The 143,116-nt window shown below is 39.9% G+C and overlaps 8 protein-coding genes and 1 long non-coding RNA gene across 16 annotated transcripts in view; 2 read left to right on the top strand and 7 right to left on the bottom strand.

Annotated features, from left to right (window-relative positions):
• Positions 1–3,010, top strand: part of CHRNA3 (cholinergic receptor nicotinic alpha 3 subunit) — a 7,801-nt gene extending 4,791 nt beyond the window's left edge. The window contains exons 5-6 of the mRNA XM_062583306.1: positions 1–452; positions 1,842–3,010. The exon at positions 1–452 is cut by the window's left edge and continues 560 nt beyond it. Coding sequence (XP_062439290.1) covers positions 1–452; positions 1,842–1,970 — 581 coding nt within the window. The 3' untranslated portion in view covers positions 1,971–3,010. The remainder of the gene's footprint in view (positions 453–1,841) is intronic.
• A 2,031-nt stretch (positions 3,011–5,041) lies between these two features.
• CHRNA5 (cholinergic receptor nicotinic alpha 5 subunit) lies at positions 5,042–23,153 on the bottom strand. The gene is made up of 6 exons (XM_062583307.1): positions 23,039–23,153; positions 11,207–11,358; positions 10,371–10,415; positions 9,511–9,620; positions 7,665–8,496; positions 5,042–5,547 (listed from the first exon to the last, which is right to left on the bottom strand). The coding sequence occupies exons 1-6, from the start codon at positions 23,151–23,153 to the stop codon at positions 5,386–5,388; spliced, it is 1,416 nt and encodes a 471-aa protein (XP_062439291.1). The 3' UTR covers positions 5,042–5,385.
• Positions 23,154–25,896: 2,743 nt separating this feature from the next.
• On the bottom strand, positions 25,897–36,267 carry PSMA4 (proteasome 20S subunit alpha 4). Of its 2 annotated transcripts, none has more exons than XM_062583444.1 (9): positions 36,171–36,267; positions 35,876–35,917; positions 35,527–35,569; positions 34,257–34,419; positions 32,838–32,915; positions 31,201–31,289; positions 30,381–30,511; positions 30,043–30,166; positions 25,897–29,462 (listed from the first exon to the last, which is right to left on the bottom strand). In XM_062583444.1, exons 2-9 carry the CDS (start codon positions 35,876–35,878, stop codon positions 29,308–29,310), a joined length of 786 nt encoding a protein of 261 aa, XP_062439428.1. In that variant the 5' UTR covers positions 35,879–35,917; positions 36,171–36,267; the 3' UTR covers positions 25,897–29,307. The 2 variants fall into 2 exon arrangements, with proteins under 2 accessions (XP_062439428.1, XP_062439427.1); XM_062583443.1 differs by lacking the exon at positions 25,897–29,462 and adding an exon at positions 29,472–29,625 and having other exon boundaries at positions 36,171–36,246.
• A 273-nt stretch (positions 36,268–36,540) lies between these two features.
• HYKK (hydroxylysine kinase) lies at positions 36,541–43,543 on the bottom strand. Its single transcript, XM_062583916.1, has 6 exons — positions 43,355–43,543; positions 42,576–42,689; positions 42,031–42,377; positions 40,429–40,571; positions 37,789–37,972; positions 36,541–37,097 (listed from the first exon to the last, which is right to left on the bottom strand). The coding sequence occupies exons 3-6, from the start codon at positions 42,368–42,370 to the stop codon at positions 36,634–36,636; spliced, it is 1,131 nt and encodes a 376-aa protein (XP_062439900.1). The 5' UTR covers positions 42,371–42,377; positions 42,576–42,689; positions 43,355–43,543; the 3' UTR covers positions 36,541–36,633.
• A 2,832-nt stretch (positions 43,544–46,375) lies between these two features.
• On the bottom strand, positions 46,376–70,559 carry IREB2 (iron responsive element binding protein 2). Its single transcript, XM_062583576.1, has 22 exons — positions 70,443–70,559; positions 69,845–69,934; positions 66,331–66,496; positions 64,992–65,129; positions 62,703–62,924; positions 61,015–61,084; positions 59,639–59,822; positions 59,106–59,245; positions 58,183–58,354; positions 56,679–56,779; positions 56,117–56,233; positions 54,810–54,969; positions 53,856–53,991; positions 53,089–53,173; positions 52,302–52,458; positions 51,874–51,998; positions 51,495–51,599; positions 51,114–51,256; positions 49,826–49,973; positions 49,616–49,738; positions 48,748–48,933; positions 46,376–48,130 (listed from the first exon to the last, which is right to left on the bottom strand). Exons 1-22 carry the CDS (start codon positions 70,459–70,461, stop codon positions 48,020–48,022), a joined length of 2,898 nt encoding a protein of 965 aa, XP_062439560.1. The 5' UTR covers positions 70,462–70,559; the 3' UTR covers positions 46,376–48,019.
• Positions 70,560–81,196: 10,637 nt separating this feature from the next.
• LOC134144874 (uncharacterized) lies at positions 81,197–127,651 on the bottom strand. The gene is made up of 3 exons (XR_009959501.1): positions 127,617–127,651; positions 82,898–82,945; positions 81,197–81,351 (listed from the first exon to the last, which is right to left on the bottom strand). It is a non-coding gene; the product is annotated as an uncharacterized LOC134144874 (long non-coding RNA).
• CRABP1 (cellular retinoic acid binding protein 1) lies at positions 90,624–104,391 on the bottom strand. Its single transcript, XM_062583820.1, has 4 exons — positions 104,199–104,391; positions 103,857–104,035; positions 101,025–101,138; positions 90,624–90,952 (listed from the first exon to the last, which is right to left on the bottom strand). Exons 1-4 carry the CDS (start codon positions 104,266–104,268, stop codon positions 90,902–90,904), a joined length of 414 nt encoding a protein of 137 aa, XP_062439804.1. The 5' UTR covers positions 104,269–104,391; the 3' UTR covers positions 90,624–90,901.
• Positions 127,652–128,509: 858 nt separating the features above from the next.
• Positions 128,510–136,268, top strand: SKIC8 (SKI8 subunit of superkiller complex). Of its 2 annotated transcripts, none has more exons than XM_062583840.1 (11): positions 128,510–128,553; positions 128,719–128,762; positions 128,857–128,884; positions 130,276–130,381; positions 131,279–131,451; positions 132,308–132,456; positions 132,815–132,908; positions 133,644–133,737; positions 134,433–134,525; positions 135,170–135,248; positions 135,978–136,268. In XM_062583840.1, exons 2-11 carry the CDS (start codon positions 128,751–128,753, stop codon positions 136,065–136,067), a joined length of 918 nt encoding a protein of 305 aa, XP_062439824.1. In that variant the 5' UTR covers positions 128,510–128,553; positions 128,719–128,750; the 3' UTR covers positions 136,068–136,268. The 2 variants fall into 2 exon arrangements, with proteins under 2 accessions (XP_062439824.1, XP_062439826.1); XM_062583842.1 differs by having other exon boundaries at positions 128,522–128,575.
• Positions 136,269–137,127: 859 nt separating this feature from the next.
• On the bottom strand, positions 137,128–142,845 carry DNAJA4 (DnaJ heat shock protein family (Hsp40) member A4). 6 transcript variants are annotated; one of them, XM_062583475.1, is made up of 8 exons: positions 142,742–142,845; positions 142,499–142,635; positions 140,694–140,874; positions 139,665–139,769; positions 138,693–138,920; positions 138,382–138,612; positions 137,821–137,921; positions 137,128–137,735 (listed from the first exon to the last, which is right to left on the bottom strand). In XM_062583475.1, the coding sequence occupies exons 2-8, from the start codon at positions 142,628–142,630 to the stop codon at positions 137,517–137,519; spliced, it is 1,197 nt and encodes a 398-aa protein (XP_062439459.1). In that variant the 5' UTR covers positions 142,631–142,635; positions 142,742–142,845; the 3' UTR covers positions 137,128–137,516. The 6 variants fall into 6 exon arrangements, with proteins under 6 accessions (XP_062439459.1, XP_062439462.1, XP_062439460.1 ...); XM_062583478.1 differs by lacking the exons at positions 140,694–140,874; positions 142,742–142,845 and having other exon boundaries at positions 142,499–142,581; XM_062583476.1 differs by lacking the exons at positions 142,499–142,635; positions 142,742–142,845 and having other exon boundaries at positions 140,567–140,746.
• Positions 142,846–143,116: the final 271 nt, after the last annotated feature.

The raw sequence follows: 143,116 nt of genomic DNA, 5'->3' as shown, positions 1-143,116 counted from the left end.
TATTTGTAACTCTATCTATTGTCATTACGGTATTTGTACTTAATGTGCACTACAGAACACCCAAGACACACACAATGCCAGTTTGGGTTAGAACCATCTTCCTGAACTTACTTCCCAGGATCATGTTTATGACAAGGCCTGCCAGTGACGAAGAGAATAATCAGAAGCCAAAACCATTTTACACTGCTGAGTTTTCACATTTAAACTGCTTCAACAGTTCTGAAACCAAATGCTGCAAAGATGGCTTTGTATGTCAAGATACAATATGCAGCTGTTGTCAGTATCAACGAATGAAGTTCTCAGATTTCAGTGGCAATCTCACAAGAAGTTCAAGCTCTGAATCTGTAGATCCGCTGCTTTCATTTTCAGTTCTGTCACCAGAAATGAGAGATGCTATTGAAAGTGTTAAATACATTGCAGAAAATATGAAAATGCAGAACGAAGCAAAAGAGGTAAGAACATATTTTACCACCATTACTCAGACTGTCGACACCATTTACCATTCCACATAGTAGAACTGTTTGGTAAGAGAAGACTCCCTTAAAAAAAAAAAAAAAAAAAAAAAAAAAGTGGATAACATATACCATTGTTTTATACAATTAAATTACATAAACTGCATTACAAATTAAGTAAACAGCTGATCTGGGGAGCAGCTATGTTGTACTACGTTCTGCTTGCTGATGATGCATACCCAGTGAAACATGTCTCAGTAACCACTGCCAGGGAAGCATAGCTGAGTAGCCTCCTACAGGATTTGCAGTTAGGATTTCCAAATTACAGTCTTAATAGTGGAATCTGCCAACTCTATGGCATTTAGAAAGTTGCATTCTCCCTCCCACAGTTAACCATCAATTAAGAGGCAAAGAATTTGTCTTTCACAGCACCAGTGTCATCTCCCATAACACTACATCTTGATGCAATTAAAGAGAGAAAAGTTTTGTTATCACTGCTTCTCAAACATTCTAAGAAGAATAGTCACATCACAACAATCTTCATTGAATTTAAATCCTATGCAGCATGACACTTAAGGGTTTTTTTTCTTTTCTTTTTTCTTTTTTTTTTTTTAAGTCTGCCTTAACTCAAAAGAACAAGTTCTAAACTAAAATGTTTAAAATTTCAAAAACAAACAAAAAAGCATTATTCATTTCATATTAGCCTACCTGGGGAAAAAATAAGTCAAAATTGAAATTGTAATTACAGAGTAACTAAAATTATCATCTACCATTTTTCTACTAACATGCAATATATATACTACTTCAGTGTCACTCTTGTTATAACATCCTCTGAAAAAATACAATAAAAACAAACATGTTCTTGGAAATTTGGTTCCACATGGAAGGTAAGAAGATGAATTTTACATCATGCATGAGACTCATTAAATTCCAGTACCAGTTAAGAAGTTAAAACATTAACATACCAAATTATCGTATCAGTTAACTTCTGTCTTCTCATATACTGCTTAAGGACCAGTAGGAGCAGTCTGTTTCAATTTTAGTAGGATTTACATTCTCAGTCAGGTTTGTCCAGATTATCTTCTTCTTAACTTCTAGGACTGGCATACAGAAGAGAGACTATCTCATGAGGTCCAGTGTCTTGGTGAACAACTTAATTGTATTTCAAGAGCTATTTCTGGCTTTACAAATAGCCTATTCAAATAAAGCTTCTTCAAGGTGAATTAATTTGTCTACAAAAACACTGGTATTAAAGTTGTGCATATATTAAAGGCAATCTGTATTTGGGGGAAAAAAACTACATTCATTATATGAAATGATCTTAGTGTTAATGCAAGTTTTTGATCTAATAAACATGCCTAGTTTCTATTTAATCTGTTTATTTTTCAGATTCAGGATGACTGGAAATATGTTGCCATGGTCATTGATCGCATTTTTCTATGGGTTTTTGTCCTGGTATGTATTCTAGGAACAGCAGGATTGTTTTTACAACCTTTGATGGCTGGAGATGAAATGTAAAAATTCAAAATGATACCTTACAAAAATGAAACTTTTGCCAACCAACCCTTTTTCCTCTGCATCTGATGTCTTTTGTATGCATTTCATTAGTAGAATAAGGATCTTTCTTAGCTTCAACTTTGCTTGACCAAGAAGGCTCTACTAAAAATGTGAAGAGTTTATTCTGAGCTGTTATGCCAGCTGATCTCAAGGTGATATGCTCTAGGATATGCTTTAGGCTTGCCAGCTACTCTTTGTAATAACTGGTAAAAATGTAGGTAGTACATTAAAATTTATAGGAATAGTTTAAAAATAGTTTGATAAAGAAACTGATAACTATGTAGGTAGTCTGAAGTTTGAGACAATCTCAATACTTGAGCTACCAGATTTGTTTCCAGGAGTCTGGTGCTAAGTCTTTTCATGCTGCAACAAGTTCTTCTGGGATTAAGTTCATAATTAGTTCAGTGACTGTTCCCACAAAAATGAAGGAATTTAGGAAGCTTATCTACTGAATTGTTAGAATGGAGAACATTGCCACCTGGTGTATAAACAATGATTCAAATTGTGGGAGGAAAGGACCTTGGGCAGGATTATTTAGGAAAGGAAAATGAATGTGATTAATAGATTATAATGATGATAAAGCAGCCAGAATATAAACTCTGTGCATCAGCATATTTTCACTATATAAAAAGACTGTCAGAAAAACATCAAGCTATTCAGACCTAATAATGTTTTAAACTGTATACAAATAAAACACAGTAATATGCAGTCAGGGGGTTATGCAAAGGATCAAAATACTGTAGGATAGTTTGGATATGGAAGCATCTTGCCACAGCAAAGTGCTTTATTATGTGGGAAGGCAGGCAGATACAAAGCATTCCTGTAAAGTATGCTAAAAAATTGCTTCTTAGGCATACTTTTTTTTTTGTCTGTGACTACAGATGTTTTGAATGCATGAATAAACAGTACAACAAAATACTGTAATGAGAAAACATTTTGTAAAGTTATTAACTGTTTCCAGTTATGCCAAACTGGAAACTTTTTGGAAATACAGTGGTATCAAAGTGGTGTAACATTTATGAAAATAAAGAGAATCAAGCTGTTGAAAGTTGTGATTTTTTTAATTTATTTTGACCAAGTGACAAAAGCTATATAAGGCAGCACTAGCAACCATTCAGCACATTCACCAACCAGTTACGTAAGTCCACACTTCTGAGTCTATTGAAAATTATTTTGGTTTGGATACACCTGAGGATGAGCTGAAGACCCTAAGGATTCTACTGTAAGCTGTTTTATCCATATATTCCATGATCAGCTTATAGAAATGAAAGAATTTAATTACAAAAAATTGTAGTTATTAGTATAAAGGTTCAGACTGCATTGGTCACTAAGCTGCTAATCTACAGCCATCATTTTGTGAGGGGAAAATAGATGCCAGGGAGGAGTTAGAAACATATCACTAATCTATACCTTTACTTATCTTAAAAAAGTTTACTCTTACCCAAACAGGAAGTAAGTAATTCAAACCCCAGCGAGAACTAAAAAATAAACTTTGTATTTGAAGGGGAAATAATGTATCTGAAGTAATTTTTGCAGTTTCCACACACACACAGTGACTGATGCACTGGTATATTTTAATAATATTGAGAAAGGCAATGTTATGATATTAGTGTATTAAATCAGACCAGTTTTCACTGCAAGTTCACCTTTAAAATGAATTATAATGAGGAAACACTGATACCTTATGGTAGATGTAACTGTGTAATTGAAGAAGAATAACTCACTTTTCAGTCTTAAGTATTTGTAAATTGAACAAAAAAAATGTCAGACTGCATCATTTCCCTGCCTGTGAGCCTTAAAAAGCCACATAAAAACAAAAACATCTTACAGGTGGAACAATTTGAAATAAATATTCAATTATTTGTAAGTTATGACATAAGCAAACAGCATTATAGTCACTACAATGCCAAACAATTCTTATTTTAAAGGAGATGGAAAAACATTATGTATATTTGTCTATTTTTTTAAAGTCCATAACTACTCTAACTTACTATTACCAAAGATTTATATGAAATTTTCATATAGACATGAATGTTGTTTTTAATATAATTATTTAAATAAACAAAAACTTTCCAAGCTTTGTTCTTGTTTGCCTTACTATATTAGCCCTGAAGGATACAACTGTTAAGAAATACATTGTCAGAAACTTAAGCATATGGAAACTCCCATTTATTTTAGAGTTTGTTATGAAAAATGTAACTTTTCTTTAAGAAAGGTGGCATTGTAATAAATTTATATTCTGTAAATACTGAATTTAAATTTGTATTTTCATAAAATGATTAAAAAGTCACAATACAAGCATAGCTACTTGTCAATACTCTCAGAAAAGAGAAAGTAGGGAAAGTCATCTATGGGAAGTCCTTGCTATTCAAAGTTATGTATGATCCAATAAGTGAGAGGACTATCACACTAGTTTTACAAATTCACTGTAAACAAATATGTAAAAAAATATCAACAATATTTGGTTACACAGTCTGAATTTTCAAATTATTTCCTTCAGAAAGGCATTCCCCAAATTCCTGGTAACCATGCTACAAACTTAATTTTGAGAAGCAAAGTTAGAGATGGGTTATGTTTGCGAATAAGTATCAAGTTACTTATCAAGAATAAAGAAATCTGAATGTTCTGGCCTATTAGAACACTTGTGCAACCTGGGCAAGTCATTTAAGTGTATTTGCTTCCCTTTCCATAACTGATAATGAGTGATTAATATGCACATATTCTCTAAGTATTTTAAGGTTTACTATGTTAGGGGTTCATATTAGTATTCTAGAATTAACAAAGTTTTAAGTTTAACAGAAAATTTTGCAAAAAATTTCACTGAAAATTTATGAAGGCAACATGCAGTCATATCACTATTTATATATTGATGCTTATATTATTATTTTTAAATTTCTGTAGAAATCTTACACTGACAACACATTCAAAAGGACTTATGCCAATAAAAATCCTCCTTTGCATACTCTAATAATAGAAAGAAGCAACTCCATTGCATAAGTATTTGCAAATATTTAATACTCAGTATAATACTTTACATAGCAATTTAATATTTGGTCTACAATGATCCTCTTTAAAAAACTTTAAATTCTTGTATTTCTTAGTAGGTGTCAGAGTATATTTTTTGACATACCATACATGCAAGTGTTTGAGAAGGTCCTCTTGATTCTGAACAGATTTAGAAGTGAATTAGTAGATTAGCACTAAGCAAATCAACTTCCTCATGTCCTGGGTGCCATGTTTTAACATAGTATCATTTTCTGTTCTTGGGTTTTTTTTTCATTCTATCGGAAACACAACTACAAAGAACTTGCATGGAAACAGAGCTACTATGGACCTTTTCAGAACCATGTCAGCTGGAGGCAGATCCAAAAATATTTTATGTATTCGTACTTCCTATGTGCATAGGTACTATTATATTTGCCCATTTATGAATAACAGGAATAAATAACACAAGTGATCCAATTACTGAAACCAGAAGAAAAGTCCATAAGAACATTCGATCAAGCACCTGAGCAATAAATTTCCAGTCTTCAACAACCTAAAAAACAAAGAATACAAGAGTTGTTCAGTGTCTGTGAGAACAGTAAGAACAGTATCCAACTCCTCATTTCTTATTCAGATACCCTACAGTACACATTCTTCAACTAGGCCAATTTAATAACCCCCTTTTTATATAAATCTTCTGTAATTACACTGTGAGCTAGTGCAGGAATGCACTTCCGTTTGTGAGGACTAGTTAACTACAACACAAATACTAGATTTTAATACAGTAACTGACCATGAAGAGTACTGATCATCCTCAACTACACAGAGAAGAAATCAGTATGCATTTTGTAATATACTGGAAACTTTAGGATTCAGGCCATAACCTCATTATAACGTAAAATTTCCAGACATTAAAAACAAAAAACAAAAAACAAACAAAAAAAAAAATAAGAAGAAGAAAGAAAAAAAAAAACCACAGACAATAACTGTTGTGTCAGACTGTGAAGCTACTACTGCATGGAATTATACACTAAGGAGAGAACACTCACAGTACTTGCAAGACTGTTTTCCTTTTTGATAGAATTATTCATGTCAATACAGTTTTGCATATACAGCCAATATAATTGCACATTAAAACACTGCTAAGCTACTGCCTTAAGTATGAACTGATGCTACCTGTATGAAGCAGTAGACTTGGGAGATAAGAGGTAATGTTAGATCAACTGTAGTTTTTATTTATAACAGTTAGACCTAAAAACCTTACTTTTTTCTGCAGTTAAAGCTTGCACTTTTAAGGCCAAACAATGAGACACACTCAGCTGTTTATTTAGCTCTGAGGTTTAGTCTTCTGGTATATTTATTTACAATACAATCATAATATTGTCCTTCTCTGTTCTTCTGCCAGAAACACTATCTTAACATAATGTGTATCAGCTAGTAATTATAACATTTTACTAAAGAATGTAACGAATACAATTTATCAGTAGCAACTTAGTAGTGTGCAGTGGTAAAAAGAAGGCCACCAGAACTGATGTAGCACATTTTCAAGTGTGAAGTTATTTAAATGTATCATTGCTAGATGCAAATTTAAATACTCTTACAAACTCAAAGCTTACAAAAGGCAAAGAACCTTCCCAAACAAAACTCTGTTAATTCAACACAAGGGAACCCTGCCAACCAAGAGCCCTAGATCACAGCACCTCTCGTGTAAAAAACAAAATACAGATCACCTCTCCTGTCACTCACAGACAAACAGAGCAAGTCCATTAAGAGAAGGAAAAACAACCCTGTCATTTACAGGAAAATACATATTTAATAGCATACTATTCTACATATGCTTTACAGAAAATGCAATGCAGGATGTAAGATGCTGTTTTAACACTGCATCAGATACAATTAATCAAAATCTCATCTGGATCCCTTGTGATAATTAGTATCACAGGAGAGGCCTGCAAAGCTGCATTAGAGGAGCTAGCATGGGAGAACATGTTATCAGCAACCTGAAACTTTTGCAAATGATCATTTCTGCATTGAGATAGATTAGAATAATCTGAGGCCTTGCCATCAGAAACAGATGGCAGCATCATGAGATCAGACAACAAACTTCTGTATTTCCAAGTAGGTCTGAAAGCAGTGGTTGGGTCTCTGAGGCTCCCTTAGAGTTTGCTAGCTTAAAAAGCAAGGAAAAAAATATTCAAAATGCTCTTACTTGAATGTTTAAGGAAAGGACAGTTTAACATAGTCCGATATAATTTAAAGGCATAATAATAGTGATAGAAGAGATAATAGTGATAGATGACTCAAGAGATCATCTAGCCCCTGTTTGATCTCAGCACAAAATGAATAATATATGGCAACAGCCTATATTTAATGTAATTCATGGTATTTAAAAACTTTTGCTCTCTTCTAGAGGTAAGTTCAAATTTGAAGTAACCCACGGATTGTACAAATATCAGGCCGATACAGTAAAATGTCTCAGTATTGCACCATACTTGCACTTATTTCCAGTGAATAATTACATGGGTTACAGAGTACAATTTTTCATAAGTACAAGAACTGGAAACCCTAGCATACATTTAATACGAGACTGCATACAGACAATCTAAACTGTTATTCGGTTCTCCATTTTCTGATTTTAGAAAACAAGTGTAATATGATTAATGTACCCACCTCACGAACTTCATTCTCCTTCATGACATGCCTTGTAATGTAGCGGATAGAATCTAGAGCTGCTTTCAAGGTGTTCCTAGATGATTCTGATCCACTGATATTGACTGTTTCCTCCTTCTGAGCAAAGTATCTGTCTACATGACTTCTCATGCAAAGCAGCTTAGGAAGTCTGTGAAGAAATATCTTGCGGACCCAAGGTGCCATAGCATTGTGTGTAGATGAAGACCGATGGTGAATATTGATAGCAAAAACTGTTATCACAATGGACAATGTCACAAATATCATGGTAAACACCAAGTACTCTCCTATAAGTGGAATAACTTTAGAAGATGAGGGAATAATCTCTTCAATAACAAGAAGAAAAACAGTCAAAGAAACCAATACTGAAGTGCAAAGGGAAATTTTTTCACCTTCATTTGAAGGAAGATAGAAGACGAGAACAGTTAAAAATGAGAGTCCTATACAGGGAATAATGAGAAACAACGTGTAAAAAAGTGGCAAACGTCTAATTATAAATGAGTATGTAATAAATGGATACCAGCAGCATCCATCAGTTCTATTTCCTTTGCTCCCTGTTGCAGTCACTATTTCCCATTCTCCGTTATCAAAGAAATCTCTCTTGTCAACATCATAATCTTCTAGAATTATATCAACCTGTGAGCCATCGTAAGTCCAGGAACCAAACTTCATAGAGCAATTTTGAAGGTCAAAGGGGAAGAAGGTTACATCAATAGTACAGGAACTTTTGTAGTTTGCTGGTGGAGTCCAAGCAATGGTACCATCATATTTTACCACAGTTTTTGTAGATGTTCCCTCAAAACGTCCATCTGCACTAAAAGAAGAGATACATGCATGCAATTACAATGTGTTAGCTATTTTATATATAAATATATGTATACAAACATACATATTCAAGAGAAAATAGCTTCAGTTAAGGCTTCATCGAGTATTTTTATTAGTCATTTTAGCTGCTTATCCTTTCTCCCCCTTCACAGCCAAAAATTTACATTTGTGTTCATATCCCACTTCTTTTCAATTTGAATGTCACACAGGTAAACAGCTTTGGAAGAGTGAAGAACATTTGTGAGTCCCAAAAAAGTCTGTGCAAGCTTCTGTGGTCCTCACGAATTAAGCAAGAAATTGAAAAAAAACAAAATAACAACAAACTTCTGACCTTCACAGCACAACCAGACTGTAGTTTGTATTGGTAATACACCGGACACACTTTGTAATTTGGACAAATTACACTAAATGAAGAATAAAAAAGAAAAAAATCAGCAGAGAAGATACCTGTGTGCCACCTCCAAACTTAAGATTATAATCTTTATAATCCCAATGTTTTCCTCAGGTGTCCTACCATCACTGTACAGACATTGAAGTTGAACAGAAAAGTTCACTCAAAATGTATTTCTGCTGAGAATTGTTACTTCCCCACAAAACTTAAAGCCAAATTAACTTAATTTTAAATCCATGAATACAATTCACAACAGTACAGATGAGATGCTCCTATCCCATCACTCTACCTTATTAGTTTGTACCCAACATTGTTGAAGACACTGCCTTCTCGTTATCAAAGTTTTCATGAAGAAGTGAAAAAAACTTTTCAAAGACTAGAAATTCCATACAGAAGCAAAACAAAGCAAAATATTTAAGCATGTAACAAAGCAACAACAACAAAAAAAAAAATCAATCTGCATTTTGGAGTCATATTGTAAAGCCTTCCCATATATTCTTAGCTCTACTTAATGTGTACACATAATTCATCCAATGAGTCCCTTCTACAAGCAAGCGGGTAGTGAAGTTAGAGAATGTACATGTATTTTACAGGAAAAGATTAAAATCTTACTTGTCATACAAAACAATATCTGGAATCCAAATAGAATCTGATGGGACACGAATAGATGTTATTCCAGCATAGTCCTCAGGATTCCACCTTAATTTTACATCTATCCATTCCTATAGACACATGGAGATGCAGAAATTGATTTGAGCACAGCAAGACTGGATGAAAATACATATAAATTTTGAGTACAACAGTACATTTGCTGAATAGATTTCTACTTATCTCATTCAGTGTTTACTTTTTGTTGTAAGAGCCATTTGACAGCATTTCTACGTACAATTTAAAATATTAAAATCCATTTTCAGTTTAGGTTCACGTAAGTAAAAGCTATTACATGTAGAAACAACCAAATTTTAAAAGGCTGATTCTGAATGAACTCCAAGGAGTTTCGAAGGTTAAAAGAAACTATCTAATCTTTCTGGTCAAAGCTAACAAACAAAAAACATATTGCAGCTCTCATGACATACTCCTTCCTTGTTTCAGCAGCAGCACCAAAATAACACCAGTAAAAACATGTTATTATTTTGGTATTATTATATTTGAATAAAAGCTCAAGAGGAAAAAATGCAAGTGTTAAAGAGTTTAAAAATATATTCTGTTTTAAGTTTAAACACACATTCAGGTCAATTCTTACTTAATTGGAACTGGTTTGACTGCCACACATTCCTGCAGAAACTACTAAAAGAGGATACAAAACGTTATCATCCACATATTCCCATTTTGTATTTTCTGGGTAGTCTAAAAAATTTCTTCTGAAAAGAAATGCCCGAACTTATGTGAAAGTTACCAGGGAAAAAGGGAATGAGGAGCAGCTTGGCAACAAAGGAAGTAGCCAGAATCTTCTGTTGATATTCTGCACCTACCTGCTTCAACCAAACATTTGTCGTCATTAATTGATTTTTCTCGTCCTATAAAACAAAGTATATTTTATGAAAAAAAATTGTCTAGCACATTCATTGTAACTAACTGCTTTAATTCAAATAGGTCTTTAATTTAAAATATAAAAAGCAATTCTAAAAGCATTCCAATCCTTGATAAGTATATTTACACGAACACTTTGTAAACTTACAACCACAAACAAGTATGTAGTCCTACTGTTTTTCTGTGGAAATATAAAAGAATAACCAACTTGTGGTGGAAAAGAAAATCTTCTTATGGCTATAAATAGTGAATTCAACTTGAAATTAATATTTTAAAGCAAGTAAGTTTTAGAAAAAATGTCAAATTAATCTCTTTAATATTACAGGTTATGTCAAGAGATAATCTTCATTTCTATGGAAGTGACATATTTGAAGGCTTTCAGCTTTTTGTAACTTATGGGGAGAAAAGGGCAGTATTTGCAAGTGTTCCTGAATTTTACAGAAATGAGACTAGTATGCATTTTTTGCATTCAATAAACAAATAAAATCTCAATTCCCTAAGCTTATTATGAATTTCACTCTTTTCACTGTAAACTTTACTAAATCTTGTGCAACTCAACTAAGAGTTGCTTGTTTTCTCAGCCACCTTTTATTTTCTTCACTTCAACTTCTTTATGCTCCCATCTACAACACATTTTTCATTATGTTGATAATCATTTTACAGGTTTAACTACTGTGTTTAAATAAAGAGATGAACAACTATTTCATACGATAGTATGTTGATTTTTACTATTCCAGAATTCTATGAATTAGAGGAAAAAAGTATATAACATACATACCACATCTACCAGCTGAGAGATTGCAAGACCAAACTTTATTTTTATTGTATCATTCAACCGTTCCACTGGACGAACCCATTTTTGATAGTCTTGAAATAAATGTTTAAACAAACGATCTTCACTTTTAGCAATAAAAGAAGGTTCAGATAAACCTATACAACAAAAGAATATTGTTAATATTGATTTAAATTAATAGAGTATAACAGTATTCCTATGTCCAAACAGCTACAGCTTTGCTTATACAGAATTAAATTTCTCATCTTATCCTCTTTTCTCTGGAAGCATGGTCGAGGTCTTGCAAGGAGAATTTTGTAAAATTACCTTTTCTTCCTTAGTATTGCCATACAACCATCTCACACTGCTGTAATCTAAGGCCTAAGAACATAAAAATAATTTTAGGAATAATAAGACAAAAAGCACTTGTCATATACCTGGTGCCACATAATTACGGAAATCTAGAAATAAAAGCTTAGCAAGATGAGGGAGTGTGGTTATATCACTCTAAACCAAGATGGCACTGAATAACAGTACCTGCATCCTCACTATAGGGATCTTTAGCACATTGTAACTGATGAGGCATTGTGTAACTTGGGCTCCTGTTTGATACGCCAGTATCTTCATGTTTTATACATTATTTCTTCTAATGTTTATGCGCTAACTTCTGGGATGCATAAGCTTTGCAGTAGTTCTACAATGCAATGTGGAAAAATCCTGTACTTAACTAGAAAGATGTTTTCCAGTCAATATAACGCTAGAATAAGTAGAGGTTACACTGGAAGTTTAGCACATGTAGTTAAACAGCAGTATGTAGTCAGTTATTTCATTTTCAGTTACACGTCCCTTGAATAAGTACAGATAACATTTTATTCTTGCTTTTTGTGCCACAATTTGACTGCACGTTCAACTGCAGCTATTCCGAGTCTGAAAAACATTTTGTCCTCAGGAAGGCATCAAAACAAGGTAGTTGCTAAACAAATGCTGTCATAAAATACAAATATTGACCTAACTTCATCTCTGATAGTGCCAATGCAAGTGAAACAGGTGGAGACTCAGGACCAGGGTCCTGATAAGCATCTTATCTTATGTGAAAGAGATCCTTGCTTAGAACTCCACCGAGACCATCCTGACTTTTCATCAACCCATCCTCAGTATTAGTGAGCTTTCATGGTCAACCTCAAAAGAAGCAGGCCTATCACTTCTGCCTTTGTCTCAGCTCGTTAATATTACAGGCTGTGATAAGCATTTGGCATTTTTATTCTTAGAGATTGTATCCACTGTTATGCAGATGTGAACTAAAAGACTTGCTGATTTTATTTCCTATTTCATGTCTGCAGTAGACAGGAACAATTCCAAAATCAGTGAGAATACAAAAATATACTTTACAGTCACCAGCCCAAGCCTTCAAGTTTCTGTTCCCACCTTTCTCACTGAGCCTTTCCCAAGAATCTTTATGTTGAAATTGTGAGTCTGTGATTTAAAGAAAATCTTAGCAAAAAATATGCTTGACAGCATTGTTTCCAATTGTTTTCTTACAAAATCCACAATACATTTTGATCGAGCAAGAAATTATTCATTCATCACAAGGTGGCAAGGATGTATGTTGTTTTAAATAGTGGAAACATCTGCTTTTTTCCTCTCAGCATAAAACACTGCATTTTTGCAGTATATTGCAGCAATGTGCACTACACACTGAAAATCATGCAAGTCTGCACCAAAACATAACCAAGGACCAAATATAGGCCAAATGATCACTGAAAAGCTGCAATTACTTCTTTAAAATTAACATACCACAAGTTATGTAGTGAAAATTTTAGATACAGGATTTTAGAAGGGGAACTTTAGATCAGAAAAGAAGGCAACTGCATCTTCTAATGTAGAAATAGTAGTTATGCTCTTTTGGAAACAAAAAAATATTAGAAAGGAGTCTTTTAAAAGGGTAGCACCAGCACTTCTCTCAGCTTTTATAAAGGATCGCTTCCTTGATGTTTTGCTAATGTCAGCCTGGGACTTGTGCTTTTCAATGGTGGAAATAACTAATTACGCAGACGCCATCTCTACATTGCATTGCCATACCTTACATGTGTTAGTTTGCCTTCGCAATGCAATGCCCTACTTGCATTAGTCTGTGATTAAGACACAAACTATTACAGCAGCTTCTTAAAGAGGTACAAATGCAAGTTAATACCCTGAGCATAAAATTGCCGAAAATTCTAGTGACATACACACAAATATGAATGCCACTGGATTAACTGGCATGTACATATAGCACAGGAGATTATGTACAAGACTTTAAATCTCCAGCTCCACAGTTATGAAACTCAGAGCCTGACAGGAGATTACCTCGCTCATATGGGAGACAATGAGAACATACATCTCACAGATACACATGCTAAAGCTTCTGATGATTTAGATCTGATGAGAACAGTTATGAAAACAGGTAATTCCTTAGCAGAGGAGGGTGGCAAGGGAGAGAGGAGGAAATGATGTGAAACTAGGTGGAAACAAGAATTCTCAAAAATATTAGTTACATAAAAAGCTACATCAAAGATCAGGCTGTTTTGTGTTCTAGAGCTCATATTTACTACTCAGATGTTGCAGCAAAGTCAGAACTGCGGTGGGTACTGGTACCAGTGGTATAAAACAAAGTTTAGACTGTATGACTCAGGGATAAAACAACTTGCTACATATATACTTCTGGCAACACTGGAATTGTGAGCAGGTGTACTATTTCAGCTTAGGAGTCCACCTGCATTAGCAACAGAAAACATCCACATAAAAAGAACCACATCCTACTATCGACCAAGGTGTGCGCTCCTTCTTCAGGACCTCTAAAACTGAAAGTATTTTCATTTAAGCCAAGACAGCACCTATGGTCCTCCAGAGCTCAAAGAAACTGGAGACAAATTGATGATCTGGAACAGCCAAAATTTTTATACTGCTTACCAAGAACTAGAAACTAGAAGCCTTATTTTATCTCTCGAGAGAAAGAAGCACATGGAAGAGCTTTGAGAAAAAGCACTGCAGATGGAGAAACACAAGGTAAAGAGCAGCTGGAGCTAGAAAAGAGATTTGTAAATTGCCCTAAAAGATACCACATCAAGCAACTTCCTTTAGCTTGCGGAATTCAATAAAACCTAATCTTTTACCAATACATTCTCACTTAAGGATATCAGTAGATACTGATACCCAAATGCCAAGTTTAAGGTTTCTTTATTGTGAGAACGTATGCAAAATATAATATAACCTGAATAACAGGAGAAGGACAAACCTAAAGGTATAAGGAGAGAAGAGGACAAAAAGATAAATTAGTTGATAAGTAAACTAAATGAAAACAACTTTCAGCAGAGGCAGTAGGTAAGAGCTAAATAAGGCCACTACCTCCAGAAGCAGCCCAAGCTGCACACATCCCCTAAAAGAGAATGGTTTTGAAAGGGTCTCCAGCTCCCAGACAGAAGTCAGAGCAACCATCGAAGACATGAATACATGCTCCAGACAAAAATTTCTACTACTCACTGATAAGATTTAAAGAGACTGAAACCAGTGAGGAAAAAGACCTAACAATTACTATAGACAGTCTACCAGATAGAGTAAACCAAACTAGAAAGATGTTAATGATCATCTTTTTAATGTAGATTTAAAATATGATAGCGTTATATAAGCAAATGGCATGACCTATCTAGAAACTGTGTTCACTAACAGCATCCACCTAAAAAAAGATACAGCAGAAATAGAAAAGCACCAGAGAAGGGCATAAAGAGATTAAAACCAGAGAGAGTCATCCATATGAGGAGAGATTGAGAAGATTATTTTGTTTGGAGAAGAGTGAATTTAGTGAACATAACAGAAGTAGATAAAGTAGTGAATGGTACGTGCAGAAGGTCACTCATAGTTTTTAATCTTTCTCATAAAAGAGGGTAAAGTGAACAAAATAAAAGTAACAATTAAAAGCAGCACAAACAATTACTATAAGAAGTCCATATCATAAATATTCAGCGAATCAGAGATTATTAGAAATCTAAGAGGACTAAAATTTTATAATTGTCTGGGATTACTAAACTATCACTTATGTCAGGTACCATCATACTTGCACAGAGTATCAGTTCTCATTATTTCAATGCAATCTGCAAAATTATCTCAGAATTTTATCAACAGATTAATATTTTCAATTTGCTGTAGTGACTTGGTTAACACCATTTATGCCATTGATTTAAATGAACCTAAACTAGTCCTAAGTGGGTGCAACAACTGCAGTGTAGACAACTAAGACAGGCACAGAAGTTTTAGTTTGCTCCCATTTGTTGGGGGACTCGGCGACAGCAGTGGCCATTCTGCTGCGCAGATGAGAAAGGCTGCATTTACAGATCCCGCGGGGGGAACGAGCCACCTGCCATTAACTGACTTTTCCATTAAATTTTACAGCAGGAGCGAAAGCAGAACATAGTTTAAAGAAATGGATGAGCAGAAGAGGTGCATCAGGAGGATCCCTTTTCCCTCCAAATCCTAACATACACCAACACACTGCGTGTTCCTGTTGCATGTCAAATCAGGGCTGGGTTTTAAGGCTGTTGACCCTTTCCTTTCAGAGGACAATTCTGTTTACACTGTATTTCTTTCATTCACAAACGCCTAGCAAACTAGGGTTCTCGGAGAGGTATTATCTGTGCACGCTCTACAATGTAGCTTTTCTGTTTCAAGTTTGTTGACACCTGGATTTTGTAATAGCAAAGACTTGATGAGCAACATACAATGTACCACTTCCAGTGCATATATAAAAACACTTAAGATGTAAGAATTGCTCCCAAAGACCATTCAAATTCGAGCCCATAGGACAAATACACAGCAACAGACTCTGTTACACACAGACACATACAGAAGTTATCTTCACAGCTATTGGGTTAAAGTATATTTATTTTTAATGAAGTCTTCAGTTCAACAAACCTGCATCAGTCACGGAATAATTCCTGTTCCTGTCTGTAACTACAGAGCGAGTGTGTAGATTTGCCGTGTCTTGCTTTTAAAATATACTTAAAATGAATCCTTCCTGAAGACACAACTTAATTTTTCTATGCCTGTATCCCTATTTCCCGAGTTGTGCATGTTTTTTTGTATATTTCAGCTTAATGTTTCATAGATACTTGATTTCTGTATTAGCATTAATGACATTTCACTTTTATAGTTAGAATTCTGATTTTCTTTTCTCTCTTTTTTTTTGGGGGGGGGGGGAGGGGGGAATTTGAGAATACCCAGCTGCATAGCTACCTTCTCTCCATTAATTAATCTTGAAATAATGCAGAGGCAGAGTTGCACTTCCAGTTCCTGTGCTCCTGTAAGATTACCTCTTGTACAGAAATGCAGCGTTTTTGGGGGTACATCATGTTTCCTGACAAAGCTTCTCTTAAACAGAGCATTTCTTCATGTAAGCTACATGGGGATCATTCCCTTACTTCTTTTTCATACTTTCAAATATTTTTCACACATGTTACACTCCAACCTACTGTACAGCTACTGATTTAATGAGTATATTTGCTAAAAACAGAGTTGCATCATATTTTGCTAACTTTCTTCTGTGACAGGAATGTCTACACCTTTTCAAATTTCTGCTTAACTAGTTTGTTTATTAATAAACTGGGACATACTAGTACTTCGTAGCCAATAAAGGACAACATATACCCAGGAGAACTTGCCATGAGGAGGCTGGAGATAGTAATAGCATGCTAAGGGTTGGCAAAAAAAAATAGATAACCTTATTCAACAGGACCACACAGCTCACTCCTTATACAGATTGCATGTGTTTAATTATCTTTCTTACATGTCTATATGCTTCTAGGATTATAATAAACCAGGCACCTGTTAAATTTATTTACTGGTGTTAGTAAAAGCAAAATTGTTTAAAAACTGGTAGTCACCAGAAAAAAAAAGGTATAGAAGAGAACCAGAGAGGAAAAAAGTACAGCTAACGCAGTAAGACAGCAGACAGGCTACAGCGGTTAGAGAAGAGCCGAGAGGGGTTAAAACCCATGACTGCCATGACTAGCAAACCAACAATCCAGAGTTCTAGTCTCTAAGTCAGACGGTAAAAGATGACGGAAGCGCTCATCCCTGCTACTAGCTGACTGTACTAAAAAAAAAAAAAATTGAGGATCTGTAGCCTTTGAAGGGCAACTCTAAGCAGTGTTAACCACTTACGTGGTTTTATACTGCTTGGGTCAGGTAACTCCTACAGCCTAAAGCAAAGGTAGCTTTCTGTACTGTTCGCCGATAAATCTCAGTAACAATTTTTACTTTATAATTTACACACAAAATTCTCTTCTGCTCACCCTCTCTGTTTGAGTCCATGTTCAGGAAAAAATCTAAATCACATGAGAAAAAATTAAATGGCCAAAATCTGAATTCTGCAAACTGGAGACAAATATTTATGCACAAAACAGACTGATAATTCATTTTTTAAACTTCAAAGTAGTCAAAGCATGCTTTTGTCAAAACAGCACGTAGAAGGCGTTAATCACTTGAACCTGTACACTACTATATTTAAAACTTCAATCTCATCATTTCCCCCTAAATATTAATAAGTTTTAATAAAATCACTTTGGAAGAGCCATAAAAAAGATAAAAAGTAAGAACAAGCAGTAAATTGGCCTCAAATACATGAAGAACATTTAAAAAAATGTGTACATGTCTATTAATTCTGTTGACATTTTCAAGTCTAACTTCCACCACTGCTACTAAGACAGGTCTATTTTAAAGGCCTCAGATAAATGCAAAAAAAAAAAAAAAAAAAAGAAAGAAAAAAAAAAAACACGCTTTTTATATTGATTCATACTGTACTGTTATGGAATAAAATTTCTTAGCATCTTAATATAATTTAACAGTGAGTGTAAGTCTAACATTCTGCACTGCCAGCTTTTCAAGGCACTTGCTGGCAGTTTCCCAAGACACTGTAAGAAATTGCCCCCAAGCTATTTTTAATTAAAGTTTTGTTAATAGTTCTCTCTAAAAGGCAAGAGATGGTACCAAACTAAAGGAAACATGAACATCGTCAAATCAAATGAATGATGTAAAAACAAACTCTCCATATAAGAACCATTAGTGAAATATTTAATGAGTGTTATAGTAAGGACACTATTCACCTGCGTATTTTAATAATTTGTTGTTTCCTTTTTTAAATAGGAGAGCATCATACTCCATCTTTCTCCAGAAAATAAATTTTCATTGAATTATATATTTAGATAAGAAGTTTAAGAACCACATTGGGATTCCAGGTGTAATAAGACTGGTCCTTAAACTGTCAATGATGTAGTTCAAAGCATTTGCTAATTGCTTTAATCCACCGCTCTTTCATGTTTTCCTTCAATCCCTACTTGGTGCATTTTGAAGTCCATGGGAGAAGAGGGTCACTTTCACAAACCTAATAATAAGATGTAGACTCAGAAGAAACTTATATTTCCAGAGAAAACAGTTAGAAAAATCAGATTATAACCACATATAACTATAATGCAATATATCATTATAATGCAACAGGACAGTATTAAGGACTACAAACATGGCCAAATAGCTGAACTTTACTATTAACACTAGACTCTTTAATGGTGCATTATCATAATATATAGACTGTTATTCAGTATATCTGCTTTCAGTACACTAATATTTTTATTGATACCATTCTCTAAGTTTTAAAATAATATATTTTTAGATAATGTACAACAAAAGTAGCACACTGAAGGCCAGAAATGGACTGGTAACATTTAAATGTTACTGTAAAAGTTATTCAGTGGTCATTCTGAAAGAAAATACTTAAAGTTTTCTTTTTTTCCTCCCATCTTTCACAAGAATTCTAACTTACAGTGCCCTAAGCCTCAGTGCTTTTCCTCCTTTAAGTTTACATATTTTTTCCACAAACATAGCTCTAATCACATCACTATATTTTGATATCTGGTGACAATTCTTACCACAAGTCACATTTGTATAGCAGTAGGCAGGAAAAAGTATAATGAGATGATGTTCAATTTTAGCTACAGAGCTCCTTCTAAACTTCCCTTCATATTATAAGGAATCTTCTCCCATTACTTAATTAAGCAGATGAGATACGTAACATATTAAATGAAGTATAAAATAGAAGTTTTATTTTGGTACTGCCTGTACCTTAAAGGGATCATGAGTCACATGTTCTGTATGATCTTAAGTTCCCCCCTGCTACTTACCCTTCTACACTTTAACAGATGCCAAGACTTCAAACAGTAACAGTTAAGAAACAGGAAAATCATTCCTATCAGAAGAAATGCCCATAAGCTAAAACAGCATTACTAATGCTATCCAGTTTACTGGAGGCAGAGGGAGGGAGGGAAAAGCCAGCTATTGCATTCTGTATTTCCTACAGTCACTCTTCCCCCCACACACACCTCAATTAAAAAAAAATAAAGCCAAAGTCCACCCCTATATGTACAAGCATGGGAATGAATTTGTTCAGAGGTTGTCTGAGGATTTCAAAGGTTGAGAGTAGTAAAGCGATAGCATTGTTTTTCTATCACTGTGTACAAATACATACTCCACAGCTGCAACTTTGAGTTTTTAAAAAAAAAAAAAAATAAAAATAAATAAAAACTTCAAGGCTTTCAGGATATCGTGAGGATTTCTACCTTCTCTCTTACCTAGTGCACTAATCCCTTGACAACTAATAACAAAATGAAATGAGATATTGTAGACATGAAACTGTCAAGGATTTTGAACTGCAACATTGCTTAGCAGTTACAAATATGAAGAGAGGTACACAATCTGTATGTAGTAGGGAAGATGTTTCTTATATTCAACTCAAATTCAAAAGATTAAAGTTTCCAGTTTGATAATTTTAGAGCATAATTAAACTATCCCCTAATAGCTTAGCATCAAGGGATAATTACTCCTCATCCAATCAACAGACTATATTGTCACGGAATTTGCAACTAATTAAGTCAATTTGTAGATATGAACAACTACAGACTTATATTTCCCTATTCAGTCTTTAGATTAAGAGCTAGTCAGAACAGAAGTCATTCCTTTCTGAACACTCGTGCCATGGATCTTATTGTAAATACAAATGATACACCAAACAGTATCCTTAACCTACAGCTTCACAAATTTCAGTGATGCTATGGTCAGCAAGACTCTCCTGATTAACAACCACCTATAGCACTGCTCTGCCATACTGCAGATCTATAACAGTATTTACTTACAAGTTCATTCACACTAACATTTTCCACTCAGTTTTCAGTGGACAGACTGATCCTTTTTCCTTGATCAATATTTGCAAGCACAAAAAAATGCCTCAGGTCAGGTTGCCCCAAAGTGTGGGCAGAGCCTCCAGGTAAAAATTGCGGTCTCTCTGGAGTCAGTGGGATTCTTTCTGCTGCTTTCAACACATCCAGGATTTTGCCATCCCTCTTCAGACCATTTTTATCCTAAATACAGCACAGGACTTGCATAATTCTCACCAACTGTGAACCTGTCAGTAAGCCCAGAAGATGGACCACAAAGACAGCACTGAAGAATGCTGAATGCAAGCAGCAAAGGCAGTGCATGTAGAAAGCGTGGGTGGTGCAAGAAGTAGAAGAAAGAATAAGCATATAGAATCTTAAAAGTAGTTCAATTTATTCATATGGACTTAATTTATGCATCATGGAAGCAAGCACAAGTTGACAATTTATGTAAACACTTATGCAAATAAGACATAGGCCTCGGGCTTTTGACAAGTTGCCAGTGCAGCCCTGGATGCTGCAGAAGTTGTGCACTGGCGTTATCCTCTGCCCACAGCAGCACCCAGCGCATGCAGCTAGATTCCAGCCTCAGCTGCACACGGGCACGCAGGCCTATGGATCATCAAAATCAGATACTCTGCTTGCAAATGCAAGCAGAGCAGAAGATTTCAGAACATACATTATCATAACAAAAACAGGTATGATCATTCTGAAAAGTGTGAAATTGTGGAAATCCTTCCTTCCCTAATTACTCCACAAATCAACGTTCATTTTTTCCCCCCTTACAGCCTCCAAGGAATGCTCAAAAATTTTTAAGAGAAAAATCTCAACAAATCCATCCTTCCTACTTATATAGAAAGGCTTGAGTACTTTTAACATGTGCAATTTCTCCATTCAATTCATATATTTCAATCTCACCTCCCATTTTAAGATACTCAGTATGGAATGAAACTTAAAAGCTGATTTAATAATAATCAAATTGTATTTTGTCTTGTAAAAACAGAATTATCCAGGACAAACAGTTAGTTCACCTCCAGATTATTAACTAAGGTAAGGGCAAATTCATTTTCAAGCGCTTCTACACAACCACAAAAACAAAGTCACATCCACATATTCAATTCTACTTCATTAAAAAGATTAGTCTGTCATATGCAAAGCAATGCCCCTAAAAAATTGTAATTGTAAAAGAAATTCTGATTCAGGATACTATTTCAGTTCACCCTACATTTCACAGTAGATGGCCTTGAATATTTTTTTTTAAGTAAGCTTAATTTTACTTCAGAATAAATAAATTGAGAAAGAAAAAATTTATCCTTGTATATATATGACCAGTTCTCACTGAGGCCAGAACTATTTGCTCATGCCAAAAGACAAAATTTGGATCACCCTGACTGCAACTAATTCCATACACTGCCATATACACTATACAGTATAGCATAATAATTTCACACAGTATTTTCTTCCATCATGGTGAAAAATACTAGTTTTCCAAACACTGAGGCCAAGAGTAATCCTTTAAATAATACCTAGAAGTAACAGAGAAATTTTGGTAAGTTTAGTTAAAAATGAAGTGTCAATCCAATTTCCTTTTCTTACACCATTTTTATGTTCATTTTTTGTAAATTTGGGGCTAAAATTCCAGAAAGACCATTTTATTTTGAATTAATTTCCTTCGCATAAATATTGCACTGTTATAACTTCAAGATTTTTTGCAAAACTCCTGGGAATAGAGCCTTAAATTATGTAAAAGCAATGCTCTGAAAGAATTATTTATGAAGAATTCTTTGAAGGAGCATTGATTTTGCTCCTTTAATCTTTGTGTAATTTAGCTGCACATACTATTTTATGTCCCTTAATTTTAAAAGTTACATCCTGATTGAATTACAAGACTGACTCTTCAAAATTTAAATAAAGCACCAAACTAAAAAGAATGCTGTTACAGATTCGTAAGAGCAACATTTTTATGCCCATCAAGATTCATAATGTAATACAGCAATTGCTAAATATGTTTTGTAGACTTATCTCCAGTCAAGCAAAGAGCACGCACCACAAAACCATGACTGTAAGCAAATCAAATAAACGAATGGAGCAAGACTTCAAAGCTACGGTATTGTAAAGCCTCGGGAGTGTTATTGATTAATTTGAAAAGCGTAACGACTGTGCAGCGCGGTGTGTAGCGGTCAAGGCTGATGTGCGCATGCAAAACCCTAGTTTAGCAAAGACTTTCTTTTTTTCCTTCTTCCGTGAGAGAGGCAGCTCAGGTGAGTCCCGTCAATCGCAGTCTCTGTAGGTTATCCTCGTTTTGTCGTAAGAAGTAACCGCAGCCCTCCAGCCCCCACCTCACCGCTCCCCGGCGGCGCGCGGCAAGGGCCACGAGCAGCTCCGAACCCGCAAGCCGCGCTTCGGCCCGCTCCCGACAGAAGTTGACGCACGCAAAACCTGAGGCGACGCGAGGCCACTCTCCCCGCGGCAGGATTCCCCCGCACGCACCGCCCTGGACACCCGAACCCGGGCCGTTCCCAGCGGTGAGAAGTATCTTACTGAAGGCGGAGAGGGGCGAGGCGACGCGGGGGCGCACGGAGCCGCCGCGGGGCGCCTTACTCACCGGCGCGAGGGGCGCGGCCGGCGGCGGGACCGGGCTCGCCGAGGAAGGGCGCGAAGAGGCAGGTGAGGAGGAGCAGGGGGCGGCCGCCGCGCAGCCGGGCGCCGAGCGCGGCCATGGCCGGGGCCGGGCGCCCGCTGCCTGGGCGCGGCGCGGCGCGGCGGAGGACGGGGCGCGCTCCTAACGGGAGGCGCTGGCCACGCCCCGCCGTGAAGCGGGAGCGGGGCGAGGGGCGGGAACGGCGCGAGCGGCGCCCTCGCCCCCACACGCCCGGCCGGCGCGCGCGGCGGGAGCCGTTAGAACCGTTAGAACGGGGCGCGGCGCTGTCCTCCCTGAGGTGCCGCGGCGCGGGCAGCACGGCCGCGCAGGTGACGAGCGGGGGGGAGGGCGCCGCCGCTGCCCCTCCAGCTACCTCTAGGCGGGTTTTCCGTCGCTTCGGCTCCCAGGCAGCCGGCCCCTCCGCCTCCAGCGCCTACCCGGCCTCCCCGGGACCTGCAGCCCCAAGAGAAACGTCGAAGAACGACAGTAAAGTGACCCGGGCGAACGTTTCCTGGTGAAAAACAAACCCTGCCTAAGTCATGTTTCTTTTAAGCGCATGTGTGGGAGGGTACAGATGACAGCGAACTGAAGTGAAGAGAGAGATTCTAAACTCATTCTTAACTTGCATTGCCTTATTTCATTTTTCAGTTTCTAAATCAGAATGGGAACTTTTAATTGAAACTAGACTAAATGCAAGCTAAACAGACCTACCCTATTTACATTATGCACATTATATACACACACACACACTATAAAATGAATGATCAATAAAAAAGACTTTTCTTTCTATATCAGATAAGTTTTAGGAATGAAACTTTGAAGTACACCAACTGTGAAATATAATTAGTGATTTTTCCTGTATTATCCTAATGTAAATGTAGATGCCACAAAAAATAAAGAGCACTTGCCATTAAGCAATGCAGGTTTATTTTACATTTAAGGTACTGTTTGATAACACATTTGCAGAGAGAAAAGGAGTGCAAGGACATGTTAAATGGCTTTACAGAAGGTTCATCAGCTGCTATGTAAAAAGTGCTAGATACCAGGTTTCCATGGGAAAGAAGTTATCATTTTTAATAACTGTACCTTCCTAAAATTAGCTTTATGCAAAGCAGTGATTTCATTAGGTATATTGTCAATTATCAAAATTATATGACATCAAGCTTAAAATACAGACTAGAAAAATAATGCATCTATTCGTATCCATCAACTTTTTAACAATCACAAGAATACTTAAGCATTTCAATCCCTCTTTACATTTTTAATTTGATTTTATTGCCTTATCTTCTTGCAGCTATATTTAGGTTGGGCACCTCTGTGCAAGACATAATGCAGGGCAGCACACGCTATCTAAAAAAGGCTGCTTACACAGTAGCTTCTTCCAGCACATATCTATCGTCAAGCTGTATTGATTAGAAGGCTCTGCAGTAAATGTGGTCATTTTATATTTTGAGAATCCATTTTTATACTGCATGCCCTCTGCAATCAAAATGCATATGAAAGGATGCAGCATTCAACTCTTATTTTGAAATTCTCAGTGCATATGCAGTGGTCAAATCAAGATTCTAGAGTAAATAAAAGTGTACTTTAGGCCAAAACATGGCATGAAAAAGCCCCATTATATTCCTTTGTAAAACATTGGAGATTTGGTATTTTGAATGCCACAGAAATTACTGGGCAATGTTTTTAAATCAAACTTTCACATTTGTAGTTTTTGCAGCTGGTCTACCATGGCACTGCACCCACTATTCCTAGCTTAAGGCTGTCTTCTAAAAACATTAAACTGTCTAGGTTACATGCCTAACATTATGATAAACAGTTTATGTAGTGTCATCTGGCACACGTTGTATTATCATCATTATAGATAAGTTATAAATAAGAAACCATTTTCCATGCTGCTTTCAACTTGGAGCACAACGTTAACACTAACAGCAGCATGCTAAGTTTAATACTTATCATTATGTGAAATCCTAAACAATTACATCAGTAATTTCTGGTATCTCTCATTGGGTCCTTCTCTGAAGTTGACATCAGAAGGCCTCACTGAAGCATCATCTGTGAATCTCCAGAAAGTTGGCTGATGGCAACTTTTATTGTGAAGAGTACTTTAACTTGAAAGCCAACTGCCAAATTAATCACAGACAAAAATAGCAAGCTGCTCCATTCTATTTGTAAAATCAGAAATGCTTTGAAAAATTTTTGTGAAACTGAGTTTTCTCCTGATTAAAGCCAAGAGCTTTATAACTAGTGAATGGTACTCTCAGTTCTTTCAGAAAAGTTATTTTAGCATCTTCCATATTGTAACAGAAATAACTGCAATTAACACTTGAAAAGGAGGGCATCTTTTACTACAAAAAATAAAGGGGAATATTAGTATTTTAAAGCATATGCAAGAATTTTTTAAAGCACATCATGGAGAGTCTAGTCTGAAGCTACAGCATTTTCTCTTGTATGAATTATGAGTTCATTAATTCTTTAGACTCAGATGTCTTGTTACATACTTATCTGTACATCATTTGCATATCATGGGTACTTCTGTGGTCTCTAAAACCATTGCATTTGATCACTTTGTAATCATTTTATTTATTCTCACAGCACAGTGAAAAAGAACTATTGTTGCTATTTCAATATTGTTAACAGAAAGAATAATTACATTGGGAAACCAGAACAGAAGCGTGAAGTTTAACATACACAACTCCTCGGTTTATCATCTTAATTTGCATGCTTTTACAACTTCATGCCAAGCAAAACTATTTGGGTGAACTAAGAAGCGCATCTAAAGGAATCTTTGTTTTTCAGTGCACAATACAGTAAGTCGTATATGAAGTAGCCTTAAAAGTTAATTTGACTTTATTTGAACAGAGTATAATCATCTAGAGAACAAGCTGACTTTAACAATGACAGATGCAAGAGACAACACACATATTACTGGAGAAGCATAGTTTCATTATATCTCTTAAACTACTTAGAATAACAAAATACATTACAGTTTTAGGACAATTTATTAGTGAATACTTGTCCTAACAAGTTCTATCATGCATTCAAATGAGATATAAACTATCCAGTCTTTAAATTTACTAACAACTTATTATGCAAGCAGTTTCAAGTAAATACTGTTACCTAATTTGAAAAATCTGTCACCTTCCACAGCACCACATGAAGTTCTGGTGTTAAAATAACATTTAATCCACAGCAACAGCTAAATAGTTGAAATACTTAAGTAACATACTATAAACTCTTCCCACTACATACACCAAAAATAAACATACAAAGAATAGGAAGATCATTTTGATTAGCAAAGACAACTCAAACATATCGCCAAAATCATTTTTCTGTTCTTACGACTTATCCCCAAGTTACTCCCAGAAAAGGCACAGGCAGTATGGTGTGTTTTTTTTTTTTTGTTTGTTTTTTTTTTTTTTTTTTTTTACACAAAGCTAGAAACTACACAATAGGCCTACGCAGTCAAACACTGCTCTATTCCTAGGAAAAACAGGTAGGAAACTTGAATTAGTGTAAGGATATCCCCAGAAGATTCTAGTCAATAAAAGATCTCCAGCATCTGTTTACTGTCCTAGGTTCAAATATAGCCAAGAATCAAAAATTAAATCTAGTTTAAAACATTACTGTACATCTTAGATGAGTGCCAGTTGCTGTACAGCATATTGGAAGTGTTACAGTTACTTGTCTATTCCAAGGCAGTAGTGAGACTCTTCTCACAATAAGCTAGTAATGGCACTCAGTGGAGTCAGCACTTTTTGAATTAAACTGATAATTATTGTTCAGAGATTACACTCTTAAAATATTTCACAATATTTTTTTGTAAATAAAAACCTTTACATAAAAATGTTTTAAAATGTAATGTAACTACACAGCTTTTCACTATGTTTCCATACATAACAGAGTACAGATTAGAAAGATAATTAAATCATTCTCAGTTTAGATTACTACAGTATTTAAAAGGTTCTTTACCAGCAAATGAAGCAGTGTTTGGCAAAGAAATATTGCTGGTAATTCTTTAAACAAAACCTCAAAAATATTTGTTTTCCCCTCTTTAACTGTTAGAAACAGAATCATTTAAGAAAAAATTTCAGTAAATACGTACCCTAAACTATCTAATAATACTTCTACTAGTACACTAAAGAGACTGCCTTGTGTGATTTATATACATTGATGAACTCAGACTTAACTGCTCTAATGGACTGCCAGAAGACAAGTACACAAAGCATTGCTGGAGTTTACCACATTTTCTTTCAAGTGATCTCTGACAAAGTTTAAAAAGTCCGTTTTGGCTCTGCTGCTTTTAGGACATATTTCAAGCACTTTACATAACAACCATCATGAATGATCTACAAATCGGCAAGAGTGCTGATATATTGCATTCATAGTATCAAAAAACAAAAGGAAAAATTCTTAAATACATATAAAAACAGAGCTTGAGGTATTTAACAGTCCTTTATAATAGAAATTAAAACTTCCTCATTGCATGTTGACTGCAACTATTCAGGACTTGTTACATGACGTATCACTCCTATGTTACTATTTGAAAATAAAGATCTACATTTGCACAAGGCGCAAATAAAACCCAGTCTAACTTATATTAACTACAAATTTAGTTATGCACAGTCTAAGTACAGTACAAAGACTAAAGCAATTGTCCTGCACTGAGACTTTCAAGATGAACGAGCAGGTGCTGCAGCCTGCACAGAACCCACGTCACCTCACAGCGCTGTCCGGACGGAGTGAGCATGCTATGTCTGTGCAAGCTGCAGCACAGACACCTTAAGTCAGATTCTTCAATAGTGAGATCATACCTCCCCCCCTTTTTTTTGAGAGACAGACAGACAAAGGATAATTCCTGGTCATTTGGGCAAAATACCTTTTATCAGATAAAAGTGTCTGGGGTAGATTGTAATATACAGTATGCATTTGTTCATTTCTTTAAGTGATCATGTTAAATCCTGTAAACATCAGATTTCTTTTGGAGTAAAAAAAAAAAAAATCCTACAGTATAGACATAATCCAGGCTCAGTCACAAAGAATATGTCAAAACCACAAGTATCACAAGTTGAAGTTCAGCTGATAAAGCCTACCTCAATTAAGAATCTTTAACTAAGGTGACACTTTCAGCCTGCTTTTGGTAACCCAAAGGGAGCAAGATAAGTTTCAGTAACCTAATTCTAGATTCATTTTCTTCAGAACTAGAAGGGATTTTAGTTCATTCAAAAACAGTATGAATAATTTTGCATTCAGCAGAGGGACAGGGACAAACTGAAAAAATATTTAAATTTCTAGTTTATACACAAATACCATGATTTCCCAAGTCATTAACTGTTTGGTTAATTCTCTGACAAATAACATTTTAGAAAAGGGAATTAAACTCCTTAGGGAAATATCAGCAACATTAAACTAAAGCATATAAAACATTCCTTCTTCCTTTCAGGATAAAATGCAAAATGGTCAACATGGCCTAAAAACATGCCAAAACACATCATTTAACTTTTTGTATGCTGAGAAGAGCACTATATAGATAGTTTAATATTTTCATGTGGCCTTTGTAAAATGTCTTTCTAACTCGTGTGAATACAGCTAGTGCGTATGACTAATTCCTTAGAAAACACATACACTGGTGAAAGGCTATGATAAACTGAACATGTTTGCTACAGAACATGTTCAAAACACTACTGCTTTTAAGAACATCAGCTTGACATAGCCTGTTAAGAGAACAAAGTCGGCCAAAATTAAAACTAGGCATGCCAGCACACTTTAATTCTGCATTTGTGAAAACACCTCACAAATGATTTTCAGAACTTAGGAGCCCTTTTCACTACTTAAGAAGAAAAAGTCACACATACACATAAAATCTAATAATTTTATCACCGTATTTCTTCTTTACCAACTAGCATATACCTTGTTTTAATATTTGAAAGCAATTAATTCTTTCAAGGTTGTACATATCCAGGTATTACTGAGGAAATAAAGACACCCATCACTCTTCTTCTTAATTTTATTCCATAATAAAAAATTGAGACAAAAGAAAGTGTTCAAGAATTAAAGCAATTATTCAGTGTAAGGAGTGGTAAACTAATTTGAATGACGATTAAGGACCTGGCTCATCAAGAGTACTTCTGGGTCCTCCATGGCATATTCATAGGATTCAGCGAAACAGAAATCCGGATTATCTTTTACTGAAGCAGGTCCTATACTATCTACAGAACACCTGATTGCATATGCTATTTATCCTTTTCTTTTTGTTCTTTTTCCTTCTTTTCACGTTCAGCTTTTGCTTCTTCCTCCTCATGTTGTTTTATCAACTGTTCCACTTCCTTTTGCTTCAGAACCCTTATTACCGTCTTCCCGTTCTCTCTTGTCAATGTTGCAATTTCAACTGAAATATACGGAACACAGCAGCATTACGTTTTTTCCTTTTGATGAAAGGATCATCATAAATGTAAGACTTGATACGACTGACAACGAAGCCAAAGGTTCTTGTTCTGACTCTGCTTAAACAAAAAAGCTTGACTGGCGAGCTCGATGGCAGCAGTTCTCTTCTGCAGCAGCATGCACAACAAGCATGTTAATACTTCTCCAGTGATTCCTTTACCAGACACTTGACCATTCTGCTACCACCCCAATGTGGCCTAACTGTGAACCCTAGCTGTGGTCTAGCCTCTGCAGCAGACCAAGGCAGGTCATCTTCAGATAAGTCATCTGTATGCCTGTTCAAGGCCAAGAGCTCCTGCACCTTCAAAAACCATTCAAGTAGTTGATTATTTTTACTTATTTACTTCTCCTAAGGACATGCCAATACTATGTCACTTGGGGGGGCTGAGGCAGATGGAGTAGGAAAGCAGGGGGAAACCACACAAAATCCAGTAAGTCACATGCAGTATGTATGCATTCAGTGCATTTTTTTCCTTTTTTTAAGCAAAAGCTGTTACATCCTCTCATACTAAAGAAATGCTTACCTTTCTCTGCAGAGAGTTTGCTAACATCCATGGTTTTGTTTAGAACCTTAATGGCTAATGCAAGTGCAGTCTTTAAGGTCATCTCTCCTTCTTTGTAGTCTTGTTTTAGCATTGACACAGCTGCCTATGAATGTCACAAAAAAATTAAAACAGTATCTCTGTGCGATCAAACAGTAAGTTGCTTTTCTATCAGATAATATCAAAGCCATTAAGATGAGTAATACCAGTACTGCTACAGTTACCTAGGAATCAACAACTGAGCTCAGTTAATACAGTGCAATCTGCGTATTTTTTACTTTTTTTTTTTTTTGAGAGAGAGAGAGAAGAACAGAACTTACAGCACTATTATTCCCAATGCATGTAGCTTTCCACCCTCCATAATTTCCACTAGGATCACTTTGATACAGCTGAAATCCATAATGCTTATCCCAGCCAATGTACAGCAATGAAACACCAAAAGGACGTTTTCCTGTTGAAAAGAATACTATTAGCAATCTAAATTTAGTAACAAGACTGGTCATGAGTGACAATTATTTTCTTTGATTTCCTTTTTCAAATTCATTCCTGTGAACTAGGATTTAATACTGTTCTGCACTTCTGTTACTTGAGATAAGCACAACTGTAAGTAGTTCTAGTGTTTTTCAAAGTCACAAGGAAAAAGAAATCTAGCAGAACTTTATTTCATTTAACCCTAATAACAGCTAATTTCTAATTCTACAAATGGAATTTACCATCTCAGGATTTTAATTCAAAACTTTTAAAGTATGAAACTTTTAAGGTATATAGCTTGACAGCTTCAAAAGGCAGTTACATTAAAAGGTGGTTCTTTCACATTACAGATATATAGAATATCAGAATGACCATTTTGTTAGAAATTTGTGTTGTAACACTTTTGCTACTATCAAGAAAAAAAAAATACAATTAAGGAACACTACATATTTTCTAATATGTTTCTAGATCCACAGAAGTGGTGGGGTTTTTTTGTTTGTTTGTTTTTTGTTAAGTATTGTGATACTGACACACTTATCCTTGTAGCAGGAAGCCTTACTTGTAATTCATTTTGCTATTATGATGGATGAGCTCAATTTTAGAATGTTCTGTATGAAACTATTTTCCCCCAGTCTTTTTGAAGTCTTTTGATTCATTGCACTTCATTACCTCCAAACTGTGTATAAGCCTGCTTGATATCACACAGTGCTGTTACCAGTTGCTCGCAAGGAATAGGCTCTTGGTATTGTAATAGATACCTGGTATGGAAAAGAAATCAGTTTCCATGACTCTTCATTAACTTCCCAATTCCAATAAACAACGAAAATTTAACAATAATAGCTCAATTAAATTAATTTTAGAATTAAAATGCAAATCCCAGAAAAAAGTTTGGTGCACACTTGAGTTGCCAGTATACTACGATTCTAGTAAGCAGTCTGTATCTTCAGAAGATGTACTTTTATTCCAAGAAAGCAAGGGATCTAATTCTAGGGTTCAGCTGACCAGCAATAAAGATTTGCTGAAATACATTTAAATATACATTCATAGCCTTCATGATAGGAGAAACAGCTACCAGTTGGTTGGGAAAGTACAAGTCCCTAGCCACTGTTGCAAGACAAATCAACTGCAAAACATATGCCAATATTATTTTGAAAGACTCAATGAAAAACAGTCACTTAGATTCTTCATTTTATCATTTCACTTATGAACTTAAGAAATCAGGTGCAAATTCCTTCTCTAGTATGGCTAGCAAATAGAATCTTCAAAAACAGCCTTAGAGCATGATAACCAAATTAAGATACAAAATAATAGGAACAGACCCTTCTGCTTAAAAGCAAGATGTTTTACTTTAACAAGAGCATTTAGTATCTCAGTATTATCACAGGGAGACATAACAGTAGTCAGCTGAGAAAGACAGAAAGAGGTATTTTGAACATTAAGAAATAGTTAAGAACAGCTGCTTATAACTTTAAATTCAGAGCAACAAGACAGCTGTAGGTTTGTAAGAGTAATGAACCATCTTACACACAGTCAAGTATGCACTGTACAGGAGGGAAACAAAAATGGACTCTACAGACTTATATTCCATAAGGCAGTTAGGAAAAAAAATGGTGATAGAAGCACATTTCCACAATGAAAACTTGCTTATTTTAGAATCAGTCTTTGGCAATCCTATTTCATCCCAATGCAGGTGTTAAAAGTGTTCCTATAAAGAGGCACATTTCTAAATCAAAGCATCTCATTTAAGTTTTAACATATTAGCAATAACTACTATAATTATGAAATTTCAGCAGCATAAAGCTTCTATGCAAGGCTTCAACTGATGTAAGCCAGATAAAGTTACTTATTGTATCTGATAAATGCACAGAGGAAAATAATACTATTAGATGAATGAAATGCATAAGAACTCAGAAATAATCTGTAGCCATCTAGTCTGAGATTTAGCAGCGTAAAATGCAATTAATCACTTTCCTGCTTTCCATTTTCTTCAGGAACCTTCTAAATATATTTGCCCCTTTACTAAAATTGTTCTGGTATTTTATAACCTTTTCCCCTAAGACTAATATATAAAGCCTTATTATATTCTCATTACACACAATGTTATAAGAATTATAAAATATGATTCTGCAGTTCAATTTGCTAACAAGTATCTCAATACTTCATTTAGCAAAATAACAAGTTCCTAAGTTTAAACTGCTTCAATCTAGCTGTTTTAATTCAAATAACCTAAGTGCATGCTCATTTAATACATAGAGAACTAAATCTGACATTTCAGTCAAGTAAAACATGATTATCAGCAAACCTACCTCTGCGCAATCAGTCTCAGTTCATTTGTTAGAACATTGGCGTCTGAAGTTATCCCAGCAACACTGCAAGCCATATCCCTGCAGTATAAGCACACAAATTAACTGGATTCCTATCAATCTCTGAAAAAGTCATGTCTTCATGCAACATTTCTGGCCTTCCACATCAAAACTACACAGTTGCTATACAAAACAGGTTAATAAGCTCCTGCCTCTAGGTTACACCAAAAATACGTAACCATTCCGTTAGAGCACAGTCAGAAAGCAAAAGTGAGCAGGTCAGCATGTTAGTTATATGTGTGGTTCTGAGAGAAGGATTATGCCAGAGACAACTGAATTCTACATATCGATGAGATCCTGAATATCTTCACAAGAGCCATTAGCTACACACAGGACCTATCTGGAGGCCACCCAACACATCATACAGTGTGTGACTGACCTTCGGTGGAAACTGCTGATTGACACAGTTACATTTCTTGTAACTGAAATAGTGATCTTGATTTGATGGGTTTTTTTAAAAAAAGCTTTAGCTGAAATGAACCTGGCTCTTAATTTTCAGCAGAATGTCCTTCATTGTTTCCACTAGCTTTTATTTTTACATCGCTTTTAATGAATCTGAAGTTACTAGAAAATATTCACTATTCAGAAAGCATAAAAAAGAAAAAAAACAGATAATGGGCTGAAGTTTTAGGAGGGAACAGTTAGCCTAGGCAATCATTCCAGTGCATTATTATTCAGCCTCCTTCATCCAGTGTGCCTTACAGTTCTGGCTGCTTTCAAGACCAACGTAGAAGAGGGAAGCTGACAGGATGAAAAGCTATTTATGTTCCACATCTATTTTATAGCAGAGCTGAAGCTCTACCTCTCCTGTATTCAAAAGGACATAACCTGCATCACTGTTTGCTCCGACATCACAGATCTAACTTCTAGAGCACCATAGAGAGAGATTAAAACCAGAGAGATGCATCACCTCTGCTACAGTTGTAGAGAGAAAGCTAAAGCATGCTTTACCTAATTTATTAATTTATTTTACCATTTTACTGGGGGGGGGGGAGCAGAGGGGAGTGGAAACCTTAGAAAAGGATGCTGAGTCAATACAATATATGATTTTCTTTTGTATCCTTCAGTTCCCCTTCCACAGTATTTTGTAAAGCGAGGAATTCCCAATTTAACAGCAATACAATAACACAGCATAGATTGTTCCACCTAGAAAATTCTCTTTAAAGGACAAAAAAATGCGATGCTTCCATTTTAGGAGGAGGCGAATTATTAAAATGAACAATGACAAGAAATCACATTTGTCAAAAATGCAGAATAAAATAAGTGCTAAACACTTAAAACCTGGTTCAAGGCTAAAACATTAGAACAACAATATTTTATTATTGATAATATCAGCAGACCCCAATCATCATTTCAACTTACTCATTAAGTTTGTATATTTTCTCCGAGAAAAAGACTTCATCAAGAAGCTTATGAATGTTGCGTCTCTCTGCTGCTAGCAAAACACCATCATTTGCTAGAATTCCTAAGCAAGTACCTGCATGTCCAATTGCTTCCATGGCATATTCAACCTGATACAAGCGACCTAGGAGAGGATTTCAATTAGTAACATCAACAAATCAATACTGAACAGGATCAATCATACAGAGCAACTTAAATTAGTAAGAGTTTGACAGATGCTCATTATGCAACCCAGGATCAGTTCCTCAGTCTGTTACTGCCTGCTAGTGAATTAACTCCTTGAAAAGGAGAAAGGAATTAGGGACAAAAACCTATAATTTTGATAAAGTAGTACAGGGTACCATCAATGCGCAAAAAAGACTTTCCTCTACAGAAAACAATATTTAATAATTTGCAAAACTCTACTCCAATAGAGTAAGATCAAATTCCAACAATTAAAGACATTAGTTTGTGCGTACTCAACCCTTATCAAGGGATAACACAAATAGCTGGTCATTCCTATTCTGCTCCAAGAGCACCATTATGCTATGTTCATAGTAAGAACCAAATTAATATTCTTGCTCCCTTTATCTCCAAATAAACAAATCCTTGGAGCAATGCTTTTATACTATATAAAATGCTACTGAATATTAACTCCACATCAATTAAGAGCCCACTCTTAAGGGAAGTCATTACTTCATCCACCTTCTAAGAAGTACTAAAAAAAATGCATCCTACAGAAGTTTTATGCTATTCTCCAGTTCATTCACACTTTTGACCACTACTGACAAAAGAAAAAAAAAACTAGAAATTTTGAATCCAGTCCCATGTATAAAATAGGAAAGAATAGCCCGGAAGCACCCATTTCAGTGTATGCGTATACATAACAAAAGTGTGACCGTACCAGCAAGACATTAATTTTCTAGGACGAGCACAAAAAGCAGTAAGAACCCTCTATACTCAAAAGATGAATAGGAAAGATTTCAAAAGGGATGGGGGAATCTGGGTATAGCTATATATTCGCTACGTCACTGCTTGACTAAGTACCAATAAACCTGAAAGTCTCTACTTTGACTCTTAGCTCCCATACAGAACATGCTGCTACTCCTAGCAGGTAAGTGTGATTTATGTAACTCACGTGTGAACTGAAATACATTTTAAATGGCCAAGCTTCATATCAATGGTTTGTTATTTAGTTTGGGGGAGTAGGCTAGGATATTCAGAACATGTGAATTGCAGGGTTTAAAGATACCTTCTGGAGAAAATATGGTAGTTCTGGAGTCATATCTTCGAGACTGCAAAAAGCAACAGGCCATTAATTATTGCCATTCTTTGGTCAGAAAACAACGCTTTGAACCACGTAACAGCAATCGCTTAAGGACGCCAGCTTAGGGCCTAAGATCGTAACGCCGGTGCCATCACGCATCCGGGCTGGGCCGAAGAGCAGAGCCACAGCTCGCATCGCTACCGCCGCCTTTCTGCCGCCCTTGCTCGAGCCTCCGCCCCGCACCGCCTGACCCGCGCCGCCGGCCCCCGCAGGCCGTCACGCGAAGCGCTCCCGCGGTCAGCGCCGCCCCGCGGCCGGCGCCGCAGCCACTCACCATGGTGCCCGAAGCGCGCGGCGGGGCCGCAGGGGAGCGGGCCTGCAAGACACGACAGCGCGCGTTACCCTCCGCCGCCGCGCGCCCAGCCCAGCCCCGCCGCCCCCGCCCGCAGCCCCGGCGGGCCCGGCAGCGCCACCCGCCGCGCAGCCAGGCGCCCGGCCCGCCTCCTCCCCCGCCGCAGTGCAGAGTCATCCCCGCCCCGGCCCGGCGGCGAAGGCCTCACCGCACCCGCCGCGCGGAACGGAGCGGCGCGGCGCGCCCCGCTGCCCCGAGTCCCCGCGCCCACACTCACGGCGGGCCGGGGCCGGCCGGCGGGGGCAGGTGCGGCCCGTCTGGCGGGGAAGAGCCGGGCGCCGCGGCCGCTCCCAGGTCCTCGCCGCCGCGCCGGAAATGGCCGCCGCGCCTGCGCAGTGCCGCGCGCCGGCCAGGGCGGGGCCGGGCGGCCGCTTCCCCGCGCGACGGGGGGAGGGAGGGGCCCGCGCGCCCGCCCCTGCCGCTGCGGCAACGGCTGCAGGGGCGGGGCCGCGGCAACGGCCGCACCGCCCGCGCGCGGCGCAGGGGCGGGGCCCGCGCGCCCTCAGCCCCTGGGAGGGCGGGGAAGAAGGACGCGGCCGTGGTGCGGCGTCGGACGTGCTGCGGTGTCGTCGCCGTCCCGCAGTTACATATGGAAACACCGCGGTGGGCACAAGCTCCAGTACAGGCAGCGCAGTGTTTAATACATAGATACAGTCAGGCGTTACCGTGCAGCCGCTGCTCTACTCTGCAGGCCCATGGTCCATATATGCTTTTGCAGTCTCAAACCACATGTTCTCCACAGCTTCCTGGCCCACCTCGAACATTGCCATCAAGTGTTTCCATCCAGTTTTTGCTGTGATCATGAGGTATTCTTTATTCTCTGGGTACAGGAGAGCAGTGTGGGCTGCTATGACGAGCGACTGCGAAAACCTCCCACTCACCAAGAGAAAGAGAGCAGCTCTCTCCTCCTCTGTCAGAGGGAGGATGCTTTCAAACCCTGCCAGAACATGCCCTCCGACACCCAGAGGATCCGTGCTCTCTATCATCATGTACATGATAGTTATTGCAACTTCAAATACATAATACCCATAACTCATGTCACTAAAATCCAGAATGCCGGATACTCTGTACTGAAGAGCCTCGAGGGAAGCAGAGGTGGAGTCTACTAAAATATTGTGGTCATTGAGATCCCCATGATTGATACCTAAACACAGAAGAAACCAAAATGGTATTAATAATTAAACAGCAGAATCTTTAACTTCTTACATTTCTCAGTGAAATAGCACCGAAGACATGCATAGAGGCTCAAATTTAACAGTGAACTACAAAACCATGCCAATCTCCCTCCCTCTCTCCTTATCTTGCTGTAACTACTCATATCTTCCAGAGCCTTATTGCTTCCTAGGAACCTCAATTCCATTAACACCGAGAGGTGACCAGATAGCAACTGATAAAACGAATGTTAAGAGATCTTATTTTGTTCTGGGGGAACCTAAGATACTCTATGTGTTTTCCAAATCCAGAACAGCAAAGCTTTCCATTGTCAAATCATTGTCGTCACTTAATGCAAGTTGTATTTTTTAAAAAAGATACGATTTAGTAGTTATTTGGTGAAAAGGAGGAGTGTGCTCCATATATTCTCAGTAAGCTGATATAACAGCATGAAAATTATTATGTAAGCAATCTCAGCAGAATGATCATGAACTGAACATGGCTCTACCGGTACTGGACGCTGCATTTTTCCTGGCACGTTCTGCACTGTGTTCATTCAACACAGCCTGTGCTATAGATAAAGGAGAAAATGTTTTGCTTATATTGCCTCTCTTACAGACACTAACTCATGTAAAAAATTCCAGTGGCTCAATGCAACGTAATTTTAATAACAAAATACTCACAGGCTCGAAAACTGGTTAGCTTAGGTATTACTTTCCTTTTAAACTGCTGAATAACTTGCTCTACAACTTCACGATATTTGTTCTGGCCCAAGGCATAAATATACTGGTCTAGAAGAGGGACATTTGCCAGGTTCCAAATGAATTGCCCTCGATGCAGACTTTTTACTGATGGATGATGGAATTTCTATGGAAAATAGAGGAGAAAATCGGTCATAAATAAAAGTACCCCAGTCCTGTGATTAAAGGGCTTGATTCAAAGCCCTCATTAACTGAAACAGGTTTCTGATGAAAAGCTGCATGACTTTGACTTATTTTCTATCAACATGTAAAAAAATAATCTGAAAGATGATTAAGGTGAGTGCCTTAATACCCACATCCAAACTGACTCCCCCCCTCCCCATTTTTCAGTTACAAAGATTATCTTTAATCACTCATCACTTAAACTATTTCAAATCAGTATTAACCCACATTTCTGCCATGTGACATGTATGTAGTGGCTTTGAGGCCTCGTCAGCACCAGAGTCGCATCCTTGGCAGTGCCGGGATTGTGCAGCTGGCACTACAGAAAGCTGCCGAAGCAGGAGACACCCAGGACCTGCTCTTGGCATTTAGAAGTGGCAGCTTCTGGGGTTGAGCCATAGGATCAGTTGGCACGTCAAAAATGCTGAGGAAAGAAGTACTTTGTCGACATACAGGACAGTTTTACAAAAAATTACTACAGGATCTCAGATGTCCATGCAGTACACGCAGGCCCCAGATCCACATGCAGTAAGCTGTATGCATTTCATTTTACTTGTTTGGAAAGTAAATAAAGTCAAATTGGCTCCATTTGCTTTACCTTTGTGCATTCCGGTAGCCTAAATAACAAGGTCCTAAAACTCTCCTTGGAAGGCTACATCCTGGGAGAAAAAGCCTCTCTCGCACTGCACACCACTCTTTACCTGGAACCCTCTAACGTGCATGAAGGTGCCTTTTGGGCCAGGTCCCACCAGTGTGCAGGGCAAATACAAACATTTCCCACTCAAGAACCTGGCTTCCTCCTGAAAGGAAACCCCATGCTTAAAATTAAGGGTCTACCTAAAGAGAGCTTGAAGATGGCCAGAACTAGAACTGTTTATGAAAAAGTAAAGAACAGAATCAAGCCTAAAACAAAAATCATGTGACAAGATCTCAAATGCTGCAAAAAGCCCGACGCTTGGGAAGAATGTCCTCTGGTGAGCAACCACTGCAGTTTTCCCTTTCAAGCCCTGGCAAAATCGGACATTCCAGCAAGATATTAACGGGATACCACATGTGCGAAAGGTGATGAAAACTCAGATCTCAACATTCTCACAAGCCTTTGTCACCGTAAAGTCATAAATGTTAACTAACTTCCATTTAAAAGATGAGACATACTCAAGCAAAAGGAGAAACCAACTGGTAAAGCAGTGGCAATTGCTGTTTCGTGCACAAAAAGCATGGTGCATTGCTTTGCTATCAAGTAGATTAAGTAAATTAATTGGGGGAAAAAAAGAGAGGCTCAGTCATTTGTAGCTCCCCTAGGTATTACTTTTGGTGTCCGTAATATTAAAAAATTTTAACGGTAACAACAGTATGTTTATTTCTTTAAAATGACAGACCTTGGTTGTTGAGGTTTCCTAAGTTAAGGGCATACAGAGCCTTTTTCATAAAAATTTGCTCTCTTATCTAATACTTCCTCCTTGATAGGACAAGTCACAGGCGTACTTTGAGGCTAGCTGGTCTGTGTAAATTGTTTCAATCACATTATAAAAGCATGACCACAGTGGTTAAAAAGTAACAGTAAATTATCTTTCCCAATTGAAAAATGCCGTTGTAATTTAAGAATGTGGTTAGTAAAGCTGGCAATTCACATTTCATAATTGTCTGAAGCTAGTAGCCAGAACATGAGAAGGGAAGGTTAATGAAAGGCAATAAATAATGCAAGAGGTCTTTTATGCATCAAACTTAATTACTGGCTGATTTATCAGCTTTATGACCCTGTATAATTACAGAGTAAAGGAAGAACTTACTTTGCATTAAAATTACTTGACTGGAAACAGTGCAACTGAGAGAAGTGTCAGAAGTCTCTGTTCATCATTACAGAAAGGGAACCAAATGCTACTGCTGTTAAATGGTCACAGTTCTGGTGAGCAGGAGAAAGGGACTATGTCAAAATGAATTCAAAATAATACATCAGCCAGTTGTGCCGGTCTGACTTGTGCACTGTACAACAATGCTTTACATGTTTCTACATAAAGAATCTTTACATACTTCTGATTTGGGTGGCCTGGAGTTTACTCTCCTTATGCACCAGGCTTGAAACACCAAACAGATGAGATTTACTTACTTAAAAAAAATCCTTATCTCCCTTTTCTTGATACATCACCCTGCAGAAGGATTTGAAAGACCATGTCGTAAGCACCAATTGGTCATGCTACTTGAGGAAATGCTTTAATAACAGTCAGCTTTCACAGTTACAGCATGGAGCTTGTCGCCTGGAAAATTAGTTGAACTGGGACATCTAGATTCACCAACTTGAATTTGTCAGAACAGGAAAACAGACTGCAAGCCCAGGAAGAAATAATACATGGGAAGTTAATTGAGAATGGACTTTGGGAGGCTAGAGCAACAGAAACTCACCTCTGAGAGAGCTTTATCCAAACTGGCAGCTAGCTTACCAATCTCATACAAAATCTGCCTATTTATAGCAATTTTTGCCACAGGTGTACCTGGCAGGTAAGTCAGCAGTCTAACCATGTACTTTTTGTTCCCAGATCCAGCACCTAAAAAACAAGAGAGAGGCAGTCGGTCACTTTAGTATGTGTTACTGAATATTAGCAAGATGCAAAAAAGGTTTCTCCTAGTGCAGAAAAAAATAAGTCACATGTAGCTGACAAAACAGATTTCATAAAGATTTGATTTATCAGTGTTGTGCAAGGGTATGCAAATCTTAACATTCGTGTAATTTCTGTCAGACTCCAAGCCCTTATGCCTGGGATGGCCTTTGCATACAAGAGGTATCATCCAGTGCCCGCAGATATCCACCTACATGGTTTTGTAGCAGAGTGGGAGGCCTCAGGGATCCCAGCTTTTGTATGGAAGTTATGGTTAAAAGGAAAGCACAATGTCAACACAGTTTTTCTTTTAAGCACTATTAAAGCAATTCATTCTGGCATCATGGATAGGCTAGAACTGTATTTTACAACATTCTACAAAGAATTCGTAACATGATTTCGACAATGAACTTTTTTCCCTGTATGTGGTCAGGTCTGGTTGAATCATTTTCTCAGATTCATTATACTGAAGTTATTTGCTAAGTATTGTCATAATTAATGCTTACTCTTTTCAAATTATTTGACTTATGGCATTTTAAGTTTACACTACTATGGCTAAACATATAGGTCATGTGCTATATATACCTTAATAAATAAAAATAAATGCAGGGTTTCTACTTCAGATGATCACATTTTGAATGCAGTTTTCGAGATCCTTTCTGTGCGATTCTGCTATAACTAAAACCAGTCTGGTCAATAAATTCCCATGCCAGAATAGCTGGTAACAAGCAAACCATGAAAACTAGTCAAGATAAATTAACTGGAAAAATAGCCAAGGTATACTTCGACCTTTTTGCAATATCCACCTTCCCTACCAGCTGCTGCCCAGTCTCTGCTAGAAACTGCTAAGAATGTGAGCAGTCTTGTGCCATATTTCAAGCCCACACCTAGATATGCTTGCAGCAGTGCTCAAATCTCACCGGCGCTGGCGCTCTGCGCTGATCAGGGCTCCCCAGTGTCTCTGGGGTTTTCTAATATTCCCTGTGTTTTTTCCCCAGCGAGGAAGCACAGCTCTGGTGTCCTCAGCAGGATAGCTCTGCCCTCCAAAGGGGCTGTTTCATCAGGGAAGCTCTGTTTCGAAAGCTGAGAGCGACGTGGGATGTGGGTCAGGATCTATACTTAGACTGGAGACTCAAGTCCCAGCCTGCCACCGGCGGGAGCAGGGAACATAGCGCGAGGAAGCTGAGCACCCGCGCGGCTGTTACGGCCCTCCTGCTCTGCTGCAGCTTGCTCTCGCTCGCTCGGATATTACGGGTTTCCACAGAGTTAATCTCCGTTTACATCCGTGCCGCACAGCAGAACACAGCTGTTTGCTGTAACTGAACCAAACATCTTGTCGTACCGTAACAAATAGCTCATGTAGTAGCTAGAGGTATTAGCAGGGCGGAAGGGTTCCTGCCGCGCTCACCTCCTGACACCAGAGACATGATGTTACCGTCTTTTGTGAGATAAGGCGTAGCTGAGGGAAAGCCCTCGGCGCTGAGAAACATCATGGCCTGGGTCTGCGCTTCGATGAGGTCAGGCTCCTGGCTGTCTTCGGAGTTGGTGATTTTGAGGACGTACTCCTCCGCCCCTCCAGGCGCACCCGCGCCCCCCGAGACGCGCACGTGGAAATTCTGGTCGTCGTAGCTGGGGAGAGGCCCGACCCAAGACACCTTTAATCCAAATACTCTGTCAACCAACTCGGCTGCTTCCTTTTCACCAAACGCTGGTTTGGTGAACGTTTGGCGGGCGTTTCCAGACGACATCGTGTCTCTAAGAGAAAAAACAGGCCGGGAGGTCTCACCTGTGTTCTGACACCAGAAACACGAATTGCTGCAACAAAACGCAGTCAGACACAGGAGAAAAGTTTGCTGCGTTCGATAAACGGGGGAAAACAATAAAGCCAAACCTAGTCTCACACATCCGGAGAGCTGCGCTCAATCCTTCGTGAACAAGACGCGAACAGCTTACCAACTAGCGTTATTTCATTAGTTAACTTCGAATGGCAGCACAACCAGGCACGCTGGTGACCAGGAACGGTTTCCTGAGGAACAAATTCCTATCCAAGAACTTCCAGACTGAAGCCTGCAAAGAAAGAGAGAACTATTTCAGCGGGCGTTTACACTAAAACAGGCGTAATCTTTCTGCCGGGTCACAACCTCCCTAATTCCTTTATTTGCGAAACGCTCGGCAGACCTAACAGCCGGCTCCCAGCGCGGCGTCTCCTCGGCTCCGCGCGCCGCCGGACCTTGGACCCTCGGCAGGCGGCTCCGACCTCCGTCCTGCGCGGGAGCCGCCGCTTCCGGCCGCCCCGGCCTCCCGCTGCCGCTGCAGGGCTGCGCCGCGGCGCCGGGCCGCGAAAGCCTTCCTGCCGCCGCTGCGGCCCGCAAGGCGCCCGCACCGCCGCCGCCGCCGCCGCCGCCACCACCGCGCCGGGGAGCCGCGACTGCAGCGCCGCCCCAGCAGCCCTCGCTCGCGCCGCGCAACGTTTGCGTTAAGTAACGGGCTAAAACACTACGGAATTTTTAGCTTATTCTTTTATTTTTATTTTATTCTTGGTTTTCAGACAGCATTTTAAGCGAGGAGACACGAATCCCCCCTCTAAGAAAGGGAAAGAATGTTTTCAGAAAAGTGCTCCCACTGATATCTGTAGAAAAGGAAATACAACTTAAATATGATTAAAAAAAAATCCTTTTATCAAACTGTGACATGGAAAACTCTAGAGAATATTTTGATTGAACACCATTTACCGACAGTAAACGTGAGGCACCTGCTCGGCATGTCTTTTGGAGGGTACCAGAGTTCAAATCCAGAGTGTTTGTCCAGTCCATGAGAATTTTAGACTTGATTAAAACATTCCTACAAGGTTCCCTCCTCCAAACTCCTTACTCCTCTGGATCAATGCAAATCTCCTTTTTAATTCCTAATGGAAAAATGAGTAAAACGTCACAATATTTAAGATATCACAGAACTACCATCTGAGAAAAAAGGAAGTAGAAAAGGCTTGAAATAGAAGTAAAACCAAGATTTATTTTTTAAGTTAGACCAGCTATTAAGAATCCTCAGTCAGTCCCACTGTGTTAGCATTAATTGCATTAAGGACATTAATTTGCAAATATTGTTTTAATCCAATAGGGAAGTTAGAAAAGGGAATCAGTTTCTCTAAGAAAAAAGACAAGTTCCCTAGATGTGTTTTTTCCTTTTTGCCCCATTTCAGAGCAGAAGTTGTTACATACTGATTGAACAGCTACTAAGAAATATTGTTACCTACTTGCCCCTTCTCCCTCTCTCCCCCTGTAAATCACACAGTTAAGTTTTTCAGGCCTAAAAGCACTCCACAAAAATTTAAGGCTCTCCTCTCCCAGTCTGAGGTTGGTCCAAGATTTAGGTCACTGCACCAAAAGTGATGCAGTAGGAAGGCGTTTTCTTGCTGCTTTTGCGCCCAAGATCCACCTCAGGACACAGGAAAGTGAGAACACATTAATTCCGTCCACAATTAAGCAAAATCATGATGCATTTTGCAGACCTGTAATTTGTCTAGACAAGTTAGTCTTGCATTTAGTATCCAGACATTAGCACCAACACTGAAGACCTCCGGACTCCGTCCCTCGCCACGCTGCGCTGCGTTCGGGGGCGAAGCACGCACGTCTGCGAGGACCTGCGCCGTCCTGCTGCCTCTAGGAAAGAGGAGGCCTGGATAATTAAGCATCTCGGGGCTGAATGCCAGTCTAATGACACATCTGCTGAAAGCGAGTCTCCAAAATGGGTCAGGGACAGATGCTCCCAAATCACTCCGGAAAATCTTGTGATTATTTCTAAAGCTCTACATGCCACAAATGTAACTTTGGTTAACAGCCTGCTTTAATACATGATTTGATTTAGATTATAATGAAAGCAGGTATTTTCCTGTGGGGGGGGGGGGGGGAGGGGAAAGCTGTCCAGAAGGCATTTGATATAATTAGTTATATTAAAACTGGTTTGCTCTCCAGACTAATAGCGGAGGGCACAATCCATCTTTGCACCGATGGAGCTAAACTTAGTCCAGCGAGCACAGGAAACCTCCTTCTAAACTGAAGAAAACATCCTTCAGAAACTGAACAGGAGATGCTAAGGGGAAAGCCAAACTGCTGCCTGCTTATACCCTTTCTTATTTACCCAACCCTTTTTATACAGACAGTTATGGTGCCCTTTTAAGTTTATTCCATACAATCTGTTCAAAATAGATGGTAGCATACAAGAACTGTGATACAATTTTCTTTATTAAAAATAATTTACAACATCAGTAACATTTTATGCACAATTGTCAGCAATTGAACTCTTAAGATATATCTATACAATACTTATTGACCTTAAAACTTACACTGTTTTGTTGGCTTTAAACAGCAGACATTGATTTGCAGTTTCTTAAATATGATTAATATACATTGTTTCATGTCCTTATAGTTAGGGGTAAAATTTATAAACATCAACACTACCCCCAAAGCTTTGTAGCTTTGGGCAGGGCAGGAGAAGAAAGGGTGAAGGGAGAGAAAACATTTAGAAAAATTGGGATAGATTCTTCTCGGAATCAAAGTGGAGAGAGCATATCAGGTTAAATACATCTAACACAACGAGCCACTTCTTCATAAAGGAGCATTTCCTCCTATGCTTTAAGATACTAGAAAGAGGTCTAATTGCACAACGGGTTGTGTGATCACAGCAGTCCTCTAACTGTTTTGTATCCTGCCACTGCCGGAAAGCACACTTCACTCTTTCTGATTGTAAGCTAGTAGGATCCTAGCAGCGTGTTCAAAGTTAAACGCCTCTCTGCCACCGCTGGTTACCGAACGGGACTTGGCGCGCTCACTGCGGCACGAGGGAGAGGGGCAGGCACACCACCCGCGGAGAACCAGGCAAGCGGTACCTCCACTGCCAGCTCACTGCCCCGTGAAAAGCGAGAGCTGGGTGTATTAGCAGTGCTCTCTCTCTCTGCATCCGCTACCCATCAGCCTTACAGACCGGAGGGGACTGAGCCAGGCTCCGCAAGCCGGGAAGTCCCAACTCCCTCCAGCAGGTTTCGGGGTGGACGCGCAGCGGCGCGGCAGGAGGAGCCGAGCTTTAACAGCGGCTGCACTTCGAGCTGTCTTTCACGGATTTTAAGGCATAGGAGTGCAGCAGAAAGTCACTACGGTAATGAAACTGTCAAGCCTCTCAACAGGGCTGACTAGCTTTAATTATTGACAGTAACTTGTGGATAAGTCATATCCCTTTAAATTGCACTTAATTTCACAATACTGGTTTACTTTGACATGGCTTGGATCACTATCTCCTCCTGAAGCAACAAATGTGTTATTGCACGAGAGAAGGTGGGAGGCTGTGTTCCACGCAAGCATTAGCAGTTACACAGAAGTTTTAAATAGCCATGTAGCAGTATTTTAATTTATCATCTGTATGAAGCATCATAATGTGTCAGCACTAAGAAATCCTATTTGCTCCCCAATAATGAACATGCATTTTCTCGAACTATGTCAAAAATGTACTTCTGAGTGGGGAAAAAACTATTAGACACTTATACTAGAAAAAATCTGCTTATCAATAACTCTTAAAAAAAATTAGCAAAAGTGTACCACAGAATAGAAACTCAATTTAATATTAAAAAAATGCATTAATTTATTACCCATATCAGTGGTATGAGTCACTGGAATGGTTTGCATCTCGACTAAAAGAAAAGCATAGCAAAACTAGTGAAATATAGCAATAGATTATATAGAATTTGAAACTGTAATGAGGTGTTTCCCCCCCCAATAAAGATCAATGATAAACCACAAAGTTATACCAATGAAATCAAATTTGTATGACATTTGAACTGTCCCCCAAGATCAGTATTTTGTAATTATGTCAGTTTTTAGAAATGTCAGAAACAAAACTGCTTAAAGATTTGAATGGCATTCCTCTATGTTAGTTTGCAAATCAACTGCTTAGTGTCTGATATAATACAGTTAAAAGCTTATGTAGCAAAGATAATACAGTCCTCTTGAAAATTGATATTTAAGATAACGCTTACCAAGAGCAAAAATCTTAAAGCAAAATCTTGTCAAATTATAGGTGAGTTACTGCAGTTCTCTCCTCCAAAGGAAATTAATCTATATAACTACAAGCCATGTTTTAAAATGAGGCTGTTCAATCTACAGCAGCACAGAAATAGTGACCTGAAGCTATCAGTAAAGTGTCACTTGAACAGATTAGAAGCTCTAAGTGTTAAGTTGTAAAACAGCTTTTGCAGAAACCTTGCATCTTCTGTTAATATTAAATAGGAAATAGTGTTCTTGCTTGTAAATGTGCTGACAACTGAATTTACAGCAATTAAATGTCATTGATTGAGATTTGTTCAGAATTCTGGGAACTTTACAGGGTAATCTGTCACTTGTTTAGACAAGCTGTAAATAACAGCATATTAGGAAGTATTGAAAGGCAGAAGAGCAACCTCAGTTAACATTTTACAAGTAAAGTAGATATAGGCCATATTTAAAGCAGAAGAATTAAAATAGTTCAAATATGCCTTTTTAAAAATTTTAGAAGGTTAAAATACTAAGGGAAGTACTCCAGCTAATAATACTATAACAGCACAGCAAAAGCTGATGTCACAGGAAGGACAAACTGCACTCCTTAAAGTAGATGCAAGCTTTTCAAACAAAGCACACTAGCTTGCCAAAAAGCTGGGGAATCACACTTAATCTGCATGAAAAAATTATTGCAGTTTTTTTGTTTAGATTCAGAGATGCTGCCCATGAAAACTTCATACTTCTAGCACACAATATTTCATAATGTAAGCAGAGTTAGATCTGCATCCAGATGGAATATATAATCCCGTAATAAAGGTAAGAAACTCATGGGCTGTGATACAGGACACCATGGGCCCTTCTTGTTCAGCCCACAATTTAAAGAACAATAAATTCAAAACTGAATCTCTCTTAAGCTGTGGATGCCAAAAAAATCTGCTAGTTTGGCCTTTAACACTCCATACCATTTGCTACCCTTAAACCAACAAACAGCAGTACACAGATTTACAGGTGCAAAAACTAAGTGGAAACAATTGCAGAAAATCATCTTACATAATAATCTTCAGCACAATCAGTTTCAGATTTCGCATAGTTTATTTACAAAATGATCTGATAAAACATCCCCTCCATACTTACAGCTCTCTGCCACAACACACATGTTGATTTTAGCAATGTTTAATAGCACCATTAGAATATTATTTAAAATCAGGAAGGATCTTGTTGCAGTTACAATGATTCACAATCTTTTACATCCATGGACGAAGTAACTTTGAGCACACTAGGACTGTTTGCAGTTCCACAGTACAGATTCCTGGGTTCACACAAGGCATTTTCAGAATTACCAGTTATGCAAGGTACCCATATAGTCAGTAGCTACTATAAGAATCTTCGAGCCACAAAGTTTAGACTTCCACCATATTTGTATAAAGTTACCTCCACATCATTTTCAAACAAGGCAATCACGCTGAATACTTTTCCAGTGCTTGTCTTCAAAATAAAAGCAAAAGAGAGACCAATTAAAGACTTTCACTTTCCCTTGCTTATGGCCAGCTAATACTATAGCCACGAACTGCATCTAAGTTAATTCAATACATTTATTTGTTACCACAGAACAAAGATGCTGCTGGGGATGGAGCAAAGGCTTATTTTACCACACACAGTTTGGGTCCAGCTGGGAGCATGCTATGCACTTACTAGTAGTTGAACAAAAAAACCTAGTTCCCTAAGAAAAGTACTAAATATGTACAAAGTATACTGCTAGAAGCATACAGTTTCTTCAAGGATGGAAAGTTGAAGTTCTCTTAAACAGTTGTATTCTTGCTTTTAAAAGCCTGAATGAGCCAAGATTCAACTCTACCCTAATATAGTGCATGTGTATGTGGGGGTGCACACAAAACAGTCAAGAATTTCAGGCTGCATGAAAGGCTGCGTAGCAAGGAGGCACATTAACTAAGATGCTTATGTGTTCTCTGCAAAGTTCCAATACCCAAGACAAACTTCAGACTAGACTTAGCTTCCTTTCAAAGACTATTAATATTTTTTCTGCTTTAAATTGTCAGCATGTTCAACAGAGAAAAAAATCAAAAAAAATATTGCAAAGATACCTTAATATCCAAAGTCATTCCTGGTGACAGCTCTTGAGGGAACAATACAGTAAACTGTTCTCTGCCAGTGAGACCCAAAGTAGTTGGATTTTCCCCAGGAAGAAACTGAAGTGGAGCTATGCCAATTCCAATCAATTGACTTTTATGAACCTTCTCATAGCTTTCAGCTAGAACAGCTTTAACACCCTGCAGAAATAAGTGATTTTTGTATTTCAGTATAGTAAGTTTAAAAAGTGAAATGCAAAAGCTTAAAATACTTTATGTCTAAACTCCCCCAATTCAAACAGAAGAAAACAGGTACTTTGTATGAGCCCTGTCAGTAAGCATGGACTATCTTACAGAAAGAAGATGAAAGCAGATAAGCCAGAATAGGACTATAGAGTATGAAATGAAAATTTAGAAGGCAGAAGGACAAGGCTGTAATTAGCTAACAGAAAATCTCAGATGGAATCTAATTGCTTCTATTACTCTCAAATTGTACAAGAACAATTGGCTGACTCAGAACGTCTTTTCAACAGTAGCGGAATCTGGATATATAATCTCCAATAGCTAGATGCTCAACACCCTACAGACACTAAACAGAAACCAGCACTAAATAAATACCTAAATTGTCTCAAAGTCTGGAATTCCTGTTTAAGTCAGTTACACATTTCTGAAACTCAGGTTTATCCTTCTGATCAGTCATCACTTTATGAAGATTCTAGCAAAGAAACTACAGGTACATCTTTAAAAAGTGTGGTATTCTATTCAAAATTGAGGACAGTTTATAAACACATTTATGCCCCAAACTAACATTTTGAAGTGTTCTCAGAAAAAAAAAAAAAAAAAAAAAAAAAAAAAAAAAAAAAGACCCAAAGCTTAACAGTACCAGTAAAAAAGGCCCTTTTGCTGCCCAGTCTCTTGAGCTACCGAGTCCGTACTTCTTTCCTGCTAAAATAATTACAGGGATGCCTTCTTTCTGGTACAATTCTGCTGCTTCAAACACATCTAGCTGTGGAATAACAAAGCAAAATAGTTTGAGCGAGTTCTAAGATTCATATCACAATTTTGGCTCAGCCATATAAATAAGTGTTTTTACCGTTTGTCCTGATGGAAAGTGAATTGTCTTAGGAGCTGGTTTTCCTATGAATTTGTTCAGCAGCTTGATATTTGCAAAGGTACCTCTTGTCATCACAGCATCATTACCTCGTCGAGCTCCATAAGAGTTGAATTCACGAGGTGTGAGTCTACGATAAAAATTTAAAAGGGAACAGGCAGTTTTAAAGATTCTGATTTTAAACACAATATTTTGACTGTTACATAATTATTGCAGTATCTCTCAAAACTACCAGATTTTCAATGCATGATGTAAAGAACTGATCTTCCAACAAATGCAATTATATTAAATTATGAACAAAACTTGTAATTCATTGCTAGATTATTCTTCAAAGCTGCATTTTAAATTCATTTTCTGTGACTTCTTTATAAAGTATTATCACTGAAACGGTATGGCCCTTGCAGGAGAAGTATAGGCTGACTGTTTCGGTCAAACGAGCTGTCCAGGAAGAGAAGCACGTTGACTAATCCTCTCACCTCTGCCAAGGTATTTATTAGTAAGCATTGCGTCAAAGTGATAGCTTTACTCATATCAAGCATCTGTCTTGAGAGTAAACGCCCATTAGTTCTTGCTTCTCCACAACACTACTCATTCAGACTAAATGCAATCCTTACAAGCAGAGCACACACTAAAGCTTATTATTCTGTCATGCTCCACCGGTACTATAATAATACACAAATCTTGACAGTATAACACAACAACATAACTTCTAAAATGCTCAGAGATACCACACTGCAGAACTCAGCAACTTGTCGTGTTGTGTGTGCTCACAATTTCAGAGGTAAAAGGCACCCGTTACCACTGGGAGATGCTAACACAGAAGTCAGAGCACCAAATTCATATTTATAAAATAAAGCTCTATCTTTTAAGTGATACATATTTCTGGAACTTTTAACCTGTCCTGTGCATCTGATTGTTCTGGGGGCCAATAACAGTGACTAATTTCATATTAACAGAAAACCACTCACCTGCTTTATAAATTAATAGGTTATTTTGCTTTGGCATGTATTTAGCAGTAGACATTACAGTAACAACAGAACGAGCTCTTTAAGAGGTCTCAGTTGTTTGTTGTAACTTCAGAGAACACAAGAAACATTATTCCTTGTATATCCCAGTAACAGTTACTATTCTGTTTTAACCATGTACAACCACCCTTTGATGCCAACAGGCATTTATAAAGAAAAGTAGTGACAATCATTTGGCACATGAAATGATCCTCTGATGCAGTTAGAAGCGTTTAATGCAAGTGTTAAATACTAAAAATCCTTACCCTTTGTTGGTCAGATACTTAGCAGCAGCACTGCTCCTTGCAATGCTTCCAGCAGGGGATATGTGATCCGTAGTTACAGAATCACCCAAATAGAGCAAGACATGGGCATTTTCAATTGGGTGTGGTGAAACGGGTTCTTTGGCCTAAAAAAGGAAAACAAAACCCACGTTATTTCCTCCAGGATTTTAGAGACATATCTGTAATATACTAAGACAGCGTCGTAAAGGCTCCACTCATTCCAGTGATATTCCAGTATTTAAAAGATTGTCTGCTTAAGTGATAAATTTGCTTAGCATTAGTATTTCTTAATCTCTACTGGAATAAGTTATCTTTGCTTAAATGTAGTGCATCTAATGTGCTGGGTAGATCCAAAGTACTTACAAGTTTATCGAAAAAGGAAGGACATCTGATGTAAGTAGATTTTAAATCCCAGGGGAATAAATTTGACTCAGGTGCTTCCAGCAAGTTCCATCGTTTGTTTCCCTTCTACAAAAATAAAAAAACAGAACACAGAAATTGGTTTACGACCTTTTTACATTCTGAAAACAGATTTACTGGTGATTTTCTTCTGAATTTCTACTATATGCTATAAGATACTATAATTTTTTTTTTAAGAATCCCTATTTAAAACAAGTGTCCGTCTCATTAAAATCCTTTACAGTATGAGAAAACATCTGATCATACTCAACTTAACTTTCATGTTAAAACGCTACAATGAAAGTCAATCTTTAAGGTATTTAAAGCAAAAGATCCTTCTTACCTCCATTTTTTCTTTCAGTTCTTTAAACATGGATGATATTACACACTCTTCCTCCACTGCATGAAGTTCTTTTCGGGTGGGCCAAATATCTCGTAAGTAGATACTTTTGCCATTAATGCCAACACCTGAATAAAGTTTTAAACATAATGGTGATTTTAAAGAAAAATATTTATATTAGACTTCATATATTCAGACTCTTCACAGATGGTACCAGATATGCCAAGCGCTTCATTAGTTAAGCGAATGTTTTTCTTTTCGTCTGCTAGGAATACTATGTACAACTTTCTCTTCAAATACACTGTTATTTATGGTCAAGTACACATGTGGAAACCTGTGCTAGGTCTGCCTGAGATGCACAAGGCAGCAGACATTGCAAGACAAAGGACCTCATTCCACTTCTGAAATGAGAGAGGTAAAGAAATAATTACCTAAAGGCTCAGTCTCAAAGTCTATTCTAACAGTGCCTGCTATCGCGTACGCAACCACTAATGGTGGAGAAGCAAGGTAGTTGGCACGGACACAGTCACAGAGACGCCCTTCAAAATTCTTGGTTCCAGACAACACTCCACAGGCAACGATATCACCCTGAAAGGCAGAATCATACATGTTTTTCAAAAAAAAAATTTGTTGGTACCTCAACAGGTCGTGCTATTTTTGTTGGCTGAAATCAGATGTGCTTTTAATGTTCCACTTCAAATATTTACCCTCCTCAATTTAAAGGCATTCTGCTCTCTCCCGTTACCCTTCCTCCTCCTCCCACCATCTCCTTTTCACTCTCGAACCATTGATGTGTTGACTGCTAGTTACTTCAGTGAATTCCTCTTATTTCTTACATTTTGCTTCTGCCTCACAGTAGAGTGCTGTAGCTGTTTATACACTTCTCATTAAAAGCAGTCAGGCACATAGCTCTTTAAAACCTATTTCTTATTTATGATATAAAAATCTATCAGTTTTCCTTCATATCATTAGTCTTATATATTTATCTCGCAATTAATATTTGTATGCTACAAAGACTGTTTATTACATTTATTCTACATAGCAATGAATTACTATGGCCTCCACCCGATACGCAGCAGATGCGTAAAAACATCACGCAAAATCCAAATCAAAATTAAAGTATCTGCTGCACAGATTACCATCTCTATCAGTCACGTAACTGGGTAAGAATCTACTTTAATATTATATTTAAGTATTAACCAAATCGTAGAGCTATACCTGTTTTATTGCATTCCTGATGGCTTCCGGCAAGGGAGCAGTGTTTCCAACGCAAGTTGAACATCCATAACCAACAACCTCAAACCTATATTGAAAAAAACAATTAAGTAGCACATTAAATAATTAACAACTTGTTAGCAAAACTTTTTCAAAATCTTTTTCATTAGTAATCACTAAGAAGTAACTTTTTATTTGGTAATTATGCATTTTAGGATGTTAATGACAGGGCATCTCCTGATGCAAGCAGAAAGTTAATCAAAGTAAGTAAAATATCTCAAGATATTATAATTCCTTAAGTAAAGCAAAGCACAGGTAGTAACATTCTTCACAGAGCACAGCCAGGCACTTGCAGAATTATGAACGTAATTTAACTATGGTTACTGAGAATCCAAAAACATGCTGGACACCTCATGAGGGCAGTAATCACAAGAGACTGATATGGATTGTCCTGAAGAATTTATATTCAGCTTCTACTTTGAAATATATAAAAACATGCATCCTGAGGAAGTATTAAAAAAAAAAAAAAACAAAAAACATAAATAAATCACTGCTGACAACCAGAGCTCAAACGTAGGCATCTATACAACATAAATTGTAAGCTAGAAACAAAACTCCAGTAAAATAAAAAGGTAACAAGTAGTCGAAATTACAGACTAGTAAGTTTAAGGAATAGACAAACCCTCATGAACAGCAACTATATTTATCAGTCTGTATAAAACTCACATGCACTGTTTTTTCCTTAAACTACAAAAGGAGTCAAAACTTACCCAAGTTTACTGAGGTACGGTAATACTCCGCTTGAACTGAGGTAATGTGTAACCATTCCACTACCCGGCGATAAACTTGTTCTTATGTAGGGCTTAACCACTAGGCCAGCTTCAACAGCTTTTTTGGCCAGAAGTCCTACAAAAAAAAAATGAGACAGATTATGTTTTGTATCTCCCTTAGAGAATATTTGTATGATGCCACCTTAATAGATTTAAGCATAAAGAGAGAAAGGACAAGTAAAACTTTATTAATTAAAGCAACTGCCTGTCTGAATAAAGTTACCTAACTCATAACATTATTATAACAGTCTTATCATGTAGATGCCTATTTTCTTTTCCATAGGAAAAGTTTATTTTCCATTCTCTAACTGACCAGTCAACGCAGTGTCATCCATTCTTACACTGACCACAGCCTTAGAGGGAAGCTTGTCTGGGCCACACGGGTCCTCCAAAGAAGAGAGCAAGGTCTGGGAGCGGATTAACCATTCCGGGAAAACGGCACGCAGTCCGTGAAGGGTACGCATAACTAGCGGTTAAAGCTCAGAGTAGTCATTGGCAGTCTGGGCTCAAATTCCAAATTCTGCTGCTGGCTGTCTGGTTCAAGCTGCCGTCCAGAGATCATTTAGGATCGAGTCAAAGCTAAAGTCCACTTCCTGCAACAACCGTGTCAATATGTGCATTCATCTGAAAGCAGCCCCAACCAGGTTACTTTTTGAAATACTACCAAATATAAATATTTTGGAACTACTGTCATTAATTCCGACTTCTGACACAAGCTCAGAGACTGTATCATGGCAAAGTAACTCCAGCATATGTAACAAAACTAGGGTTAAAAATACATTCACAGCTAACTTTCAGGTCAAACCAATACAGCGAACCTACAAGAGTGAAGGTAAACACTGTGTAAACACAGAGGCAATATCAAGGCCAAGTGAATTCTCCATCACAACATACCTGCAGCAAGCATGACAGATGGATTACAGTTATTTGTACAGCTGATCACTGCAGCAATGACAATACAGCCATGAGATAGTTTGTACTCATTTCCTTCATACTGAACAGGCACAACATCATTCTGTTTCTCAGCTGCAATCTGGAACCCTTTAACACCAGACTATATGATAAAAATACATGTTAGCAATACAACAGACCATGACATCACAGCAAGACCAAGCAAGCCCTTATTTTAGAATAATACAAATCAGCTGTCCCATTATCAAACCATAAACAGGTTTTTTCTTTAACTTTTTTAAAAAATCAGGTCTTCAGTTCAGGCCTCACTCCCCACAGACGCACAAAGATCTCATTCTTCGTCCTTCACAATTACATGAACTCTTCAACACTTGTGAGCCACTGCCAGTCAGAGCATGATCAATCCCCACTCGTTTCCTCCAAGCATGAAAGAATTCCTTACGAGTACATGTTTAAATTTTATACAATATTTGTGTCTGAACTAGAAGCATACCCAAGATTTTAATTGGAAGAGGATTATAACTAAAAGCAAGACCAGGTTCATTAAGATTTTACATCCTCCAGCTCTTCAGTGCTCAATCATCCACGATCCATTATGGTTTCTCACTCTTCCATAACTGATCATTCTGTATTACGCACACTTCATTACAAGCCAGAAGTGTTAAAGCCAATAGACAGACTTGTACAGAATACTGTCTATGCTGAAACTGTTTCTGCAAATACTGTCGCCAGTCCACACCGCTAAATGATGAAGATCCCTATATTGCAAACGAAGTGGGCTTCTAAGTGAAAGCATTTCCTCTGCTGAAGTCAAGTCAAGCTGCAAGCAACTAAGTTGCGAAGACTGATGAAACAGGAGTGAAGAAGCCAGAACACCAATCTGTTTCAATCTTTCTCCATCTCCCTTAACATAAGGTAAGTTGGGTTTGTTTTCCAATTCTAATTCTGTTTGGGAAACTAAGTAAAATTCATCTGGTTTAAAAACTCTGAATATGATAAGTGTTTTCTCAAGCTTACACTATCTATTAGTCAAAATTAAGGCCTTCCTCTCCAGAATATTTTTCATCTAAACTATGAAATTAAGGATTTTGAAGCTCACGTTCACGACAAATATCTACAGTTTACCACGTAGTACTCTAGGGACACTTGTCAAGCAAGACAAGAATATCTTTGATTATCTGTTCATAAAATAATGAGGGCTCAGCAGGTACGCAAAGAGTAAGTAACAGTACATTTATTCATGCAAATTACAAGTAGTACCTTTTGAAGTGTACTTTAGCTGTACTAACCTTTTCATTTAAGCAGGCTTGGAAATCACTTTTCATGTTATTAACCACCACTCTATCTTGGGACCTCTTGGGGCCACTGACATATGGAATTATAGAACTTAGACTAACTTGCACTATCTGCAAAAAAAAAAAGACATACATTATGAATCACAGCCTAACAATATATTTAGTAGGCTCTTTTGAGGCATCTACATTATTTTGTGTAAAAACTGAATGTTCCAAGACATTAAAACTCAAGGCTTACATTTTTAAAATTGCTCATTAAAGAGGGCTATCAATCTTACTCAAATGTTCTACCCACTATCTCTAAATTTTCCTACCATCCACTAAGACTTGGTCATCTGCAAGGACCAAGAATTCAGTATTTGTCAACACGTATGAACATTTCCTTCCACCTCCATACTATGTTTTGCAGGCGCACCCTGTTTCTCAAAACTGTGAGTTAATAAATTCAACCTTATTAAGGCTACAAAATGTACAGTGGGATACCAAATTGTTAATCAATAGTAGTTACATGTTAAAAGAATCAAATATATGCAAAAAGAAGACATTCCAAACATACCTGGGAATACTCAGGTTCTCCAGAAGAACTCTCATTATTTCTAAATAACTTCACAGCTTTAAGATACGCTTCTGTGACCTCAAGCTTGGCCTTGTCAAAACCTAAAGGCAACATTTTCAAACATGAAAACAGTCATGCTAAAAAAAAACATATACTCACATATGTTTCAAACACAGAAATTATTCTTGAATACTTGAATGTCCAGAGTCCTTGTTTTTCAAGGCAAACCACTTCCACGCTAAATGCTCCAGAAGCTATTCAGGGAGGATACATGAATTACAGTATTTATGTGACTCATGTTTGTTTGTTAATTTGTTTAAAAAAGCCAAAAAACTTGCTTCTTACACTAAGAAACAAAAGCAAGCCACTTCAATGCTAGCATAACTAAACTAGCAAATTTGTCCTTAAAGTTCACTAAGTTTTTCCTCTATTAAGATTTTTTCAGTTAATACTGATGATGTTTAGTTGACAATAGTCAATACTACTGACTACTGTTAGAAAATCAGTTTTGCTTGTTCTGCACTGAACAGACAAAACATGTTTTGATAACAAAAGTGTTTAATTCACATTTAAAATGAGACTTTAGTTACAAACAGGCTTATTAATACAAATAGACTTTTCTGGAGTCAGTTTGTTACCTTCTGGTTTTCTCTATTTGTTCTAGTTTGATAAGAATGGGCATCTTTCTGCCTGAGCTTAACATGTCAGCAAATTAATCCTCTTTCAAAGAAAAAAAAATCAGTGGGGAGAGGGGGGAGGAATCAGAAACACTGTGATTTATTTTGAGGTTTCAATGATTTCTCCTAAACACTCCAGAAGATTGGTTTATATTTTTGTAGGGAGCTTGCAGGTGGCTGAGACAGAAGTAGGGGTTCATTTTGTATCTAAAAGACTGCTATTCCATATACTTCAAAATATAAATGAGAGTTTTCTTGCACTTCTGAGCTTCATGTATTTTTCAATATCCAGATGCTTGTTAGATAACAAAGATGCTTGTGCTTGTTTTTAAAAGCATAAATTGGGCAAAAATAATATAAATGTTAACACATCAGGAATCAAGCAAGTGAACCAGACTGGACGCAGACTTAAGGACAAGTCAGCTCTTCACACGTCTGTGTCCATATATAAAAATTATGGCCTAAGTTAAATACATGGAATATACAGAAACAAAGAAAGGAAACATCCATGCTAATAAATCAGGTAAACAACACAGACTCAAACACCACTTATGAAGTGTCTCACAACACTAGCCAACATTAAATGGGTATTGTACAATTTCTGTGGTGGGTATTACTCAGGTGCATGAGATTCTACAAGGTAAGAATTGTAGCAAAGTAGATCCGGTGATGCAGTTTGTTATTGTACAGTAGATTTTATACATTAATCCCAAGCTGGCACTCTGTAGAAAAAAATCAACATTTAAGATGCATCACTGGGTTTACGCAAAAATACACTATACCTAAACCACTAACACAATGAAACACTGTTTTAATTCTACCCTTACCTGTATGCTTTAAGTGCTTTAATGTCACATTATCAACAGGGAAAAAGCTCAGAATAGCACCATATTCAGGACACATATTTGCTATTGTGGTTCGGTCTGCTACAGAGAGCTGGGAAACTCCGCTCCCAAAAAACTCAACAAATTTTCCAGCGACATCAGCTTGCCGAAGTTGCTGTTTAAAAGAACACAAGACAGTAACATCTAGAATGTAAAGAGGTACAATGTAAGCAGTGTTTGCTGCAACTTTAAGTCATGCATATTTAATATAAAAAGCTGAAATCTTGAGGCACAGGTTTGCAAAAAACAAAACCCATAAAGATTCAAGGTTCTAAAATCTGGACTGGAAGTTGACAAAGAACACTGCCATCTGCAGCTTAGTTCTTCAGATTCTCTAGTCAAGAACAGGTAGATGCTTCTTAAAACATCATATTACAAAGAACTAGAATATATTTTCAAAGCAATCAAAGCTTTTAAATACTTTGACACCAGTTCTTCACCTACTAAAATAGAGATAATTGGGGCAGCGCTGTGGCAAGACCATGGCTTCAGAAAAGATATGCTAGAGTTATGCAAGTCTATAACCATAGCCAGGCCCAGGGTCTCTCCCCCCCCCCCCTTTTTTTTTGAAAAAAAAGTATGCAGAAGTAGTTCTGCAGCTAGAGAAAAAAGCCTACACGTGGGGGAACGGAAAAACATGGAATAAATGTTTTTTTGTTACTTAAGTAGAGTAAAGGGACTATAAATATACCATTATAGTAGTAAATAGTAGTAAAAACTTTTAAAGGACTTTTAAATAATAAGAGTTTAGAGTTTATTAAAGTCTTTCTGCATAACCCGATTAAAGGTATGCCACAGATACTCGCATTTAGTTCAGCTCTCAAACATCCCTGGCAAATTTTGTAACAGAACTACTGAGCTCTCACCTTCGTAATGCTTAGGACAATGTCTATGGATGTAGCAAGCGGGCTGGCCGTGCCGGTCAGTTCACATCCGACCACCTCAGGCAAAGTGAGAGTAACCGGCATCCCCAGCATCACCGCTTCTGTTTCGATCCCTCCAACACCTGAAGGGAGAATATTTGCTTGTTTGTCATCAGTTTAAGTATCTGACATTAAGTATCTTGAAGTCCCAATTAAAACCTAACAAAATCCTTCCTAATAAGCTTAGAGGCTACAGCAAGAAAAAAAAAGAAATGTTAATATGAATTTCACACAACATATACAAAGAGTACTCATTTAAATATGAATTGCTTTTTGGTCATTTTCTCTTTAAATTATAAAAAGCAGTTTGAAAGTGAGAAGTGTTAGCTGAGCTTATGTTTAGAGGAAAAATATTCCGAAGAAACATAAGAAAGAATTTGCTTGAGATAGAAATATCCAGTGGAAAGAAAGTTATTTCTCAGTAATACATTAACATGTCTTTCAAAGTGTTTCCAAGTTACACTTAGTATACTTACCCCAGCCCAAGATACCCAAGCCATTTACCATGGTTGTATGAGAATCTGTGCCAACCACACTATCTGGATATAGGAAGTCTTCAACTTCAAAAACAATTCTTGACAAATATTCCAAGTTAACTTGGTGTGCCATTCCAGTTTCAGGTGGAATTATAGAAATATTCTTGAAAACCTTCAAACTCCACTGTAATTTTTCCAAAACAAGAAAAATAATTAAATAGGCTGGATTTTTTTTTCCTTTTTTTTTTTTTTTTTTTTTTTAAGAACATGACTAAAATGACAGAACCAATATACAATACAACAGTACTTGTTATTTAAGTAGCTTTTGCTCATTTGTGAAATAGCTACATGATACACCTGGATTCTACACACTTTTGTTCATTAACAAAACCGTTTACTCAAATCCTGTTGAAGGTTGAATCAATACTTCATCTCCTCCTCTCAAAAGCAGGCCTGCACAAATGTGTTATCTTCCAATTCAAACAACCTATATTCAAGGAACAACTAAGACTAGTATTTAGACAAAGAAACTAAGCATATACAGAAAGATTTTACACATTTTACATCTCTGGATGAGGCTGAAGATGCAATTTAGAAAAGTGTCTTGCCTAATGCAAACTTGAATGTTCGATTTGAGAAAAGTTGACATGAAGAGTGGTAACAAAATGTTTAGTTTAGCAATTTCCCTCTTGAATAACATAAAAGCTTATTTGCTAGTTATAGAAAGGTCTCCTGGTCTACCTGTATTCAGGTAATTGTTCGTTGCACTGGATTCCTGAACTAGCACAGTGAACCAGCACACTACCTACATCTGTGGATCAGGATCAGACACCGGCGTTGCAAGTCTGGCTAGGAACGAAGAAACGGACCTTCCCCAAACCAGACCTCCATTACGAACAACTCCACCAGCCCAGTCACCTAGTTTGAGAGCATGTCTTAACGCTGGCTTCTGCTCAACACTAACTTCAGTGAGATTTGTAAGAGGAATATAGATAAACAGACCTTTTATCCAGAAGCTCACATAAATACCAATGCTTCTTAAGTATCTACTTTGCCCACTGGTCTTTACACTGACAAGGACTGAATCAAATAGTATAAATTTGTTTAAATTAGTTACAAAAGATATTCTCTCCCATTTAAGCAACACCTAGGTTTAGGCCCTCTGCTTGCCTAATAATACAATAGCTGTTCTTGAAATTAATGCCAAAATCCATGTTACTAGCCAATTATCTGTTCACAAAGGAAATCAGATTTGAAAGTCTGACATTTCCAGAATGACTACACCTAATTCGAACACATGAGCAGTGGCAGACAAACAGAACATAGTATTAAACAATCAGAAACACAATACAAAGCCCACAGGTAGAAAGGCATACCTTAAAAAACTGAAGTCTCTCTCTATTTCTCCCAAATTCCATCTCTTGATTCTTCAACACTGTCTCAGGCCTAGGAAGATATCAAGTTTACAAACACCACCAAAATTTGTTTCAAATTAAAGAACAAGTTATTTTTGGTTGTTTGATGAAAGACTCATTTAAGCCTGCCATTTGCAATGTTCAGTTAGTTGCTGTTAGAACAAAGATAATACCTCCCTAGTGGGAAGCTCTCTCTAAAAAGTGGAAAAATAACTGATTCTCTCTGAGCTGTGTTGATGAATAGGTTAATTCTAGGTATATCTTAAGTAAAAGAAATCATCTCAAATATACCCACTACAAAAGAACTATTCTCAGCCTGTACTACAATACAGGGAAACTATTTTTCAGTCTGTACACTTACAGATTGCACACCTTGAAATTCAGTTCTTGGAAAAAACCAAGGTGTCCACTATTTCATGTAAAAATAATCTTCCATGTTCAAATGTAGTCCTTTAGCAGCTGAGTACAACATTAAGACAATTGTAGAGTCTCCTCCACTCCTGTATGTTTTCCTCCAAGTTACATTTTTTATTCATAAGTACTCATCACCAGCCTCTTAAAACAAATCTTTTATAAGCATTATTTATCAATACTGATTTTCATCATGAAAGAGAAATCCCCAGAGAATTTAAAACAGATAACCTCTGCTTTGACAGAGTGGACAAGGAAGGGAACACACTTGTTTTATAACAGGAAGGAAAAGGGTCCTTCTCTGTGTTCCAGAGGGGTGTTTTCACATCACGACGCTTCCTGCTCTGTTCTTTGCAGTGTCAGGAGGTCACTGCGTATGCCGCTTTGCAAAGCCCTGCAGGATTGTCACCACTCACACTGCAACTTAATGAGCCGTTCTGCTGCCAGCAACGCTGGTATTTCTGAAAACACCACTAATTCTGTGTTACTATACCTGCACCAAGAAGTACTTGCATATCTACAAAGTTACCAAGACAGTCAGTAGCGTGCTACTGTAGGCCACTGATTTGATCAGTCTTTAAATTCTACGCATGAGGAACAGTACGACAGAAATCCAGACAGCCTATCACAAAAAAAAAGAGGCGGCAGCTCAAAGAGAAGGCTCATTCCATGGAATCTTCATGGACTGAGCAGGACAACACGATCCGTTGACAGTACTGAAAACCTGGAACAGGCAAACAGATGAGGTCCCTCTGTGCCATCCCATACACAGCCAGGATGTAGAGTGAATTACTTCGAACCCAGGGGACTACGCATAGGCTATTTCCTAGTTCATCTGGAAAAGTTGGAAACTTCTGCAAAGCTCCCACATGAAGACTAATTTTTTTTTTTTTAGCCCTAAACTAATGCTTCACAGGTTTACTTTGTAATTTACAGAGTATTACTCCCATGTTTTGTATTCCTTGTAAGGAAGTGAGGGAAGTCTCCAAATTCAACCTGAAATGATAGCCATGAGTCAGACATATGACCATCTGCACTGTGTAAACTAAAGTCCTCTTCAAGAAAGATTTAGTGTAATTCAAATCTACTGCATCAGACATCCTTCTAGATACTAAAGCCTGTCTCTGGCAAATGTGAAGGAAAGTATAGAGGGATGTTCAGAGGAGTTGCATCTCTAAATCATCACAGGTAGTGCTTAACAGAAAAAGAAGCAAATGATAAGAGTGAAACTTTCATACTCAGGCACCGGCTGAAGATGAAAAGGACACAGGATGGGTGTGTTCTCAATCTGCGCAGAAAATTGTCCTGAGTTGCGACTCGAATCTCCAGCACTACATGGCCCCTTGCAACCTGTTTGACCCCTGCAAGGTAACTTCCGAGGCTGTGCTTTAAGCGGAGAAAGCTTTGCCACTGGCTTCTGTGAATCACCACCTCCAGGATTTGGAGCATTCTGTATTGCACTGTAACATTGAATAGAAGAATAATTTAGACATCAGTTCTATTTTTGCAATCTCTTTAATGGACTATTAAATATTACCTAAAAAAGAAGTCATTTTATTACAATCCTGAAAGCAAAGTAAACTATCACTGGATATGCTTAACTAATGTATTATGGAAATCTAAGATGTTTAAGTGAACCGCCCTGAATTGTCTGAGATTAACATGACAAATAATTCCTTCCATTTGTTCACAACAGACCAGAGGTCTTCATAGGCAATACTGCTAGGGCTGTACTCAGGGCTTTAACTCTGAATATGTAGGACGTGTCTCATCCCAGCGATAGATTGGCCAAACGTGTTTCTTTTTATTCTCTAAGGCAGTACCGTGCATATTTTGTTCAATCCAAGGAGGAATGACTACAGATGAAATTTGCTCAAAGAAAGAAGTACAATTCTGACGTTTAATTAGGCTTTTGATAAAATTCTTAAAGGTTCAGACGAATTTTACATGCTATTCAAACCACATAGACATACAATAGAGAAAAAAGTTTTTTTAAAAAAAATCCATATAATATGCTACCCTGTATTTGTGCTATATTTGGTCTTCCCATGAGAGCTAAAGGCTTCTGTGAAAAATGAGCGACTTTAACCTGTTAATATTCACATCACTGATTTGTCATTAAAGGCACTGTTTTTTTCTGCTTTAGTAAAACGTAAAGATAGCTGTACGATTGCAGAATACTGCACAGGTTCAGAAGATACCTCCATCCTCTGAACATCCAAATTCAGTCCCTGAGCCTCTGATCAGCAGGAGATGGAAGCTATATAAACCAGCACAAACCATCCTGTATGGAAGGTGTTTTTATCACATGCCAGCAGCTGCTGAGATGCTATAAGCTTTCCAAACGCAAAACTACAGGAACCGGATTTATCGTTTAAAAGCAGCATGTTGGGACCTCTTGCCAGCAGTTGGTCTTTCTGATAATATTAAGCTAGTCTAATAGCAATTGAATCAGCTGTCACTCCAAACACAGTAATGGACAGTTCACAGAACTGAAACAACACGTATCAACACAACAAATTTACTCCTTCTTGCTTTTCATTCTTCTAAACTACTAACAAAACTGAAATAATGTATGTATTTGGAAGGTCTACAGGAATAGAATTCATACCCATACCTGTTTTACCACAGGCTTTTTCCTCTCAACTTCTCAAATTCCTAGAGAATTCAAGCAATTTACACAATTCTGTACCATTTAAGTCTCCACGGTGTGAAGTTGGGGGAAAAAAAGCTATGCTATTTACTTAGAAAAGTCAGGCAAACACTGAATAAAATGCAAGTTTTTCCTCTCCTGTAGGGTGTTATGTGTTTCTGACACAAGACAACCCCAGGCTGGTTTCGACATATCACTGTGTGGCAGAAAATGAGAACTAGGCTGTCAGTTTTTCAACCCCTGACACTTCCAGACTCCAAGTACACTTCCCTCTCCACATACCCTCAGTCTTTTTCATCAATAGCAAAAATCCAGGCCTACACTAGGTCACAGCCATAACCTATGGGCTGAAACTACCATCTTTCTGCAGGTCCAGTAGGACTGCAAACCACTTCTCCAGAGCTCTGACAAGGCAGTTATATTTAAAATATTTTGTTTAACATTAACAGCATGAACAGGGCAAGGCAAAATTAAAAACCAACTACCTCTGCCTCATTCCCTTAAGACACACTTCTTTTCTGGAAACTGTGCTGGATCCAGTTATTTCAGTAGTCCTTGCCCACAACCTGTGCTGTCAGTCAGCTCGATCCATAGCCCCTGACAAACATTCTTCCCTGCCTTCAAGATGGGCATTTTTATCCAGAAGACCTTTCAGGCACAGATTCACTTACAGTGTGTAACTCTAACGGACTGGCATACTGACTGCATGAAGAGGTGAAGAGGAGCCTTAGATCCTCCGGTCTAGTTTCAGGTACCACATATGACGAAGGATTTATTGAGCATGGGTGGCACTGAGGCTGGACTGAATTCATACTTCAAAATCAACCCCCTTCTATCAGACAAATACATACAACTCAAAAATAAGGTACATCACCATTTACTGAAATCAATCTGCAGAGAATGGTCAACAGTGAGATCAGTTGGGCAGGCAGGATTGACTTTCACAGGATCTCCTCCAGCATTTCTCACCGCTTCCCTCATGGCAGCAAAATCCACCATTGCAGGAATTCCACTAACAGGGAAAAAAAACAAATAGTACAGTACTGTAAGACATTAACTCACTAAAATAAAGATAAATATACAAGTTTATTTTTAAATCTAAGTCTAGATCTACCTGAGTTCTATTTCAGGTAATTAAACCCTAATATTTTATTTTCTAAAGTTTAAAGAGCTCGAAATATATCTTTAAAAGTTAATGGAACGGGTATTCATTCATAACAGGTAACAGCATGTTTTAAGGTACTGTACCAAACAAAAAACAGGAATATCTCAAAGAAGAGAATAACATTTGCTCTTTTGTTTTGCTATGCTTCTGATGTGATAGTACTTTATTCATTTCTAGATACCTACTAAATTTGTATCGTACAGGTAGTAAGTGAACAAAAGTTTGTGCTATATATTTTAATATCTTGCAATACATTCTGACATTCTTACTGAACTAGTCATTTCTGAAGCATTTTACAGAAATACTCTTAGTTTATAAATGTATCGAAAGTACAAAACTGAGGTGAGAATAATGCTCATAACTCAAATAGTATATAAAGTTTTCCTGATGTTGCTTGCAGAGCAGTTACTGTTATTACTATCCTAATTCCTTTTTTTACTTCTCCAGCTTTTTGATAAACATACAGCTAATGAGTCAGCAAAATATCCTAAATTCAAAATCACAAGTTGCTGAAGTTTTTCCCTTTCAGCTGTTCCATATTCAAATCACACACACAAAAAATCTTATCAGCTTTTTTTTTTTTTTTTTTTTTTTTTAAATAAATGCATTATTCACAATTTCAATAGCATTATGCATACTTGTGGAACAAGCAATATTTAATCTTCAATTATCTCAAGTAAGAATTCCATATAGTTCAAAGAACCACCAGCCATTTGGCCACAGTCATAATGTCACCACTTCCATTTGTGTTTTGGCTCCTATCCTGTAAAACATTCCTTGCAGGCTGACACTTTCACCCTCACCAACCTGCACTAAAACCAGGGTACTCTATGGAGCAACCCCTATTCTTGCATCACATGCAAGTATCATGATACATTTACTGGACAGCAGAAGCAGTGTACAAGCTTCTATTAAGGAAGATAGATTCTTCAGTATCAAAAGGCTATGCCTTATTTATTCTCAAGCCAAAGCATCATTCATACTGCTCAGTGAGTTTACACAGATTATTTCAGGAGTTCAGGCAGACATACACACACACACCACTTACGTAAAATCTTGAAGAACAACTCTGGCAGGACAGAAGGGCACTTCAACATTATTCTGCTTTGTTTTCCAGTCTAAAATGTTCATAGCATCTGTTTCTTTCACTAAGAAGCCATCGCAGTTACGGACGCTGGATTCAAACAACACTCGTATGGAATAAGGCAGAGTATCTAGGGCAAGGCAAAGGAACTGACTTAATTAGTGCAACACCTCTGGTTTATGTACTTCAAAAAAATTTTGCAGTCCCACATTTCTAAAGAGCTCTACTCCAGTAATTTTCAAAGCTTTCAGCAAACCCAAATCTATCTGTATGGGTACAATTTAGTCATAAATAGCACAGGGGAAGTGAAGGGGCAAACAGTAAACCATGCAAAGTGGGGATGGGAAGCCGGCTTGTCCGGTTGCTTCTGGTTTTGATCTTCATTATACAATACAGAAGCATGAGCTGTGTAACATACACATTGCAGAAGATGAGCTTTCATATGGGGTTTGAATGGAAGAAGCTTGACTGTGTTCTGAAAAGACAGTGACATTTAAGAAGGCATGCTATGCTGGCAGGACAGAGAGGCACAGGATCCAGAGCTGCGATTACCAGACGGAATAGGTGAAGGTAGCAACGATTAGTATAACCCAAAAGTATTCTTTGCATTACAAATTTTACTGCGCAATTACTTGATGCATTAAGCCCAAAGCAATTAATACCAGAATATCATCATCTACTTTCATATAAACAGTGATATGAAGACCAGGAACTATTCTTGCACTCTAAACTTAAAATACATTTCCATAAAATACAAACAAGAACAACATTTCATTAAATGCAACTTTAGCTACTTTGTAACTGATCTGGGTTAAGAAACAGACTAGAAACAGCTTTCACAAATGGGAAAACTTAAGGAACTAGAAACAGCAGTGAAAAAAGGGGAAAGAGAAAAAAGAACAAGTAATTATAGACCAAAAATAAAATTAATTCACATTCTCCCAAAATATCATTCTTTCCCACATAATTCAAGTAGGCAAATGACATTACAGTAACAGTGAAAAATGTCAGCTGAATTAAGAGATTTAAACAATTAAATAACTTTGTTTTTGGGAGGGAGGAAAAGAAAAAAAGCAAGGAAAAAAGAAAAAAAAAATACTAGTCTTAACCTAGCCACCAGTTTGTCTATAAACACTGTTCTCATTAGGCATTTTTGACAGATAACCTATTATTGTCTAATTAGACAAGTCACTCAAAATAGAGAGATGCCATTAAAAACATGTCCAAATCTACTATAATGCCACAACTCACTTTATTTAACATCTAAACTACCAGGACAAAACTATATTGCTATTTCTTGGATTCATAATACGATGACAGTGCAGCCTTGCAATGATGAAGACTAACTGCACAGTGGTCTGCTCAGCAGCCATCAGGTGCAGGAAGGGATTAGTCCCCTCTGTCAGGGGCTCACAGGGTTGTACCTGCAATCCCATGTGCACTGTTCTGGCCTCCCAGGATATGGAAGATCAAAAGACAAAGTCCTTCACAGGATGCTCTCCAGAGATGGCTATGGGCTGCAGCACCTGCCACACCTGCTTGAGGGAACTGGGTGTGCTTGTCCAAAGCCAAGTTGGGGGGATGAACTCTAGTCTTCTTCAACCTAACAGGTGTGCAGAGAAGGTGAGGCTAGACTGTTCTCAAGTACTGCACCAAGAAAGGACAGAAAACAGCCACCAGTTGCAGCAAGGGACATCATGGTAGGGCACAAAGAGGACAGCTCACTACATGGGTGCTTATGCACTGCCTTGGGGCCCAGAGGTGCAGTGGATTCCCCTCCGTAGAGGTCTGCATGGAAGGAGATAAGCCTCACTAGCCTTGAAGGTAGCCTGGACCAGACCTCCAGGGGTCCCTTCCACCCTAAGTCATCCTTAGGTTCTGAGGTCCTTCTAGCTACAATTTTCCCCATCACTGAAGATAATTTTAAGCACTAGAAAACCAGATTCTCCCTAGCAAATTGGCAAATAAGTCAATTAACATTTACATTAGAAATCTGATTATCTTAAACAGGCGCTTATTGTCAGAGTAGAGTCAGAAGCCCCAAGATAGAGGGCAATCAGGCAAGACCCCAAATTAATGTTCTAGCAACAAATGCAATGAGCAATTCCAGATGCCAGATTTCTTACCAATGTTGTCCTACACTGTGCTTCAATTTTATTTCATATTAGTATCCTGCTAATACATGGACAATGAGGGTACCAGCTTCTGTACAGACGTTTGCTGGAAGAAACTCCCAGCCTATTCTACTTTCATATTCCTTGAGTATCTTTAGCAATTTCTGCTGCTGCCCAAAGCTTTATAGCACATCTATACAGAAAATACTGTACTCTGTTCCAGTTTCTAGTACTGTCAGCAAGACCTCCAAAAACTGCAGCAGAACTGACTGGTTTTGTTACTGTCACCCTGCTGCTTCTTCCTGGACAAAGCCACAGGTTATATTCTTATCCAAAATATTAAATTCATTATTGTAAGAAGCAGAAATTTGCAAGAGCACACAGCTGTTGCACAAAACCTGCAGCAGCCATGGCTGCACAAGAAGGGGCTCTCCTCTCTTCCCTTCAAACAATAGGGAAGTAATTGCTGCATCAAATACTGGTTTACAGTGACATACCCATAGGTAGTTTTTTTTTATTTAATAAATGCATTATGAATCCTGGGAACATAGGAGAGTAATACAGATCTGACAAAACAGAACAACTGAAAAAAATCCCAAATAACTTTAATATGCATTTTAGGAGTTGAACATGAAAACAAAAGGAGAGAATAATTAAAGTGTGCTTTGATTATAGATAAGTGCTATATGATTATCTATAAGAAAGCCTATTCTAGGTGATGCTGATCTACAGCTATTCTCCATTCTCATGCCTTCCTCTCTCTCATTACATACATGGGCTCATTTTTAAAAAGAAGCCCAAAGACAGAGGCCCAATAAAAATCTTTTTGGTACACACCACTTAGTGGCATATCGGATACTAACAATACACAGAGATTAAGCAGTCATCTGTAGACCATAGAAACTCATCCTTCTGCAGCAGTTGCAACAGAAGATATGCTCCAGTACACAGTTATCCACTATCTGAAGTTACCAATAAGGTGAAACCTCAGATACAAAGAAGCAGTAAAAAAAGATAGCAAAATCTATATTTAAAGTACTATTTAGCAGTTTCCTGTGACTTCATTGTTTCCAGGATATTACTCTGATTTGGAACACTGCCTGAAATTCCAATAACTCTTCCCATAGTCTCTCCCTAACTGAAAAAAGCCATGAGAAATATTCTTTTCATCCCCACCCCTAAAACTGAAGTCAGCATTATTCAACCTCATACAGCAATAATAGGTTAGAATATTATATGCTTTCAAATAGACCTATCAAGAATTCATTTACTCGCGACTGTACCCCTAATATTTCACAGCAAGAAGGGGTACGTGTCTGCGAACGGTACTATGCTAATTACCGACTGTTAAGAAGTTTTGTTACCATATTTGGTGCCTCCAAGCTTTGAGACATTGTAGAACTTCTTTTGTGGATAGTTTTCTAATGCTTCAATTATGGGCTGATAAGAGATTCCTGGGGGGGAGGAAATAAAGAAGTTATTGATACAAAAGAACAGAAGGTTCAAGCACCGATAAAGGACCCGTAAGGCCGGATCCGGATTTCCAATTTTTGACACCAGGCCTGAGGCGCACCGCGCACGGGAGTTAAAGGAGCCGCAGAGCGGGCCGGGGCCGGGGCCGGGGGCCGGGGCCGGGGCCGGGGGCAGCGCGGGCAGCGCGCAGCGCCGGCCCCGCCGCGGCCCCCCGCAATAACGGGCGGGCTCGGCAGCACGGCGGCCGCCCCGGAACAAAGCGGGGCCGGCGGCGGCGGCAACGGGCCGCGGCCGCCCCGCGCCGCTCTGCCCTTCCCCCGCCGGGGGGGGGGGGGGGGGGGGAAGCGCCGCCGCCGCCGCCGCCGCCGCCGCCGCCGCGCTCGGGCCGGCCCCGCGCCCCGCGCCGCCGAGGCCAGCCCCAGCGCGGCGGGGTCCCGCCAGGCGGGCGGCGGCGCCGCGCGCGGGCCCGGCGGCCGCGCCGCCACTGACCTGGCCTGGCAGGGTCCATCGCCGGCGACCATATTAGCTCCGCTGGGGAGGGGGAGCGGGGGGCGCGGGCGGAGCCGCCGCCAGCTCTCGCGAGACCCGCGCCCCGCCCCGCCCCCGCGGCCCCGCCCGCCCAGCGCCGCGGCTCTCGCGAGACCCGGCGGAGGGACGCAGCGGCGGGGGGGGGGGGGGGGTGGCCGTTCTCGCGATACTCCCGCGCCCGATGACGCGGCGGCGGGGGCGGAGCCGTCCTCTGGCAGGGCCCTTGGGCCGCAGCACGAGCGCGGCCGTGAGCGCCGCCTGCTGGCCGCTGCCGCGAGGTGCGTGACGTCCCACGCGACGGGGCGGCGCGAGGGGCCGGAGGTGGCGCGAGGCGGCCGTTGCGGCCGTTGCGGCCCGCGCTGCCGCGTCACGGGCAGTCGGGGCACCGGTCGCAGCCTGCCCCTGCCCTGCCGCACGGCCCGGCCCGGCCCCGCTACTCTCATGTTGGAGTTTCTTCAGAAGGTTTTTTTTTTTCATTTCACGTTTTATTCTCTTTTCTTGCTTTCAAATTGTGATCTTTTTTCCCTAGCTGGAAGCTGGGAAGGGTTCCCGAAAAGACGCCTGTGACTAGCTGGCCCCTAGCTGCTTCCGTGTTCCCCTTTACCCGCCTGTTTTGACCTACACTGGCCCTTGCATCCCTGGGTTGTGACTGAATGACTGGACTTACTGGTCGCACAAATTTTATTCAAAAGAGCTGAGCAACGATAATTCCAGCATCATCTTTTGCATGCTCAGCTGCCAGGCAGCAGCGTTGCGTGGCACACCTCTGAGGGAGCAGGGGGGAGCGCGAGCAGCGGGAAGGAGGACGGTGGAGAATGTGGCTGAGACTCGTACCTGGAGGATGCCAGCTGCATAAGGCACGCTCAGGATGCCAAAAGCTGTCTGTCTGTTCCTTTGAACGGCTTCTTTATGCGTGGCATCGTTTATGGCTTCTACCCTCGTTGGATCGCTGCAGTCATTTCTCATTACAAAGCTCTAACAAGCAGCGAGGGCTGCAGCCAAGTGTCTTGGCACAGCGGGCGGCTTGCTCCACGCACGTGGCCGGTGACATGTGCTGGCCACGCGCTGGCCCTGGGGGCCTCCCACAGGGGCTGCTGCTGTTGGGGCCTGGAGGTGCAGTGACAAGGAGATGAAGGGTTGGCAGACAAGTGATGGCAGCTTTGTCTCTCCACAGATTAGATAAGATGCATCTCCAGGGACATTCTGCACCGTCATTGACCCAGTTGTTTTCCATTTTGAAAGAAACCTCTAGTCTACAGGGCTGAGTCTACAGGATACCAGTGGTAAAATGACTCCTGGTTCTTTTCTGCCGTTGGCTGACGGCTAACTTTGGTGAATCAGGTACACCCTGAGAAAGGGATTTTAGGGAATATGGAATATTTCTTGCACACATGCTAAATCCTTTATCACCGAATGTTTCTTTTTTCTGTGCCTTTCTTACACATTGTAAAGCAAATCCCATATTCGTCTTTGTTTTTAACACAGTGTTTGGCCATTTGGAGTTTGTTTTTTTATACTAATTTACACTGAAAATTTTCTTTCAATTTACTTAGTAGCAGCTGGTTATCCCACTGTTCTGTCTACCTTTTTTTTTTGTGATTCTTCTTGAATCTGACAGAAACATTAAAATCATGGAATCCTTTAAGGTCTTGCATTACCATCCAAAAGGAAACATGCTTTTACTGTTAGCAGAATGCTTTCTCAGTTTCCCAGCTGGAGTCCAACATCCTGAAAAGTCAAATTGAAAGGGGGGCTTACCCAGAAGAAAATCAGGGATAGACATTGCTGGTTTGTAATTGGAACTGACAGAAGCAGGCTAAATGCAAGTGTCTTAGTGAAGAAAAGAATGCAAATGGAAGCAAGTAGTTTGCACTACTTCTGCAAGAGGCAGTTGCTATGCAGAGAGAATTTCTGTATTGTTCACCATACTTCAGCCTTCAAACACAGAAAGCTGGGAAAAGGCTGGGCTAAATAATGCCCTCAGCTCTCTGTTCCAGAACAGTATGATCTCGCAATATAATGCAAGATTGCTTTTCTTGTTGTCCCTTTCTTTTGTCTTCTCCCCTTTTCTATAAGGCTAGATGAAAGACAGCAGTGGGAGCAAGTGGGGAGCACCCACACCATTCCCATACATTCCTCTACAGGAGAAGCAGGTTGGTCTAACAGTTTGAAGTACAGGCCTTTGAATCAAATCCCTCTTAATCCTGGCTAACCAGACACTTCCATGTGACTCTTGTATGTAGGGCTCTACACATCTAATTAATATGACTTTTAAATTGATTTTTGTAATATGTCCTCAGTGCCACTGTGTAGTTTTTAAGCCTCACTTTTGACTGTATGTTGTTTGTAATCACTACACAAAATACCTACAGTCAAAATAAGTAGATTAATAAATGCCAGAGGGAAAAAAACAGGGAGGAAATGCATCTAGCTCTATCAGGCCTCTAACACAAACTGTATGGCAGCTAGTCTGTGCTGCATGAGTCAGTGTCACAAAAGATACTGAAAGGCAAGTTCCTCACCCATGCTAAGGCTTCACTGAGAAATAACAGTCCTTAGATTTCTCATCCTCTCAGATATTAATTACGTCAGACTGATGATTGTTACTTGATTCACTGATAGCAACTCAAGTTGCCTTGATAATTTTTTTTCCTCAAGAAGTCAAAACTTTTGTTTTAATCTTTTCCAAGAGCTGCCCTTTACACAGATGTACACAGCTCTGAAAGCTCTCTAAAAGTCCTTCCCAACCATTCAGCAGACTCTCAGTAAATCATATGATAATACTGTCTTATAAATATCTGGAGATAGCACTTGAACTGTTCTAAAGTTCAGACTGGGTATATGGAGAGGTTCAAGTATCGCAGAAACTGCTTTTTGAAACTTCATTCTGGGGCCCAGTGCATTTTAGTTTTCCTCCAGACAAAGAAAAGAGGCTCTGAGGTGTTAAAGATGATTTTTAATTGAAAGGGAAGTGCTGGCATACGGAATCCTGCCCAAATTGTTTTTAGGAGAACAGCCTTACTGTGAAGAGTTTATTAGTACTAGAGGAAGGGAAAATTCAGTACAGTAAACATGCTTACTTGCAGTACGTCATACAATAAAAGAATAGCTGGTGAACTTTTAATATGCTGAAAACAGGCATCTATTTTCAGGTTACAGGCCTGCTGGTTCTGCTCTATTGTTAAGGAGCCTGAAAATTGCCATTCCTAGTTACTCAAAGTGTATACAAAGCTTTTCCCCAGAGATGTCAGGAAAAAGAACCATTTTGTGCTGCTGGCAGAGTAACTGGATTTTGACTTGTGAGCATGAGGTCTTCACTCCAGGAAGTACAACAAGCAACTGGGGAACCTCAAGCTACGCTGTGCAGTGCTTATGGCAGTCTGTGAAATATCAGGCTTAACAGCCATAGCGATGACATCTGTTTTGGTTCAGGCTTTGGTTGTTACTGACATACTTGTTTTAAATGGATGGCATCTGTTGCCTTCTTCCCTATGCACTGCTGAAAACCGCAGAGGGAGGCGCAGGTCAGCTTTGTTACCTTGGGAGTTTTGCAAGCCCAGACATTGTCGGCTGAACTGCCAGCCCTAAGCGTCTGTGAACAACTGTTTTCTCTCTCAGGAAGGTAGAGCTCACCTGCCCTCTGCTCACACATGCTCTGGAAAGCTAGATCACTTTGTCTCCTCATGCTCTGCAGGAGAACAGGAGAATGTGCAATTTGGCAGGTACCGCTATGTGCATTTCTCACATCTGGAGGAAAAAAGCCGTGAGGGCTGAGTGCTGGGTATTGCTGTCGGGGATGTCCCAGCCGCAGAGCGCTCCGAGCTGGCAGACAGACGTGGCAGCAGAGAGCACATTCCATAAACCCTCAGCAGAGAAATTTAGGCTATTTAGTGAAATGGCAAGAATGACTGTAGCTACACCCTTCAGCACCAGACGCTGCACTTCCCTAGTACGCAAGGGGAGTATGGACAATATTAAAGCTCTTTTTAACTGCTGATTGCTGTTAAATACTTCTAAAATGAAAACAGCTTATGCCCACCTGACAGTCTTCAGTCATCCACGGAAACTTCTCTCCACAGCAGAGCAAGCCACTCAAGGTTTCATTTTCTAGTGAGCTGGGACCTGGCTCACAGCAAATTGTCTTTTCAGCTCTCTCTTAATACTTCATTATCTGCACTATGATCCAAAGGACAGAGAAAGATTTTGGGGGTGTGCTCAGAATCTCATTAAAGTATTGCACCAAATAAGGCTTTTAGCAAAATAAAACCCAATTCTTGAAGCTAATGACCACTGAAAACTGTATCCATCCTCCTTAGAGGCCAGTAACTGAGACATGAATGGCATGTCTTCTGTCTTAGAAAACAGTCTTTGTGTCAAGACTAGTAAGGGTCCCACAGAGCTGCGTGTTCAGGGGGACCTAAGTGGCATATCATGGGAGCATATCAGCAGTGGGAGCAGATGACTCCAGCCTTTCTGTCCAAGTATTGCCAGAAATGCATTTGCTGGAGTGGGGGAAGCCGCCAGCCCTACAGGGGATCTTCACTCTACAACCTGAAACAGAGGGGATGCGTGAGCCAACCTGTCACCACCATGGATCCTGGCTGAGCGAGCTAGTTCTGCTGCCATCTGCCAAAGCAGTCCGTGCCTCAAGCGTGGGTTGTGCTTCCCTCGCGGGATGCAGGCAGACAATCTCCTCTCCAAGACTTCAGCTGCTGGAATGAGGTTTTCACTTCACAGCTCTCATAGCCTCCAGGAGGTTGGAGTGAGCGGCTTCTGCAGAGGGCAGCTGCATCCAAGGGGCAGCACGAAATCCAGAGCACAGCAATGGTCTCAGTCCATGCAATGATCAGGGAGCAGCTGAAGGAGCTGAGGCAGATGCTGAACCTTGTTTGTGTGTGTGACTCTGCTGTTTGGCTTCCCACTTGGATCACCTGCATGAAGCTCTCCAGCAGAAGAGCAACTAATCCAGCCCTGTTGCCTTGGCTCCTTCAGCACAGGGTCTGTCACATCATTCCATCACATCATTCCTTTTAAACATGCATACTGTATTGCCCATCTCCAAGTGCAGTTAGAGGCCCAACTCCTCAGCCCTTCCTAATCTCTTGCACTGCTGCTGCTACTGAAGGTTTCTGCACCCCATCAACCACAGCAGAGGCAGAAACAGTTATCATTGGTGGTGAAATAGTGCTCACCATCTGAAAGGAATGATTCTCCCACCCAGAGGCCTCCTGCAAAGAAAGACACTTGTCCTGCCCCCTCTGCTGAGCAGCCCCAAGGCAGAGGAGGGGTCTGCTGGCTACAGCAGAGGTCATCTTGGCCAGTCCTCCTAGGAAGAACTAGTCAGAGCTGCACTCTCCTCTGTGTCCAAGCCCATATCAAGGGGACAGCAGAACAACAGGAACCTGACAGCCACACTCACAGCATTTCCTCTGTGCAATTTTATTTCTTTTCTTAGAACCCCCCCCACCCTGTTCTCCTAAGCTCTTTTGTGCTGACAGTTGTTGCTGGGAAGTGCAGAGAGGATACAGGAAAGGGGACTGCTAGGTCTGAACCCAAACATGATGGGGAGGAGAAGGAGGAGGAGGAGGAAGGGCAAGTGTGTGAGCTGAGTGGAGCAGGATGGCGGGGCTTCCAGAAGACGGAGAGCAACTGCAGGAAGTGGTGCTTGCTGGAAGCACTCTTTAAAACCAGTTGGGGAGCAGCTGTGCTGATTTTAATCCAACTGGACTGAAGTGCCTCCAGAAGAGCCATAAGGCCCTTTGATACCTACCACCCAAGCAATAAAATGTTAATCTCCGCTGAAAGTCTTTGTTCCCTTAGTAGTGGTATTTTTCTATTTAGAGGTAATATATTGCTGCCTCCAATCAGAGGCCCCACTGTAACATGGGCCATGCCTGGGTAACAGAGACAGCTCCTGCAGCAATAGTGCTAGCATCTGAGAGATGCCAGAGAGCTGGAGAGCACCAAGTACCAGTGGCTTCAGGAGCAGTGGTCACAGCCCTTCTGCTGTCTGACCATTGCCCTGTGGGTCAGAGGCTCCCTGGCACAGACAATTCCCCCCTCCCCCTTTTTTTTGAGGAAGAATAATATTGTGTCTCTGGGGATTTTTACAAATGGGTGGTAGAAAGTCTAAGAGAGCTTCCAGGGCAAATTTAAAAATGAGTAGGCTGAGGTATCAGCAGTTGTTAAGGGCAGGTATAAGATACCCCAATAGAATATGAGATGATAAATCAATGGAGGAGAGGCTGTGAAGGGCTTGAAGAGCTTTGGTAGACTATCCTGGTTAAACGAGTAGTCAGCTTCCCTCTGGGAGGTCACAGGCTTTTTTGATGTGTGTATGGTCTCCTTGGATAACAGATTAACCCTATCAGTATAAGCCACCAGCTGTGTTTCCAGCACCAATCTGTAAGTACAACTGTTCTGGTGGCATGCATGTCCCTTACACTTGTAGCCTTGTTCTCAACAGACCTTAGTGACAACTTTGGATTTTGTAGTACACGAAAAAGGCCTGCCCTGAAGGCACTCGTGCACCAGCACAAGCATGGGCCCAGATGCTTAGGGACCAGGAGGACCACATGGTGCCTGCATTAGCATCCAGGAATACTTCCCTCTATTTGATAAAAACAAAGCAGGCTTTCTGCTTCTCATCTGCCGTGGCCTATCCCTGAATCTTCTCAGTCCCCTCTCCAGAGCTTCTAGTTCAAAATACATTCTCTCTATCCCTTTCTGCTTGTTTTTTGTCCCAAGGTTTCTTCAAAACTGAAGGAAGTCACACAGAAAGACATTTTCTTACGTTGCTGCACTGTCAGATGGCGTAAGTGTGGAATGATAGGGCGACTAGTGTTCTATTCTAGAAATTTAGATAGTTTAGACCTCTTTCTCTTCAATCTTTTCTTCATTTCCAGAGATTAGGAGAATCTTCAGTCTGCCAAAGAGCTCTTACTATAAGCAGATGTCTTCCATATCATCATGTTAAAGCTCACAGCATCATCTAGTATAGGAAGAGTAACTTAAAGCTAGTTTTTCCATGCCCCTTGTAATATAGTTAAGTGCCAAAATTACTGGGATGTTTTCTGTAACTGGCTTCTTTTTCCGTAGAAATCCTACTGTAAATGTACAGAAATTTCCTACTAATGTTCCATCTCCTCAATGGGAGAGGTGTGGAGCTTGACAATTTGATGTTCCTTGACAAAAAGGACTGTATTTCTGAAAGCATTCTGACGAACTATTTTTTGCCTAATGCTGTTTGCCGAGATCTCTCATTCTGAAGAGGGCGCTAGGGGTGCTGCTCCAACTATCCGCGAGTGAAGGAACTGAGGCTATAATGCGCTTCTGTTATTCAGCGTGTACTATTCAGGTTTTCATGATCTCAGCAATAATTTGCTGCCTCAGACTCTTTTATATATTTTGTGATTTTGAATATTTCTTTACCCTTCTAGCTGTTGTATATCTCTGCCTCCTACTATAACGCTCTGTTATGCTATTATCTTTGTTGCCATCAGTTTGTAAAGCTGAGGTGAACTCTAGGCATAGCTTATTTCCATTATTATCTTTATTGGCATTTCCAGGGAACCATTTGTCTTCATTATCTGCAGCTGCTTCCTGAATGATTTTGAAAAGGTACATGCAATATTTCCCTCTCTTGAGAGCTTATTTTTTGTGCAGGGCTTTCACCCCTCCTCCCACCTATTAAAAAAAAAAAAAAAGTTTCCACTCCATTGCTGGTTTGACAGAGTAAAAGCATCTTGCAGATGGGCTGACTCTCAAAGAGGTAAGAATCTTAAAATCCAGCAGAGCCTTGTCTAAACCTCACTCTTTCCCTGCTGCCGTATGAATCAGTGTACCCTGATGTAGTTTCTTTCCCATTGCAGTTTGCAGCATACTCCATTCATTTCCTCTGCAGCTCTGTCTACTACTGGCAAACTAATCACTGCCTGAGTAATGCACCTCAAAATATTTGTTTATGCTGAGTGATTCTACCTGGATATTGTTTCTCATCATCTGCTGATCACATGAATCGGTATCAACATTTGGTTAACAGTATTGAGAAAACAATTTTGTTTAAGGGAAGGAAGTAAAATCATTAAAAAGCTATATGTGAAAATTAATGCTCAGCATACCTTTAACAGAAGCAGACATCTTTTGCAATAGCACAAGTAAGTGAGATGCAAGATCATTGCATGGACTTGTATAATTCAGTTTCTCCCCACTACATGAGGACTGAAGGGCTGAACTAGCTCTACGTGGGTACAGACCTCTGTTCTTACAAAGTATTTAACATTTGCAAACATCTGGCTTGGACTTAGCTGTTGAGCATGAGTAATTTCAGCTTCACTCTTCTGCTTCAGTCACTCCCTCCAACAGCCTTCCTTGCTGTGACCTAAATTTATTCCCATATTATCATGAGCAAATGCTTTCTAATGGCATTTCAGAGGAAACTAATCTTGAACCTAAACTGAATCATGACCAAATTCATCATCCCTCATTACTTTGTGTGTAAGTTTATTTCTGCCTCTATCCTTGAACAACAAATCATTTATGACCTGTCCTTACACTGACTTGCCTGCAAAAGCAGAAACTATGGCAAGAAGCCTTACAGGGCTTTTCTTTCTCAAAAACACAGCTGCTGCTGGCTGCAGGGACCAGAGATTTATAAATACTGTTCAAAGGTTTTCAGAATTTTAACATGCAAAATAAGCACAGGAGAATAAAAGCCTCAGTTAACCTAATTTCTGGCAAAACCATGCCAGAAGACTGATAATGACACCCCAGCAATTATCCCATACCCCAGTTTTACCATGCTAACCAAATTGCCAATCCAATTGTGCTGCCCGTGTGGAGTGACATGCAGTCAGTAACACACCATGTGCACAGCAAGCTATCAGTATTGGTGTTTTCCTTGGAATGAGGAGTCCCCTCTGCCCCCTGAGCTTAGGGATCAATAATGACATGGGGCAAAAGAAAAATGCCAGTTGGGAGGCCAGCTGCTCATAGAACCCTTCTGAGAGGGGTACATGCTATTGGATTTGTGCATGAAAACAATGACACTGAAGTAGCCCTTAGAGAATGATGTATCAACGTTGCTGCTAAATATTCAGCTAATGTACATCTTGCGTGTGAGGCAACTTTTGCTTTGTTCATCCATTTCTCCAAACTATACTGCTGCTTCCCTTCCTGACAAAGGTTCTGATGCATCTGCTGTTGCGAAGAACAAACCTGTCCTTAATGCTTTCCCACAGACATCACAGTTGTCCTATTCACAGGTTATGAAATCCTTGCTTTCAGGAGGGGACAGTCCGATTCAAGCCTTGCTGGTACTACCACATTTATGCAGTCACTCATTCCATAAGAGGGACTGCTCCAGAAAAAGTCCCAGATAAAGAGATACGCTCTTCTACTGCTGGGCTTGGAAGAATTTGAGTTGCAGCCCTCTGATGTTCCCACCTCAATACTTAAGAGCGCCCTCCATACAACAGTAATGAAAAACACAATGCTCTTTCCAGTCCCCTCCCAAAAGTTCACTGGGATTACTTCTGCACACATACTCATTTACTCAAGGGTTGTGCTCCATGCTGCCACTGAAGCTAAAACAGGAATGGAAATGGAAATGAAATCAGCTGCAGTAATTCCTGGCTCCGAGGGCCAGGGCTGATGGGGCTTCTTTCCAGGCACATCTGGTCGTTAACCCTCACAGAATACAGGCTTTTAGGTCCTTTCATTTAGGACAATGGGCTGTGTGGCAGGAAATGCTAACTTCATGCAGTGGGGGCTTAATCACACCTTTGGGGACTTGAAAAGCTGGTAGCTATTGATTGAGGCCAAGCTGGTGAAGCGAGGTCACAGCTGCCTTCATCTTTCACATAGGGGTCCGTGGAGACCACGCACAGTAGCATGCTGGGCTCCCTATTGATTCAGGTGGCATGGCAATTAAAAAGCCCCGTTTTCATCCTTTCAGCCATTTATTCTTCACCAGATGAAGCCAAGTGGGCTTGGCTAGCTACCATGGCTGCACAAACCAAGCTGGATGCACTCAATCGTAACTCCAGATTAAAGCTGAGCACAGCTTCATTTCACGCACATGAGGTTTGTCCTCAGAGCTCCCCACAACTGCACATATGGGGCAAGGTTTCCCTGCCTCCTCCTCGAGGCCTAGATGGAGCAGAGAACCCAGGGAAATGAAAATGATGTGGCTCTGGGGGAAGGCCTTGCTGTGGACAGGCGAGGCACTGAAACAAGGCTGTGTGCATAATTTCTTTTCCAGGTTGCTCTTGTCCTGCTCCCATCCCTCCAGCTTGCCACTAAAACACAGGAGTTGACAACCTACATGCTGCCATGCTGAGTCTGATCCTTTGCCAGGTGGAAAATACTGATCATCTGAACCCTGTGGGGAGCAGAGCTTGTCCCTGTCCCTAGAACAGTTGCCCTGGTGTCCCTGGCTGCTGTTCCAACAGCCTTGGTACAGGACCTAATGCTCAGCACAGTGGGCACTGGGGCAATAAAGGGGCTTAGTCCTCTTCTATATTCTCATAATATAAATTATGAATAACAGTGGCCAAGGCACACGCTCAGCCCACAGTTAGTTCTGGGGCTTAAAGCACACATGAACTTCCCAGCAGGGAAATGAATATGTCTTTTAATAAGTCACTCTGTTGCCCAAATAAAATAAAAGGCAGTTTCATTTTTGTAGCTATAGTTTTATAGAACAGAAGGGCGCAGTTTATCATGCACACAGGTGATCAGACAGCCTAATGATGTATTCAAACTACAAAGATTTCCAGAAACAATAGTGTAATTTACCACTTGTTATGGAGAACACATCTCTGATGCCGGCTTCATGCAGACCGACTGCCTTCTGGCTATTCTTGCAACACTAAAAGTGAGAAGAGAGTAGTTAGTATATGAGAAGACAAATGCTGCCCTTAAAGTCACATATACAAAGGCAATTACTGCTATTTTTATAGTCAGAAATACATTTGGCACTTTACAGATGAACCTTAACAGAAATCCTTTACGTCTGTACTAGTAGCTGACCTCAACAGTCTCATACCAAGATCTCCTAGTGCACAAGTATGTGTGCGCACGTGGTTGACACGTGCTAAGCACCTTTGGGCACCATATTGCTTTCAAGCTAGTAGTAGCCAACATTCTGACTGAAGAGCCAAGACCTTGACTAGGTGGAGTAGAAGGACTATAGAAGATATCCTTCAATATAAGGAGATTCCTGTATCTGTTTTCAGAGGATAAGCATGTTTCCCATACAAACACCTTCCAGTTTAGCAAATCATGGCTGCAGTCCCAGACCATCCATCTTTCTGCCACTTGCCACATTCTTGTGCTTCTTCATAGACTCACCTGCAAATGCATGGCCCAACTCTGGCCCTGCAGGGACAAAGCAGGAGCAAGAGCTGCTGCCTTGCCCAAGGGCACATTGTTTTGGTCTGCTGGTTGGAATTGGCTGTGTGTGTGGCATTCCCTGCCCTGTTGCTCTGTGATGTCTCACATCTGTGTAAGGCTTAGGTCTTACATTTTATTTCCATGAGTAACCCTCTAGAGCCAGCTAGCTCCTTCCGTCTTGTGGGTAAGTGATACTAAACTATGGGCAGCAGAGACTCGATGGACACATCCACCTGGAACACAGGACACAACTACAGAGTGAGGATGTTTCCAGAAAGCACCTTTACATTTATGTCGGTAACTGCGGTAGTAAAATCCTTGCAGAGCAATAATGCAATTTAGTAGGAATCAGCTAAAAATTGCTGCCCAGATCTCAGCATTTCCGGATGACCGTAAAGCTCCCAGGACTGGGTAAACGAGAAGGATTTGTGCCATTCCCAGACAGTGAACGCCAGGATGTTTGTAGGTTGTCATCATTTCCTCGAGAGTGATCTCATCTGTTTACGGCCAGCTCGTGTGAGCCGTTGTCTTTACCAGATGCGTGTGCGTTAGGGGCTGCCATCAGCTTCTTGTGCTCCGCTCGACACAAAGGGCAGCTGCTCCCCGCTGGCCCCACGTCACCCGCCTGTGACGACTGTTAGCTGCCAGGGAACTCTTTAACCGTGTCGCTCTTGAATCAGCTCCAAAAGCTTATTTAATTCCTGCCCTTACTGAGACATGTCCTTCAAATTCTTAACCTAGCACCTTCTTCATCTCTAAGAAATAAATGTACTCTCCTCACCTTGCAACTTCCTTCTCTGTTTGCTTTGTGTTATGAGGTGATAAAATCTGGCTAACGGGCACCCTAATTATTGCAGCATCCGAACGGCAGGCTTCAGGCAAAATTATTGTAATTACTTATTCAAAAATATTCTTAAAATTAACATATCCTGAATGAATTCAAGCTTAATTTAACAGGATGCTGCACTTATTACAAGCATTTAACACATGGAATTGTTTAAACTTATCGGAGAGCAACTTACTTTTTCATAAGATACCAGAGTCAAAAGTAGATGAAGCCACAATTCGCCCTAACAAGAAGAAATGCCAAACAGTTTAGAGAACTACACAGTAACTTGTTCAAATGCATGCAATTTAAAAGGCAAACAAAGAAGCTCTTCCCACGCTTTTAATTATGTCAGGGATTTTAACTGTTCCTGAAATTCTGTTTCTCAGCCAAAATTTATCAACAAGAAATGATAAAAAAAAAAAGTCATAAATTCCCTCCCTCTCCTCCTTCTTCCCTTGGAACAGATTCAGGGCTTTATTCTGAGACCCTTTGCTGGTTCTAAGCAGTATTCTTTAGATTTTTTCATTTTTATCTACAATACATAATACAGAGTGTTCCCCACTGACATACTTTTAACATAGAGAAAACTGTGACGAGAGGGGAAAGATCTGTTTGAGTTTTCTGCAGAAAATCTTGTGTGCCACAGTATCAGCCTTCACAGTAAAATCAAAAAGTTTTCAGAAAGTAATGAAATTATCCATTTCAGTAGCACTGTTCGTCCTACATGCAGGAGTGTACAGTGTCCCCTCCTGTCACTCAGACTGTGTCTGCTGCCCATCTCTCACTGTTCTTACGCCAGTTTGCCCACGGTTGGAGTGAGGTCTGTGCAGCTATACCGTTGGTCTGTCTTTCAGTCGGATAGAAATGAGTAACTTTCGAACCAATTTGGTCACTTTCTAATGCACTGAGAAGAAGGCAAGAAAGTGCCGTGTTCTGCTTTGGCTGTGACCACTAGAGCTGAACGACAAGTAGATATTCTGGCACTCTGACTATTTTGCAGACACATGAACACACAGTAAATCTCCCTCGCCGCCTTCTTCCCTCTCCTGAAAAGCATGATTTTGTGTCCATCCTGCTTGGGACCCTGGCTATGTGGTGAGCAGTAAAGTTGCAACATGTCGCCACCCCAAATGCTGAGATATAAAGAGATTCTTGGATACCTTTCCAGCAAGATGAAATGCCAGGGATAAATCACTGAATGAATTCATCATGCTGTTATTTAAACAATAGCAAGAAAGCAAACTGTGTCCCTGGAAATGGTCCTTTTCCAGTATTTTGACCATTCCCATAGCTGCCTTATAGTTTCATGATCTGTTTTAAAGATTCTCTCTGCTGCTGCACAAAGCCAATAGCCCTAATGTTTCTGTACAGCCTGTGGCTATGGACCCCATTACAGAGTCTTACTTTTCTTCATGTTCTCCACAAAATGTTGATATCAAACGCATTAAAGGAATTAGGAAACAACACTTGAGAGAACATGATGCCAGTCAGGTCCAGATGATTCTAATTTACTTCACCAAAATACTTTTGATTAAAACACGTGGCTGGTGACGTGTCTTAAAAGGAACTTGGACTTCAGGCTCTGTAATAACTGCAATATGTTCTCACTCTTTAGCCTTGCCACAGACTGCGTGAACTAAGTGTAAAAAACTCCTGCAAAAGAGTTATTAGGTGCTTGCTTCAGACACAGACTTCGCACCATAGTCATTGCTGATGTCCTGGCACATCCTATGGAGGATCATATGCAAATTAATTTAGATGTTTCATATTCACTGTGCATCATTATGGCACACAGTCTATTTTCATCAACTTCCACATGTGGAACATTTTAAAAATCTCCCAACTGCAGGACAAGAAATGGAAAGAAATGGCTCCAGCAATCAGTAACCTCTTAATAACATGAGAATCTCAGCATTGACATGGACAATAAATTAGTGCTCAAAATGTCTGAGTAACAGTCATAAAACTGCTTTCCATTAAGTTCACTTTAAATTACTAATCCTTCTCCAGAGACATTAAGCTAAACTCTCACCTCACAAATTCATGTTCTGGGTCTTCATCATAGGGCAGAATAGAAGCTAAACAACAACAACAACAACAACATTTTAATTTTCCTCACAGTGGGTAGAATTTCTAAGCCCTTGGTCACCAAAACTGGAGATCAGAGATGATCTCCAGAAGCTTGGGGAGCCCAATACACACCACTTTTCTGCAGCTGCAAGGGTCACCTGGATTATCAGTCCTGTAAAGGCTGGGGGGAATCTGAGAGCAGCCTGGGAAGGAAAGACTGCTGCCGAGCAAAGTGTTTGTGGACATCTCTACTATTCGGCATATTCCACACAGAGGGCCCCAAATAGGAGATTTATTTTCTGATTTAAGACATGTTATCACAAGATACCACAGATATCAAGATTCCTGGTGCACTCAAAAAGGTGTTTTCAGGGGCAAGTCCCTTGGTCTCTCTAATGGGGGTAGAAAGGTCCTCCTGTTGTGTGTGTGGCTGGGACACACAGGGGAGGAAATGGCACGAATGGGACAAGCACGCAGAGGTGTTTCCGAGGCATGGCCTGCAGGCAGCCTGCCCGTGTGCCATTTGGCCTGCTCAGCTGGCTGGCAGGCGTCTCAGAGAAGGTCTTAGGCACTTGGTATAGAGGGAGAGAGGATCTTTGCTCTGACTGAGCTATGCCTATATGCAGTTCCATAAGCTCACTTGTTTTCTAACTGCATCTTTATTTCCTCCCAGCAGTGGCAGCTGCTCAGGCATCAGGCTTCAACCCTGTGAAAATTTGGTGTGAACTCATCAGATCTGTCATGAAATCAGTTTGCCAGCTTTACATGAACATCTTGTCAAGATTAACATAGAGATACAAATCCACAAGTCTTTCCAGACATTTGGAGTCCAACTAGTCACCTAGGCTGTCACCTCTTCTCTGCTGGAGCAACAGAATGTGGTTCAGGCAAAAGACAGCAACTTCTAGCACCAGAGTGTGGCACTGCCTGCTGCAGAAACCATTTCAAGCCTCACGACCTTGCTCTCCAGTTGCAAGGTGTGACCATACAGCAAATTCTAATGGCAAATCGTACTCAAGATTGTACGATGACAATTCCTCACGAGGAGGCCCTAAGATGAAAATGGCATGAGACATACAGGACAAGATTCCCAGTTTCAGAACTTCCTTCTGATTTAGCAGAGTGCAGCAAGAGTCAAGTAAGAGTGAACTAAAATTTGAAGAATCCTGTCATTCTTTTTTCTGTCTCTAATCCAAGCTAGCCTCGTATTCTGTGAGGCAATGTGGGGAATGTTGAAAATGGAGGGACTAGCAGAAAGGACTGTTCTGCCACTACAGCCTTTTTTAACATTCTCCTCAGCCAGCCAGCCAGCCATCTGTAACAGCAAAGAGAAAACTAGGTTGTTCCGCTTCTGACACAGCAGTATTAAGTGGCACATATTTTAACACGATTTGAAGACTCCTTGGATTCTGCAGCATTGGGGCATTTGGAGCAACCTTTCAGCAGAAACAAATCTCTCCGCAGCAAGAGTGCAAACACTGATCCGTTGAGCTAAAGCAGCCCTTGCCCTCCAGGACATGCTGCCTGCAGTGGCCCAGATCTGTTCCAGACAATAGTAGCTGGTGGTACATTGACATGATGGCTGAACAACATCACATTTCTGGCTGAGATTTTTTTCATACTTTGGTTTCTCACAGTGGATTATTTTGAATACAGCTTCACTGCCTGATCTGTTTACTTGTTAGGACTTTTTTTTCTTGGAGAAAAGAAAAACAATAAATTTTTATGAGAGCAATATAAGAACAAAGTATGGAAAATCAAAGGAAAATCTAAAATGAACTCTTCTTGTGCTGGGGCAGAGAACATGGTTGTAGCATCCTAGTGTTCCACTCATGTGGGGAAGTTTTGTTGTGCTTTTATGAAATGTTACACAAGATCCAAACAGCTGCAGATTATCTGTGTAACCCCTTCCTTGTCCTGCTGTAGCAGGTAGTTATCACGAGCCGTACATGCAGTGCACAGCACTGTCCCAAGCCTGCAGCCACACAGGGTGGGATTCTGCTGCCTAATTGCAGGCATAATCTTCTGAAACCCTCAGGTCTTGTGCCTGGTCTACAGCTGCTTCTCCAAAAGGACACAGGTCTCATGTAGAACCTGTGTTATATGTTAGTCTTGCGTGGATGTTTTCGATACAGTAAGACATCTAAAATAGCTCTTGACACCTCAATTTGGTGTCAGTTTGCACCTCAACTGCTTATTTTACTCACTTGTGCTATATCAATTAAATTAAATTGCTTAGGCAACTGCAGGGCAAGGCCTTTAGATTCCAGAGTCTTTCAGGGAGGAAAGCTTCTCACCTTCTTAGACATTTGTACCCTGCTGGCCTTGTGTGGACTAACATTCTTACATGTATTTAATCGTATGTGATAGTATGCGATAAACTCGCAGGGAGGTGTTCCTAATGCACTCCCTCACATGGTCAGAAAGTGCTTAGCTACACAGCCAAGTCATTTGGCCATGACCGTTGGCCACCAGCAGGTCCGAGAAGTCTGGCTGCCTTGGGCAGAGAGACTTGCAAGACAGCAGACATGCAGTGCATGGTTATGCATACAGCAGCCAATCAGCCACCCACCGGGCAGTGGTGAGTTGTATTTGTCACCTCGCTGTGTCACTGCTGAGTGCTGCCAGGCCAAGTGACCTGATTTAGAACACCGCACCAAGATGGGAAGGAAGTTTCTGTTTGCTGGAGGAGCATCAGCTGGTCTTGCTGACTGATGCACAATGCTGCAAGACAGGCTCTGTTCCTGGCTCCGCTGCCTGCTCCATCGCAGACCTGCCTCAGCGCCCTAGGGATGCAGACTGAGTCTTTGATTTGGATCTGGAATGCAATATCCAAAGTACCAGGGCCTTTTTCAGGTGCCCTGATGCTATCAAGTAATTAACACACCATCTGCATAATCCTTAGGTGTTCCACTTCTGGGCATTTTTGCCTGTAAAAGTCTCTCCCTCCTATGTGCACAGAATAGCTGCCTGAAACTTTGAGGAACCTACTGCTAAGCAGCTGCTTAATGCTCAGACATTGCGACACTAAGCTTTTGTGACTGTCACCTACAGTAACTCTACTCTGCATCCATCACCTCATCTGGGGAGGGCTGAATTCAGGGACGTTTACACAAAAAGCAGGCAAAATTGTCTCTACTGGCCACCCCGGAATTACTAAACTTTCATGTTCCCAAAGGGACCTTATTTCAGCAAAGAAAAGAAAAGCCAGGAGACGACTGAAAGGCTTCCGGCCAGTAAATTAATTCCAAATCCTTGTGTGCCTGGATTTGAAGAGGTTTTAAATCCAGGAGGACTTACAAAATGCAATTTGGCCTTTGCAGTGTTTCAAAAATGAGTCATAAAACTAACACTCTGGACTAATTCCGGTCTCTTTTCATATGAGTTTACCTATGCACCAGTAACTAACTAGTGTAACTCCACGAAAGTCAATCAAGTGGCAAAGTTTCCACACTGAAATTGCTGAAAAGAAGAACTTTTGTCATGCCAGACTGCACAGAAAGCTTGGGGGAGCAATTTCAAACCTGGAAGCAGAAAGTTCCCAGTTATGCAGAACAGCTTGTATCTCAAGAGCCTGTTTTTAATCATAACCTCTACAACCCAGTTTCACAGCTCATGCTTTACTACTTGGACAGCAGTTGCCAACTGTACAGAAACTGAATTTGGTATTTTCCAGTTGATGGGAAAGCTTTCCAAAGGATATTTGCTGGAGCCACACAACAGCTTAGCATGATCCTTCCTAGAAATGAAACACACATATTGCTACTTCCATTAAATGCACTCACTTGCTCTAGATGATGTGAGATTTCCAGCAGTACCTTGCTGAGTCCTCATGGACCGTACACCAGGGCTGCTTTAGACATAGGCAGAACAAGTAGTTGCCAAGAGCAGCATTTTCCTGGAGTGGCAAGACAGCACTGCTACCCACCAGCCATCGCTCTGCTAGCAACCCCCTCAGCCTGTGCCAGTCACCGCATCCACCACCATCTTCACACCCATCCTAGAGCCGGGAGGTGGGTAACGCACAATCGCAGCGGGGCAGAGTGGCGCTCTACTGTCTTGGCAGCCTCCGGCTGCTGTAGGGATATGGTGTTAGCCAATCTCCCAAGACACAGAGCTATTTTCTCCTCAACCTTCATGGGGCGACATGCAGTTTGTCTGCACTGCTGAGAAGCTTTGAGCCAGCTCTGCCTGGCACTTTTATAGAGCCCTTTGGGCACAGGTGATTACAGAAGCAGGACTAGATACTCCCAAAATGGAATTAGCTTGGCAAAAACTATTTTGATTTGAATCTTAAAAGAAGATAAAAAATAAAGACAGGTCAGCGACATTTGCCCTCCTGGTTTCATTCCTGCCAGGAACTGGTGGCGTAGCTTCAGTTGCATCCAAAACAGAGTGAACTTATTTAAGCCCTTACTTCAGTCAAGCTGACATGCGATGTATTTTATTGGCACCAGCTGACCCAAGAGCTCAGAAACAGGGTAAGAGGGCTTAAACACAGTGCGCGGAAGGAAAAGATCCTCCTTTTCAAGTGTAACATTGTATCTTGAGCTCTGACTGCAGAGGAAGAAAGTGTGACCTGTCAGAGAGCTGAGGAGCCAGAAAGCATCCTACATTTCTCTCCTGTTGTGATGCTGTAACTCTACAATATATAGAACTGGTTGCTGATTTCTCCACAGCAGTTTGAGAATTCCTCTGCATAGTTACATGAGTGATGAAGAAAGAAAGTTTTCCATGGACATCCCAAGACCATCAAGATTTGGACCTATTTTGCCATCAGGAATATTGAGATCAATCCAGTGAACAGGGCGAAAGTTCTGCTAACTCTGAACATCTTCAAAATTTGCTGTGATTGGGTGGCACGAAGCAGACATATGATTTTTGCAAAGTTGAAACCTGGTCACATAGGCTTGGAGATTGCACGAAAATAGGTAGTACTCCTAGTGTCTGTCTTTGATATTTCAAATTCTGAAGAGCAGGAGAGTTCTTGGTTCATCAGAAAAATGTCTGTTCAGCTTGAATCTCATATTTGACAGTGCTGTGGGTCAAACTCTGAGCCAGAATAAATGCATTAAATTTGGCGTTTCTTTCATTCTTGAGCTATGACTTTGGTTTGTGAATTTACTTTGTTGTTCAAAGAATGAAACATCAAGTCACCAAAAGTGACAGTTGACATTTCCCTGCACTGAGAGGGGGAATGAAGCCATCAGAGGTTCTCTCTACTGCAGATGAGAAGATAGAAGAAAAGCAGCTTCTTTCCTCAGCTTTATCTTTTCATGGCTAAAGTAAGTAAAGTCTGTTGGATTCTGCTGGCTCTCTTGTCAGGTCTGACATGCTTGGGTGCAATGACAGTAAGTATTAGTCATAACCAGAGTGTTGTTTGTGCTGCAGATACAGCTGGGTTTCGTACTTCGGTAGTGAGTGTCTCTACAGGGAAAGTGAACCTATGGCAGCTCAAAAGAAAAATGCTTGCTCTGTTTGGCCATTTTTCAGAGAGGCAGCAGGAAGGAGGGTAAAGAGCTTTCCTTGTCTTGTCTGGCTCTGCTGAATCACAGCCCCAGCGCTCACAGGACACAGGAACTGTTCCCCAATGGTTACCCCAGGAGAGAGGTCAAAAAGGAGAGAGGCCGAGCTCTGGTTTTGAGGGAGCAGCCTGCAGCTCTGACAAAGCCTTGCTCTCCTGCACTTCGGGTTGCTCTCGGAGGTGTTCACTGACACCTTAGTGCTGGCCAACAGCAGTGAAACTCCACACTGACTTCAAAAGAGGAGGGAAAGTGGTTCAATCCTAACCCAATCATTGCTGGGTTTTCTATGAAAAACACCCCCAAACAGCTGTGAGTTATGTCCAATAAATTTAATAATTGATGAAACCATACCAAGTGACAACTACAAAATACAAAGTAGACGTGAAAAATGATGGCATAAAAGTGAGAAGCAACATTGTCTGTGATGAAAAATAAAAGCGAAATACACTTAACAGAGGATATGGATTCAGATATAGCACGCACAGTCACATACTACACCGCATTAGTAACAGTACACACAGATACTCATTATACTGGGGCTTTTCACAATGGCTGCCTCTTAATCCTCCACTTCATCCCAGATGACAAGCAAATGGAAGTTTTTACTCTCTTACATAAATTCTTGTGCACACTACATCATCAGCACCAAAGGTCTGGAAAAGAAATAGAAATCAATCAGAAGAGATGAAAACAGCCAACATTGGATACATTTTTTAAATGTTATTTTTACTATAGTAGCTAGTATAGCAGAAGTACAATTTCCTGCATCCTGTGACAGACGAGAGTAAAGAAATGAGTCATTTTGGAAGAGGAATGCTTTATAGATGACCTACTCTCCCAAGCATGATGAATTTTGTCAGAATGATAAATGGCCCAGAAATTCCCTTTATTCTATAGTTCTTGGCATGCATTTATAAATAAACATGAGAAAAGTATGAGATCTGGAGTGTACTGTTTTTATATTCAGAAACAGTTGCAGCACTTTGAACTGGAAATGCCGAGGGTGGAATTCAGAGCAGATGCCATTTTCAAAAGGTATTCTTTGATATTTGCAGGTCTAAACCAGGGTAGTTCAAATGAAGTCAGCGGAGCAATGTTGAAGAACTGGTGAATGTGTACATATAACCTGTGAACGTAACGCTGCTGTAAGATGCTGAACAGCATACTAGCAGACCCAGATCTATTTTCCCTGAGCTGTAATGTGGGCAGTGTCAATCACAGCCTTCTTTCAGGATACTTTGACCTTAACCAGTGAATCTGTTAGCTAGGAGATCGATCTGAAATGAGGGCACATAATGAACACAAGACCTAGTGGAGACGAAACTCATTTCACACAACTAAAAACAATGAGACCTCACAAGTATTTATCTGGGAGTCACTGACTTACTAGAGGCTATAGCCCATTATTATCCTATTTCTCATACCAAATTCAGTACCTCTGAGTACATCGACTGTCCCTAGACAGTCCTAGAGCTGTTTTTACATGATATTACACCATTGAATAAAACAGTTTCAGCTATGCTTCTGGAAGTCTGCTGTTCTTTTAAATCACTCTCTAGTACCACACTGCACTTAAAAGGCAATTCTACCATGGCAATATTGCAGTATTGATTACCAGAACCTTTAGGCAGGACTGTGATTGTGGGAACTGTCTGAGAAGGCCACCTAAGCTCCAGAGTGTTTGTACGTAATTTCAGGTCAGGAAGGCTAAAATCTAAGTAGGCAGTTAAACAAGAAGGAAATAAATAACTGCAAAAGCAAGGAAACCTGACTGCAAAAAACTTCATGTGCAGTAACTGTTCAGCTACACCAACAGACAGAGTTTCAGGCTCACAGCTACCTCTGTGAGCACCTCACAGTTGTGAGATGGGATGCTTGGTTGTAATAACTGCCAAGGTCTCACTGAAAAAAACAATTAAGACTTACCCGAGGGTGCTATGAAAATTCAGCTGGACTTCATTTGTTTTAATGCTTTTCACTATAGCTTTGGCCAACACTTCCTTGAAAGGACTTGGCTTTAAAACTGCCTATGGCTTACATTTTGTTGACTTTGCTGAGGAGAAAATCCTGTTAGTATTTTGGCTGGTAAGAAATTACAAAGATAAAGGCTTTGCTTTTATGACTATGAAGCGCTTATCAATCTTTTATATAAATTTTTAAATTATACATGAAAATGTCTGCAAATTAACATCATAGGATGCAGCTTGTTCTCTGCTGCCCAAAGCACCAGCCGCAACCATCCTTACTATGGCTGCCTTGAACATTCTCAAAATTTTACACAGAGGCAAAATCTAGATTGTGAAGATATCAAATACATGCAAAGCTCCATTACTAATAATCAGCTCCTGAGCACTGTAGAGTCACTTGACTCTTTTCAAACAGCCAGGGAGCCTTTCCTCGAATACCCAGCTTAGGTTTATGTGGCCTTTAACCTGTTACAGGAATGGGCTGCATTTTTAGCACTTAGATTTTATATCATATAGGCATTCAATTGGTTAGCCACCTAATTCCTTATTTAAGCACACAAAGAAATGGCTGTAGTTGTCATTATATACATGTTTAAATGTTAACTTACAGAAGTAAGGTGTGTTTCTATCTTACTGTAGCTTACTGGCATTGTTGATAAAACTCTATTACATGTCGCTAAAAAAGAAGCAGAGAGGAACATGTTCAAACTAGGTACATTCCTTTCTTTGTGGATAAGCATGGGACCTTGCTTTTCAGGCACGTTTGAACTCATTTGTGCAACCCATATTCCGAAAGTGAGAGGCCCTATTAAAATTGAGGAAACTAATTGCAAATAAAGTGTTCCCCAGCCTCAGATTTGTGCAATCAAACTTCAAAATGAACCTGACACTTCACTCTGCTAACACAGGGCAGAGCCTGAAGCCCTTCTGTGGCTGCAAACCTACATCTGGCCAAGCTGCAAGAGTGGGCCCACACAGGGGCAACAAACATGGCCTGAGACTAGGATGAGCTTACAACGCCTTGTAGTGGAGTAAAGATCCAGATCTGCAGCGTCTTCTGGAGTAGGCACTTGGCAGGAATTTGGGCTACATACAGAAGTCAAAAACAGACTTAAGTTCCATCATATTATCTGATACGACAAATAAATGATGTATCCAGATATGGACCAGAATAAACTTGATAACATATAAAATCAACTAAATATGCTAGAGGAAACTGGTATTTCCCTTGTCAGCTGGCAGCACCCCTGGAGAGTTTGTGTCACTGTTTTACACTTTCAGGCTGAGATGATACCAGTCAGAGTCACTTTGCTCAATGGGTGGAAATCCTTGCAACATCAAGGCTTTCAAGCTCTCAGTATTTCTGAACAACAGCTGCTGACTGTAAACTCATGAAATGCCATTCTCCAGGACCAGATGTATATAAATAATGACACAAAGAAAGTACAAATGCACAAAGTTGTTTGAAATAGTCTTTATCAAATGCAATTGTACAGTGAAAAAATAAAAGGAAATAAACACTCTTAAACACAGCAAATTCCTTCATATTTGAACTGAAACATCTAATGTATGGCTAAGTCCAAGCTCAGCGGAAGATCCAAATGAAAATGTTGTTACTCCTCTATCCTTCACACTCAAATTCTTGTATTTAGGGATAGGAGGGAGCAGCTTAGTATCTATGATTATAATTCTAGATTGGAAAGAAGTGGCAGTTCCTGTTAGAACAAGCAGACTTTCATGTTTTCTATGACTCAAAGAAGTAGAACTTTCTAAGAAAAAGAAAGAGAACTTGGCTATTTGATGGTGAGATCTCACTGGAGCAGCTCAAAAAGAGTGCAGCACTACCAAATCTCAACCGATACCTCATGAGAAGATGCAGGATTTTCAACCACCACCTTCCCATCAGCTGGTAAAGCACCCACTCATCTTACAAAATGCTGCAAGGCAAACTTCCATCTAAATCTAAAATAGGATTTTAGGTGTACAATCACTTCAAGTTACAGATCAGTTTTCTTTACTTGGCTTGTCACAATCTGCAGCTTAAAGGGTCCAAACACACACTGCAAATAAACCTTTGTGAGGGGATAATGCAGTAAGCCTACCCCTCTCAGTTTACTCAAGATCTGATGAACACTGACATCAGTAGAAATTAAACAAGAACCACAGAGCACTAATACATTATTTTATGGGTAAATCAGCTTTTAGAAGATGCTCTTTATAAACATTTTCTGAGGAGCCTTTGTGATATGTGGAAAACACAGTATAATTAGGAAAACTGTCATTGAAACAATCACCTGGAAAAGATCACTTCTGACAGTGTATGCAAAAATCTCCTGTTATCTGATCAACTGATCAACCTATAGAGGCAGCTTACAAAAAGAAGAGAGTGCATAAGCAAATAAATGGAGAAGGGAAGATATTGCTTAAATGAATAGCACTTTCCATTTTCAGAAAAAGTTTTGCATGCATCCACATGTGATGGCCTCCATGTATACAAATGCATCCTGTAAAACAGAAGCAATACTCTCTCCAACAGGATAAAATCAAGTATCTCTAAACTGATGACACTTAATCCATGAGGATGAATTAATCTTGGCTGGATACAGATTTTCACAATAAAGACATATTGTCCATTCCCTTTCTCCCTGTGACTGTCAGCATGGATGTTGATCATTATGTGAGCACAGGTACCCCAAAAGGTACAATCCCCACTTTCAAACTTGGATACTAATAGCAAGTCGGCCAATATATGACCTTACTTTCTGTGGGACATGAATAGACAGGACTGTGCAAAATCAGATCATCTATTAAGATATCTAAATGCTGGATATCTGTGTTTGAGAACTGCAGCATTATACAGTTTCCTCAAAGTCAGGCAGCAAGTGAATGGCAGAAATAAGAACTCCAGCCAGTAGTATCTCTCATTAACAATATTGAAATCCTGTACCCAGCAACCATCTAAGCTACAACTGATATTATAACAGGCTGTACACAGGATCAGATTCATCCAGGATACAAAGGCTTTGGCTTCTTTCTTTCTTTGTATGTTTGGAAACGTCCCCCAGACCAGGCACTACTACAGAGCAGGGGCTGCAGATCTCTAAGCCCCCTAGTAAATCCCCTCGTGATAAATATTAAATTAAAGCTTTAGGACCACGCAATACATACATATGCATGATTATAGGTTTCTAGACTTTTATCAGGGCTGCTTTTATTGAGGTCAGCAGCAAAACCTCCACTGACTTCATTAAAAGCAGACCCTCCTTTTGATAGCTGATTTCATTTAAGATCACACTTGAAAGCTAAAGAAAAGTTAAACCTTCAAGTAGTTTAATGTTGTTCAATACAAGGCTTAGGCACATCATACATCTCAGCATTCAGCTCCATAATATCTTTCCAAATCTGCATTGACCCTTCTCACTTGCTATGTTTAATTTCAGAAGTCAGTAATATCATTTAAAAAATGTTCACCCACTCATCTAGGCCCACAGTTCACCAGTTTTAATCTACTATTACATGATTTTTCTGGGGAGAAAAAGGAGGATGGAAATCATGCTTGAAACCCCACAGTGTCCTGATCTTTGACCCTTGGTATAATTGATTCTGAGAACCCCTGTGTGGTATGTGAACTGTGTAAAATGTGGTTTGAGGCTGTTTTTAAAGCCCCTCTTCAGTAATTACCCATTTTAACATGTTTGTGTTATAGATTAAACTAAAATCTATAGAGGCATGAACAGCTATGAAAGTAGCAATGTAGATAAAGGCAGATCATAAATGTTTCTCATTTGAATAACTACTATGTGGAAGCAGCATCCTTTAACTTTGTAAAAGCAGATCTTTTGTTGTTCTGACTTACATGAATGATTCATTTTTCGATCCTTAACTTTTCTTTTATAATCTGTAATGTTTTTGCTGTTGCTCTGTGTTTTTTATCAGGGACATTAATGAGCTATCATTCTAATAGCTTGAATTTCAGATCTTAATTTTCAGACATGTGAATATATTTTGGGGAATCAAGTCTGATCTTTATTGCACAAGACTTTATTGCTAATCCAGAGTAACTCCTGAGTGTGGTGTTGTAAATAAGGATATTCTGATTCTGTCATTATAATGTCATGACAATTAAAAGCACAATAATAGTCTAAAGATACTGTCAAGACCAAAAAAATAAATGTGAACTCTGATGGAAATCAATTCTTTTTGCCTCCTTTGCTTGCATATTGCATGTAATTTTTGTATCTGGATTATTTATTACTTCTAAAAAAATGCAACACTGAAATCCCAGCAAGGGTATCAAATGAGATTAGAATAAACAGCACCGATTAAAGGAGTTGTAATGTTCTACTGTATTAGCAGTAAATTTCAGAAAGTGGAGCTTGCTCCTGCTGCCCTGATTCAGGGGAAAGAAAATCATTTCAATGGTGGAATTTACGATAGTGTAACAAGTGACCTGTAACTCTTTCTAACAGCAGGGGAGACCTACATCTGCCATAGTATGAGCCAAGTATTATTCACGCTACTGATAAGAGTAATCTCGTTCACCACGCTGCAAAGACCTAAGGAGAACTAAGAGACAGACTAACTGGTACCTGAAGATAAAGAAATCCTTTGCTAACTGAATAATTTGTTCCCAGCATCTGTGTACCAGAGGACATGATGTGACATGAAAGACCATTTTATTGCTCCAAGGGAATATCTTTGAAAAACATAAGGAATTTCTGCCAGGATGCAAAAAAGATTGATAATTATACAGTAATATGGTTTCTATTTTAGCTCTATGGTAGTCATGACAACTCTACACTGATTTTTTTTTTAATGCGTGATAATATATGAATTTTATTTAACATGCTGTGTTAGAGAGAAAATATATCTTTCTACTAGGGAAATGTCATAATCTAATGGACCCTCGAGGCAATGCAACATATTAGGTCAAAATTACATGGCAAAGCTCCAAGATTTATGCAGCCAGTATTAGCAGAGCAAAACTCATTCCTCACCCCCTGCCTGTTGCCCCAAACCTACTTCCCATTCACGCCTCAGCCTAGGACAATTTAGATTCCTTCTTGCAACTTTTTCCACATAGTATATGAGGGTTTTTTAATTTGTTCCTCAAATGCAAGGTAATAGCTAGGAAGGAGACTCAAGATGTCTTGCAAGATTTCTTGGAGGCAAAGCAGGAACAGAGAGTGTGAGAAGAAACATCAGATTTACAGGGTCTTACAGAGTTTATTAACTGCTATATCACAGGCTCTGCCTCATGAAAGACATTTTCACAAATGCAGAAATCCAACAGTTCACAGGAATGTGGTTTCCTCCTGCTTATTTAAGGAGTTCTGCCAGAATGGAAACAGGGCAAGCTCACCAAAGAGCCTCAGGAAGAGTGTAAGAAGACAAAAGTATTCTTAAGTAGGGAAGTTTCAGAAGTTTGATAATGGAAATTCTTAAGTGTGTAAACTGATATGGGGAGCAAAAATGCCTGAGAGTGAATTTCCAGCTCATTAAAGAACCCTAACCAAGCTGGGAGGATCAAAGGAGAAATAGGGGAGAAGGCAAAGAAAGATCCCTTCTTCTCACCGTGATCTTAGTCTTGCAGAAGTAAGATATAACGGGGTTTGCAGACTCAAGTCCAAGGAGTACTTCCGACCATAAGAAAAAATAATCTAATTAGGGTATTTCTTCACTGGAATGATGAAAAAGCCCAAAACAACTGAGAGGCAAGAGATCAAAAGAGATCTCAAAGTCTTCCCACTAATTGCTCCTATTCCTACCCTTACCCCATGTCATAGTTGAGGGATATACCCCAGTCAACCCTTTTGGGGTAGTGCAGCTTTTAAAGCCTGAATAATTGCCTGGAGGGAATATACTGAGGTTCTAAAAGTATGGGCTAGACACAAGAAAACATAGCTTTGCTTATCCTAGGATAAGTAGGACCCTTCCCTGCCTCCCAGAACAGTTAATTTTAGGCCATCTCAACTTCTCCAAAGGAACCAGAGACCTTGCACTAACCATCATTTCTCCTAGAAAGACCTCCTCATTAACTAAACTTCAGGGTTTCAGAAGATTTTGAACATGCTGACCCAAATGTTTTAAAGAGTTGGACGTTCAATCCCATCAAATGTCATGAGGGACTTGAAAAATCTCTGTCTTGAGGACAAAGTAATGTCCTAATACTTAAAAAAGCAGAAGAGGCCATTATGCTTCAGAAAAGGGGTAAAAGGATAGAATTGAGTATCACATTAAATAGTGAAACAGAGAGAGCACAGTTAATATCAGAATAGTTAACATATCACTATATACAGTTTTTTATAGACACACACACACAATGATCTGGATCACCTGGAAGCAAACACTACATTTTGATAAAGGCCATGGTAAAAGCCCTACACTGCAAAGAATGAACATAGTCCCAGCTTGCATGGGAGGAGAAGGGAATCTGTCTTGGCAATCAGAAACCAGCAAAATTACTTGCAATCATAGTCAACTGAACATGAGGCCCCAGAGCAAGGACTGACACAGTCATTGTGAATAAAACAGAAGAACTTCAGATAACTGTAAGGAGATCAAGTCACCACTGCTTTGGGTGCTACCACGGTTGCTAGTGAAACAGCATGTGCAGTTCTGGTGCCCATAATTCAAAAAGGAAACTGATAAATCGAAGCAGATTCATAGAAGCACTGGAAGAATGACTCAAGCGAACTTTGCGTCATACTGAAGGACTCAGGGTCTTCCAATAGTTTAGTTTAACAAACAGAAGGTTCTTCAAAGAGGCTTGATCAGTGATGTTAAAAGTATTTGCAAGAATAAACTCTAGGCATCTTATTTAGGTCCTCATATACACAATATGCAATGGCTGGAAGTTTCATCTAGACATACAAATTAGAAATAAGATTTTGCCATTTGAATGGCAAGGGACACTAACCAGTACAATAACTTACCAAAAGTTATGATCAAGTTTCTATGACTGGAAATATTTTAATCAGATGGGTTTTTTTTCTAATTTATATCCTAATTTGTAAAAGAATTAATTCAGAAAAGCCCAATAGACTGTATTATACCAAAAAATCAGAGACTGTATTATAAAAAAAATGAGACTAGATGCCTTTATAATCTTTGAATCTCTCTGGTTTCTTAACCAGTCTCATTCTTCTTCCCCAGCTGGGTATGCTCATGTTGCTGATTGCAGGAGGCAACAGTATTATGACTGGCTCTCCTGCTCTGCCTGGAAGAGTTCCCTTTGTTCAGCAGCTGCCTCACTAGTTTTTTGCTTAAATAATAAACTACAAAAATATATTGTTAGAGAGCTGGAAAAATAATACTGGAAAATGAACTGTGTTCACTCCATTATATATAAAGATATAAAGCAAAGATCAAAGTACTTTGCCACCTAAACTATTTGGATTATATAAAGAATTTCAGTGGTTGAGCCAAAAGAAATTATCAAGAATCTGAATATTCATTCTATAGAAACCAGTGTGATTTCATTAACAGCTTCCACCTTCTCCTAAGAGATGGCTGAACTGTTCAAGGACGTCTGGAATAGCATTAACACTTTAAAAGCTTTTTGTTTATACTCAGTTAGGTTAGGTTTGGGTCTTCTTTGTTTCAGATGTGACCTTAAAAACAAAGCTCCAACTGCTTTAGCAAAACATTGAAGAGGCTGCTTGTTTTTTAAAGTGCAAGGGTTTAGTTAGTCTAATAGTCTGAAATAAAAACTCCCTGCTTTGATGTTTTCTTACCCCTCACTCCAGCAGCATGTCTTCTAAGCCCAAACTGATGAAGCCTAACAGTCCAGTCAGTTGAATTATCCAGAATTCCCCAGTATGAGCAGGCACAATGCAACGATTCTGGACTCATGCTGAACTGTTACTTGTTACTCAGGCAAATTGTACCTACACCCAGTTCTGAATAATTGCTTCATTAACGTAGATGAGCTACTGAGGAAAGACTGAGTGAAAAGAACTCAACTCTAACAGAAATAAGTACAAAATGAATAAATAAACTGTACAATATATATAAATAAATTGCATGTGATTTACGGCATAAGTGGAAAGGCAGCTGCAATGGTGCGGTACAAAATGGCTGAAGTAACCCTGCTGCTTTGTCGAGCATCACACAGGAATGGGGGGATGCTGGCTGACAGCAAGTGTGCAAATCAGTGAATTTCTCACAAACTTGTGAAGACAGATCTGAACTGGGTTCAGAGATGACCAGGAACTTGGGGAAGGTGGCATAGGAGGGGGTAATGATGTGCACTTCGTGAACAGAATGAGTTTTGAGCATGCTAACAACATGCCACATTCCTCCTGCTACACACCATATGATTGTGTATAAGAAGCAATACATTATGCACATGCCTAAAAAAGAAGGTTCTCCAGAAATGAGATCAAATGCTTTGATCTCACTTTCACCAGAGAAAATCTGCAATAAATCAAGTAAATTTTTTGATATTATTGCGGATTTACAGAGCAAAAGTAGCTCACTTGTGACTATTCTACCAATAAAAGTACAGACAAAGCTACAGCATCAATGAAACGAAAATAAGAACCTGCAAGTATCTTCATTCATTCTTTAAAAACAACATTTAAAAAATGAAAAAAAAGAATAATTTAAAAAATGAAAAATGAGTGAATCATACTGTAAAGAATTATGGAAATGGTGGTTTTCCAGATGGATTTAAGTAAAGAAAAACAGTAATAATCATATTACATGGCAACAAAAATCTACAAATATGTTGTTTGAGTTGGATGGAATCACTTACCAAAATCAGCTCATCATTAGCTAACTCTCGAGTCCAGTATGTTTTAGGGCCATCCCCCTCAATGAGAGTTTGTTTGCAGTAGATCTTATTTTCATTCTCCCAAGTGGCCAAACTCTGCAGGCAAGAAAAGCATTAAGAATAACATTAATTATATTCCCTGGCAGCATGAGGCAGAAAAACAACAATGAGCAGTAGTGAGAATAATTACTGCAGTAAAGGAGCAACACATAGGTAAAAGCAAAACGAAAAAAATATCAATGGGAAATGGTGAAATCAAAATTAAAGTGCCAGTGGGCATTTTGGAGACATTTATATGTTAATGAAGCAATTGTAAATATATCTTTTCAATTTCAATCTGCATATGTTCTCAAATTAAAAAGCCATTCAGTTTTTATAAAATGCTTAATGTTGAAAAGTATAATTTAGAAACATGTATTAAGGTAGTGTCTACACTCCCAGGCATGTTTGTACACATGTGGTTTGCTCTGACATGTTATTTATCGCTGCAGAGTCCCCTCAGTATAAAAGCATCAAGAATCTCATGTATCATTTTGTGGCCATAAATAATACAGCACTTGCCACTTAAAACCATTCATTCTACATGGCACAGTGCCAAGTTAATTGTATGTTAAACACATATTGTCCTAACAAACCGGAACAAATCAAAACTAAATTAAAGAAACTTTGTTAGAATTCTAGTGTTTCTGAAATTTCTTTTTTAAGGTTGTAGGTCTGGGAATTGAAATAGCTGAGGGCATTTTTCAAAGCATTTAAATAATGACTATAAGACCACTGAAAAAAGAAAAACCATTGGATTTTATTCAGCCTTCACAAGCAGGCAAGCCATGGCTTTCTGTTGCTTTTCATCTAGCAGTGAACTATTGTTCTACAAGGCAATAGAACAGCTGTGCAGAAGGGTCCCCTGTAATGAACGTGCAAGTAATCACTTTACAACTAGCACATGGGGACATTCATTAGTCTGTCATTATATACATATGTGTGTGTTTGCGTGTGTGTGTATGTATGTTTGCATAAACACAAGTCAACACCTCCTGGACTTTCCAAAGGGAAAAAAAAAAAACTTTTCTTTGATTTAAAATTAGCTGTTCCCTTTATAAATGTCTTTTTCCCCAAACAATAGTTTTTAAAAGCCAACAAGCCATCTCAAATGGCTTATTAGAAGTTATTAGAAGCTATGCCTTTCACTGCAACTACATAGAACCCCTCTTTGTCTGTATGAACAATAGATCAAGTTAGCTAGTAGAAAAAAACCCTCCACCTCATAAAGTATACGAAAATCTATCATCAGTCAGCTACTTTGCCAGGTATTGCAAATTACATTCTGAAGTATTATTTTATTATCTGTCAGTTTCTGCTCTGTTGCCACACCTCAGTTTTATACACAGAGCAGTACAACTCATTCCTCAGACTGGACTATAAATAATTTCACAGCACATGGAAAAAATTTACTACTTCACAAAACACATTTCGTTCAGATTTTTCCAACTTTCAAAGCTTACAATTGTAATTATTTTTCCCATCTGCAGCAATAAATCCTTTTCTAGAAAAAGGATCATATTTATTGTATTCATGCATTATGCATGAAGACATTAAAATACTATTTTTGCTGAGCAATATAAATTAACAAAACCAGCAACATTTCCTGAACAAACTGTTAAATATATAGTAACTCATGCTAGATCAAGTGGATGTTCTGAATGTTCCCTGTTTCCTAGAATCTGCGTCCTTTTTTCATCAGTTTCAATTCAGAGCAATTGCACTAAAGACACTGCGTTCACTATGAATTTTTAGTGATGCAAACAGTGTCAGGAACAGGCTCCATAGTATTCCTTTAAAATTGTATTCTTCACCTAAGACTACCCACTGACACGCTTTACTCCTATTTCAAATAATCTTATAAATGTCAGTGAGCGTGCTCTTCAAGAAAAGCTTGAGTAAAGGATAACAAATCTAGGCCTTTGTTAACTTTTTTTCACCTACAGCAGGAGCCCAGTTTTCTATTATCCTGGCTCACATGTATCCACACCAGTGAGAAGCTGGTGTAAGATGCTTCCGCCTTAGAGCAGCGATATACCCCCACTGCTGCCATCTACAATTTGTGTGTGTGTGTAGAGAAGCAGGAGGTTCACACATAGAAACAACCCCCAAAACACTCCAGTGAATGACCCTTTAACGCACTTCTGCACACGGAGCTGGGGCGAGAACGCCTGGAAAAGCTGCCAGCTGAAAGTCCATCTTACACTGTTACAGATCTATCCAGTCAGCAAAGCTGCACCTTTGAAAGGGAGTGAAGAGGTTTTCAGCCCAGAATTAGCAACAGCCTGCAATCCTGCTTGCGAACTTGACTGATTCATTTAGGAAAAACGTTATATCAATTTGCGCTCTAAATCCTGACTCTTGAGGTCTCTCTCGCTCCACCATTCCCCCGCCGCAGTCAGGGGCAGAGGTTGGGGAGAGTTTTCCCTACAGCTGAGGTCTCACAAGAGAGGGGGAGGCAAAGCGAGCAGGACACAACCCTGTCAGTGCAGGAGTGAGCAAGCAGAAACCTGAGCTTTGCCTTTAGACCTGCCACGCTCTGCTGCCTTCAGATTTCAGTTTTACCCTGTCCTGCAAGAGGGAGAACAGCAGACGAGGGATAACCTGAGCTGCAACCACCAAGAGCTGTTTCTGGGAGGAAGCGGGCAAAGCGTGGCAACGGGACAGCAACAGCACAAGTGTTTGCCGCATCTAAAAGGAGTGTGGGAAGGTGGCTGGGGGGCAAAGCTGCCCCCACGGCCCCGAGCACGCGCGTGCGCAGAGCTCTCCTCCTACCCTGCACTTTCGCCCATCCACTGTCTCCTCCTCGAAGCTCTCCCCGATTTTGAAGTTGATCTCGGTGGTGCGGACGGTGGTGGAGGTTTTGATGTAGAACTGGTCCCCGTCCTGGCGGATCTCCACGTGGGGCTTGGAGGCGGCCGCCACCGCCACCTTCCTGAGCATGGCGTTGACACCTGCGCGAAACGGGGAGGAGGCAGCGCGTGAGGCGGCGCCGCGCGGGCTCCGCGCCGCCAGGTGAGGCGCCGCGGCCGCCGCCGCCCCGCCGCGCTCGCAGCCCCGCCGCGCGGCTCGGAGCTCCGCGGGGCGCCCGGCCGCACGGGGCTCCGCGCGCCTTACCCAGCGCCTTGAGGAGCTCGTCGAAATTCTCGCTGCTCCTCATCTTCCAGGTGCCGGCGAAGTTGGGCATGGCGGGGCGGGGACGCGACGGCGGCGCTGCTGCTGCTGCTCCTGCTGCTGCTCCTGCTGCTGCTCTCTCGCCGGCTCGGGCACCTTGTGAGCGGGGCGGGCCGCGGCGGCGCGAGCGGTCACACCCCCGGCGCCCCCCGCCCCGGGCCCGCGCCGCCCCGCCGCCTCGCCCCCAGCGGGGCCCTGCCGGCAGGGCAGCGGCCTGCGGGGGCCCTCGCTGCCCCCCGGCGAGGGCGGACAGAGAAAGCCCCGAGGCTTCCCCCGGTCGTGCCCCGCCCGGCGGGGCTGTGGCCGCGGGAGCGGGTGTCCTGCGGCGCCGCACGCAGCAGCGCCCACGGCACTCGCAGGCTTCCACGGAGGAGCGCACCACGCTGCTGCCCGCTTTTGCAAATCGGCACCAGTGCGCTAGGGATCTGAGCACCTATCTGTGCCTCCCGGCGTTTTCATGCCCATTTCCAGTGCTTTGAATCTCCCAGTTTCAGCTCAAAGATGCTTCAGGTTGAAGCAGTAAGTGGAACAGGAGTTGAGTGGTTAAGGCATATGGAGTTTCTCTGCTGCTGTTGGGCATAAGGAAATATTCAAAACACACAGAGGTCTGTGATTTCCCACTCAGAACAGAGCCAGACGTATTTTAATTATAGAAAACCCTTTGCACCACATGGTTCGTGGTGCATTCACAGCCATTCTTCACTTGTTAGACTCTCTATAAAATGAACAAGGTGGTTACTTGAGGTATGTATAAAATGTGTTCACTCCTGGAAAAAGAATAGACCTGGGAGTTATTTCAGGCATATGTTAGGCAGGATCCTCTAGTTCCTCTTGTGAAATTTGCTGTCATCCCAGGAAGAGTTTTACCCAAGTAAGAACCGTAGAGCAAGTATTCGTCTGCTGACAGTCACTCCTCTTCTTTTTTTCTTCTCCCCCTTCCCCTTGGCTTTCTGTTCAGAAGGACATGCTGGAGACCTGGTATAGCTCTTTGTCTGAAATATTTTGATGGAAAGTGTGATAGTTCTTTGTCTGAGATATTTTGATGGAAAGTGTGTTTTTTTCCAGGAAATGAAATTTTCAGTGGGGAATATCTGTTTTCAATAATATAGTTTCTTTGGAAAAAATCTGAGCATGAAATACTTTTCAGTTTTTAGTAAATGACATAAAAAGTAGCTCCAATCTAAAATATGTTGTTTAAAGACCTCCAATCACTTCAGAAAAACTGGGATGACCCCCCCCCCTTACCTGCAGGCACACAGATCATTTCCCTGCTGCAGGTTGGTTCAAATCCTACAAACAAAAGGCTGCAAGCCCCACAAACCTGTACCAAGTCTGTGTATCACTATGAAACAGTGAAGAAAAACACCATTCAGTTCTTCAATTTCAGTTAGACCTCAGTTAGACCACTGAAAACACACAATCATGATCCAGGCTTACTGGAAATGATAGCGTTTACTCTTTGCAGGATGAAAACTACCTAGGATAGTAAGTATATGCAGCATAAAACAGATGCAAGTCACCAATCTGTATCTGAGTAAATATATTGGCCCAGAAGATTTTAAGAGGAGAGGCTTTAAAGGACAATTTTGGTTCCACAACTGTTCTTTCATTTGCTGCTCTATTGGTATGAACAAGAAGTATTCCAAAAGATGTTAGCCGTGAGAGTATTCCTAACACACAGGACTTGTTTCCCAGCTGTTGTATGGGGACCACTGACCTACTTCATGAAGCCCAGCAAACAGCCTTCATAATGCCCTTTGCATAGAAAGTGCAGCAAGCTAGAAGGAACAAATGTCTTGGAGGGATAAAGGCTCTCTTCTGCAAGGGCAGTACATTGAGCTATTCATCCTAGAGACGTATATATCAAATCACATTTTTATTTAGATGATAATCTTGCCCAAAGGCTGCAAGGTACCTCACCACCTATATAGAACAGTTCATAAAATTAAAAGCCAGATTCACTCTTTGGTGTCTAATTGGCTTTGCGTGCCAACATGTACATGGGCTGAAATCCTCCTCACACCTTATTTATTTATTCACATAGAGGCAGTTTCCCTCAATCATTGCATATTCTGGGCTCATAGGCCCTTTAGAATCAAAGTTCAACCGCACAAGGAATTGTCCAGCTCTGAGACTGAGGATGCATTGCTCCAGCACAGGGCTGGAGACAGGCACGCACGTTGCTGGAGAAAATGTCATTCTTCTTACCAAAAATTCTTCACATATACATAGTACTTGAATTGAACACCAACAGCCATTTCCCTTTTCCTTAGAGTTAATTTTCCTTTTTATCCTTTGTATGCTTTTTCCATTTCCTTTCAAATCCTTTATGTTTTCTCTTCCTATCTCAAATGATATTCCCTCACATTCCTCTGGCTTTACCAATTAATTTAAAAGTCAGCATGAGTTTAACTCCAATCTCATAAGGAACGTAAGCTCACTTCAACAAAGGTTTAAAAGCAAAGGGACTCTTACATTCCAAAGCCCTTAAGACAGTTAAAGTTCAGTGAGAAAAATGGTCTTTTTCCTTTTCTATTTCCTGTCTTATGAAAATACTGCGGATTGCAATCCCATTGTGAAACACAAGCCCCCACTTTGACTGATAAGGCAACAAGGTGAGATATAACTTAAACTGTAACAAATTTCAGGAGGCTTATATACTAGTTACACCAATTAATTATGCATATAATAACAATAATAAGGCTCTAAAAATCTACGAGATTATGAGAACTGAGTTGCTATTTTACAAGCCCTGATCATATCATTTAGCTCTATGCTGCTAGATTAACTTGTATACTGAGGTTTTCAGAGAAAAGGAAAGAAAACATGGAAAGTTTAAAGAAAGGTAAGGGAAAGAGAAGGAAGACAGAGGTGGGACACAAGAGCCCTAAAAATACAGCACTGCTATAATAAAAACGATTACCATTAAAAGGGGACAGAATGTGAATCAGGATCAGTTTATTTCATGTCTTGAACCACTCAAATGATGGACAGAATAATATCACTGTGACAGATACGGCTCAAATCTCTACTGTTATAAAGTGAGGGTAGCTCAACTGAGATCAGAAAACTATATTGATTTATACTAGCTGAGAATATTGCCCACAGACTTTAACCCTCAGCACAAATTCTTATCTTAGCGGACCCTTATAATACGGAAATAACCCAGACTAAAAGGCAGTTTTACTTTCCCTTCAGTCCCCTTCTGTATATAATTTCCCCATTACTGTTATGGAAAACAGTTTGATTTCCAAAACATCCCCTTCAGCAGTCTTTTCCCCTTGGCATTTATTTTATTTACCTGAATCCCCTAAGGCTGATCTTTCCCTGCAGATGGACCTAATTAATCTTTCCAACAATGCCCCTAAGACAAAAGAAAGTAATATGTGTACAGATGGGACCAAGGTACTCCATCATCCATCCAAATAAGTGACCAGTAATGTGACCAAAACTATCCCCTTGAGGTTGCTGACTGACCACTGTAAAAGTCACACAAGGCTCAGTATAAACAATAGATTTTATTTACCAAAGTGGTATCACACCCCCCCCCCTCAAAAAAAAAGACTGGCTTAAGGGAGAATATAATAAATTATTTCTGACATGAATAAATTATACATCTGGTAGGCAAATTGCCATCGTAAATTTATCTGCCAAATTAATTTACAATGGGCCTCTAGCATGATAATAGGTAAAATGTAATATGCATGTATGCAGAATAAAAAGCATTTCTGCAGTGTTGCATTGTATCTTCTACTGCATTCTCATTAAAATGTAACTGCATCATTAGTTTTGTGTTTAGCTTCAGTTGAAAGGAATACCCACTATTTCCAAGCTAAAATGCTGGAGTGATTTCCAGTCCTAAGCTATTCTTTCTATTTTTGTAAGATCTAACTTGGATGAAAGTAAACAAATCCTTGCATTGTTAGAGGCAGACACTAAAGTGTCTGCCATTTCTATATAGTATAGGAAAACTGCACTTGAAAAGCAAAAATAAATATTACCACCTTAATTCCTTCTCTATAATATTCCCTTTCAAAGAGAATTAATTGATCTGTGTTATCTCCCAGTCAGGCTTTAAGCTTGCTACCTGCTCTTTCTGTCTTCTTTTCTGAATTGCTTCAGGAACAAAATAAAATAAAATTGTAAATGTTTTCTTAACTAAAGTATAATTTACTGCCCTTACTGTGAAAACAAAGAGAGTTTGACTCTCTTTTCACTTGGGCATTAATTCTGCAGACTGCTGAGCAATTTGATCATGATCCATCAATGTGCAACAGCAATGCTAGTAATGTAATAACTATTAACTACATTTTCAAGGTGCTCATGGGTGTGTGTTTTCCTGGGTCAGTACCAGAAAAAACCCACAAATACCACTGGAGAGGAAAATCAAGATCACTCAGTCTCAGACTAATATTCTGTAGAAGTCTTTCTGTAATATAAATTAATTTAGATCACTGCTTTGGAAAACTACTTAGAAATTCTCAAGTTCTTGTGGAGAAGCGTCATACTGAGTGACCAACATCCAATATAAATTTTTAGTAGTTGGGCCTTTTCACCTTCATACACAGAAAACCACTGTTATCCCTGAATTTGAGCACTGTTGGACAGTATTGGGAACATAAGTGGTATTACCTTCTGTCCAAACTGCCTAGCTATCACCAGCTGTCTTGAACAGAAAACCTCAGTTCCTCTCTCTCAAACATCAGATTCTGGATATGGCAGCTGCAAAGGAGCAATCAATCCCCAAACCCCTTTGGTTCAGATAAAATAACATCGTGAAAAGTAATAGTTTTGAGGGAACTATTAACAATTCGCTGAGTTTAAAATACAGTGTTGTATGAACAGGAAAAAATCACGATTAAGTAGAACTTTTATGTTGTGCTGGGCAAAATAATGTGTTTTGGAAATAAAAAAAAAGAAAGAAAGGCATTTATAGAACCCACTTCAGAATCCGTGACAGTTTAGGACTGATATCACTGGCTACAACCACATGTAGGTGTTGTGCAACTATCTCAGGTACCTCTCTCGATCTGCAAGCTAGTGCTGAGAAATTTGGTTCCCTGGAAGAGCTGATGCAGCATTTGTTTTGTTACCATCATCCAGAACAGATTTTGAATAGACTTTGTTTTTTATACAGGTGTGTGCCACTGAGACCTCAGGTCCAGCGAGAGCAAAAGATTCTGTCCAGTAACTGGTCCTTCATATCAAGGCACCTGACTTCTAAGTCTGTCATCAGATTAAACCAACTGTTGGTTCTTTTTTTTCCCTCTTATTTGAGAATGGCCTGGCAATGAAAGTCACACTCTGTGAAGAGTCCTGCTTGCCCAGACCAATGCACAGGAGTTTTTCAAAGTCTGGCTCTGCCTCCTGGGCTCCCAAGGTTGGCTTACACTGGTCTGCATAAATCTCTAGGAAACAAAATCAAGCCATCTCCAAGTTAAACAAGCATACACAGATACACCCAACAGGCAGGAACCAAGTTATTGTTCCCTTATCAGAAGCTTTTAAATAAATATCTAATATGCTGTTTTAAATAAAAGCCTTTAAATGTGCACTTGAGTCAGGCAAAGGGTAGAGATATTGACAAAACAGCTCTTAAAACTCCATGTTTCCTTTGAGCTATGTCTGGTAATTTCCCTGTGTGGGCACAAAGAATAACTGAACAATGCGAGAGAAGTGAGAGCGGTGGTCTGTGCGTTATACAGCCTTGATCGATGCTTCAGGTTGTAACATTGCTGAAGTCTGTTGTGAAAATGAGAACACCCCCCACAATCAGTAATGCAGAAAAGTTATTTCTTTTTCATGAAGACATGAAGAGGTTATCAATACATCAGAGATCAGTGATTTTTACAAAGGCTTTCATGAATGCTGCACTGCTCATTTGCTTGAACAAAAGGCATTAATAAAGCTGTAGCTGCCAATATAAAAGTAATCAAACTCTGTCAGCTCCTCTCTGAAGATGATGACCCAGGTCTATTAAGATTCACTTACTCAGACAGATGGATGAAGTTGATGCATGAATTACCTTAGCTATTGGAGACTCTTAAAGGATCTTGGTCCCCAGGGACAGAGGACCACACTATTTTTTCCAAATGTCCAAAGGAAGAATGAGTGAATTCAAAGGAATATATTCTCATTTAGGTCCGGACTGAACTCCCAACAGAGTCATGTCCTGAAGCTATAGAGGCCACACCATTTGCACAATCCTAGGTTTTACTCTGGTGCCCTGACCTTTGTGTATATGCCAAATTCAAAAGCTTCCCACTACATCTGGAAGACAAGGAGAAAATGAAGAAAATTCATTTTGTCTTTCCTAAAAAAACAGAGTATTTAGCATTCCATTTAAATTAGAATCAGGAAATAGGAATCCCATCTGTTAATTCAATTTGGAATTCCAAAAGCTTTTTGAGAGGTTTCTCATAGGCTTGTTTCAAAGCAGTAATAAGACTAAAGGTTTGGTCCTAGTCCTTACCAGTAAAAAATATTGTAATTCTACTAGTTCTAAAGAAGATACACCAATTTATACTGTCAGAGGATCAGGTCCAGATATATGCAAGCTCTAGGTGTTCTGATTCCCACCCATCCTTCTCCTATCTTTTTTTTTGTCCTGCTAAACTTTGCTCAGAAAATGACCTTGCGAACAGCTACTCCTTCCACTGTTAACCCTCTGACCTTCTAAACTAACATCCTTTGCTCTTTCTCATTCAAAAGGTTTCTGGGTCTTATTAACTAAACAGGCCAAGTGACCGTTCCCAACTGAAACCGGAGTCTCTGACAAGGAGGTTATTGTTTTTCTGGCTTCCTCCTTAGTACTAGATCTGCAGATTTCAGACTGAAAAGGAATAATGCAGACATTCTTTGTCTAAACATTATCTGGAAAGCATCAAGATAACTTGAGCCACTTCCTCATCATTTAAGATTTGAGGGGTCATCTCCAGGGATCTTTGTGATTAGGGTCACAATTTCCAAACTTGGATGCTGAAAATTGCACTGAGATGACTAGCTGAAAGCAATCAAATTTGGACAGTATGAGCAAAATTTTGAACACGAAAAAGCTGTATTTGGGCTTCTAAATTTATAGCTTAGAATCTACATGATTTTCAAAAGTGCTTGTAAGTTGGTATAAGTACCTATCTTTTAAAATTATTTCCTTTATCTTTAGGCAAGACATAACAAGTTTGACGTTCTAAATGGTTGTGCAGAATCAGGGATCTTTGTATAATACTCCATGGAAAAGCAGAAATTCTGGCCGAAAATGGGGACATGTTGCTAGGGCCTTCAGTCCCTTAGGAACAGCACAATTAACATTCATGCAACCCTTTAGAGCAAAGGAGGCACTTTCCACAGAATTACTCTCATTTTTCTCAAGAGAGTCCATTTAAAATCTAAGAATCTCCACTTTGTATGTCTTAAGGATAATGGTAATTCACCCAACACTGTAAGGAGGCTGCAATTTCTCCCATCAGAACCATGTAGTGCAGAGCATGTTTCACATCATTGCACCTACATGTAGCTCTTCCATTGGTGTCATAGATGCAGTCTTACTTGGGCAATCCCCTATATGCATTTTACATCAGTGAAGTTAACAGGAGAAATATGAGGGAAAGGCAAGATGTTATGTGAAGGGGAGTAATTTCAAGAAACTATCCCTGAAAAGAGGGGTTGGTGAGATATTACAACTGAATTTTGGGAGAGTAATTTTTTTGTAAGAGATGACACGAAAACAATATAAGGTTATTATATTGCCACAGTATTAAAGGAGAATTTGTAAACTTTAACCTTGGTTGTGCTGATATAATCTCTCTAATTTGCAGAATGGAGAGGACAGAGAAGGGCGCCACAGTGAAGCTGCACAGATGCAAATCCATGAACGGAGTCCGGAGCAAAATTTCTGATTAAAATGTTCAAAATATCCTAAATCATCTGTAAATCATTTATACTGTTAGGTTATTTAGGTTCTTAAGTAATTCAGATTCTTCCAAACATTTCCCTTTTTATTATAATGTACCACCGATTCATTTTGCAAAAAGCTGCAGCATCTTCCCACTTCATAAATGTAAATGCAATCCCAAACAGCAGATTTCAGAGCAGTAAGCTAAGCTCTTCCCTTTTACCAGTAATTGCTGTGGGTCACTGATTAACGAGCACTCTCCTCATCTGAACTCAATTTCTGCTGACAGAGTGTCAGATGGCTATAGCTTTCCAGGCCACGCAAGAAATTCTCCTCTTAAAACAGAAATAAATTTTTGAATGTTCGATCATTTAGAGCTAAAGTTTAAAAAAGGAGAATTGGCATTGTATGAACATCTTAAAGGCAATTCTAAGTCTACATGGAGAAAATAATTCAACAGTTCCATGCAAACAGCCAACTTATGTCATAAAAAAGCCTGTGAATGTAGACAAAACTAACCTTTTTTAACTGTGCACTATTGTTCAATATTTGTATTAAAAAGCCTTCTCAAGATTAGCTCCCTATTATGCCAGTTGCTATACAAAGAAGTAATTCTTTCTACTTTCTCCCATTCAGAAATAATTACAAATGATATTTTCTTGGCAGAAACAAATCAATGTATATATCTAGGATCCAGAATGTTGAATCTCTGCTAAAATGAAGGCTACAAGCCTAAGCAGAATTTATGGAGCAAAATGGAGCCCCTATGTCAGAGACATGACCTCAGATGATCACAGCTGCAAAGGAGGAAATTGTAGTAGATTGAGTAATTCTGATTTTGCCTAAAGAGTTACGACAGAAAGCCATTAGACTGAATGTATCTGCCTTTCTGGAACAAGAGAGGTTCGGACGATACTGCCATTGACTTTGAATGGACTCTGATGCTTTGTTTTGCTTCTGAAGTCCCATGGTCTAAATTTATTGCTGCTAGAGCAGTACTAATGAAAAGAAAAAACTTAGCTTGACCAGCTGGGAGAGACAGTTTATTAACGGATGCTGCTTTCCTGAACAAAGACATGTTTCACCATCAGAAGCAAGATGACTGGGAAGGCTTTCTAAGATTTAAAACAAGAGGGAAAGGTTAGTAAATATCAAGGCAACTTGACCATACTCAGGAGTTTATTGTGCTCCAGAGATCTAAACTCACTGCCTTGCAAGAATAAAACAACTGTGGTTGAGAAATTCCTTTTCAAAGACTCTATGGCCAGTTTATCACCACAAGGCAGCAGAAGGAAAAACTGTGCAATCAATGATCTCCTAAGAGGAAAGGTTCTGGAAGAAATATATCTGAGGACTTGATATACTATGGGCTTGAGGAGACTGTGGCTTAGGCATCAGTGTCTAGCTATTTGACTACAGGATACCAGATACCACTGCCTCCAGGTACCAGGTATGGGAGCTGCACCTGTAAGTGAGACACTCAGAGCCTGAAACATTGACCGACAGAGGGAGGCAAGAACTGTGTGGGATTCAGCACTTTGGTTCAGTCACAAAGGACCTGGGTTCTCAAAGCAAGAGGCACAAAGCCAGATACTGATATCAGCTACAATTATTTTTGTCCACTGTTATTCATGTGAGAGCTTTGCTGGTGCAAAAGAACACCTCACTGCTTATGGTTTTAAGGTATCACAGTTCCAGAAACAATATTTGCCTTTGGGAAATGGATTAAGCATAACTGCCTAACAATGAAACATTCACTTTAACTCATTACAACAATTACAGATGCTAGAAATATGAGATCCACCATCCCTTTTAAGGTGAACAGCATAAAAGCTCTTGGCTTGCTGCTGCTAACTTAAGTCTGCATTCTACTGATTTATTTCTTGCTTCAGCAAGATACTGCCTGTAGCTGCAGAATATACTTTCACAATAATCCCTAATGCATTTCCCATGTTTTCACGCTAATGACTGTGACAGCCTGGTTTGCCGCTGGCTAAAGGTTTCAAATTCTGTTTTATCTGACAGTTCTAAAGGGCCTGGTTTACCACATTCACATGCACTAAGTAGCATGACACACGCCGTATACAGTGTAATACAGAGCAAAGTGCTAGCCACTTTTGGGACTAGTTGGGAGAAACTCCATAAATATATGTCATGTATTACTGGCTTGAGCCATTATCTCACACATCTGAAACAACTCACATAACCAGTTCAGCTTGTGCACATTTCAGATGGAGTTCCCAACCTTGCAACAGCCTGGGACAGGGCAAAAAAATGAAGCATCTGAGCAGTCATACTGTACATCCTGGCTGAGAGAACCCGTCAGTACAGCTAGCTCTCAGATGCTATTCCTTTCTATGGACCCTGTGACATTAACTGTACTCAGCAAGAAGAGTAGGGGGGCTACAACGTTAAATAAAACACAAACTTACAATAATCAGGAAAAGGAAGACAGGAGTGGAAAGGCTGAGTGACACTCAAAAGACAAATAGACAGCTGACTGTCTAGGTGGGGCTAATATTGGAGGAGTACCAGGCAGATGCTTCCTGAAGGCAGTGACAGTGCTTAGCAAGAATCAGAAGTCCTTAGTATCCTGCAGGACTCATAACTTTATTTCTGCTCAGACCTGGTTTTTCCCAATATACCCATCAGCAAGCTGGGAATAAAGATCTGCACCACAGTCTCACAATTCTGAAAGCGTATCCAAGTGGAATGTGAGCAGTGTGTAAGGGCAGCTAGAGTTCACATTGCCCTAAATAAGTGCACGACAGCCCCGACTATTGCATCTAGAAGACTGCTTGCTGCTGCTTGTTTCAGCCCAGTAGTAGCACATCAACACACTGGTTTCAGAATAGATTAAAACCTTTCATCTCCTGGCCTTGGGCATTGACAGCAATAGAAAGTAGGAGGTCATTTATTCATTGTATCACTGCCTGCTTTGGAGTTACTGTGTTCGATTCGACTCTTCACAGTCTCTAGACACCATGTAGTGGTGTAGCAGATGAGAATATAGGGGTAAGCACTCTGTGCATGTGTATAAAGTTGATGGGAGTACTGGAAACATTTATTTCACAAAACCGTCAGGCATACAAACCAACATATTTGAACAGTTTTTAAATCCTTGGCATTTCCTCCACTGTAATTGGGGGAGAAAGAAATAATCAATATTTGGAATTATATTGGAAGACTATAAAGAAAAAAACTCACTTCTCCTAACCTACAACATGAAGAGAAAGGTACTACAGAAGTCTACTGTTTTACTGACACTCTATTTATGTTGCAAGCCAGAAGAAGTGATTTTTGTCTATATTCTTTTGATAAAATATCACTTTTCCTTTTATACCTTTACTAAAGCTACCAGATAGGAAACAAAAATCTAAAAAGGGAAATGTTTGCAAAGCCACAGACCTGCAGGAGGACTCAGGAATAGGTGCACCTACTTCTGCTTTAAACTAATTGCTTTAAATTAATTTGGTTTTCTACCAGCTGCATCTTACCAGGGTGCATATTTACAGTGATAGTATTTGTTAAAGAGAGGTCACACTTTTAAATGAGATGCCAGACTTGGAATTTAATAAAGAATAGGAATTTGGAAATCAAGTCTACACAGTCCTTGTGATAGCCCTATCTTCACAGGAAGCACATTAACAGAACGGTCCTCTGTGTCAGGCAAGAAGAGAAAATAAAAAAGAGACTATGGTACTTTCACACTTCCAGAGGAATCCCAGCAGTACAGAGCACTGTGCAGGCAATGTGGCAGAAACAAAGATTTCCATTTCCATTTCCAGATGCTAATATGTTTGCTGCTCCAGGAAATTGTGAAGATTAGCTCCTAGCAGAACAGACATGCCAGTATACTGATATCTAATAACTTTGCCAGTCACAAAGCACAAAAGAATGCTTCTTTCATGTATATATATATATATATATGCTTTTGTATACAGCATTTCCTCATTACCTTTTCCTAATAAAGAGAATTGTGCAGTTCTACAGCTGGAATAATAATACTTTATCTATGAGACTGTGATTTCAGTGTTAGGCAAGCTTTTATAAAAGCTGGTGTTTTATCTGGAACATTGTGAAAACTGAGCAATTTGGCATCACTTTCATTAAATGAATGTCACTTTCATAAATAAAAACATATTTCTCTACCTGCTTAGAAAGGTACCCTTTAGTGAATGAACTCTTAATGCAATTGAAAATGAGGGTCTATACTAAAAGGGAAAGAATAAAAACAAGCAGCTAATTAGTTATTTGTACTGCTTTCAGTGTTTAAGAAGTCTTTTTACATCATGGATTCTACAATCACCATTTTTTTCACCTTATCCCCTCTTCAAAACACATTTTAATTATTTCCAAGTTTTGAATTATTATCTACTCCGAATTAGTGCTAACTTTCTAATTCAACATAGTACAAACAGAAACAGAACTTTATCTACTGTACAAATACAGGAACAATCATACAAAGAAGCAGCAGTCTTCCTCATGCATGGTCTCATGACAATAAATTCCAACCTCTTTCCTAAGGCCTAAATCTTGTCTCAAAAGGAGTTGTTTTGTTCAGTGAAGCTGTTAACTCCAGTCATCTCTCAGTGATTGTATGACTTTCTGTGGCTACAAGAGCTACTTCTAATTTATTTAATGACACTTAATTAAGTGCTCATTAATACTCACTCTTACAGAGTTTTATTATTACCAAGAATGACTACTATTGCCTGCCAAGAGGGTAGCCCTGAGCACAAGGAGATCAAAGATTAATAAATCAGCTTATTGGTCCAGCAATACTATTTATAGTTCTACCTATACCTGCCTCTGAAAGCGCTCTAAAAAGCAAATGGTGCAGAACAGTAGTTCTCATTATACCTCAGCTTATTTAATTATGTTAGTTATCCCTAACTTTTTTACTCTAGTTATTACAAAACAAGAGTTGATGGAGGTTACTGCACTCAAGGCATTTATCCACTGGCATCTATTTACTTTGTAATGCATGTTAACATGTTGATACATCCGTTCTTGTTACTTTACTATTTCAGAGGATACTGATTTTGAAACTAGTCCAATGATTTCATCTGGAGATTATCTTTTGTATAATAATAGCTCAGAACAGATTTCCCTACCTGGTTGTATGCCATCTCTCAAGTATGCCCATTGAAACCAAATAGGCTATCCAAGAATAATATACTATTGCATGTGAAATAGAGAAGCAAACTGCAGCCCACAATTGCTATCATTATTACTGCAGAACCTATTACACTTAGTGACAGACAATAAGATGGCCAGAGCTCTTAGCTACGAACGGTCTTGAGAGCAAAGACAAGTAGCTTACATTTAACGTGATAAAGAAAGGAGGCCAAGTGAGACTGCGCAGATGAGTCAGGAGAATAGTTACTGCAACAGCATTCTGGAGAGAGCTATCTGAGCCCTCAAGGCAGGGTACTCCTAAGAATATTGTAACAGCAGAGACTCAGGACCCAGAATGAAAATTGTAACACTGTGGCTATCATACGGTAGAGATGTTATGATTATAAACACAGATCTCTAGAGACAGGTGCTGTGTAATAATGTAGAAATGGGGCAAGTCAAAAGTGAAGCCCAAGTCTGAGAAAGAGACTTGAGTAACACACTGAACAACACTTTCCTCAGTGATTGGGAAATAATACCAAAAAGTGTGTATATGGCAGAAGGAAGGGGGCAGGGTATAGAGGAGACAACAAGCTCTTTTTAGCTAGGTTGAACTTCAGCCAACTGTGAGGTCTTCATGAAGAAAGGTAGACCTAGAAGATATTAGAGCACAGTGATTCCAAATGAAATTGCATGAGGAAATGACATTATTCAGAAATAACGCAAAATTAGTGAGAATGAGAGAAGAAGGATTTACTACAGCAAATATATTTTTATAATTATAAACTATTACTCTTTTTACAAGGTCAGTTCTACCTGCAAATAGAACTGAACTACAGCTATATGCAGGATATATTTTCTTTGAAACAACAAGGAGTCAGAAACGCCAAAGTGACAGTTGCTTCTACCACACACACAGAGATGAATTCTTTTCTCTGGTCCTCAGCAGAGAAATATGCAGCTGTCTGCCAGGATGGAGTCCTTGGGTTAGTGCTGAACTCTCAAGTTTGTTCTTCCTTCTGTAGCTCCGCTATATGTTTAGAGCTTAATTTTCTGCAAAGCTTGTCCTTGTGATGTAGATCTTTTTATACTCCATATGAATTAATTATCACACATAAAGTAATAGGGATCTTTTACAGCATGCAACTGGAAGTGAATTTTGCATTTCTGGGCTTCTGATACTTGTGTTTATAATCATAACAATTTTGTAAGGAAAGATGCACCTACATCCCCAAATATTATGCCTACAGCATTAAATTATCTAGGCTCATTATTTTTCTATTTGAATGAGCTGCAAATATATTAACATTCTGAACACCTTAACACCTTATCAGAGACAAATATGTCTCTGATCATAACTCATTATGCAGTGTATGTGCCAGAATATGGAACACAGATCTTGTTTTCATCAGAGGTGGGGACTATATCAACTCCTAAAAGAAAGGTAATAACTGTTCTTGCAACGATTTGGCCATGATGTCAAAAAGATTTGTTGTCTTGACTGGACTTCCTTAAAGCAGGACCATCTAGCAAACCCTAGGATTTCCCACCTTGTTTTTTAGGCAATTACCTAAAAGGGTGCTGGTGGAGACTCTAGAAAGAGGGGTGATCAGGATCCCCAGCCATGATGCATGAAGCAGCATCAATTCATGAAAAGCAAGCCGCAGCAATGTAATGGGTATCTCAGATTTCCCCGCCCATCTTTCCCTACGCTTACAGACTGCCTTCCAGATCTGCTCTACCAAACAAAACATAGCCCAATTAGGTTTTCAGTAGTTTGCTGAAAAGTCGGTCACTGAAGCACTTGAAAGGATCTGAGACTATGTTTTCCGAGAGATTTCAATCCTTCAAGGGCAGAGCCTCTCTTTGCTGCTTCCCACTTCCCTCTTGGAAACACAAACACTTGGGGAACTGTCACATTTGATTTTGTTACCATGCTCTAATGTACTGTGACTTAAAAGCGACCCAATTCATATTTAAAAAAAAATAACAGCAACAACAACAGTTCAGGCAGACAACAATGCAAAGACAGGAAAGCAAAGGAGATTTCCTTTACTCAACGAGACAAGATTTTCTTTAAGGAGCTAAGCACTATAAAATTCTCACAGTCAAGTTCACTCTGTTAACAATAGGATATTATCCATTTGCTTTAGGAGGAATCTAGGTCCCAAATTCAAGATATTGCTTACTGAAGACAATCCAAACCCTTTTGCTTTCAATCAATCTCTCTAAGGCAAAACCTCCACTGGCACCTATGACTGTCGATCAGCATCATTTTAAATTAGCACCTTATCATCAGTTGCTATAACAAATTTCAATTAACAATGTAATGAATACAGAAACTCCATATCTCTGCAAGAAAGGAGTGGTTCTTGCTACCAGGGATAATTCAGAGAAACTTTCTGTGATTTACATAGAAGTCTTTTACAGGGCACTGCCCTGAGGAAAAAGAGCCAGACAGGTTCATCACTCTTCCAGTTATGGGATCGGGAGGAAGCTGATTAGATTCTAGCTATCCAGGACTGAAAGCTCCAAAGTCTGTCAGACTGCAGCTCACATTGCTAAGCCTCCTTTAGCTTTTGTGCATTACTCTCCCAGCAAATGCTTTCTCTTGGGCATTACTCAGTTCCTCAGAAGCCAAAACCTGGCACAGGAGGCAGTTTACAGAAACAAGATATGACAGGTCCTTGATTCTTACACTAGAAATCTGTCATTTGTTTTTCTTCACATTGTAAATTATTCCAATTCTAAACACATGTTGGAAAAGCTGCTTTTCAAAATCTAAAACTGCTGCAGAGGATCATGTGCCAACATTCAGACCACCCAGCTATCAAGCCGAATTTCCCATTCTCTCTTCTGATCCTTGATAGAGCACCTTTTATACTGAAAAGTGACACTTGTCAGAGTGGGCCTCCAAAGCCCTAGTATCTTCTGCCAAAATGCATGGAGACTCCACTAGGAGCATCCCCAATTCAGGAACTGAAAAATCTGGCCTAGCTAAAACATCAGACTTTGAAGCAATCTCCTTAAAAATTCTTCAGGCTTTGAACAACCACTTTCACTAAGAAGATGGGAGATGGCTTTTATTACCTTCAGCTCTTGTCATTAAGGCTCAGAGTGAGCAAAATACTTAAGCATCGTACTTCAAAATGCTTTTACTTCAGTGCTTATGTACTTTGCTCATGCCTAAATTCTCTGCTGAATCAGGACCTGAGCACACCTGTATGTACTTGCTCAATTTGTGCAAAAAAAGCAAAATAAACCCCTCTACCTTTTGGGCATTCTTATAAAATGTCCATTTATAATGGCAAACCAAAAAGGATCACTTCTGTCTCTGCTCTTATTCAGTACTGAGCTACTGAGTCAAAACTGTAGCTCTCTGCTTTCTAAGACTGTTCATGTGGGCAAGAACTAGGCCTATATTTGTCTATTTGCACTAGACTAGTCAATGCTGTGCTGACCAATACACAAACATTTTTTCTACAACCTTGTTTGGTGTAAAAATTTCTACAATACATCTTTTACTGTAAAACTACCAGTTACAGAGGTGTACCACTCCCATACTCTATTGCTTGATTTTCCCCAGTTATATCCAGTGACGTAAGTCAAACCTGAAACATCCCAGACATTTATATGGTGACTGTAGCATGTCAAACACTAAGCTGCTAAATCCTTGCCAGGAACCAACATCCAAATCAAGACCAGTAAATGAGATCTACTGCTTTACTGTACTTCACTAAATTTCATGGTATACTGCAAGGGCCTTAAAGCTCGCTCTTCGTGCCTGACCTCAGAAGTTTCTGGGTCAGCGGGCGCTGGTTTTCATGCAGGATCAGCTCTGGCCTGATCGTTCTGACAACCTGCTCTTTGGTCTCCCCAGGTGTCATTACAGAAACGGTGTGCATGATTTCCCTCCATTAGGAAGCATCAAGAGCTGTAGCTAACTGTGTCACAAATGCAAGTACAGCTCAGTAGAGCTGCATAAACTCATCATTCTCTCTTTCAGATAAATGCAGAAGGCACTGCTTCCTGTGCAGTGCACAAGCCACTTCACTAACACTTGCCAAACATCATGTGATGAACACATTTAAGGGCTCCTCACCATTAGTCTCCTCTAAATCTACTCTTCAAATAGCAAATGCAATAGGGCCAAGATATCACAGGGGAAATGGCACAATTAGCATTTTCAGTCCACCATTCTCTGCAAGAAAGCCTTTCCTCAGGAGTTTTCCAGCAGTTTTGTTAACTTCTAAGTCCCATTCAGGAGGAACACTAACATTTTAGAGCGCATTTCCAAGGTATCAGACTTCAAGAGTATGTTATCCAAAGTTCAGGGTTCCTGGCATCATCTCACAAATTAATTCAAATGTTACAATTCCTAAAGGATAGATTTTCCAACCAGGGAAAATTCAGAAAACTGAAGCTTGCCTGGGGATCAGTGAGTCCAAACTTCAGTGCACTGATCTGTGCTGTTGGCAACAATACTCCAGTAACAGCGGTTGATCTGAAGTTCACAGAAAAAAAAAAGGAGACTTTAACCTCTGCCTTTTTGTTTCTGTATCTCATCTAGAAAGCTTGGGACCGGGATGATGATGACCTCATGTACAACATCTATGATTTCCTCACAGCATGCTTCTGCTTATCTCACCAACACATCACTAACCACAGGTTGTCCAAACAGGCAAAAATATCACTTCATTAGAAGTCGGGAATTTTTTTTGTCGTATGCAACACACATCATTGGTATAATGTCAAATGTGAGTAAAACAGTCATTATGGGAAATCACAACAGCAGGGGAAAGTGCATAGCATGTAATATGAGGTATTTGTGGAAGTGATTCAAGCGCTTGAACACATGCTCAGGACCTGGTAAAATCAATGAGAGGTAAGCATAAGCTTTTGCTGTGCAGGAATAGTATGTTGAATCACCACTGTAAAATGGGCTTCCACAGCCAGCAAACGATACAAGATTTAACAAACTTATTGTATGATTTGATTCAAGCATCTCATCCAGAGGTAGCTGAACGTAGTATCTGATATGCCAAGCTTAGCTCTCCTCCCTCTGACTTCCATGGAAGCCAGAACACGCAGAGAGAGCTCTGGCATTTATCCTCCAGCACAGCTCTCCATGTAAGATTAATCCTGTCAATTTGATTCACAAGGATTTGTGAGCCAGATAAGCAAGCTGAAGAAGAATAAGCCCTTCTCACAAGGAGACAAGGACACCAAAGAGGTTGGCCAACAAAGTCATCAAAGCAAACAGCATGAATGAGACAGTGTTGATGGAGACAGAAGTGGCATTGAAGGCTGCAATAACAAAGCAAGGCAGTGACATGAAGATAAGTGGCAAAGCAATTGGCTGGTTGACCCAAATGTGTGTCCATATAGGTGGCATGCTAGCAACCCATACAAATGGATACTAGGCATTGAAGCATTCAACTGTCTATTTATGTAAATATACTCTAGATGGTGACACAAAAATACATAGGAACAAACACTCACTAAATACATCTAGAGGCTTCTAATAGGGTCTGTGCTAATTATTACAAACTTTCTTTGCACCTGCTGCCAATGAATGAAGGGTACTAACTGAGTTTCCTCACTATTCATTCTCAAAAGCTAAAGATTCCATACCATCAGGTCAGTTGCTGGTCATCTACTCTAGCAAAAAAAAAATAGGCTAAAAGCCAATTTAAGCAGCTAACCAGTTTGTCACTTTATAAAGAGAATCCCTAGGTAGCATAAAACTAGTAATACACTTATACTGGGGCAAACAACATATCCAGAAACTGGAACCATTTTGCCTTCATTCTACCATTGCTGGATTGTGAGCAGCTTGGTCAGGCAGACAGTGTCCTACAGTAGCTGGAGGAAACTCTTTCCCTTCTCCCTGTCCCCCAATCCAGTGTCCCGTTCAAACATTTGTCTGCAGAGATCAGAAAAAAGGATGTTTTCTCTTGTCTTCCTTGCCATTATCTATCATAACTTCACATGACCCATATGCAAGCAAAAGAACTAACATTCTCGGTAAAAAAAGTGCAAGATCCATGGTGCCTTTGTTCTCTACCATTTTGAGAACAGCATCCTACTTTGTACTTGTGTTGACTGCAGGCATTCACTGACACTTATGAATTAACTAGTATTTGGGTGATGTTTGACATAGAAAAGCCTACCAATACGTACGTGTTGGAGCATGCACATGTGAGAAACTACAGAATCAGACATGGATACCAAACTATAAAGGGCACAATCAGGCCTAGAATAGTTGCTTAGAATATGTGATCATTATTTGGTTGCCTGAGCAAACTAGAGTTTAGTTGAGAACTAAACAGTTTACTATTAACTGAGTATCAACGCTGTTTTCCTACAACTCAAATATTACAGGACTTCAGTTTAGGTGTGTAAGGTCATAAACAAGGTTGTCATCGATTCTCATATAAATCTGGAAACATAACAGCAAAAGATGTATATAAATTTTGGTAAAAGATATAAGATTCATCATACTGAGAGAAAAGTTTTACTATTAGTTTTGATGTATGAGTCGAAACTTTGTGCCTTCTAAAAGCAAGTCCCAACCACATGCATGACATTTTAAAGTGCCTTATTCCAATCCCAGCAAATGATCACCAGATTTTTTTTATCGTACTTGCATTCTAGGTTCATAAGAAAGCCTAAGAAACTCTCTCTGACCCACCTCTACCCACATAAAAAGAGAAGCTGCAAGAGATAACAAAATCCACAATAAAAAAATAATAATTCTGATTAAATGAAGCAAGTAACTGAGAGAAAAGAAGAACTGAAATCTTTCTTCAAGGAGAAAGAGAAGACAGGATGAAAACAATGCCTGGGTTCAGTCATCGCCAACCACAGACCAACTGTTAGAAAGTCTCTCACAAAGAAGAACAATGTCCTTTGCTTTGTTTTGATTCCTTCCAAAGCCATTGTGCTCTGAAAGACTCCTCTTGATCTATAAACGCCATAAACAGAAGATTAAAAGGCCTGTAACTATGTCTGACTATTTTGGCTTCTCTGAAGGCTGTGGTGGGGATGGGTGTGGAGGTTGCTTCCATGGAGGAGGGAGCCTAGTTTTTAGGATGTATTTGTTAAATTAAGTGTTCTATTTTCTTCTTTTCTTTGGAGAAGAAGCTGTTCCTTCACTCCAGTCTTGATGCCCACTTCATCCATTCTGATGGAAAAGGCTCTCCAAGCCAACCTTTCCTCTAACCAGCACCCCACAAAGACACCTTGGAGTGGACCTGCAGAGTGCCAGAAAAAGCTTTATTCTTGCAAGTGCTAGGTATTATTTTTATTCCCATTAGGCTCAGTTTCTGGCAGTTTTGATTTTTTTTTTCCATTTCTGTCCGTCTCAAGAATTTCTCACTGCCTGTTAAGTGAATACATAGAAAGAAATGCTTGCTTCCTGCCTAGAGAAGCAATTCAATATTTAAGTGTAAGCTTAAAGCAATGCCAATGAAATATCCCACTGAATTAGAGCATAGCCCAAGAGGCTGAGAAACGGGTTCCATTCCTGGATCTGCCACTGACTAAACTGGTCACCTTTCCTCCTTAAGCTTCAGATTTCATCCATCTGTGAAGTGGGATGATGATCCTTCCTTAACTCACAGGGCAAGTATGTGTCATTAATATTTGGACCTGGTTTCAGATTCTTGAAGAACAGCTTTTCTATTATATCATTTTCCTGTTTCGGACAGCACTTGGACTAAAGATGTGAGAACAGTTCTAATTCTATACCCTATGAAGTCTGTGATGGCTGGGTGTTGTGCTGTCACCTGAAATACGCAGTGCTTTTAGTCTTTACAGTGGATGTTGTGAAAAATAAGACAAGAGATTGCTTCAAAACAAAAGCCTTAATTTGAACCTCTGTGAACTTCAGAAAAGTTTATATTTGATTCTACATCCAAATTTGTCTGCTTGGGAGCATTGAGGGCAAACCTTTCAGTGTAAGAGCCTATGAAATTGAATGGAAAAGGAAGAAAGGGCAAAACTGTAAATGAAAGAGACAAAAAAAAATGCGACAAATAGGAACAAAGAGAAGCAGAAAGATCAAGCATGTATGCGAGCAACTGGATTCATTTCAGAAGTGGAACTGTATTAGGCTCTGGTTTTCCGAGGCGCTTGCTTTTGTCTCTACTACAAATATGATACAAATATGATACAGTGCTGATGTGCATTATACATGCTTAAACACTTTCAGAGAAAGCACACATGTTCTCTCTACAACTCTCTTCCAGGAACTCGATGAAGGGGACGGATACTCCTGAAATGAATGAGAAAATAGCACAATCGTCATTCCAATTCATTCCCAGGATCACAGTCCCTTAACAGTTTCCTAGGGGCACTAGGAAATGCATCAGGCAGTCGCATCAGGTAGCTTCAGCAGAGGATCTTTCCTGACACAACTGTTCAGAGTCTCTGACCAGAGAAGGGCTCACAATGATTAATGTCTCACTGTGAAGGCCAAGCCTTTGCTACCAGAGAGGTGGTGATTATCTTGATGCTGCTGCCCCACAATGGCAGGTGGTATAAATCCACACACTGACACCAAGCTCAGTATTCAGGAACCCTGTTATTGCAGCACCTGCATGTGCTACAGTTTCTGTGACAGAAACTGTACACAGACCCTGAAGATAGAAAATCAAACCTGAAATTAATAGACCAGCCCTGAAAGGGCCCTACCACTGAATCCAGCTCAGTCTCTGCAGTTATAGCCACGTCATAGTCTCTTTCCTTAATTGACCATGTTGTTCCATCCTGCTGACCACAGGATCATGTGTACATGTCTTCTCTGTACATATACCCACTTCTACATACACCACAATTTCAAATTATGCTGTCATTTTCTTCAAATCCAGCTAGCAGATTATTAGTTAGTATGGAGGAGAGAAAGAAGTTGACATGTCTGACAACATTTGAATGCTGTCATGTTCACTTAACTGCAGGGCTGAAGCTCCTAATTATTTAGCTATACTGTTTAATGGAAGCCTCGGGTGTCTTCAAGACCTTAGTAAATCAAGGCTTTTGCTTATGCTTTGCATTTGCTTCTGAGACAGGCTGAACAGATGCTGAATTGCGAATGCTGATTCTAAATTGTGATTGCAAAGGCTGGGTACAAGAGCAGTTATCCTATTATTTTGTTTGCTCTCTATTTGCCCTCCGCAACTGAGCTCTTGGCTGGGGGTGGCCTTTTGTGATGTTTGTGTGTCACAGCAAAGAAAAGTCTTGACCTAGATCACTTCTATATGCTACCACAATATCAATGTGATTGCAATACTTTCAAATACATCAGGTTTTTCTCTTATAACATCATTTTTTAAACCGACATTGAAACACATGCACATTCATAAAGTATTATTCTGATTAGAGTTGAAATATCCATACAGATACAAAGAATGCAGTGCTCCAGAACAAGGACAGACACACAGAAACATGCTCTCAATAACCATTTCAAGGAGACAGTTTATCTACAAATCAAACACACGGCATGCTTTGCTCCAGAGCATCCTCTTTGACGCACTAAAGCAGCATCTAACCAGCTTTTATTCTAACAAAAGCTTTTCACTTGTCATAAAAGATGTAGGAAATAACCCACAAGCTCACCCTGCATGTTGAGGAGAACAGTAAAAACTTCTTTCCATGAAGAGCTAAGGTGTCCTGTGTGCAAAGCAAATACCAGTGTATGGGAAAACTCTGCATGATGTGAAAATTCTGGAAGGATTAGAAGCACTTGTGACTCTCCAAGATTCTATTACAATTCTGCGTGCACAATTGCAAAATTGAATCCTGGCAATTTGAGCAAAAGGTGAAAGTAGTATATTTTAACTAGAGATTTAAGAGGAATTATTTGTAGGAGAATTCTGGTAAGAAACAAAAATACAATCAATTCTCTAACTTTTGTAATAATGCTTACCTATCATCACTGGGCAGAAAATGAGCATTTTTGAGATTCAGTATATTAAAGCTGTATGCCCTAAAAGCCTCTCAAAGCTCAATCTAAATAATCAGAGAACCACGGATTCTGTAATTACACACAAGAGTTTTGCCCAGATTTACATTCTTTACTGCAGCATTGCATTAAGACACATTCAGAATTCCTGGGATTTTGTTACTTCGTTTACTCAGACAAACTCTATTGATTCCAATGATCTTTGTGTACACATAAAGACTGATTAAAAGCTGTGAAAGGCCACTGATCTTTAATTTAATTAATTTAGTAAATCTGATTTGTTTTTCCAAGCTTCAATTCTGAAAATTTTTCCAGTTCTAACTCAAGCAGAGGAAGTGAATGCAACTTGGAAAAACTAAGCTTCCTAGAAAAAAAAAAGTCATACCTTTTTTTTTAAATAGATGATTAGTAGGGAACTTCCCTGTCACTCCAGTGAAGTTAAAGAAGCCTTCAGTGCTCTGGCTGGAGAAAAGGGCAGTAACTCTCAGCTTCCACTGCAACTCCCGGGGTCCTTGGGAGTCAGGTGCTGATAGAGAAAGCGACCCAAGAGCCGAGGGTGAGAGGTGGCTTCAGCGCTCAACCTTCCCTGCCTGGTCGCCATTCCTTGTCTGCACCTTTGCCAAGAGGCCAGGTGCGGTTTTCAGTCAGTACCCGCTGAGGTGGCAGACAGAAATGCCTTCCTGAGTCCTTCAGCTTTTCTGCAGTTTAAATTATTTCTGCCATCACGACATCAATGGGTATTATCATTATTTGATAACCAAAGGATGCTAACTCTCTTTGGGCAGCTACAGCTGCCGTGACTAGTCCTTTGCCCCGAGGAGCTCACCGTCTGCGAGGAAGGTCTGGGAACAGACACAGCCGGGCACAAGCAGCTGAACGTGGCGCCGCTGGCAGCCCGGCTCTCCCTGACGCGCCCTGAGGAGAGCAGCGGGGACGCGGCAGCCTGGCCGTGAGGGCCTGCCGCCGCCCCAGGGCTTGCGGGGCTTGCGGGGGCAGCCAGCCCCGGGCGCTAACGCGGCTGCCTCCGCCGCAGGAGCCGCCGTCGCTGGCGGCGGAGCGGGGGCGGCGCGCGCGGGAGCGGGGCGCATGCTGCCGCCGCGGCCGTTAGGACCGTTACGGCCGATGGGACCGTTAAGACCGTTAGGGCGGAGGGAGCCTCCTTCGCCACACGGCGGCGGTAGGGAGCGCTGCGCGGCGGGCGCCCTCTCTATGGTCGCGGCGGAGAGACGGGCGGGGGAGTGAGGCGCTCTTGCCGTGCTCTCGGTGGTAGGAGCCGTCATCACGGCGCGACGGCGGAGAGGAGAGCGTCGCGGCCGGGACGGGTGGGCCGCCGGCGCGGGGAGGGTGAGGGGCGGCGGCGGGCCGGGGGCGCGGCGGGCGGCACAGCGCGGCGCGGCGCGGCGCGGCGGGCAGCTCTCGCGGTGCGAGCGCGGCTGGGTTTTTCCTTCAGGCCTTCTTTCTGAGCCTGCTGAGTGTTCTCCTTCCAGGGCGTTCCCGTTCGGGCTGATTCCGTGGCAACATGACCACACAGGTAGATAAAAATGTCGCGATGTTGGTTAAGCCAAACACCAGTGCGATGAGTTTTAGGCTGCTCGTGCATAATACTAATTATTTTTTCTTTCCAGTACGGTATTCTCTTCAAGCAAGAACAAGGTGAGAAGACACATGTTGTAAATAATCCTGGCTTCCTTGGCTGATGTAAAATGACAGTGGGGTATATTTATGACACCTCCCGGGTTACGTTTCTGTTAAGTGTGAATAACTTAAGAATACTTATACTGTTTTTCAATAATAACCTTGGGGAAGAGGTTCTCACTTCACATGTTTTGAAACAATGAAATGGGTGACAAGGCTCCCAGAGCACCCGTAGGCCCAAAGAGCAAGGGGTTTATTGCCAATACTGTAATTTGCAATTTTACCATTACCAAAACCAAGTGACCTTTTTGGAGATTAGATTCTCACATATATCTAAATTGGTTTTTTTTTTTCCTTGGGGAAAAGTCAGGTTCAGTCTAGGTATTGTGACTAGGGTAATGTATTCTTGCTGTTACACATGTTCTGGACTTAAGTGCAAAAGCTGCATGCTTTTCTGACTGGTAAGTCCAGTGCTGATACTCTAAAGCTTTCATCCTTAAAGGATATAACTATAGTTGCAGTGCAGGTGTTTGTGCTAGCAATGTTAAGATGGTAAAAATGCACAAATGGCTAACTTCCTAATATAATTTGAATTTTGTGCTCTTAATCTTCTCTTTTTCTGGGGACAAGGGTGGTGCTTTTTAATGAAGAACTTCAAGATGTGATAGAGCTTCCTGTTGGGATTAAATACCATAAAAACATGAGCTTTAAAAGTATTTAAGTCTATCATGCAGGATGATTCTGGTGTCCTCATCAGCTACTTCATTGTACTTCATTTGCCTAATGGCCACTGAACTGCTTATAGACACTTGCAGCTACTTAACAAGACAGCATATGAAATAGTAGTGTAGAGCAGCTGTAAGAGAGAGAATAAGATAATAGTATGGGTAAGAGATTAATCAATATGAGTAATAGCTGCAAGTTAGCCTATATTGAAGTTTGCTTTATTTACGGTATGAGGAAATAAAATGATCAGAAAATGTTTAAGATTACAAGACGGAAATGAGTTGGGGCCTGCCATAGCCTGGCTTAGTTGTAAACTAGACAGTGGAGATGCAGTACAGTTGGTTAGTTGTTACTTTGTTAATTAGGTTAAAATACAGATTCTTGTATCAGACTGATAATAAAAAAGGTTTCTGCATTAGAATGGTGTTTCTTGGGATTTCTATGCTCATTTGGAGGTTTCCATTTGCAGAATATTGCTACTGTATGTGCTTAGCAATTCTAGTCACAGACTCTGTATGTCTTTGCTTTAGGCCTACAGCTCTGTCATGTCGAGGTATCATTGTTCTATCTGCTGTGAATATTACATATACCTTCTACCTGTAGCAAGAAGTAAAAACTGGTTATTATCTCTCATCAAAAGAAACTACCTAAGTTTTAACTTTGATGTTTACGCTCTCTTTTAGCTCACGATGATGCCATCTGGTCAGTTGCCTGGGGAAAGAATAAAAAAGATGGTTCTGAAACGGTGATCTCTGGTTCTTTGGATGACCTAGTGAAAGTCTGGAAGTGGTAAGTGCAGTGTTCAGTATCAAACAGATAAACCAGTTTTAACCCTTGGAAATAGTCAATATTGGAGATACAGCAGTCTTGATTTTCCACAGTCCACAAGGATATCAGCAGTTATGTACTGGGAAAAGGGCAGCGTGGCACACAGCTGCACTCTTGAGCAAGCTTGTTTCCACTAACACATGCTTTCTGTTGGAGTGGCCACTCTGATGTGCTTTAATTTTCGAGGAACACAATCTGTTTTGAAAATACATAAGAAATCTTACATGTCTTTTGGCCATAGAATGGCACAACTTGATGTGTTTCTAAGTCAAAGAATTAGATATGCAAGTTCTTATAAGACTGTTAATATGTTGAGGTCATGTGTACTTTAAAAGGAATAGTGAAAATAGTGTAAACAGCAAATGTGACCCTTTTTTTTTTTTTTTTTTTACTAGAGATCCTCATACAAGTAACACTAAAGTGCACTGTTGCAAAGAAATTGTTCTCTCTCTTCGTGGAAGAAATATTAAACATGTAGTTCACTTTAAGTACATGGGTAGCTATGTTGTGATGCCATAAAAACGTTAGTTGTATTTTGTGCTTTGCTGGCAAATTAAGTTTGTTATGCAAGTATCCATTACTGCTTTGTAATGGAGATTCATTGGGACTGCTCACAGACTTAAAATGAACCACATGATTTGTGGAAATATAATAAACAATTGATTTGTTGTTTAATTTTCTGAAGTGCACAGAGCAATTTGTGCATAGCTATCTTCACTTTTCTTGGCTACTTAAATTCTTCTCTTGCTGAGCAAAATGGAGAATTGCAGGTTACCCTGCTTGTTTTGTCTGAGTTTGGAGGTAGGTGAAGAACCCCCAGCTATTTCTAACTAGGCTTTTATTTCCCTTCATCAAAAGGAATGATGAAAAATTGGACCTGCAATGGACTTTAGAGGGTCACCAGCTGGGTGTGGTATCTGTGGATATCAGCCATACAGGTTCCATTGCAGCATCCAGCTCCCTAGATGCCCATATTCGCCTTTGGGATTTAGAAACTGGCAAACAGATCAAGTCAATAGATGCTGGTCCTGGTAAGATACCTGTGTTAAGCTGTCTCTATGTAACAAATACACCCCAATTATATCCTGTATTGTATTTACTATTGAGGGTAAGTGTATGAGATGACTAGGACTTTTTTTAATATTGTAATCCTTATCTCGAGTTTGTAATATTAATGTTGGTAATTTTATCCACTAAAGTTAAAGTAGTATCAGCCACTTTTACATCTGTTTGTTTGCACTATTTGCACATTCTTTGATACACTTATATTTACATTTTCCTAGATATATAAAGCAGAACTGAAACCAGCTTGCTGTTACAGATGTATTGATATAATGATATTTTAAAAAATGTCTCAAACACATACTTGGATAGATTTACAAAGAAAGTCTGAGTTTGCTAATTCTTTCTGACTGTATCTGTGCTGATCTAGAACCATGTTTGCAATGCTCATTTATGTAGTACATGCAAGCATGAGGGAGCAAGTCAAAATAAAGTGAAACTGAAGTGATCAGCATTGCATCCTCCAAGCTGGAATTCAGCGCCTAAAATCTTACTCGGAATACTTCATTGGTCCACTGACAATCCTAAACTTTAAGAACAGTTTTTCAGTCTTCTAGGTAACTAATACTAAGCATATAGGAAAAATCTGTAAATTACGTAGTGCTAGATAAATCCGTTACACTACTATTTTTTTTTTGGTAATAAAATTGCAGGGCATGTTGATCCATGTTGCAGCCCTGTATCTGCATGTTCCTCCTGCATCTTTTGTGCTTTACTAGCTGTTAATGTTGCCTTACATGCATAAACAGATACATACAGAACTACCATTATTGGCTGAGGGCTAGAAAAAATACTCAACTAATTGAATTTTTCTTTTTAATATAGTTGATGCTTGGTCTCTCGCTTTTTCACCTGATTCCCAGTACCTTGCAACAGGAAGTCATGTGGGAAAAGTGAATATTTTTGGTGTTGAAACTGGAAAAAAAGAATATTCTCTGGACACAAGAGGAAAGTTCATCCTTAGCATTGCATATGTAAGGAGCGCAACTGATGGTCTCTTACATGGAATTGCTGTTGTTGCAATATACTGTAAATCATTTTTTTTTCTTCCCATTCATCAGTCTGTCTCTACATGCTTTGACAGTTGCAGGTTCAGACTGCATGGCATTCCCCAGTGAATATATGGGAAATATACTTTCACCTTGCCTATTTACATATTGTGAATAAGCCAACTTAAGTCTACAGGATTTTTGGAGCCCAAGTATCTTACATAGATCACATTTGTGAAGATTTGCCAAGAAAGTGTGTGTGTGTCTGTGTGTGGGGTGGTACCTACCATAAATCATAAATTCAAACAGTTGCTAAATTTGTATTTGGTGTGTTTTATTACAGAGTCCAGATGGAAAATATTTAGCCAGTGGAGCAATAGATGGCATTATCAATATTTTTGATATTGCAACTGGAAAACTTCTGCACACGCTAGAAGGTAACGGTTTGCATATTTGCAATAATCAAGTTCTGACTTCATTTCAGAACAAAATTAAAGTGTATAACCTAAGTCAGAATAAGATGTAACAGCCAGGGCATAAATGAGTTGATGTTTCTATCCATTAGACAAAATAATGCTGCTGTTAGAGCATGCTAAGTAAATAATTGAATTTTGTCTAATGGATAGAAACATGTGTGCTGCCGCATCTTTTTTTTTTCTTTTTTTTTTCATTGTGGTATCAGATTTTTAGGAACTTACTTCTGTTACTAGAAGAGAACTAACGTCTTATGTTGTAAAAGACTTGCCTTTTTCTAACAGATAAGCATGCTTTTAATGTTTATGCAGTTTCTCTCCAGTCCTGTAATGTAATTAAAAGACCCCTGCAACTTAAAATGAAATCATACTAGAAAATACGATTATCATATTAGAAAGCACTACGATGCCAGAAAATTGTCATGTATTTCCCTACATGAGTTCTAATTGGGACACACAGTTGAAAAAACAGGATACTCTTGTGCTGCAGTCAACATGCCTTAGCATCAGAAGTCCAAGGTTACTGTAAGTTTGGGTTGTACATTGTGTGAAGAAGCCTGTAGGGGCACAGAGAAAAAGACTCTTTTAGCTATAAGATTGCTTTCTTTCAACAGGGATTGTAATCTTGATGCAACTCTTTAGCACTGTCATTAGTAATAGAAATGGCTGTTCTGAGCCCTATATACTTTTGATTTTCAGGTCATGCGATGCCTATTCGTTCACTGACGTTTTCTCCAGATTCTCAGTTACTAGTAACTGCTTCAGATGACGGCTATATCAAAATCTACGATGTGTAAGTTGTCATTTTGCAAGACACATTGACAGGGAAACTAACTATTCAGAGAGGCTGTTATTGTAACAAACCTATCAAAACTGCTCCCTGTAACTTCCTTCAGCTTTCATAGTTCTATCTAATAAATCATCTTAGTTTAAATGATAAAACATGAAATCCTATAGATCTTTTTAACATGCATATGTGTCTTAACAGCCTTAACTTGAAAACTGATGACTTTCCTCATAACTGGCTCTGTAGGCAACAGGAAAATTATTTTGTGTACTTGCCCTGAGTGTTTCTGTTTACCCATCTTAAACATCAGTTACATACTTGAGAAATGTTTTTGTTCACAACCTGTTTCTCTTGCACTGTGCCGAAACGCAGAGGACCAAGAGGGGGAAAAGGCACTGCTTCAGTGATCTTCTCCCTCTCTCAAATCTGCACTACTGTCCCTTCTTCTTGAAAGTCTTCAGGTTAAACTGCTTTGTGCATCTCTTTAGTCATCTCTTTTAAACTATTTGAAGTAGAAAGATAGAATCTACTGCAAAAACACCAATCAGCTTGGATGAACAAACGTCCAGAAGTCACCTTCTGTGACCTTCCAATCATTCTTGACTACTGTTTATTTCTGTTATTTTTTTCCCTGGCATTCACAAACAAAATGTTAACATTAAAACTCTGTTTTATAACAAACTTTTTCTTCCCCCCCACAGACAACATGCAAACTTGGCTGGCACATTAAGTGGTCATGGATCTTGGGTGTTAAATGTAGCATTTTGTCCTGATGATACCCATTTTGTTTCCAGGTACTGAGGATTTTAACTTCTTTGTTTACACAAACTTAAAAAAGAAATCTAATTTCTTCTTTATAATGGGAGATGGGTAAGTAAATGTGTATAAATTGTGATGGGATCTGTAACAGAATAGCATATATTGCACTAGGCTAACAGACAAAAGCCAATCTGTGATACAATTTTAAGTGAATAGTGTTTTATAGTGTAAGTCATCCCACTGCAGTGTAGTTCCTACAAGTGAAGGACATCTTAACCTACGGGAAGGGTAATCTTGATTCTTAAGAATCTGAAAAAGTGCTGTTAATTTAACAAATACAAACTAATATATTAGTATATGTGAATCTAGAAAAACTTTACTGTTAACTCCTAAAATAGCACAGGCAGTTGGGGGACCTACTATATGTAACAGGAGGACTCACATCAGAGATTTTTTTTGGCTAGAACTGGAGTCCCTCATTTATTTTCATGTTGCAGATACTGAAATAGTAAATGTATTGCAAGTGTAACTAGAACCTAGTTAGAGATGCACTCCTTTGCTGCTTTATCCCTGTATTTGGTAAGTGAAAGAAGGTCTCCTGTATGCTGTGTGGGATCTTTAACCTCTGAACTGTATTTTATCTATTAATTTAGATATTGATCAATATTTTTTTTTTCAGTTCATCTGATAAAAGTGTAAAAGTTTGGGATGCTGGAACAAGGACCTGTGTTCACACTTTCTTTGACCATCAAGATCAGGTATACCAGCAACTTAAAACTGTTATCACTTAGTGTGAAAACTTGTTCAATTATGCACATTTGTGCTTAAAATTTGTGCTATAGCTTTGGGGTTGGATTTCAGCTTGCTACATTAACATCCTAGAAATTGTTAGTAATTAATAGGCACTTAATATTGAATTAATATTCCTAGAGTGCATGTTGATTTCCTCCAAGTAGTCCATTTCTACAGGTCCAAACCTGTTAAGTTTTATTCTTTAAATATCTGCACTGCCCTATTTTATTTTTGCTGAATGGTAGTAACCTTTGAGGAAAGAGGAAATTACCAATAATATAAATGTAATGCAGACATGTTAATTGCTTTCTGAATTTTGTGTGTTAAACAGTCTTGTTCTATATACATATATTTTAATGGACTGGAGGAAAAGACAGGGTGGGTAAGAGTGAAAATGGTTGATATATGGCATCCTGGGCAAGTTCACTTCAGATGATGTAATCTAAGGATATGCTATTGAAGTGGAATGCACAAACTTATCTGGTATCTAGATGGCAGTGTTCTACTGCAGTTCCTCAATCTCATCTGCTGTTTAAGCAGGAGCCTTTAATCTGGAGCCAATTGTAATAGTGTAATTTAAAGTAATCCCCTCTCTTCTGCCTGTTGCTGTTAGTAAGATTTACATGCTATAAAAACATACTGCTTTTTCTTCTCAGTATCTCTCCTTCATAACCTTTTGCCTATTCTATTTGCAGGTTTGGGGAGTGAAATACAATGGAAGTGGTTCCAAGATTGTATCTGTTGGAGATGACCAAGAAATCCATATTTATGACTGTCCAGTTTAAACAGCTTCAGACCTTTTGGTTAAAGTTTGTGGCAGTCATTTTTATGTTACTGTTTATAAATGTTATTTTTTAATATGATAAAAGCATCTAAGTAATGCTGATCTGAATTCTGAACTGAAAATCAGTTATGTTTATACATAGTCTTGGTTTTGTTTGGCATGAGATAAAGCTTTTTCTAAATAAAATTATGGATGCAAGGAACTTCTGTTTAAGCTTTGGAAAAGTGTTATTTTTGGAAGTATGTACTCATGGGTAAAGTAACTGCTCAGTTAAGTCTACCACTACTATTTCTCCCCTGACTTATATAAATAGACTTGAGTTGGAAATTGTTGAGCAAGTCTAACAGAAGATTAGTTTAGGAAGAGTGAGTGAGACCATCTGTATGCACTGGAAGTGATAGCACTCACTCATCCTGATGGCAGGAATAGGTCATTTAAGTTGAACACCTGTTCTAGCAATTGTATGGTAACATTGCTCATTAATCATGCTTTTTTAAAGTCTGAAGGTGACTAGCTGGCTTCCCTTGCAAGAGGCAGGGGGAAGCTGTTTTCAACTATGCCTTAGTATAGGAGACATAAAAGGAAAGACTCTAGTACAGTTATTCTAATACAGTGTGGTACAGCATGTCCTGTAGTACAGCTGCACAGTCTGTTATACTATTATAATTAAGGCCCGAATACAAAACTTCCAAGAGGGAGAAAAGTTTTTAACAAAAGGACAAATACAGAGTAATACCTCAAGTAAAATTTGAGCCTTTCAGAAACTATGTATGTAATTTAAGAGTAGGCAAGTACTGTAGTGTAAGTAAGATATTTAAGTTGTGCATGTAAAGAACTGAACTATTAACTGAAGGAATGCTACTCTAGTACAATGGAAGAGGGGAAGATGAAGGGTGTAACTAAGCAAATAATGGAGCATGACAAAGTTCTTTTTTTGGAGAACAAAATAGTGAAGATACGCTTTTAACATTGAATGTGGAAGACAAGAAGTCTAAACTTAGAGGAACTAGACAATTTCTGCTAGCTCAATGTCGTTCTAGGGACAATAAGGAAGCATGATAAAATGTGAAGAATGCAGTTTATTTTAAGTCATTTCTGCCCTCTTTTATTCTATGAAATTAATTTTCCAGTATGAAAATATTTACATAAGACACTCCACTTAGCCTTTATGAATATTGCAAGTCTTATATAAATAGCATAGGTGAAATAAATTGAGAACCTTTACAGCAAAGGAAGATGAGATCCAACTGAGTTGATTCTCAACTGTGTAACATTTGCTTTTATATATATAGACTACAAGAACACAATATAAATTAGTTACAAAAAAAGTGATACTGACAGCGCAGCAACTCAATTTGCTGAACACAAAACCCACAAGCACTGGCTATTACAGCCATGCAGTTTTCATTGTGAAAATTTACATTTTAGATGACATACATTCCACCTTGCTTTAAGATGTTTGACACTGCACTCCTGTTCTCGGACCCTCGTCGTCTTCTTCATATGCTTCTCCCCCACTGTTACGATAGGTTTGCTCACTTGGATCAAAGTCTTCCAGGTCTACTTGGTCCATGTCATCTGTTATCATTACATCTTCTCGTGGAGGAAGAAGAGCCTCCAACAGACAGAGTTTCTCCCTTGGAAGCCAAAAATGTTCTGGGAACTGGACCTACAATGATTTTTTTCCAAAATGAATAGGTACTCTTTATGATAGGAGATTCCCTTTGCTACGGAAGGGCAAAAAATCAACTTACCAAAAACTGTATGATTAGACTGCCTTTGTCCAGTGGAGACTTGTAGATAGGCATCCCTTCATTGTGGATGCACTTCAAGTCACCATGTTTTATCACTTCACCTAGACACAGATAAGAACTTTAAGTAATTTTAAGTGACAAATGTTTTATAACCATGAAGATTTAAAGGCAGTGTTCCTACAGCATCTAAATCATCCCACTTATGATTTAAGTTTGCTCTACTGTAAAACTAGTTTCTTTTCAGCCTGAAGGCTATGCTAATTAATGATCTAGTACAGCTTAAGCTTCTGTCATCACTCCACCAACTGAGGTAGGTTTATTAAGATCTACATGATGCTTTATGTACGTAAAGCTCACATGCTTTAGCTGCACGTTTGCCAGCTTAAGCTGTAACTCTGCATGTAAAATGTTTCAGGAGTGACAAGAATGACAAAGCCAACTGAATTAACTGACTTTAAGCACAGTTTGAATTTGCTGCATTAACAGGTTAAAGGAAAGTGTCCAGGCACAATGTAACAACAGGTAAACAATCTGCAGAGCATCAGAACTCAGAAGACCTACCTGGTCTAGATGTCACTACAAGGACTCTGTTATCAAGAGTTTCAATGGTCTTTTTGAAGCCACATAAAGCCTCTGAAAGTTGAATTCTCATTTTTGTAATTAAGTCATGCCCTCGCCTCTGAAAGACACTGTGATCCTTCTGATCAAGTACAATTATAACATCACCAGGCTCCAAATCAGGCTCCTGATCACCTTCTCCATGAAATACTATCTTCTGACCATCTTTCATACCTGAAAAGAAAAAGAAATCTTATTTTCTGTAGAACTATTAGACTACTAATATAGACACAGAGCAAGCATACAGCTCTTACCTTTTTCAACATGCACTTCTATAATCTTTTTCTCTCTCACAACCTTACAGCCATTGCAGGTGTCACACCTGTCCTTTGGATTTATTCTTTCACCTTGGCCTTTGCATTCTGGACACACAGTTTGTATTTGCTGCACCATACCAGGTCCAATCTGCTGAACTATAACTTGCATTCCTCTTCCTTTACACACAGGGCACTTTTCTACAGCCCCTTTCTTTCCACCATAACCTTCAACAAACAAAAGAAAAGTTAAATCTGATCTCAAGTCCCAGGGGTGGGGGAGAACAAAGCAGAAGCATTTGTTCAGCAATAATCAGGCCAGAACTCCTCAAAAAGCCACAGTTCTGAGCTTCAAGAGAAGCTCTGGGGTGGCTTTTACAGAAATTGTTGTACATTTCCAATGCAACTGGAATTCAGTCGCTACCACAAAACAGGCCCTACAATTTAGAGAGTTTCTACAGGTGAAAAATAACTTTAGTTTTTAAGCTTATGCACTATTTGCTTCTCCTACCCCTACCCAGTCCATCTCGGTTTTCAAGGAACTACCAACCTCCTGACTTGACTTTTTCAAAAGCTGTATGTTACCATTAACACTTTGAAAAGAATGTGCTCACTAAAAATTTAATAGTTGTAAAATAAGTTGCATAATGCAAAGCAAGACTTCTTCCCACAGCAAATCAAATAGAAGGCTTTAACAAAACAGCTGTTGTTAAACCTTCAAATTAAGACACTCTTAATTAAGGTGCCCTTAATTATCAATCCTCCCAGGAAGTTCAAGTCTGTTATTAAAATAGCTTTGCATTATGACGTTAAGAAGAAATACCTTATTTTCAGGTAAGTATTGGCAAAAAGCAGCCCAAAGGATAAGAAGATACTCCGACAGACATTCAGAAAGCCAGTCTCCTCTCGCTACTCCATACCTAGATGTATATTTATGGGGTGAAGAGTATTTGAGACCACTAGTTATTTTACCTTCACATTTTGAACAAATTACATTCTTTTGCAGTGCCAGCTTCCTTGTGATACCATTATATAAGTCTTCAAGAGACACACCTAACTGGTGCACAACATTCTTGCCTTAAAGAGGAAAAAAAAAGAAATTAATTCTGGTTCAGCTATCATGAGGACTAATGTTTATTTGAAAGTTACTACACTTGTTCATACATGCACAGTCTCACTGAAGAAATGTAAAGGTCATTCCAAACTTTGAGAAGAGCTCAGCCCCTTAAAAGCATGTGCAGTTCCATCACCTTCCATAGAGCTGCACCCACTAATGTCCGAACATAAAGTTTAGCTGTAATTAAGCAAAGCATCATTAAAGCCACCTGAGCCATCCTTCTGGCCCACATTTTATAAGCTTAACTGAAATAGCAAATTGCAAGGACACTACCAGCTTCAGTTCTAGTCAATTTAGAAGTTGCTATTACACCTACCTATATATTTCCATGCCAATTTATAGCATGACTTTGAAGGATTTCACAGCAATTTACCACTTTCTCTTTTAATAAAGATGGAAGATTGATAAAGAAATCATTGTGCTTTTGGCAGCACTTTGTACTTTCACATTTTTACATGGTAATTACTCCCAAATATCTTCATGAGATGTGACATTACTCAAGTTGATGGTGTCCTTTGAAGCAAGTTGCCCAAAGCATACGAGCAAGTGAGGCACAGATCTGGAAAGAAACTTAAACATGTCTAGTTCAACAGCTCTACCTATCTCTTGACCAATAGCCTTCCCCCTCCCTTCCAGATTACCCATACTGATTTTAACAAAAAAACAAACAGAAGAGCTATTCATAAAGATTGCTATGACTACGTAATGTTATTTTATTAGAATCTTATTACTATAACAACTAAAAATAATAGCTTACTTGATCTATTGTTGCAACTAGTAATATCCACACTATGTGCACTTAGCAGAACAGCAGTACCATAGCACATGTGTTTTATGCTTAAGTGCATGGTTAGAGTTTCTAGAACTTGTTTAGAACTGTGTACCTCTTCTCTCTCTATTCATTCGGCCTCCACCACCAAAGAACATGTCAAAGATGTCCATGGGTGAAGAGAAGCTGCCGCCACTCAGGCCTCCTTCTTTAATAGCCTGCTCCCCACCCTGGTCATAGAGGTCCCTTTTCTTTGGGTCCGACAGAACTTCATATGCCTGGGATATGAGTTTAAACTAAAAAGAAAAAAGAAGCTCTGAACAACTATGACCAAGAGGAAAAATAACCCTCTCATATGCAACTGAATCTTCAGATTAAACTGCTACAAGATTTTCTTGTAGCATTTGTCCTTCTCTTTTTCCAAAAGGAAACTCCCTAAACAAATACGTAATAGACTAATAAATATACTTTTGTCCAGAAGGATCACCCCTTTTCTCCCTCCCCCTACCCACACATTGTAAGTGAACCAAGCTCAGACTCATGTCTAACTTACAAGCATATGCAAGCTATAGCTCTTTGATCATTGTGTTAGTTGCAGCCATTACACAGCTCTAACAAGTCCCTTCAGGAAGGGATACAGTACTACTCCTGAAGTCTTGGGGGTCCCCAGATGCTGACTGGCCACAGTAGAACTAGTCATTCTAGGGCTACACAGGATCCTTCATAGCAGCTCAGCTGCTATATCCAGCTAGAACTAGAAGAAGATTTAACCTTAAGTGACCAGATACTAGTGTTGACTATTATCACAAATGGAAATATTAAAATACAATTGAAATATCAGCTTTATCCAAAAGTTTACATTTCTTTTAATAGCTATTAGGGATTTTCTCCTATTACTAAAATTAGTAATTCCATTTTTGAATGCGAATTGGTCATGACTGGGAAAACTGGCAATTAAGCCAAAAATGAAAGCTGCAAAGGTTACTTTATACTATGTTACTATTTAACAAGCTTGAATCTTGTAAATTAGTCTACGAGAAACAAACGCTATGTTTCTGCTCCTACATTAAAGAATTTTCAGAGAAGTTACTAGATAAAGGAGCCCATCATTCAACTTTTGATTCATTTTCTCTAGCTCTCCAATTATGGTGCTCCTTTATTCGACTGGGCAAGGTGTGGAGGCAAATGGCTCTTCTAATCACGTGCAAGGTTTTTTTTCACTGTGAACAATTCGCCCACAAACTGCCCAACGGTTTTCTCTGGACTGTTGCTCTGTACATCCGCATTACCCATTTCCCTAAAAAGCTTCATCCTGTTCAGGAGCACAGCTCCACGCAGCACATCCCCACCATGCACAGCAGCACCAGCAGCTGGCTCCAGCATTGACCTTCACAGCATCTGATACAGCATGAGGGCCATCAGGGCACTGGTAATCATTTCACCTTTGCCTGTTTAACAAGCATCATTCCTAAGAATTAATGCCCATTAGTAACTATAAGCGATGAAGAGGCCAGTAGAAGCTGCGTTCAGGAAAAAGGAACTAACGCATCCACTTCTCCTCCAGGCCGTCGGGCCCTGCTGCCGCGGCTGAGGCACCAGGCCTGTGCCAAGCCCAGGCTCGGAGGAGCTGAATCCTCGCTCGCTCACACCGCGCTGCGGTAAGCGCATCCCACCCCCCCGGGCACAAGGCAGAACTAACAAAATAGAAGCTCCTTCCTCGGCGAGCGCGGCCCAGGTGCGGACGAGACCGGCCTCTTCCCGCCCCCCCGGCGCGCCCCGCCCCGCCCGCAGCCGGGCGCCGGCTCCCGCCCGCTCCGGGAGCAGCCGCCCATCTTGAGGCGCGGGGCCCGCTCGGCGCCAGCGGGTGCCGCCGGGCCCGCCGCCGCCCGCCGCCTCGCCCGGGCGCGGCGCGGCGCCTACCCGCTCGCCCTCGCTGGGGTTCTTGTCGGGGTGGTACTTGAGCGCCAGCTTGCGGTAGGCGCGCTTGATCTCCTCCGAGGAGGCGCTGGGCTTCACCTGCAGGATGTCGTAGTACCCGGTCTCCTTCACCATGGTGCCTGCGGGAGGACGGCACCGCGTTACCGGCCGCCGCGGGGCCCCGGCTCGCCGCCCGCCCGCCCCCCCCCCCCCCCCCGCCGCTGCGGCGGCGCGCGCCCCCCTTACCGGCGCGGCCGCGCGCTCCCGCCGCGCTGCTCGCTCGGAAATGGGCCGCGCCCCGCCTCTGCCGCGGCCTTTATACCGGCTCCGGCCGAAGCTTCTGGAATGACGCCGCCCTACGTCACCGCTCTGGAACGGTCTAGAATTCCCGCGCGTGACGTCAGCGCCGGCAAGCGGCGGGGGGGGGGGCGGGGCCTCGCGGCGCTGCCGGTGGAGGAGGCGCCGCCGCGGGGGCGGCTCGCGCCGGCCGCCGGCGCTGCCTCGGCCGCGCGTCCCTGTCAGGCACCGCGGCCTGGCGCCGCCAGCCTCCTTCCTGCCTGGTGTGGGAGCCGAGGGAAGGCTCGTTTCAATAGGAAAAGACAAAAAGAACCAGTGCAGAAT

This window comes from Rhea pennata, chromosome 10 (genome assembly GCF_028389875.1).
Source record: "Rhea pennata isolate bPtePen1 chromosome 10, bPtePen1.pri, whole genome shotgun sequence".
Taxonomy (NCBI): domain Eukaryota; kingdom Metazoa; phylum Chordata; class Aves; order Rheiformes; family Rheidae; genus Rhea; species Rhea pennata.
The sequence above is the reverse complement of the archived record's forward strand: the minus strand, read 5'-3'. Positions and strand labels throughout refer to the sequence as shown.

Bases quoted from the DNA above. Each gene is read 5' to 3' on its own strand.
- CHRNA5 (XM_062583307.1), bottom strand. From the start codon at position 23,153: ATGGCCGCGCTCGGCGCCCGGCTGCGCGGCGGCCGCCCCCTGCTCCTC. The intron at 10,416-11,206 runs GTATGTATGTTA...TTTGTTTTATAG, and splicing joins TCTCTCAGCTGGTAGATGTG to GACGAGAAAAATCAATTAAT. The intron at 9,621-10,370 runs GTAGGTGCAGAA...ATGTGTCTATAG, and splicing joins CAAATGTTTGGTTGAAGCAG to GAATGGATAGATGTAAAATT.
- PSMA4 (XM_062583444.1), bottom strand. The intron at 34,420-35,526 runs GTATCTTTAAAC...ATCCTCTCCTAG, and splicing joins TACCATATTTTCTCCAGAAG to GTCGCTTGTATCAGGTTGAA. The intron at 30,167-30,380 runs GTAAGTTCTGTT...TGACATTCATAG, and splicing joins GCATTGGGAATAATAGTGCT to GCAGCTGTGTCAATGCTAAA.
- HYKK (XM_062583916.1), bottom strand. From the start codon at position 42,370: ATGTCGTCTGGAAACGCCCGCCAAACGTTCACCAAACCAGCGTTTGGT. The intron at 40,572-42,030 runs GTGAGCGCGGCA...CTTGTTTTTTAG, and splicing joins CATGTCTCTGGTGTCAGGAG to GTGCTGGATCTGGGAACAAA. The intron at 37,973-40,428 runs GTGAGTTTCTGT...TATTTTCCATAG, and splicing joins TGGATAAAGCTCTCTCAGAG to AAATTCCATCATCCATCAGT.
- IREB2 (XM_062583576.1), bottom strand. The intron at 62,925-64,991 runs GTGATGTACCTT...TCAATGTTACAG, and splicing joins CAGATTGATTTCAGTAAATG to TGCAATACAGAATGCTCCAA. The intron at 58,355-59,105 runs GTGAGAGCTCAG...TCTTTTAAACAG, and splicing joins TTGTCCTAAGCATTACGAAG to CAACTTCGGCAAGCTGATGT.
- CRABP1 (XM_062583820.1), bottom strand. From the start codon at position 104,268: ATGCCCAACTTCGCCGGCACCTGGAAGATGAGGAGCAGCGAGAATTTC. The intron at 104,036-104,198 runs GTAAGGCGCGCG...CGTTTCGCGCAG, and splicing joins CGAGCTCCTCAAGGCGCTGG to GTGTCAACGCCATGCTCAGG. The intron at 90,953-101,024 runs GTAAGTGATTCC...TTTCTTTTCCAG, and splicing joins CTAATGATGAGCTGATTTTG to ACCTTTGGTGCTGATGATGT.
- SKIC8 (XM_062583840.1), top strand. The intron at 128,885-130,275 runs GTGAGAAGACAC...GCTCTCTTTTAG, and splicing joins TCTCTTCAAGCAAGAACAAG to CTCACGATGATGCCATCTGG. The intron at 132,909-133,643 runs GTAACGGTTTGC...TTTGATTTTCAG, and splicing joins ACTTCTGCACACGCTAGAAG to GTCATGCGATGCCTATTCGT.
- DNAJA4 (XM_062583475.1), bottom strand. From the start codon at position 142,630: ATGGTGAAGGAGACCGGGTACTACGACATCCTGCAGGTGAAGCCCAGC. The intron at 138,921-139,664 runs GTAAAATAACTA...TGTTTGTTGAAG, and splicing joins AATTTGTTCAAAATGTGAAG to GTTATGGTGGAAAGAAAGGG. The intron at 137,736-137,820 runs GTAAGTTGATTT...AAATCATTGTAG, and splicing joins GTCTAATCATACAGTTTTTG to GTCCAGTTCCCAGAACATTT.